The 139381-nt window shown below is 59.8% G+C and overlaps 1 protein-coding gene and 2 long non-coding RNA genes across 4 annotated transcripts; all 3 read right to left on the bottom strand.

The window, feature by feature from the left end:
* Positions 1 to 21390: 21390 nt before the first annotated feature.
* WNT7B (Wnt family member 7B) lies at positions 21391 to 69576 on the bottom strand. 2 transcript variants are annotated; one of them, XM_032345925.1, is made up of 4 exons: positions 69018 to 69576; positions 44294 to 44520; positions 29732 to 30003; positions 21391 to 23844 (listed from the first exon to the last, which is right to left on the bottom strand). In XM_032345925.1, the coding sequence occupies exons 1-4, from the start codon at positions 69086 to 69088 to the stop codon at positions 23365 to 23367; spliced, it is 1050 nt and encodes a 349-aa protein (XP_032201816.1). In that variant the 5' UTR covers positions 69089 to 69576; the 3' UTR covers positions 21391 to 23364. The 2 variants fall into 2 exon arrangements, with proteins under 2 accessions (XP_032201816.1, XP_032201815.1); XM_032345924.1 differs by lacking the exon at positions 69018 to 69576 and adding an exon at positions 64670 to 66395.
* LOC116592635 lies at positions 53174 to 59714 on the bottom strand. The gene is made up of 3 exons (XR_004286553.1): positions 55054 to 59714; positions 54509 to 54652; positions 53174 to 54314 (listed from the first exon to the last, which is right to left on the bottom strand). It is a non-coding gene; the product is annotated as an uncharacterized LOC116592635 (long non-coding RNA).
* A 15965-nt stretch (positions 69577 to 85541) lies between the features above and the next one.
* Positions 85542 to 95788, bottom strand: LOC116592633. The gene is made up of 2 exons (XR_004286552.1): positions 92556 to 95788; positions 85542 to 89701 (listed from the first exon to the last, which is right to left on the bottom strand). It is a non-coding gene; the product is annotated as an uncharacterized LOC116592633 (long non-coding RNA).
* Positions 95789 to 139381: the final 43593 nt, after the last annotated feature.

Raw genomic sequence — 139381 nt, 5'->3', positions numbered from 1 at the left:
CTCCGTCCTCCTCCTCGTTCATTCACCCACGCTGCCGGCAGGATCAGGCGCCTCCGGCGGGCACCGGGCCCTTGGAGAGGATTCAGCCCAGCCCTGTCCCCAAAGGCTCCCCAGCCCAGAAAGGGAAGCAAGGAGATAAGCCAGGAAAGCCCGAGTCAACTCAGAGTGGCGAGGGTCCTCGGACAGGCCTGCCTGCCTTCCTCCGTCAGCTCTTCCTGCCTCCCTTCACTTAAACCATCATCACCCCCTATAGGAAGCCTCCCTGACCCTCAGACAGGGCTCCCATGGCCCCTGGGTCTTCCTCATCAGAGCCTTTCACAGGGAGGAAGGAGGGAGAGCTTCCTGGAGGAGGGGCTCTGGAGCGTTTTCTTGCAAGATGAGTAGGAGTCAGCCTGGCGGACAAAAGAGAAAAGGACTCAGGTGGGCTCTGAGGTCAGGCAGGTCAGCTGCAAGGCCAGGGAGTTTGGTGGGGCAGAGATGTGGTCTGTGCTGCACCGAGGTCAGGAGCCCCCTCCCTGCTTGGGCCTGGGAGGAGCAGTCCTGGGAGGGGGAGCCCTCTGAAGGACACAGGGGAGAAGCCGCTGGGACAACAGAGGACCCCAGCCATCCTTCTGGCCTCAACCCTGCCTGCACTCTCTCCCCTCGGATGCTGAGTTTAGCCCCCAAGGCCCAGAAACAGTTTCCATCTGGCCAGCCCTGAAGCCCCTGTTCCCTGGGGCTCGGCCCTTCACCCTGGAGCTGCCTCCTTAGCCCACTGGTGGTCAGAGCACGAGGGGACACTGGTACGTGATGGGCCAGGATGGGGAACCACAGGATCCTGTCCAGCTGGATTCTGGGAAGAGCTGCTTCCTCCCACAGAGGGAAACTAAGGCCCAGAGAGAAGCCACCGGCTTGCCAGAGACCACAGGAGGGCAGCAACTTAACCAAGTCCCTGGAGACCACCCTCTTCGGAGGAGGCCGAGTAGTGGCCCTGGAGATGGGGCGATGGAGTGAGCAGAGAGATTGAGGCCAGGGCTCCCACTGAGGAAGGCCCACGTTGGACCAGACTGCGGCCCGGTTGCTGTCCACGGGCTCCGCTGGCTCCCTGGCTCCAGCCAGGCCTCAGATGACGAGGAGATAGGGAAGGCACGGCTTCTTGTAAAAACGGATGGGACAGCCACCTGCCTCGATGAACTTGTTACTTGCAAATATTTGGCCAGTTTTGAAAATGTCCTCCTTCGGAACCGGAGTTGGCTTCTCCCACCTAACAAGAGATTTTCTCAGGCCTACTGCGCGCTGTCCGGCCCAGGCTGCGAGGCTCCGCCGCGGGCCAGCCTGGGCCTCATCCCCAAGTCTGTCACGTGAGGAGCTGTCCAGTCCCCGAGAGTTCCCCGGTCCTCACGTCCAGGGACACAACTGGGTGCCACGTCTCAGACGAAGCCTTGGAGACTGTTTGCCTACTATGAGCGCAGCACCCGCCGGGGCTCGTGTCTCCTCAGCTTGGCGACGCGTCAGTCCCGCCTCTACTAGGGTAACTTCCTCCCAGTCAAGGGAACAGAAGTCCCAAACACAGCTTGTGAATTACAGAGAACCCCGTGGCCCACTGGGTGATGTCCTTCCAAGCCCTCCTCCAAGCTCCAGAACCTTCCATGGCTCCCAAACTGCCCAGAGAACAAGGGCCAAACTCCAAGACCTGGAGTTTCAGAGCTGCCACGATGTACCCCTTCCTCCTTCTCCAGGCTTATTCCCTCAAATGTCCTTAATGGGGCACCCGCCAGGCTCTAGGCAGCCCTGGCTCCCACTCTGGGGGTGGGACACGCAGGCCCGGCTGGCGGCGAGAGGTCCAGGTGCACCTGCTAGGAGGGGATGACCATCTAGAGACTGTGCCGGGGGTAGGGGCTCACAGGCTGATGAGGGGTCCAGGCCCCCGTGGGGGAAGTCCCCCAAGAGGCGGAGTCAAGGTCAGGTTCATCAGAGAGAGATAAGCCCTGGAGTCAGGGGCTCTAAGCTCAGCCATCACCACCCTTCTCTGGCCAAGAGGCTCCGACCAGGCTGCTGCAGAGCCCTGGGGCTCAGATTTCTTACCGAGACGTGGGGGGGAGATCCCCCTGCAGACCTGCTGGGTGCCCCGAAATGAGATGAATTCATGTAACAAGTGGAAGCACGGGTGGGAGGCTGACCGGAAGTGCCCGTCCCGCGGATCCCGGGACCAAGCTGCCCAGGTGAGCTCTGGGCCACACGCTCTGGGCACGGTGCAGGTCACAGGGTCAGGAGGTCACTGCTGTGCTCAGTTCCCAGGCCCCAGTCTCCACCTGTGTAGCGGGGGTCAGGGTGGGCCCCCCCACCCTCGGTGGGGAGGGTCCAGGGAGGGAAGGCCTGGCGCTTGGCAGAGGGAGGCTGGCCTTTGTCTCGGGCTGCCTGACGCTCGCCGGAGGCAGTGCGGGCCCGGCAGGGGTGGGGCGGGCGGCTGGGCGGGCACCCGCCTCAGTTCCTTGCTTCTCACCTGCACCTACGCTGCGGGGGACCTACAGGGCTGCCAGGGGTCCTGAGAGCCAGGTGCCTGCGCAGAGCTCTCTGCGGCCGCTAGCCGGGTGCTTCCTTGTGGGCAGCAAGGCTCTTCTCCGGGTGGGCGGCCGGGGAGCAGCGTGGCACCCAGAGGCAGGAAGAACAGGGTCCCAGGACCCAGTGCCCGCCATGGCGGGCGCGCCTGGCCAGTCCCAGCCCCAGGATCCCTGCTCCCTCGGCCTGTGAGTGAGGGGCAGGGCTGCCTGGAGACCGCCCAACACGGCCCATCTCCCCCGCCTCCTCGGACCACCCCATGGTGCCCCGGGCAGCCCGGCTCGTGGACTTACACTCCGGCTGGTCTTAACGTTCACACGTCTGCCTGGCGCTTTACAGTTTGCAAGGGGCCTCCCTCCCTCTCTGGGAGCCTCGGAACTAGGGTGAGTGCTTACCCACCAGGGGTCCGTGGCCCTTGTTTGCAGGTGAGCCAAGGAGGGCTCAGAGAACCGAGCAACGCCCAAGGTCTCACGGGCAGGTCTCCCTTCTCTGTCCCAGCCACGGAAGCCTTGATGGGGACTGCTCTCTAGAATGGCTATGGGAAGCGGACAGTGGGAAGGTCCACCTCGGGGCAGTGCAGATCCCCACCCCAGCTGCCAGCAGGCCTGGTCTGGTTAACGAAATGCTTAATAGTCAAAGGCCAGTGAGGAATTCCCGCCTCCCCTCTCCGCACATGCACACACGCACTCACCGGAAGCCTGGAAGACAAACCCCCCCCACCCCCACCCTCCCACCCAGAGGTTCGCTGGGGCCTAGAAGTCACTTCCAGGGACCACGGGGCTGGCAGAGGACACACCCCGTGCAGCAGGCCAGCTGCAGGCACAGCCCTTCCTACATGGCAACTCTTCAAAATAGCATCGATCATTTTTCTTTTTTTTTTTTAAAGATTTTATTTATTTATTTGACAGACAGAGATCACAAGTAGGCAGAGAGGCAGGCAGAGAGAGAGAGGGAAGCAGGCTCCCCGCTGAGCAGAGAGCCCGATGTGGGGCTCGATCCCAGGACCCTGGGATCATGACCTGAGCCGAAGGCAGAGGCTTTAACCCACTGAGCCACCCAGGCGCCCGGTCGATCATTTTTCTTAATTAAAAAGAGCATTGCACGAAGACTCCGGCACAGCACATAACACGGGAAAGCTGTGGCGATCGAGACAGGGCGGCGTTGGCGAAGGGACAAACGGATCACGGGGCAGAACGGAGAGCTTGGAAACAGACTCATGTAAACGTAGTCGCTGATCTCGCCAAGGAGCAGACACACGGCGGAGCCGGGACTGGCTCCTCAGCAAAGGGCACTGGGACACCCAGGCATCCTGCGCAAAACAGCGAATCTGGACACAGACCTTATGGTCTTCACGAAAATCAACTCAGAAAGGGACATAGACCTATGTGTCAAACGCAGAACTTTACATAATAAACTCCTAGTAGATCACAGAGGAGAAAACCTGGACGACCTCGGGTTTGGAGATGACGTTGTAGACACAACCCCAGAGGCTCGGTCTATGAGGGAGAGAATGGATGAGCCAGATGCATCCCACCTAGAAACTTCTCCGAGGAAGACACAGTCGTGAGAGTGAGAAGACAAGCCACGGTGGGGAGAAAACCATCGTAAGACGCATCTGCTAAACGGCCACGGTGCTGAGTAACAGAACTTTAACTCCGTGATAGGAAAGCGAACTAAAAAAGGGGGCAAAGATGTAAAGAGATAACTTACCAAAGATGAGAAATAAGGATCTGAAAAGGTGCTCCCCTTCTGTATCATCGGGGAACTGCAAATTAAAATGACACCACGACACACATCTGAGAAAGGGCAAAATTCAGACCACCCACCGCGCCCAGTGCTGGCAGCAATGTGGATGGAAGGATGCAGGTGGGTGGCTGGGGGACACGAAGAAGGGGGCGGCCACTGTGCGGGACGAAACGCATTTTTTAAAAAAATGTGGTTTATTTTAGCAAGAGACAGAAGTGGGGCAGGTAGCAGAGAGAGGGAAGACTCTCAAACAGGCTCCATCCTGAGCTCGGATCCCGACATGGGGCTCGATCCCATGACCCTGAGATCACGGACTGAGCTGAAAATCAAGAACTGGACCCTTAGCTGATGGCGCCATCAAAACCAACCATACTCTTTCCCTATAACCCAGCATTTGTGCTCCTCGGGGTTTACTCAGATGAGTGAAACGCTGATGTCTACCTAAGGACCTGCCCACAGATGTTTCTAGCAGTTTTACTTGTAATTGCCACAACCTGGAACCAACCAAGGTATCGGGCAGGTGGACCAACAAATAGATTGTGGTCCACGCAGACGATGGACTATTACTCAGCGCTGAAGAGGAGTGAGCGGTAAATGCACATCCGTAAGGGAAAGAAGTCTGTGTGACAAGACCCCATACTGTGGGGTCCCCACTCTGTCACATTCTGGGAAAGGCCTGGAATATGGGCCCCGTGAAGGGACCCGTGGTCGCCAGGGCTGGGTGGACAGAAGTAAATAGAGATGTGAAAGACCAAGGATTTTTAGGGCAGTGAAAATACTCTGCAGACTGGAGGGTGCTGTGATGGCGGAGCGATGTCATTGTTCATTTGTCCAATCCCGTAGAATGCACCCCACCAAGAGTGAGCCCTAACATCAGCTACGTACTTTACGAACCATAACGGGCCCCTATCGGCTCATCAACTGGGACAAACGGGAGATGTTCGCCGCAGGCGTGGGGAGGGCGGCATAGAAGAAGTCTGTACTTTCCCCTCGATTTTTTTTCTTTTTTTTCAGATTGCTCTGAAAAATGCTCTAAATTTTTTATGAGTGTTACATGAGTTACTCCCACACGCAACAGCGTAGGGGAACCTCGCAGACGCAATTTCTGTTTGTTTGCTTATGCATTCCTTTTTCCCAGCTTTCCTAAGGTAGAGCCGAAACCTAGAAAGTGTATGTATTTAGGGTTATTGCCATCAAGCTAGGGGACATACCCCGCACATCGTCTTCTTTGGTTTTGGGGTTTCTTTCTTTCTTTTTCTTTTTCTCCTTCTCCTTTTTTTAACAAACACAATGTTGAACAAAGGAGCCAGACAGGCTTTGTGTGACCTGTTGACGTGAGGACAGGCCGTGTGACCTGTTCCTGTGGGGTATGCAACAGGCAAAACGAATCCACGGCCGTGGGAGTCGGGAGCGTGGCCCCGGGTGGGACAGCAGCCAGGCGGGGATCGAAAGGCTTCTGGGAGCGGGCCGCGTTCTGTTTCTGACCTTGTGCCCGTTACGTGCAGGGTTTGGTTTGTGAAAATTCGTCGAGCTGTATATTTCTGTGTCCACTTTCCTGTGGGTTATACTTCATTAAAAAGTTCCAGAAAAAATAGTGTCTGTGGGAGAAAACTGGAAATCCCAGAAAGGGGGAAATGGGTCCTGTCGTCCACCCTCTTCCCACTGGGAGGGTCCTCGACTCTAGGCGGCAGATGACATGCAGCCCCCACTGACCCCACCTGCGTCCCGGGCTGGGTCGGGGGCTCCAGCCCCACTGGGGGCTGAGCCCCGGGCCCGCTGGGAGGAGGGTCGGCAGGTCTGGGGAAGGCCTCCCGGCATGGGTGAATCACTGCATCTTGGAAACATGTTCCCTTGGTTCAGGAAACCTCCCCTCAAAGCCACCTTGGCCTGTCCCAGAAGTTGGGACACTCAGTCCCCGCCTCCAAGGGCCTCCCCAGGTCGGTGGCCCCAGCAGTCAAGGCCCGGGTGTTGAGGGCCAGGGATGCCTAGGGCTGCTCTGGGACAGGTATCTGAGTCCTCACGGTGGTGGCTCTGAGCGATCCCAGGGTGCCCCTCGCCCTCGAGAGGCGGTGGCAAGGCGGGAGCCTGGGCCAGGGCTGGGGCTGGGCCAGTGACATCATGAATCAAGCTTGCCAGTTCCTTCTCGACCTCGGAAACCCCAACATCCCGCTCCAGGAACTGGCCTGTGGAATTGGCTTTGGCTGGCCGCCCCAGGAGTGTGGCGGGGAGGCCCCACACACCCCCCACCCCGGCGGCCTGTCCCTGAGGCGCCCCCTTTCCTTCAGGGGCTCCCGGGAAGCCCGCACCAGTGTGAGAACCAGCAGGGTCAGCTTCCTCGGTCCCGCCCCCGCCCCCACCCCCAGGAACTGCAGGAAAAATAAGCAGCTGTTCCCTCTCCGCAGCTGGAAACACCACCACAGCCGGTGGCCTCAGACCAAGCTGTGGGGCTGACTCACTGTCCGCCCGGGTGGGGGAAGTGAGAAGGGGCTCGGGGCTGCCCCGAGGAGCCCCGCGGTGACCTTGGGTCAGGGCCACCCCTATCTGGGCCCCACACTGTGCCCTGAGCCTGGAGGACCCGGGCTATGCCCGCCCTGCCGCACCCCTGCTCTCCCACAGCTCAGCCTGAGACCTCCGGCGCCGACCTCTCCTGACTTCAGTGGCCTCGTGGCCTCCGCCACATGCAGGCCTGGGCACCTCTTGCTCCGACCACAGTTGTGGACAGTGGTGGCGGCTGCGGTGCAGGGGTCTCCCCGGGGCCACAGCCAGAGGAAGGCCTCACAGAGCAGGGCGGGAAATCAGACGTTTCAGAACGATTTCAGGCAAAGGCCTCCCAGCAAGCGTTGCCCAGTTTGGGGTCTGCCGGTCCGGGAGGGGCCAGCGATCTGGAGCCCCCCCCCCCACCGGTCTATCTTCTCTCCCTTTCCCCCTCCCCCTCCTTCCTTCCTTCTTTCCTGCTCACTGATAAACTCTCGATTTCTCCAAGCCCGCTCCCTCCTACGGACGGGGGTACGGTCAGGAGGTGGCCCTTTCTCCCGGGCCTACGTTTGGGCTGGTGAGGGACACTCCGGGCCCTGCCTGGCTCCGCATTCACAGCCTGCACGAGAGCCTCCCCTTGGGCCTGGGGATCCTGGGTGCCGCTCTGTGCTGGGCCTGGGCTGGACCCTGAGTCCTTGGAGATGGCTCTGACAGCTGGGGACAGGTAAGGGCGAGGATGAGCTGGAGAGAGGACATTTGTCACAGGGACCTGCTGTGAGAGCGTGTGGCCGGCACGTCCCAAGAGAGGCTTGTCTCAGGGGAGGCTCTGCCAGGAGGACTTGTGCTGGGTCTGGGGGTGTTGGTGGGGAGGGAGCCTGCCAGCCCAGGCGAAGGTTCAGAGGGTGCTGTGTCTGGAACAGGCCACAGGAAAGCGTGCCCAGGGCCGCGGGAGCTCCAGGGAGACCGGCCAGGGCTGCCCCGGAGGCTCCCCCTGGCTCTGGGGTATGACGAGGGAGGGGCCGGGAGGCTGAGCAGAGGGCCTGGCGGGGCAGGGCGGATCAGAGGGCAACCGGAGCCCCCGCTGGGTTCCCACACCGGACAGTGGGGCAGGTGTGGCCTCAGGGTCAGCGAGCGGCGGGAGGCTGGGGAAAGCCCTGGTATCTGGCCCGGACAGGCGGGCCAGAGCCCCAACCAATTAACCTGCCCAGGGAGATGCTAAGGGGATTTGCCTTTTGTCTGGCTAATTATTCTGCATCTACACTTTCCCTTTCCTAGGGAGCTCAGACCCTTTGCAGAGCTTTAATTAAAAGGAAGCCGCTTTCTCAATTACCCCAAGGGTGGGGCAACCAGTGAAAACCCCAGAGGTCGCCCTCCCGGGCCCAAGCAGAGGCTCTGGGGCATCTTCCCAGGGCCCAGCTCCTGCTCCCACAATGCTGGGGGGATTATCCGCCAGGCTAGGAGGAGGCCAAGGCCCCAGAGGGGAGCTTCAGTCCTGAGGCCAGAGGCCCACCAGCACTGGCTCTCCTGCCTGACCCCCCCACCCCCCAGCTCCAAGACATCCCCAGAAAAAGGCGGGAGGCCCTGGCAGCTCAAGGGAGGGGGACTAAGGCAGTCTGTGAGGTCTCACCGAGAAGAGCCGGGGAATCTCCCAGGACTGTGACAACAGGGCCATTTCCTGGGCCCACCAGACCTGAGTGGTATGAGGCGAGCACCGGGTTCAGCCTGTGAGACCCCCGTGTGCCCGGTCCGCAGCCCTGTGGGGCACCCAGAAGAGTCAGAGAACATTCACCGCATCAAGAAGACAGGCCTGGCCTCCACCACCAGCGTGGGGCACTCAGAACCTCGTGCAGCTCTGAGATGACCTTGCAGCCTGGGCACGAGCCCCATTTACAGATGAAGCACCAGGTCGGTGGGACTGAAGGAACCAAGGGCTTCCCCTTGGGTGTGCACAGACCCCAGACTGACGAGGACTTTGTGCACCGAGGGGCTCAGGCCTGCTGCAGCTGAGAGCTGGGGCGCCCGGGGCAGCAAGGTCAGGTGCAGGAGGAGGAAGAGCCTCCTGTGGGGCAGACCCGGCAGCCGCCCTGTGTCCTAAGAGCCTCGTTCACACTCTCGAGTTCCAAGTGTCTTTGGGGTTTAGCTGCTCCGTTAACAGCTGCCGTCAGGAACAGCGGCGGTGGAAAGCCAGGCGCCTCCTATGTACCTGGAGCTGTGCCTGCCGGGCATCCTCACCCAGAACCGTTAGGAAAATCCCCATTTTACAGAAGAGGAAGCTGAGGCTTGCAGAGGTTAGGCCGCCCAGCTCCAGGCATGGGCAGAAACAGGAGGACCAGGCCAGGACCTCGAGGCCACCCTCTCCTACCACACCAGGCCCTCATGTGCAGGCGTCTCTCCCAGCAGAAGCGAGCCCCCCAGACTCTGCTCCGGGCCTGCACTCGGGCGGGCGTCTGGGCCTGGTGTCGGCAGAATGACACTATCGCCCCGCAAGGTCTCCAGCGACCCTGCAGCGCCCGTTCCTGCCCTCGTTTGCACAGCACTGGGGACTTCCTGGAGGAGGGGATGGATGCACGAACCAGCCTTGAAGGATGTGTAGGGGTTGGCCCAGCAGAGAGGACTAGAAGGTCACCTTAGGCAAGGAACTGTGTATGCACCGATTTGACCCCTGAGTCACGAGGCCATGGCCAGGGCCACGAGGGATGGAAGCAGAGTCAGTGGCCCAGGCTTGATATTCAAGGCCCTGAACACTTAGACCCAAGCCCCTGCTAGCCTAGGGGCACTGAGACGACTCCCCACGCCCATCCGGCCCTAGAGCTCCCTGAGCTTTCCTGCCCGCAGCCTTGCCTCTGGAAGTCCTTCTCCCAACCCCTCCAGTTAGATCATGGGGGTTAAATTCTGCCTAGAAAGCTGGGGGGTGGTCCTCCTGGTCTGAGCCCCACAGTGCTCCTTCTGCCCAGATGATTCTCTTTGGGTCCTGGATCCTTGTCTGATTTCCTGGCTGGCAGCCTCTTCCAGCAATGCCAAACCTTTCTCACTCCACGGGGTCCAGACAGGAGGCCCAGGGTCTCGGGAGTGTTGGGTGATGGGCTCCACTGTCCCCTCATGAGACTGATCAACACTGAGCCCCACCCTCAGTCCCTGGGCACAGGGGGACTGTGCCCGAGCTCCCCTCTCCATGGGGTGACACCCAGCCGTGGGCGGTGGCAGCCGGCCCTCCTGGGAAATGGCAGGTGCGTCAGGAACCAAACTCGCAGCTAAGCCAGGCTGCACCCAGGAACACGGGTCCCTGCGCCGCCTACCCTGACCCAAGACCTCAGTGGCCGGTTAGCACGCCGAAAATCTCTGAGCATTCCTGGACTAGTTTTTTATGCGATGGTCTCACTTAGGAACATTTGAGAGCAGAATCTCCCGGCTTTGGCTTTCTACTGGAACTTCCCGTCGGGGCCTCCAGCTGAGCGTGGGGCATGGGATTGGAGCTGGGCTCCTCTGCCCCAGGCCAGCCCCGGTGTGGGGGGAGGGGTTGAGAAGCCCAGCTTCAGGCAGCCTCTGTTTGGGGGAAGAGCCAGGAGACCTGTGTAAATAAACTGTGTGGCCTGGGGCAGACCCGGTCCCTCTCTGAGCCTTTCGTACCTTCCATGAAACTATAGAGTTGGACTCCTTTCGTGGTTTTTCCGACATTTTTTAAAAAGTTTTATTTTTATATATTTGAGAGAGAGGGAGTGAGCCAGAGGGGGAGGGGCGCGGAGGGGGAGGGGCGCGGCGGGGGAGGGGGAGTGACTCTTCAGCAGATTCTATGCTAAGCACAGAGCCTGATGCCGGGCTGATCTCAGGACCCCGAGATCATGCCCTAAGCTGGAACCAAGAGTCAGATGCTTAACTGACTGTGCCACCCTGGTACCCCGATTTTCTGACATTTTTAACAGCAGAGCCCCTTTGTCAAACTAACCCTTCTGTGGAACCCTGACTGTCAAACCCGACCAGAGTCGCTCTATGTTGCTGGGTCTGAAGGCCAGAGCCCCTGTCCCCAGCAGCCCCTGGACACCGCACAGAGCCCGGGGCTCCCCGAGCACAGGAGAAAAGCGGCGGGAAGCAGGCCCCAGCCCGTGCCCACCTGGAATGACATGAGGGCCAACAAAGGTAACTCAGCTGGTAACTCGGGCCCAGACCCCTCCCTCCAATCCTGCTTCCTGTGAGGTAAGGCCCACCTAGCCATGTGCCCAAGGTTAGCTGCACCGCCTGCGGATGGGCTCAGGGCCTGGTACCACCCCCAGCACCGGAACATCCCTGGACCTGGTTCTTAGTTCACTGTTGGCTGAGCGGTCTTGGCATACAGTGGGTGCTTAATACATGCATTCACTGGACAAAGGCTCCACATGAGTGCCTAATCTTGTAATCTAAATCTAGTCAGGGGACGCCTGGGTGGCTCAGTTGGTTAAGCAGCTGCCTTCGGCTCAGGTCATGATCCCAGGGTCCTGGGATCGAGTCCCACATCGGGCTCCTTGCTCGGCAGGGAGCCTGCTTCTCCCTCTGCCTCTGCCTGCCTCTCTGTCTGCCTGTGCTCGCTCGCGCTCTCTCCCTCTGTCTCTGAAAAATAAATAAAATCTTTAAAAAAAAAAAAATTAAAAAAAAAAATTTACAAAAAAATAAAAATAAAAAAAATAAATCTAGTCAGGGCCTCAGGCCCAACCCCCCACTCCCACCACCCTTGCAGCAGGGGGTGGGGGGGGTGTTGGGGGAGGGGCTTCGCTGGGCCCAAGCAGGAGCCTCGGTTTCTCCTTAGATGGTTTTCTGCTACTGACGGCATTTTCTCATCATCGAACCAATGTCTGGGACACATCTGTCCACTGGGTCAACAAAACACCGCTGTATTTCTGCTCTGTCCCAGGCACTGTCACCGGGCCGCTATGAGGAGGAGGCAGCAGTGCCCCATCCAAGGGTGCGTGTGCTGACGGAACCAACCAGAAGCCTGGGGGACGAGCCCCGTGAGAGGTCTGGGGAACAGGTCGCTCCTAAGTTTAGAGCCTAGAAGGATCTCTGAGTCAGTGACCGTCACCCTGAGCCCTGAGGAGCAGGAAGGCAGCCACCGCCACGCAGAGGTCTCGGAAAAGAGCGTCCCAGTCAGAGGATGTCTCAACCACCCCCACAGGCACGTCAGGGGACAAGACAAACGCCCAGGGTCCTGCGCAGACCCTAACCAAGTTGGAGGTGACCTAGAGAGCCCTGGGCAGGAGGAAATGGGTAGGGACAGAGCAGTGACGAGAAGCCTCAGAGCCACCACTTATCAATGTTTGTGGAGGCAACACCTGGAGGCAGGGCCTGGAGCCGTGGACTGTGGTGACCCGCAGGGCTTCTTGCTGGCGCTGGCGTGGGAGTGAGGCCGACCCAGGCCTGCTTCACCCCGGGTGGTCTGGGATGCCGCGAGCTTATGTTTCTGTCCAAACCCATATTCTGGGGGCAGCACCTCCTGGTCTGCCGTCTGCCTTGGTGGACCCCATCCCTGCTTGGCCTTCTCCTCCTCCCGGCGAGTCTGTCTTCATGGAGACCTCACGGGGTCTGTCAGCCTCAGGGGTGTCCAGTTCGAATCCCAGAGCCTATTCAGTGTTTCCCTCTATGGGACGTGGGATTAAGGAAGGGCCGGGAGAAGGGGGATGACCCCGGCTTGTCCTCGGGCCCCAGATGCCATCCCAGGGGGCCTTCTGAGAGGGAGCAGATGCCAGGGGTGGGGGGTGTCCGATGCCCAGGGAGGAGCAGGTCACACAGAGAGACGGGCAGATGCTGGCCTTGGAGGCTGGAGTGACCCGACCATAAGCCAAGGACGCCGGCAGCCACCCGGAGCTGCCGCGGTCTGCCCTCTCCAGTGCTCGAGGGAGGCAGCCCCATGGACACCTTGACTTTGGACTCTGGTCTCAGAACCCCCGGAAAGAAAATGGCTGTTGTTCTTAGCTCCCCTGGCTTCTGTCTTTCGTCAGGGCGGCCCTGGGCCGGGGTGCGTCGGGAAGGCGCCCGGCATGCAGGGAAGCCGAGCTGCCGTCCCCGCGACGCGGCTCAGGGATGCGGGTGCCTCTCCCTGAGGCCGCGAGCGGTCTGGGGAGTGTCCCCCTCACGTGTGCCCAGGAGCCGACGCGGAGCGGTCAGAATGGCGCCCCTCGGGAGGGCCACCTGCCCCCCACATTGCTAACGGCGAGGAGTCCGGAGCAGGGGAAGCCTTCTGCAGAGCAGGAATTTCTAGAACGTGGGATTTCCAAGCGGCTGCCCCTCCGGAGAGGGCAGGTGGTCCGGGCCGGCGGGGACAGCAGGCTGAGCTGGGCGGGAGGCGGGAAGCTGCCCGGCCAGTTCCTTAGAGGACAGCCAGGGCGGGTGGGGCCCTGGGGAGGCTCCTGGAGCCGCAGGGTGGGGCCGCGGGGAGGCAGCGCTGGGTGCGGCGTGTGGGGACCGGCCAGGCTCCCTCCAAGCCAGCGTGGCTCCCCCGAGTGAGCGTGTGCTTCAGGCCCCAAACCCGCCACCCGAGCCCTTTTAAGAATAAAAACAAATATTTGTGCAGCACGTTGTGTGTGTTGGGGTTTAGTTTTCTTCTGGAGGCTAAAAATAGGCGCATCTCAGCGTCCCTGCGGGGATTCCTCCCCGCCCCCCCCACCGCCCCACCCCACGTTGTGCAAGGCCTGGCCTGGCGCTCTGGGGCTCGTGCCAAGTTTTGACTTAACTGCCAGTGACAGGGGATGACGGTATCAGAAGACGGTTATGGATAAAGGTGCCCATTACGGCTGCGCGGGAGGCACGTCCCCGTGGGCTGACCACGCCCAGCGGGGGGGCAGGGGGCAGGGCCAGGGCGCCCACCCTCTGCCCCCACAGTCATCACAATCACCCACCTGCATTTCAGAGTCAACAGACAACAGTAACACGTTGGGAGTAGCGCGGGGCACCTGGTGCAGAGCGGGGCGTCCCGGAAGAAGTGATGTCAGGGCCACCAGGAGGGCCCCACAGGGCCCCAAGGAGGGTGGAAGGGAGGGGTGGGTGAAAAGCGTGCAGGCCTGTGGGGGATGGAGGGTGAGTGGGGAAACGCGATTGGCCACTTCAGGAGTCTGAGCGGGTGGGGCCCGCCAGACGGCCCAGGGGCCCCAGCGACACAAGGCAGCATTCCAGGGGTACCGCTGGGACATGAACCTGGGGGTCCCTGGAGAGGGGGCTCTGCCAGGCTGCAGGGAGGAGTCCAAGGCAAGAGGCCCTGTGGAGTCCCAGGGGGACAGAAGCAGTCTGGGGATATGTCGGGTGCTGCTGGTGGGAGCCAAGGGTCAAAGAGATCGCTGGTCACGGCAGCCAGGGAGACACCTTCCTGACCACTAAAACTCTGTGATGGGGACAGGAGGGGGCCCTGGGATCCTGAGGCCCAGCCTCAGTCAGGGGTCAGCCAAAGGCAAGAGGCCCCTAGCAGGAGCTCGAGAGGGGTCGAGCACCAGCTGAAGGGACCCTGGAAGACCAGAGAGAGGCTGAGACCTGGGGCTTCCAGGCCCTGAGCCAGAATATCGTCCTAGGGACCTCCGTAGCACGTAAGGAGTAGTGAGCACACGAGTGTAGGGCACTGGTGTCTTCCCAGAGCACCGCATTTCTCAGCAGCCCCAAGACCTGCTTGGGTACGTTGGCCTGGCGCGGACCCACACGGGGTTCGTCCACAGGCAGAATTTCTCCAGCGAGACAGTCGGCTTCCAAGTCAGGGAAGGACAGGGAGGGGTCTGCCAGGCCCTACCGCACCCCTCCACTGATGAGCCTGCCCAGGGAAGGGGCCCCTGAGCAGGTGGGTGGTCGAGAGGCTCCCCGAGGTGAATGCTTGGCTGCCTGCTTGAGGGGCACGTCTGCCCTCTGCTCCTCAGTCGGCCTGGACCGTGAGGAGGGCGGTGGCGGAGAGACGGCTGTTGACTTCTGCTGACTCATCACTGGCCATGCCACCGCACCCTCTTCACAGTCCCTAGGCAGGTGCTCTCATCCGAGCTTACAGAGGGGAAACTGAGGCAGAGTGGGGCTGAGGTCACAGAGGCAGGTCGTGTGGGACCCAGAGCCCCAGTGTGTTTCCCGGGGCCCAGCTGTCCCGGCCTCTCCTTCATCCAGAGGCCACAGACGGGACGAAAGGGTAGGGGCTCCTCCAGCCTCCCCACCGGGCGACAGGCTGGCCCGGGTTCCTCCCCATCCCACACGGGTCCTGGGTAAGTCCCTCCCCACGGCTCTCAAGGGACCGCTGGGGCTCCCAGCCTGGGCGGAGCCCGGCACTGGCCTTCTCTGGCCTTTCCGTCTCTGGGGATTCCTGTCCAAGGCCCCAGCTCCCCTCGGGAAAGGTTGCTGCCCTGTCTGCCAAAGCCAGCCAGAGTCCGCTGCTTCTTTCATGGAGCTTCCTGCCTGGACCACATCAGGCACCCCCTTACCCCGTCTCCTTGCGTCCTGGCTGCGGGGAGAAGCCCCGGAGACTTTTCCCAGCGCACGATCCTAGGCGAGATGAAGGTACGCCACAGCCCCACCAGCCAAAAACCTCGTGGGGCCTGTCATTGGGACGAAAAGCTCCAGACCGCACAGGCGCCCATGACCCGGAGCCGCTATCTGCCTAACCACTTCCCTGCTCTCCCTTCCCTCACTCGGTTCCAGCCACGGCACCCCGCCCCTCCCCCAGACTGCCCCTCATTCTCTTTCCTCCGCGCCCCTGGCCCACCGCCCCACTGCCTGGAAGTCCCTCGACAGCTTCCTCCCTCCTCTCCCTCACATCCTGGCTCATCCACGTGGCCCGCTCTGACCCACCCCCACCCCCCACCCCTGCTCATCCTACCTAACCTGCCCTGGCTGTTTCCTTCTCCCAGGCTGGATGCTTGATGGCTCACGACGTTTCCCACATTCCCGACAAACACTTATCACCTCGTGCGCCTTCCAGACTGTCGGCTCCCCTTGGTGGCTTCCCCAGCACCTGACACATGGCGGTGCCCAGTATTTGGGGAACACACGAACAAGGGTGAGGCAAAGAGAGTCTCCCCTCCAGAGGGAACTGTGCTGTCAGGGCAGAAGGAGAGGGCAGCTTTCCCAGAGCCTGGCGCAATCCGCCCTCCTCCCCGGCCCAGAGATGTGACGCCTCCCAACCACGGAACAGAGAGTCTTGGATCTGAGCTACACAGCCGAGCCTCTGCCCCATGAGAATCGTGGGATCGGAGCACCACGGAGCCGCATCCTTCCCTGTCTGGTACGTGGAGATCAAACCATGCTTGCATTCCCCTAGTGATGGTCAGAACTCTGTCTTTATAGCTCTGGCCCCGAGAAAGTTCTCCTAATATGGCCGGAGGCCTGCCCCCTTGCCAGGCCTCCCAGGGCTGCCCTGAAGTCTCCTCAAGGAGGCGCTGACCCCTCTGAGGGCCTGCAGGCCCCTCCAGGAGAGAGGGGCCCTTTGAGATGAGGGAGCTCTTCACCCTGCCATAGGCACTCTCCTCACTCCCAGAGAGAATCGTCGTGACTCAGCTATGTTGCCACCGGCCGGCCTCCCTCTCCCAGAGAGCTTGTCACTGAGATTTAATCGATCTCTCTTCCTTGGGAACCCAGAGGGGGAAGCAGTTGTTAATCACCCCGCCCATGTCGGGAGCATCAACGAGGCGGTCCCCCCCCCGCCCCGCCCCATCTCAGCAGGCAGGGTGCGCCCTCCCAGACTGGTTGCAAGAAGTTCAAAATCCTGGCATGGCCTTGTTAGCTCAAAGAGGCCGGACCTGGGGGTGGCCACCGAGGCTCTGGCCCATCCTGGCTCTGATGACGACCCTGGGATCAGCCAGTCCACATGGAGCAACTGAGGCCCGGGGAGGCCTCTCCTCAAATGCTTTCCATGAGCGGGTGGGACGAACCCTTGGTAACCAACAGCTGTGGCCCCTAGCCCAGCAGAGGGACCAGGATGGACCAGGAGCAGCCTGACAAGGGCCCCAGCACCTACCTTTTGCTCCCCAAACACTTCACAGCCTGAGGACTCAAATTTGAGCTACTTTTCTACCAGAGAACAGGGGCTCCAGACAGGGGCTCAGGGAAGCCAGCAGGCACGCAGGCTCTTTGCCCAGAAGTCACCGGACTCTGTTGGGTACCAGGGGAAGGGCACCTGGGGTGTTCCTGCCAGATGCTGGAGACCATGAAGCTCAAGTGGAAGGTTCCCTTATGGCCTTCCAGAACCTTCTGGAACCTTATCAGGTGTGAGGGAGCTCTTCCAGCTCTGCTCTCCCCACTGCCCAGCCCCCAAGCCCCATGCTCCACCATCCACACTGTTACCCCAGGCCACGTTAGAGCCTCTCTCCTCCGGTCCCATACCCGAGGCATCCCTTTTCCCGTGTCCCTCCCACTGCCTTTCTTCCCTTTTTTCCTGGGCCTTGGCCTGGATGCCAGATCCTCCAAGAAGTCTTTACTGACTACCCTAGTGTCTACCCAAGGGGGGTTCCCCACGGCTCTGCATCCCCAGACCCTACTTCCCTCCGTTGCAGCCTTGTGTATAGGGGCTGATGGAGCCTGTGTGTTCACCATTCTGTCCCGCATCCTGGCTTGGGGTCGATGAAGAGAAGCGTTCACTTCGCATTCAGCTCTGGGACCCCCAGTGCCTAGCCAAGCTCTGGGCACTGAGGACTTTAGCAATGACGGACAAGTGGGCAAAAGAACGTGTGACTATTTGGATGCCATATCCCGTCCTGTTTGGTGGAAAAGCCAGGGGCTCGGGAACCAGGAGTTAGAGTTTGAGCCGGGAACCAGGGGACAGACCTTGGGCAAAACCCCCTCCCCACCAACCCACATTGAGGTAGGGATGTGGGGTACACAGGTCAAGCCAGCAGAATGGCCCCAGCTGGCCCCCAGCCCGAGCAGCTCAGGCAGGGGGCCTCTGGAGCTGCAGACACCTGGAGAGGCTTCCCCGGGTGTCCTGCCCAGAGGGGCCAGTCTGGACCCCTTGCTGGGTCAGTCCTAGAAGGACTAGAGTCCTGAAGGCCACCCTCAGGCCTCAAGGTGAGTGGGCTGGCCATCCATGGGAGACCAGTGGCCCCAAGGAGGCTACCTGTGTCCAAGATCTGGAGGGTGTCCCAGGCCTGCCCTGTCGGCCACTGGCCTCTGCCTGCAGGTGGAGTAAGAGGACCCCTGATCCTGGACCTACCGGCCTGCTGGGCTGCTTCCTTGCAAGGCTGTGAGGGCTTTCTTTTCTATCACCTCCCATATGAAAGCAGAATTCCAGCCACATCCAGAGACACAAGCAGGGGAGCTGGCCAGGCAGTTCCAGGCTTTTCCGGGACAGGCTATAAGGAAGCCCCGATCCCCAAAGTTTTTGCCAACCCCCTGGCCAACCCTCCCCCTCCACTAGGCCTCTGCTGGGGCCTGAGGGGGCTGCTAAGCCCACAGCCCTCTCGGGCCTTCTGAGACTCACTAGGGCCTGGGACGCCCAGGCCAGGCTGCTGAGTCCCCGGGGCCCTGCAAGGCCAACGTTGTGATGGGAAGGCAGGCGGCATCCCAGGGAAGGAAGGTGGACGCAAGCTCAGACCCACAGGAGGGAAGGGGGCCAGGACAGCTGTAGGCGAGCTCCAGGCTGACATCCAGCTGAACTTTCTGGCTCCTGGCGGCTCCGTTCCTGGCCTGGTGCCTCCAGGAGCAGCCCTGGCCGCTCTGCTCAGGGGAACTCACACTTCCCCTGTTGGCCTGAGTGCAAAGAGCTCCAGCTTCCACTCACCTCTCTTCCCCAGCCCGTCTGCCTCCTGCTCTGGGAGTTGCGAAGTTCGTCTAGACTCTAACCCAGATCCTGCCCGCGGCCTTCAACCCGGTCTTTGTGTTCCATCCCCGGTGGAGGCAGAACACGGCCATCACCACCACCCCTGGACCTGCCTCGGCCATTCTCTTCCCGCTCGTCTCTGTACAGCCATAGGCAAGGTCCCAGGGCCTCAGTTTCCCCTGGTGGGAGGAGGCATATGAGTCGGGTAGAAGGAAGACCCCAGAGGACAGTTCAAATCCTGACGTTGCCTCTGCTGGCTGTGTGACCTTGGGCAGAACTCTTCATTCTCTGTGCCTGGGTTTTCCCATCTGTAAAACAGAGCTAGCGCTGACCTATGTAGGGAAGGGGTATTGTGAAGATGGTGGGTACTGTGAACCAGACCCTGCGTCTGGCATGGTGGGAGTTCAGGGTTCCACAGAGCCTCTCACTTCTAAGGTCCCTAGACCTGCTGGGAGCAGGGACAGTCACAGCAGGAGCCCCCCTCTCCATCAGCAGAGAAACTGGGTGGAGGGTAACAGAAACATCAGGGCCCCAACAAGTTTGCTGGAAAGTGAGCATTATGCGAAGTGGGGGGTGGGCAAGGGATGTGGTAGAAAGGCCTTCCTGGCCAGAGGGCACAGCTCGGGGGGAGGCCGGGCAGGGGCAGGGGGTGGTGTGGAGCTCCACGGGGAGCTCTGGGAAGGGCTGGCTTGCCGGCAGGGCAGGGTGATCTGCGTGGAGGCAGGGTGGGCACGGGCTTAGGAGATGAGACAGAGTATCAGGAAGGCCTCTGAAGGCCCCGCCAAGGAACAGCCTGTGAGACCTGTGAGCTCTGACTGCAGACAGCATCTGGGTGGACAGCCTGGGCGGTCCTGTCGGGGGGGGGGGGGGCAGGGGCACAGCTGGGAGGGGTCCTGGTGCTAAAGCCTAGCTTGTGAGCCAAGTGTGGGCAGGGGCACCCTCCACACACAGAAAGAGAGAGGTGGGCTGGGCCGGCACCACTTGCTCCCCTATACCCACTCTAGAGAGGAAAACTGAGGCCCAGAGCTATGCCAGCACCCACCCAAAGCCTTTTCCTATCTGTCAGGCTGTCTCAGCCAGGGGCTGCCCCTGAGAATAGGCTGACACTCAGGGCAGGAGAGCCAAGTGAAGAGCCAGAGCCCCAGGAGATCAAGGCCAGGCGTGAGTCGCCACTATCCTCAGGGCCCAACCCAGGGCCCAGCCTCCAGCACCACAGAACAAGCGAATGAGTAAGGAATGAATGAATGCCTCATAGTCTGCCCACATCTGGCACCCGGTGACCGCCTCTTGGAGCACGGTGGGAAGGCAGGTCTGGGGAAGGAACACCCCTGGGCCATCATGGAGAGGGAGTCAGATACCTGGCATGCCCAGGTAGCTAAGAGCAGGGCGCCTGGAGCCCAGGAGGCAGGGGCACCATGTGGAGGGGAACTAGCCACTGCGGAGGATGGAGGCTGTCTGGGGATGCTCCTGAAACTGTAGCCTCGGAGGCGGAGCCCGGGGCTGGGGGTCAGGTGGGCCCCCAAGCAGGCTGGGCGGTGTGAGCTCCACACCTCAGGCAGGGCCCCTCGGAGGATGTGCCAGGTGGCCCTGGGAGGCTGGGGCTGGGGTTGAACCATGGCCAAGAAGTAAGTACAGTCTGGGCACCGGGGCTGGGGCATTCTCGAAGCTCTTTCCTCATTCCTGGCCCTGTGGGAGTAGCCGGACCCCGGCTGCAGCCACCACCGCGGATTTGCTTACCGTCTCGCAGGGAACCGGGGCCTCCTGCAAAACTGCCCAGCCCAGGCACAGGCCCCACGGGCCCCACTAACCACCAAGTGCTGGCCTGGGCCACCTCCTGCTCTCAGATGGGGAAACTGAGGCTATAGATTAGGCAGGGCCACCCTAGAGATTACCCATGCCTGGCTGTTGGAAGGGTTGGGCTTGGGCTCCAAGTCCAGAGCTTTCTACGTCCGTCTTCCTGTCTCCACACCCTCCAAGACGCGTCCTCCTTTAGAACCCCACTGAGTAGCTCCTCCGCTGGGGTCTGGGTCTGGGGCCAGGCTCCGTGGGTGCCCCGGCGGGCACAGTGTGGACGGGGCCTTGTTTGATCAGCGGTTCCGCCCGATGCCAGGCTGCCGGGACAGCGGGCAGTGACCAAACCGGCCCCACCGCATGCCTTCCAGCCCTCGGCAGGAATGCCATTCATCCTTCTATGCTCACACGGCTACCGCAAGTGCGGGGGCCCGGCGGCACCCAGGCCTCCAAGGAGAAGCAGCAAGGCCTGGTGGCCAGCCAGGGGCTGCTGGGCTCCCAGGGGCCTCGGGCTGTCTTCCCAAGCCTGGGAGGGACTAGAAGCACCCAAGGGGGGGCACCTGAGCAAAACCCCACCAGACACAAAGGATAGACCCACAGGGATCCCAAGACCAGTCGGGGTCCAAAGCAGGAGACAGATGGATGGAGCCAGGCCTCCTGGCTGTGGGTCTTCTACCCTCAAGCCCCCCTTTCTCCTAAGAACAGCCCATACCCAGCCCCATGAGTTGGCTCTGGCACCAGACCTGTGGCCTCCTGTCCCCATACCCTGAGCCCAGACTGTCCAGAGACAGCCCGGGCTGTCCAGCAACCCAGCATCTGTTTTCAGCCACCACCGGCGGCCCCTGCTGGGAACTGTGGCCCCCAAAGGTGCCTGAAGGCTTGTACGACTCAAGGCCTCCCCTGGAACCTGTGCGACATGTGAGGACAGAGGTGCATGGGCACAGTGCCTACTCATCCTGCACAGAGAGGAAAGGAAATCAGAAGGTGAGGCCCCTGAGGGCCGACGGGGCTTGAGCCTCAGGGTCCCCGTGGACAGCACGTTCGTCCCCACCCCCAGGGGGAGAGAGCTGCAAGGGCGTCGCGTGGGCTCCGCACACACTCACTTCTGATTCCAGCTTTATTGGGACCGGACGCTCCCCTCCGGGGAAGGCAGGACACAGCCCATCCGAAACCCACCAGCTCTCTTCAAGTGGGAGGGCCACAGGGACACGCAGTGCCCCGACCGCCCCCGCCCCACCCGGGCCACACTGACCCCCTTTCACCGGAGGGAGGGGCTGCCGCTGACAGACTCTTGAGGAGGGTTTCGGCAGAGGCGCCTGGATAATACGTGTGACTCGATGGCATCCAGGGCCCCAAGAGTCCATTTCAAGCAGAAGGAGGAGCCTGGCTCGGGGCACTGCGTGAGGCTGTCCCCTCCCTCCAGTACCCAGTGTAGGTCACAATAATTTAAAAGACACGATAGACATTTCGACGCTATATAACAATATAAGTTAACCGAGCCTGTGGACTTGGAGGAGTGTCCTGGGACCCGGAGAGGAGGGGGACCGGGGCGGGGCGTTCACCGTGGCCTGGAGGTGCCGGGAACAGCAGCTGATGGAGTGTCCTGGCATCCCCACGGGGTAGATGCCAGGGCCAGGGCCCAGAGAGTGTCACTCACCCCAGGCTAATGTCGGGCCCACTTGGCTTGTCAGCTGCCTGAGGACACATTTCCACAGGTTTCTGCATGAAAATACCCTAAACTGGGGGCCGGGGGGTGGACACACGAGCAGCGGAGGGCAACACACCAGGAGCCAGCCGCACACCACCCTTGCCGGCAAGCCACTCCCCGAGGGAGGGTGGACGTGTTCGCAGAGGACACGTCAGCCCCGAGTCCCAGGGTTCGGGCCTCTCCCCAGCCCGCACATGAGACCTGAGCAAGGCCCCCTCTCAAGTTTGAGGGTGAGTTGAACTTCAGGGGAGGGTGGGTGTGTAGGTAGGGACCCTGGGGGAGGGGTCTGGAGCGCAGACACCTGCCGGGACAGCAGGCTGGCTCTGAGCTTTCTCAGCATTGGAGTCAGGGTCCAAGGAGTAGGACTGGACACAGAGGCTATAGAGAAGGCCCAGCAGGCATCTCTGGGGGTACAGGTCCCTGTGCGGCTGGCGGCAGGGAAGGAGGGGTACAGCCCGATTTCTCAAAACATGGGGGCAGTCTCAAGCCACCCTGGGTGTCCCCAGAGCATGTTGCCCAGGGTCAGGATGCCTGAGCCAAGGCAGGAGCCTCTGCTCATCACTTCAGGGTCTCTGGCTCATTCTTGAGCCCTTTGGGGCCTCTGCGTCTGCATCTGTCAAAGAAGGCAGACACCCCTGACCCACCCCCACCCCCCAGCCCACCGCCAGCCAGCGCAGGGCTGTCCAAGGCTTCCAGTTGGCTCCGGGCAGGAGTGGGCTCTGTAAACTGAGGCTGCTGGGCTGGCGGGGGCACTGGGCAGGGGGGACAGCATTAGGGAGGGGACGCAGCACTCCTGGAGCCTGAGGTGGGGGACATTTTGATTTGTGTGATACGATTTTCAAGAAGGGTCCCTGTCCGTGGCTCTCCTCAGAGGCCCTCTGGGGGCAGGGTCAGAGGGTGCTGTGCAGGGGGGATGCTCCCTCGGGTCCAGAAACGGGAGAGCAAGTGGGGGTCCCAGGGGCTGCGCTCACACGGGGTACACTTAGGACCGGCTATGCCTTAGTGCTACTCTTCTCTGATACTAACGACACATAAATAAACTTGGTCAACATCTGCCCGGGCCACCCCGAGGCCCCGGGCGGCGGGTGCGGCCAGGGGAAGGGTCCCGCGTGGGGGCCCGCGTGGCGTCGGCCGGCCCGCATGGCATTTCCACGTCGTCCATGCCACCGGGGGGGGGGGGGGGCTCGAGTCCCGGAGGGTCCGCTTCCCCAGAGAAAAGCAGGAACTCCCTAGGCCCCAGAGGGACACCTCTGGGCTGGTCCGGGACAGGGCTCGGCCACAAGAGACCAGCGGGGCGGGAAGGAGCCCCCCGCAGTGGGGGGCGGCGGGGGCGCGCCGAGCGGTGTGCGCATGCGCGCCGGCGGGGCGCTCACTTGCAGGTGAAGACCTCGGTGCGCTCGCTGCACGTGTTGCACTTGACGAAGCAGCACCAGTGGAACTTGCAGTTGCACTGCCACACCTTGGTGTACTGGTGCGTGTTGTAGCCACGGCCGCAGCACATGGTGTCGCAGCCGTCCGCGCCCAGGGACGTGCGGTTGCACAGGCGGCCCTGCGTGCCCACGCTGCCCGTGGCCGCGTCCTCCTCGCAGTAGTTGGGCGACTTCTCGATGTACACCAGGTCCGTCTCCATGGGCTTCTGATAGCTGCGCAGCTGCTTGATGCGCAGGAAGGTGGGCTGCCGCAGGCGGCTGGCCCGCACCACCTCCACCTGCACCGCCGCGTTGTACTTCTCCTTGAGCATGTGGCCCACCTCGCGGAACTTGGGCAGCGTGGTCCAGCACGTCTTGGTGGTGCACGAGCCCGACACGCCGTGGCATTTGCACTCCAGCTTCATGCGCTCCTCCAGGACCTGTGGGCAACAGGGCTCAGTGTGCGGGCTGGGGCCTGGGCTACCCCGCCCCACCCCCGACCCCACCCCTCCAGGCCCTGTGGGCAACAGGGCAGGAGCTCAGTGTGCATGGGTGGCCCTGGTCTGGGCACCCCGCCCCTACCCTCCCTTGCCTCCAGCCTAGCGGCCCGGCACCCCCCGACTTCCGCTGTAGGATCCCGCCTGAGTGCCTCCCCGTCCCAAGCCTCCCTCTTCTCATCCACCTAGTGGGGCTGCTGACCGTAGGTCCCCACTGCAGAGGACCTCGTGAAGGTCCAGTGAGAATATCCGGGATGCATCAGAGCCCGGCGTATGCTTATCAAATGTGGTTCACTAAATTTTCACAATCCTTCAGGTCAGTGCGCCGATGTGGAAACTGAGGCCCGGCGGCACGCGGCTTGCTGCACGTCGCAGGGCAGCACGTGGAGAAGCTGGGGCTTCCGCCCAGCCAGGTGGGGTGCAGGTGCCCCGCGGTGAGCCCCACCCAGCTACGGTCGGTTCTTACGACGTGCCAGTCCCCACCTCTCCTTTGTACTTCCGCCCTCCTGCCCAGGGTAGGGCCCAGTATGTAGTTGGTGCTTAATAAAGGGCTGTTCAGTGGTATTTGCATGGAGCTCTGTGCGTGTCTGCTGAAGGACAGAGTGGGGGGACGAGCAGGGGGTGAGGGCACGGGTCAGCGAGGCCCAGGCGTGCCGCCTGCTGGGAAGCCGGCCCCCGACAGTGTTGTTCTTTCTTCCCAGCTCCCCGAGGGCCCGCGATGGGCGCAGCCGTGTGTTTTCCTTGGGCCTCCCTCCGTGGTCCCGGAAGGCCGATTCCCAGAGCCAGCCCTGACCCCAGGTACTCATTTACCTGGATCGAAAGGGCCCTGCCAGCAGACCTGATTAAAGATGGGGAATCATTAGCCGCCGGCCCGCGGCTGAAGAAGGACCATTTGTCAGCTGTCTCGGCCCCACGGGCCTCACCTGGGCAGCCCCACCCGGAGGGAACTTGGCCCCCCCCCCCCGCCTCCTGGGCCAGAACCCCAGCCCTGGCCCAGACGAGGAGCCCCACAGGGAATGAATGACTGAATGAATGAGAGGAACATCGCACAGGGCCCGCCACTATCCTGATCACTTTCCCTGCCCTGCCGTCATGGCGCCCTGGTCTTGGGCAAGGACCTCGGGGGCCCACAGTCCAGCATGGGGAACGGAAGAAGAAGCCTACGCAAAGCATCCAGGGTGGGGGTTCCGGGGGCCGGGCCCTGCCGTGGTAAGGGGGCTTCCCGCGGGAGGGGTGCCTGCATGGAGTGCGGATGGGGAAAGACGAGCTGCTCATTTGGGCAGAGAGGACAGTGCTCCAGGAGGGGGCTGGGGCGGACACGGTCTGTGGAGCAGAGGTTCGGCCCACGTGAGCGTCTCGTGGGTGCTGGGTGGCCCCTGAGGACGGTGTCCTGGATGGGAGGGGGTGGGGGTGCGTGGGACTGCCTGGTCCAGCGTCCTGTGGATGATGTGCTGCGGGGGAGACCTGGAGGCTGGGATGGGGAGAAGGAGGGGAGGCTGATGGGGACGACTGAGCAGGGGAGCCCCACTGTCAAGAGGAAGGAATATTCCAAGCTGGAACAGAGCCGTGGGGTGTCTGGGTTGAGGCATGAACCAGAAGTCTGCCCGGGGGTCTATGGAGAGGGACCCCTCCGGGGGGAAGCACATCCTGTCTGCCTCCTGCCCCTCTCCCCGCCCTCCTGTCCGTCCTTTCCCCTTCCTCACCCGTACCCCATGTTCATCTTTGCTTTAACCCTCTCCTCCCCAGAAAGAACCTTCCCCCACCAACCCACCTTTCAAGGCCAGCAAGCTTCTCTTGCCCTGACCACACTGCCTGCCACGTACGACCCCCAGGCCAAGAGCTGACCCGATGGACGGCCTTCTCAGAGTCCCCAGTGCACTGGGCTGCTGGCCCAGGAGATGCCTCCTTCCGACAGGCTGTGATGGCCTGAGACCCACCAGGGCTGTCCAGGCCAGGTGGCCCAGGCTACCCCCGCCCCTGCCCTGCCCCCATCTCCCTGTCCTCACCAAGGCCAGGCGGCCCCACACCCACTGCCCGCCCGGGCACATTCAGACCACGCGCGGCCAGGCCGGGACGGTGGGCAGATGAAGCCGATTGGGCAGCTGTCTGCGAGTGGGGAGCCGCATCCTCGCTTGGCTGGGTCCCCGGGGACCGAGCCTGTCCTGGGAAGTGATCACAGGATTCAAGAATGTGCCGTTTCCGTCTCCAGCGCCCTCGAGATAAGAGTGACAGCGATGGTGGCGCCAGCCCTGCTGCCCCAGGAGACCACCTGGGAGGGCGCAGCGTGACCAGCCTCGCCCAGAGAAGTGGGGCCTCGGTTTCCCCCGACCCAGGCGTGTTGGGGGTGGAACGGGGGCCTCCAGGAAAAGGCCAGCCTGGTGTTCTTTCTGGAATAAGGGCACGGCCCAGGCTCTGGGAATAGTGCTCTGTTGTGGCCAGGCTTGGGGGTGGGGGTGGGGATGCGGTGGTCACAGTATCCTCACGTCCACAGAAGGCACATGACCCGCCCCTTGGGCACTGGCCTCGGGCAGGAGGGATGGAAGCAGCACATACGCCTCACACATTGCTTTCTGGGGCCTCAGTGGTGGCCTGACCCTCCGTGGGTGTGTGAGGCCCGGGGTGGGGGACGGTAAGGTCCACGTCGGCTTCACCCTCTTGCCCCGGCCACCGTGTGAGTTGGGCGTGGGCACCGAGCAAGGGAGAGAGGGAGTCCGGTGCCCCCTCCCCCCAACCTGGGGACCCAATGTGGCCAGCAGCTTCTCTACCAGGGACTTTGCATAAGTCACCCCTCCTAGACCCTGGGTTTTCATCCAGAATGGTGAGCCCCCTGGGGCAGGACCAGCTTGGACCCAAGATGAGGTCAGATTAGGGCTGTGGCCCCTAATGGGGGTCCTGCCTGAGCTCCCAGGGCTTGGGACCCTTCTCGGCGATGGCTTTAGACCTCTGTCATCCCCAGGAAGAGCCCGGGGACATCCCAACAGCAGACCTCCCCGGCTGGGCTGGTTCCTGCCTTACAGGGCAGTAGGCGCAAAGATCTGCTGCTCTGGCGTGGCCTCCCTCTGCACCCAACTGCTCCCGCCCATCCCGTTGGGACCGCACAGCAGGGTAACTGCTAAGTAAAGGCCACGCTGTCCAGGGGAGGGCTGGGCAGGGTGGCCCTGGTGTCAGTCTTGCAGAAGCTGGTGGTACGTGGGTCTCCTGCTCAGCCTGTCTGACCCTATCCCACCAGGGGCCTGGTGAGCTGAACAGTGTCTCCCCGTTAGGAAGCTCAGGATGTGCCCTTGTTTGGAAATAAGCCTTGGCAGGTGTAATTAAGGTTCGAGAGGAGGTAATCCTGGATCAGGTTGTGTCCTAACCCCAAGGACAGGTGTCCTTGTAAGGGACAGAAAAGAAATCAGACCCAGAGCTGGAGACCACGTGCAGATGGGGGCAAACAGGGTTATGAAGCCACCAGACAAGGAGCCACCAAGAGGCAGGCAGGGTCCTGACCCAGAGCCATCAGAGGGCATGGCCCTGCTGACCCCTGGGTTTAGGACTTCTGGCTCCAGAACTATGAGAATAAATTTCTGTTGCTTTGAGTCATCCAGTCTGTGGGACTTCACGTGGCCCCGGTGAACTTGCTTCCCACCCAACTTGCTGAACTTTGGCCCCGGAGAGTCAGACGTAGCCTGGACACACTCTGATGGGACCAGAAAGAAGGTCCAGACTCAGCTCTTATGGAAACCTCAAAAGCCATGCCCCCACCCCACCATGATCAGTGCTGCGGGGAGCCGAAGGACCCCTGCCCTGCAGGGTCATGGCTGTCACCACCAGTGTCCTTTGCCAAGGGCTCAGGCCGCACGCGTGCTTCACAGCTCGGGCTCGGGGGTGGCTGGAAGGCCCTCAGGGAGGAGGACGAGGTGCATCATGTCCACTGTGCAGAGGAGGGGACTCGCAGACAGGGAGGGGTGGTGCTGGCCCCAGAATCCTGGCTGCTGACCCCAGGAGAGCTCCTTCCTGCAGCCTGCCTGCCCTGCTGGGTCCTCTCCCCACAACCTGCCTCTCCCCTACTCCCCGTCTCAGTTCACGGCTTCACGGTCCTAAACCCGACGTGCTGACCCTCCCGCACCCAGGCCCCCTGCCATGACGCCTATGGCCCAGAATCCAGCCAGAATCCAGCGTGGTTGCCGTGGCCCCCTGCACCGGGAGGCCTATCCACGTGCCAGCCGCTCGCCTGCCTGGACAACCTGAGCTGGGCCAGCAGCCCCCCTGCACCGCATACACGACCCGAGGCACGCCCCCACCCCACCCACCCTGGCCCCCCAGCCCTGCCTCGCTGGCGCTGCTCCCTCTACCTGGAGGGCGCTTTCCCACATCTCTGCGGCTTCCTCGGACTCTTCCCACCAAGCACGAACCAGAGCTCAGGCCATGGGAGCCGTCAGGGCTTCGGCCGCCCACTGTGGGCCTCCGCGGCCTCATGTGTGAAATGGAGATGTGGAGACCTTCTTCCCAGGGGTGTTAGAAAACCCTGCATCGGGACCTAAGCTACTGCAGAGGCTCAAGGGCCAGCGGTCGCACCCAGGGCACAGCACACCTCCTCCGGGGAGCCCTCCTCATGCCTTGCCTTCCTCCGCCTCTCCCGGCTCAGGTGGAGACCTGACTGTGCCCACAAGCTGTCTGTGAGCTCCTCGGAGGCACAGACTGTGTCACTCCTTCTTTTTTCTGTCTGTCTGTCCATTCGTTTTACAATCATTTACTAGCCACTGGCTGCTTACGTCTACAAGATAGTCGATCGCTTGGCCTGGCATTCAAGGCTGTCCCAGGCCAGGCTTTGCTTACTCCTTGGGCAGCCCCTGCCCTGAGCACGCGCTCCTGCCGGGGCTCTTCTCAGCGCTGGCGAATCCTTCAAGGCTCTGCTTAGACATCACCACCCCCAGAAAGCTTCTGCTCCCTCCCCCAGGGTCTCCCAGCTCTCACTGCCCCCGGGTACGGCCTCTGTACCCCTCATGAGGACCCAGCTGGTGCCGGGTCTTCCTCCGCCTCGCCTCCTGTGCCCGGCCCAGAGAAGGCACAAGGAGTGTTTGTTGAGTGAACGAGTGTGCAGCTGGCTCACTGTGGTCCCTGGGGCAGAGGCAGGCAAGTCTGTCCTGCAGAGACCCGCAGGGCCTGGTGCCCGGGGCGCAGCCCCTGGGGCCGGGGAGCCAGACCTGGAGAGGCGTTCCGCTCGGCTGGCGCCCTATCTCGGGCCATCTTGCCGCCATGGCGGCCGCTCCTCCCAGCCCAGTATCTGGGGCCCTCATCTCCCTGAGGCGGGGCCGGGCTCGCCCTGACTTCTGCCCCAGTGTGGTCCTGCCCGGACCTCCTCCGTTACTGCCCCACCGCGCTGCTCCGCCCGGGTGTGAGGCTGGCGGCTCCTGGGGTTTCCGCCCTTCCTCAGGCTGTTCCTGCCTCCTGGGAACATCCCTTCCTTCAGTCCAGCAGGCAGTCTGAGCCAAAGGTGGCCTCCTCCAGGAAGCTTACCCGGTGTGCTGGTACGACCCGTCTGGTACCAGGGCAGGGACACGGAACTATGGCCCAGGGGCCACCCCCACACTGGGTCCTGGTCTCAGCCTTGCCACGCGCCACTGAGAACCAGAGCCCCACCCCCCAGCCTCAGTCTTCAGACCTCTGGAATGGGAACCTTAGAGCTGCCGGGAGGATCAGACGGGACGTCGTGCCCAGTGCCCCCCACCACACACCTCCAGGGTCCAGGCCCCCAAGCACACCCCCAGGTGGGGAAGGAGAGCCCAGGTGAGGCGGCAGCCGCTCCCCCTGCCCCCCGCCCCCTCCCAGCCCGGGCCGCCCGCCCTACCTTCCTGCCGGCCTCGTTGTTGTGCAGGTTCATGAGGCGCCGGGCATTCTTCTTGATCTCGCGGGCATCCACGAAGCGCCGGGAGAAGTCGATGCCGTAGCGCACGTCGGCGGAGCACCCGCCCCACTTCCAGCCCTCGGCCTGGTTGTAGTAACCCTGCTTCTCGCGGTCACACCCGCAGTTACTCAGGTTCCCCTGGCTGCAGGCGGCCGTGACGGCGTGCGCCACGCCAGCCGCGGTGATGGCATAGGTGAAGGCGGCCTCGCGGCTCCCTGCAGGGGGATGGTGTGCGCATGGTGAGGCCCTGCAGGGCTCGGCCCCGGCCCGCTGCTGGCCCCTGGTGCGCCCCCCGCCTTGGTGCTGGCCCTCTCTGGGCTGCCGACTCGGCTCAGGGGGTGGCAGATCCTGGGTCTCAGGCCATGATGAGGACGGTGCCTGGGGTTCCGTGGGCACTCGGTGTGGGCCCTGGCCCCACCACCAGCGACCACTGCTATCTCTCCCTGTCCCAAGAGCCTGGACTGGGTGGGGCGGGGGGGCAGAGAGGGGTGCATTTTCCCCAAACCTGGGAGAGATCCCTGGCAGGCCCTGCCCCCCTCCCCTCTGCCCGCCTCCAGGCACCCCTCACGCCCATCTCTGATCTCCGTGGCGCCCTCACCCAGCAGCCAAGAACCAGGCAGAATCCACACATCTCAGAGCACCCCAATTCCAGGCTCTGTGTTGCCGCCTTCCTGTCTCTGACCACCGGCTGTCACCCATCACCAGGCCCAGCTTCCTGCACCTTTCCTCTCTTCCAGCCTCCCCGCCTGACTCCGAGGCCCCCAGAACTGCCCAGACCTTGGATTCCAGTCCTCCCCAGCTCCCTCACGCCCCAGCCACCAGCCTGGGAGCCCACAGTGCAGTTTGGGCTCCTCTGTTCTATACCTGCTTTGCTCCTCCTCTGCCTGAGCTGGGAAGGGACCGAGGCCAGCCGGCTTCCCCGTCCCGCCTCCCCATTCTCGGCCCCAAACAACGACTCTTTCCTTCCAGTGCTGTTCACATGCTCCTGGGCGTCTCCTGGTCTTTTGAAGGGAATTTCCTCCCCCTTCTCAAATCCTAATGACCTTCCAAGGCCGGGTCCAGCGCCTCCTCTTCCAGGCAGCCTTTCCAGACTGCCAGCCAGCAGGGGGCCCTGGCTGACCCCTTCCCCTCAGCCCCAGATCTGGCTCCCCATCGCTCATGACTGTCCTCGGAGTCGGCTCTGTCACTGAGCCGTTCTGGCTCCACAGGGGCTATGGGCTCCCCGCTGGAGGGCTTCAGCACTGATCCCGTCTTTATTCTCCACGGGCTCTGGCTGGGCATCCGGACACCTTGGCCCGGCCCCTCTTGCCCATGAGCTCCAAGGCTCTCTGCGGGCCACGTGGCAGGTATGTGTGGCCCTCAGTAGCCGGCACCATGGGCGTGGAAATCAGGGACATCCCCGTGCTTGCACAGGCCCCGTACCTGTGACCACCACTATCCCGATTACTGCGGCGAGAGCAATCACCCCCAGATGGGGAGGGTTGAAGTTCAAGTCATGTCCTTTCCATGATCATCCACGAAGCACCACCGACTTGCCCGCCGTGATCGGCCTTGGGTATGTGCTCTCGGGTCTACCTCCTCACCTACCAGCCCTCTGGGGGAGCTTCCCCTGGGGCTCTCCCTCTGTGGGGTTTCTGTTCCCTGGGGTTTCTCCCATCTGGACTGAGGACCAGGGTAGGACCTGCTGGTCTTGGAGGCCCAGTGTGGAGGAGGCTTCACCTCTGCCGCCGAAGAGGGGCGACAGCGCCCTGGAACTTCCCTCCTCTGAGGGAGAGTGGTGTTGGGGATCCTGGTCTGCAAAGGACACAGGACTGCCCCGGGGGCCCTTGCTGCCCACCCCTGCCCCCACCCTGCCTGGGGTCAGTGCCCGATCCCCCGAGACCTGCTGACCAACAGCATGGGTTCTGCGCCCCTGGCACGCCCCCCCTGTGAGAAGAATCTCTCAGCACAGATGCCTTTTGAGAAGCACCAAGGCCCCCAGCCGGGCACTGTCCAGGTGGGCTGGCTGGGAGCTCCAAGGTCAAGCCCAGGGAGAATATGGGGCCTCGGCCTCCCCGGATTCAAGTTAGGTCAAGGTGATCTGAAGGGAAGGGCATCGCATTACCAAGCTCCCGGCTGTTGCCCAAGCCCGGCAGGGTCTGCCGACAAGCTCCCCACATGGACCCGTAGGGTGCAGGGGAGTGTGCGGTAAACTGCATCAGGGGTTCCAGGATAGGAGGTGACCACGGAGCTCTTCGAGAAGGGCTGAGGGGTCTAAGAACCTCGAAGATGTCCCCACCTGCCTCTCTGAGTGGCGGAGTCTAGGAAGGCTTCCTGGAGGAGGTGACACCTCCTTAAGTAAAGGGAATCTTAACAAGAAGTTAGACTTAACTCCCTGCAAGTGCATAGGAGTGTGTGTGTGTGGTGTGTGAGCGTGTACGTGTATGGCGTGTGTTTCCGGAGTGTCTTTGTGGCCCGTGGCCATGTGCGGTGGGTGCGTGTGCTCCGGGCAGGGGACACGGCAGGAGCAAAGGTGCCAGGGTGTGAAACAGGTTGCTTATCTGGTGCTAGAAGTATGAGCTCAAGCGTAGGAAGGAAAGAGGCCATCGGGATCAGGAGGAGCCAGGCATGGGTGGCCAGAGACACCCCTGAAGCACACAGTGCTTTCTGTCCTGGTGCCAGGACCAGGGATGCGGATCCCACACCATTGCTCTCACTCGCCGTCTCTCCCGGTGCACCAGACACCCTCACGCTTGCGTCTGTTCTCCCCGAGCACTGAGACAGTCGTGCGAGGCGCTTCATCATGGTTCCAGCCCAGGCAAGCCCGTCAAACTCGGGGTTAGTGGCCGGAGCAGGATCGGAACCCAGGCAAGTGGCATCAAGGCCCAGAGAGGCCGAGGGAGGGTGTCTTTGCAGCTCAGCAACTTCATGCAGAAGAGAAGGGGAGAGGAGGCACCTATGGGGGACTTTGGGGAGGAGATGCCGCTTTTTGGACTCTCTGTGGACCTTGGGGCTCAGCGACCGGTCGGCAGGGGAGCACAGGTGGGAGCCAGCCTCAGAGAGGGCACGTCCCAAGCTCAGCGCCTTGGAGGTGGGGTAGAGATCTCACAAGATTGTGCAATCACACCTAGAGGCCTGGCCCATGGAGTTACAAGTCCCAGGACGGAGTGGGCGTTCCCTTGGAGGCCCTGGGACGGGCCACCCAGCCTCCTCTGCCCAAAATTCAACTTGGCGCCTCCCGGCGCCTCCCGCGTCCTGCTGTCCCAAAGCCTGCAGGCCGGCAAGCAGGTCCAGAGTTCCGTGCGCTTGGAGGACAGTTCTCAAAAGCCTCCCTCTGTCCTTTGTGAGAGTTCCCGGCACCCCCCGGTTTATACCCAAGCCCAGCACCGACTCCGGTTACTCATCGGTTACTCACAGGGCGGCCACTCCCGCTAATTCCTTTTTTATTTGGTTTTAATGAGCCAAACCCTCCGTCTGGCCATGAAGACAAGGGGGAGGTGATCGGGGAGCGAGTGGCAGTTTGGGGAGATTCGCGGGAGGCGACGTTAGGTCTTAGATCGGGGGTTTCACGGCCCCGCTGTCCGCACACACACCTCATGTCATTCCCACGACAGCCTCACGGAGCAGGAACATCACTGCGCCAACCCACAGAGCTGGATACCGCACGGGCTGTGGGGGACAGTCCCCCCCACAGCCACTCCCGGGGCCTGTGCCCGCCCCCCGGTACATCTTCCCCCAGAGGAGAACGAGTGGGTGCTGGGTTTAGGCGGAAGCCCCTCGAACCTCTGGGCCTTGCTCAGTGACGGCAGGTGGCTCTTGAGATGACCTCAAGCCCCTGGACCCTGACCTCACCCATCCCCACCTACCATTCCCCTCGAAGCCTAGCTTGGCCAGGCTCACTGAGCGGGGAGGCGGGGGGGCGGGGAGCAGAGGCAGCTGCCTCCCCCCGACACACCCCTAGCCTTGAACAGAGGAGGGGCCTGGTTCCCTGATGCTCGCCGGTGGGCGCCGGCCTGCTGCTGCCCAGGTCCATGTGTCCGCAGCTCCCTGTGCTCCTGGCCCAGCGGAGAGGCTGCTGCTCCCTGCTCTGTGGCTCCGGGCAGCTCCCACACCATCTCTGAGCCTGTATCCCCATTTGTCAAGTGGACTCACATTTCTCTCCTGGGGCTCCACTGCCCCAGGAGAAGCTCCAAGAGCAAACAGGGCAGCTGGGCATGGCCCTCACCGTCCCCACATGGGGAGCCGGCCTGGGGCCTCCGGAGTCCACGGGGTTCCAGAACAAGCCCAGAACAAGCCCAGAACCAGCCCAGCGATCACTCTGCTTCCTCCCAGGGGCCGATTCACTCGGCCCTGCCCCGCTACCTCCTCTCCGCATATTCTGCATAAACCCAACACATCTGGAGCAGAAGAACCTTCAGAAACCACTGCCGCATGGGTAAACCGAGGAACCAGGCCCCCTCGAGGGGCTGCCCAGCTCTATGCCTTCTCTCCGACAGGTTGTGCAAAGTCAAGCCCTCACTGACCCCGCCGGACGAGAGGTTCAGAGAGAAAACGGAGGCAGCCCCTGGCTGGCTGCAGGCCCTCACGGTGCCAGCCAGGCCTCGATGTCCCAGTGAGGGTCCTGCCCAGGACAGCAGGACCTAGTTCCTCCTGTCGTCCCCCAACCCTGACCCAATGGAGGACACTTGGCAGCAGGAGGTCATTATGAGCAGCTGCTGGAAGGGACGAAAGCTTCCTGAGCAAAGTGGGGCAGATCTGAGCGCCCCCTTCCCTCCTGGGACAGAGCCGGGGCCTGAGCGCCCCCCGCCCCCGCCCAGGCTCCCCTCGCTGTCTACTCAAAGCTACCTGCTGCTTGGGCGTGTGGCCTACTCTTTCTAGAAGGCCATAACGGAGCTCATTGCCGGTCTGGGGAGGCAGGGTGGGAAAGTCACGTGTTCGCTCTTAGAAGGGGAGTCAGGAATCTGGGACCTCAGAGCTAAGGGCCATCCAGGACCGTCCCTCTGTCCCCAAGCAGGAGCCTCAAAAGTCTGGGGCCACACACATGTCTGGAGGGGAGGTCAGAGTCTGACAGGGGGAGTTCAAGGCTAGACCTGACATTGGCCAGTGGGGTGACCTTGGACCAGTCAAGGGGCCCTTTCATTTCTCCGTCTCCCCGCCTGCCAATGAGGCTAACAGCTCCGATACGGCCAAGGGGCTGTGCCAGAAGGCCTGGGGAGCACGCCTGACCCCGCAAGTGACACGCCACATGCCGGGTCTTTGTGGGTGTCCCTCTGCATGTGCACACACGTGTGTGGCCCCGGGCATGTACCCGGGCTTCCGCATGCACGCGGCTCCAGGAGCGTGAGAGCACGCAGGCACCTGCTCACATCCCGGGCAGGGGCCCAGCGCCCTTCAGCTCCCCTTGCCTCTCTGCCAACCTGTACTGGCCTCTCTTAAATAAGGCATTTTCTTCTTCTTTTTGTTTTAAAGATTTTATTTATTTGAGAGAGAGAGGGACCTAGAGGGAGCGAGAGAGAGAGAACTAGTCGGGGAGGGGCAGAGGGAGAAGCAGGATCCCCGCTGAGCAGGGAACCCCATGTAGGGCTCGATCCCATGACCTGGGATCATGACCTCAGCCGCAGGCAGACGCTTAACTGACTGGGCCACCCAGGCGCCCCGATACGACATTTTCTACAACTCAGTAATGAAAAGGCAAATAACCCAATGAAAAATGGGCAAAGGATCTGAAAAGACATTTCTCCCAAGACGCTATAAATACAGCCTGAGCACAGGAAAGATGTTCGATGTCCCGAGCCATCTAGAAAATGCCGATTGAAACCACAGTAGGCTGCCATTCCAGCCCCGCCGGGATGAGTAAAACAAGTCAGATGGACAATAGTAAGTGTCAGCGTGGACACGGGACACCAGAACCCTCACGGGCTCATGGGGGGAGGGGATGGAAAGTGCCATAGCCATTTTGGAAACACTGGGGCAGCTCCTCATAGAATTACTACAGGACGCAGAAATCCCCTGCAGGGCGTGGCCCCAGGAGACCCGAACACATGTGTCTACGCGGGAGCTGCGATGTAAACACAGCAGCGGCGTTGGCAGCTGCCCGTGTCCGTCGCAACGAACGGATCCGCAAGAGGTGGGCGGGCCAAGAAAGGGAACGGTTCCCCACCACAGGAACGACTCGAACATGGACACATGCCACGCCATGGAGGGCGACACGCTCCACAACACGTATGGAGTGAGAGACACCAGCGAAGGTCAACCATCCAAGGTCCAAGGTCCAAGGTCCAAGGTCCAAGGTCACCATCTGGTGTGCGATCCCACTGAGGTGAGATTCCCAGAATAGGGGCACCCATAAGGACAGGAAGCAGATGAGCGTAGTCAGAGGCTGGGGGCTTGGAGGGTGATAGCGAGGGGTGTGGGGTTTCTCTCTGCAGTGAGGACAATGTTCTAAAATTAAGGCGATGTTGGGTGCACAACTCCGTGAAGAGACGAGACACCACAGAACTGGGCACTGAAACAGACGAGTTGTGGGTTATGTGGATTCTCCCTCAACAAGCTGTCTTAAAAACATACAGTATTTGATGGTTTTTAGTGGTTGCGCACAACTTCTCTCTATTTAAACAGTAATGGTTAGGATGCTGGGCTCAGAGGAGGCAGGTGACTGGCCCAAGGTCACACAGCAGGCCAGACACAGAGCTGGGATGTGACCCGGGATCCCAGAGTCACACTCAGACCACTCCCACCCGACGGACAGGGAAAGCACGCTGTCCTACCTCCCATCCCGATGACCACGACTTGCGACCTGGGCTGCCGGTGCCCCCAACACCAAGCACAGCCCACACTCCTGGCCAAACCCCCAGAGCCCCCAGGGGTGAGGCTCCCAGGTCAGGTCAGGGCCAAGCACACAGCCCAGAGGGGGTTCCCTGAGAGCACAGGCAGATGACTTGGGGGTGACCAGGGAGGGCCTCTCCTGGGGACACCTTGCAGGATGAGATATAAGTCATGCACGAGTGCAGGGAACAGTGTGCAGGCAGAGGATACTGCAAGGCTAAGCCCCGAGAAGGGAACAAGATGGCGTGAGTGGTCTGACCCCGGGGAGAGGGTGAAACATGAAATGGGCCATACCACGTCGACTTGGGGAGCCCATGGGGAGGGGGCTGGACTTTAAGGGTTCCACTGTGACCAACACTGAAAGGGCGCCTCTGGCTGGCTGTGGGCAGCGCAGTGGGACCAGGGCACACACGTCTGGGTAGGAAACACTAGTGGCCGGCCAGGCAGAGGAAGTGAGGAAGGCCAGGCCTGGGACACAGTCTAAGTGTGGAAGCAGTGAGACCAGCAGGTGGACTTGGTGAGGGTTTAGGGAAAGATAAGTCCAGAAGTCTCCTGCAGGGGGGCTTGGGCAGATGGTGGGGCTGTCGCCGAGACTGGGGTGCAGAGGTTTAGTTTTGGGGGAAATCAAGGAGCTGCCTTGGCCATGGGCAGATTGGGGCCCCCAGGATGCAGCGGAAGCAGGGGAAGCTGGGCTCTGAAGCCCTGCCTGGGGGGCCTCTGGCCCTGCTGTTGACCATCACGGGGGCCAACCCAGGTGGAACCAGGGGCCACCCAGCCTTTCACTCCCCTGAGCCTGTTTCCCCATGTAGCACGGGAATGAAGCCAGTGCCGTGGGTTCTAATCCTCTTTAGCCGGGAGATTTTGGATCTTTCTGGGAAGCAGGTCAGAACAGAGAAGCCGGGGCTGGGGTGGGGTAGGGACAAGGGTTGGAGTGGTCCCCGAGTCCTCCAGGCCTGAGGCCTGGCCAGTGGGACCCCGCCTCTCCCAAGCCTAGAAGTGTCTGGGAATACCGTCCCCACCCCCGGTTCACGGGTGGAGAGATTGAGGCGAGGAAGGCAGGCGACATCCAGGTCAGGTCAGCCGCTCCTGTGTCACCCAGGCATGCAGGCGCAGTGCCCACGTCCAGGTGTCAGGGAGCAGGAGCTGGGGGCGGATGCCCAGGGACCCAGGGTGGGGCCAGTGAGGCTTCCTGGCCCCTTGGCCACAGACAGGGCTCAGCCACCGGCCCCAGGCTCACAACTCCCACTGCACACATGGGGTTCAGGCTCGGGGACCCCAGCACAAGGCAGGGGACAATGGAGATTCAGCGGCCCCAGAGACACGTCCAAGCCCAGCAACTTCCCAAATCCCTGTTTGTGCAACTGAAGGATGGCGCCCAGAGCCCCGGGCCCCAGGCCCCCACCCCAGCTCACCTGTGGTTTAGTCATGGTCTACACACTAAGCTCTGCCTGCTCCTGTCACAAACAGAGCCCTGGAAAAAGCACACACCAGGTCCGAACACGCCGGCAGCGCCTGAGCGCCCGAGGCCTTTGTTCTGACCCAGGGATGCCCTCACGTGCCACGCAGCCACCCTTGACGTGCGCCGCGCTCCAGCTGGGCATGGGGGTCCCCAGGCCCAGAGGGGGCAGAGCCTGGCTTAGGGCCACATTGCGAGGGACCCCCCCGAGCCAGAGCCTCGGGATCTGTGTCCCAAGCTGGGATGGGCTTCCAGGAGCTGGCACCCTTCCCTGGAGCTCTGGGGGTGGGGGCTGGGAAGGTCCCTGGTGCACCCTGGCTTCCGGCAGCCCCTCTTGTGACCATCCAGCAGGGAGGTCAGCCTCGGACAGCCTGCGCTTATGAACGGTGCCTCGTCCCAGCTGTGGCATATGACTGCAGCTGTGTGGGGACACGGTGGCATCAGAACCCCTTCCTCCCTGAGTCTATCCTGGCCCCTGGAGCCAGGAGTTCTGCTGGGACATGGGGCTGGCCTGCCAGGTTCAACCCTTGAGGCCCTAGCGCTCCATGACCTTGGGTGGGTCATGATCCTCCGTCTCAACGTCTCTGATGTGTGGACAGTAGAGCTGGGACGAGCCGGAGGAAGGGCCCACCCGCAGTGGCCTTGGAGGGGCTGCATGCAGAACAGAAGCGATTCTCTCAACACCGAAGGAGTCAGGCTTGGAGAACAGCCGAGGTCCAGCCAGGCCTTGACCCTCAAAGGCCAAAGGTGAGGCTTGCCCACCCTGTGATCTGTGTCCTGCCTCCGTAGACCAGAGCCTGGAGCCCGGAGCCCGGAGCCCTGGACCCCTTGTCCGTGAGAGCCTTGGGCAGAACCCCAGAGTGGGCGCAGAGGAAGTGGAGGGCCTTCGTAGCTGCCCCCACCCTGACGACAGACCCCAAGTTCCAGCTGAGTCCTGGCCCCAGCCTCAGCCCCTGGTATGGGTGGGTACACAGACAGAGAGAGCGCGAGCCTGTGCCCAAGGTACACAGTGGGGGCCCAGGGCAGCTGGTTCGCTGGCTCTCCCTGCTCTCACTCCCGGGGTGGCCTTCACTCTGCCTCCTGGCCCCCCTGGACTGACATACAGCAGGCGCTCCATGCATGCAGGCCCTCACCCTCCCACTCCTGCCCTGCCCCAGGAAGCAGCCAGCGAGTGACTCTCGGTCCCCTCCCCATCTGCTGCGCCCCGAGCCGGAGCACCATCGCTCCAGAGTGGAGACAGTTGGATCTGGGTACAAGTGTCTGCACCGGCCCTGCCCAGGCCGCGCCCCTGAGAACGGCGCCACCCAGCAGAAGTCCCACGTGAGCCCCACATGTCACTTAAGGAGAGTGAGAATAAGCAGGGGGACTTGGTAAGCTCGTGTCATTAGCCTGCATCCAGACATCACCACGCCAACGCGGGACTGTCATAAAGGTCAGCAAAGGGGTATTTACTTGCTCTTTTCCTTTGGAAGTTTTCCAAAATCTGTCGTGTACCTGACACTTAGGGCACTTGTCCATGTGTGCACATCGGCCAACAGTGGCCAGAGCCCTCGTCCCTCCCGGAAACCCATGTCACGCCTCCCTTGGGCCCCGGACAGCAAAACCGCAGGCAAGGCGCCGGGGCACAGGGTCGGCCGCCTTCTCCAAGGATCCTGCCCGTGGCTGATTTGGAAGTCTCGAGACCCTCATCTCTCAGATACTCAGAGGTAAGTCACTCTGCCCCCTCGGACTGTCCAGGACCTGATGGCCTTTGCTGAGCCCCTGCCGCAGAGCCAGCCGCCAGCCCCGGGCAGCCACGTGAGCCGGGATTAGGGGTGGCCCCTATGCCTGGTCATGTCTGAGGCTGCACATGATGGGCGGGACTCAGCGTTCCCTGGTAGCGGGGGGTGCGGGTGAGAGCTGGAGCCGCAGCCCCCCTGTCCACTGCCAGTGGGTCCCACGGGGCTCGGGGCTCAGGCGGGGGTAGGGCAGTGGCTGGAGGGTACCAGTGTTCGAGAGAAGTCCCTCTCCTGCTCAGAACCTCCCTTGCCTTCTGTGGTGTCCTCAGGGTCCCTGAGCCCCAGCTCTGCCCCTCCACCGGACTCCCAGCTCCCAGCTCCCTGGGTCACCCTTCCGCAGTTCCTAGAAAATACCAGCCACTTTCTGGCCTCTGGGCCTTGGCACTTGTCCCCTCTGCCTGGAACCCACTTCCTTACACTCACCCTAGGCCGGGCTGGGTCACTCGGATTCTCCCTTGGGTCCCATCTCATGCATCACCCCGTCAGGGAAGCCCCAGTAGACAGTCCCAACCCAATGACTGTGCCTGTAAGAGATGCTCTGCCTTGTTCTGGGTCCCTGGGGGCCCAAGTGTCTAACAAGCATCCCTGGGAAACAAGTTTACCACCCGGCTCTTGTGTCGCGCCCCTACCCCAGGGCGGAAGAGCTGGGGACACGGTCACCCCCTCCCCATGCTCACTGCCAGCTAACAGAAGAGCCGGATCCGGAGGGGCCTGGTCACAGGCATCCTCGCTAAGCCAGGAAATAGGCCTGGGGGGGCCTCTTGTTGCCGGGGTGGGGGGTTGCCGCCAGACATGAGGTGACACTGTGTGTGGGTCTTGACTCCCTGAAGGGAGCAGAACAAGTGGCTCCTGGGGGGTGGGGGTGCGCCTCAGGGCAAAGCCAGTGCAGCAACATTAGGAAGATCTCTCTCGTGTGGCAGAGTGAGCTCCCCTTTGCTATACAAAGAATAGTACCAGCTGCTGGAAAAGGGACTGGAACCTTGCACAGGGGTTCATTTGCCCATTGAGGGCTTTCCCTTCGGCTCTCAAGATTGAGGTATGGCCCAAGGTCACAGGCAAAGCCTGAAGGGGGCCCTCCTGCCTACCCAGGCCATCCCCCCACTTGGGGCCAATCATTAATCAGCACCGCCTGAGCGGCTGCTCCCACGAGTGCCCCCGGCTGCCTGCCAGCTCATGGCCCGTCTCCCGTCTCGTGCCCGGGGCGGCCTCATGCCTCTGACAGGGGCGGGCTGTGCCACTCGGCCCCACTTCCTGCTCGTGACTCCCAGCAGCTGAGTCCTGGGAGGGACAGGTGCCCGCTCGGACCCCCGTCACGGCGCCCGCAGGACCCCCGAAGCCAGAGCCCTCCTGGCTAAAACGGGAGCCGGGCCTTCCCTCACAGGGGCCGGCCTGGAGCCAGGGAGGGCTTCGGCAGGGCAGGAGGCCTCGGGCCAGGTGGTAGGGAGCCCACCCCTCCCACCCCGAGGGGCAGGGTGAAGGAAGAGCTGAGGCCGGGGCTGAGCCGGCCCGGGGCTGAGGGACTTGGAGGACGAAGCTTCCGAATGTGCCTGGCCTGGCTGTGGACAGGAAGAGTCAGGGAGGGGGGAAGAGCCTTCTCCGGGGAAACGAGCTGTGAACAAGCAGAGCCGAGGGGACGGGCCGCCCAGGGCTGCGGGCAGCGGGGGCAAAGCCACCGAGGAGCCAAGGGTTGGCATGCTCTGGGGAGAGGAGGAAGTCAGCCAGGGAGACGCTCTGGTGTCCAGAAGGGATGAAGGGAGCTGGGGGTGAGGCGTGACAGGGATCACCCAGACTCTGGGTGAAGGGGTTACCTTTATCCTGGGGTACTAGGGAGCTACTGCAGGTTTTGGAGGAAGGGAGTGACATGGCATGACCAGGACTGGAGGGGGGGCAGGAGGAGGCATGGACAGCTGCCTGGGGAGGGACAGAGAGGCAGGCCCTGCAGGGGCTGTGGGGCAGGGTGGAGGGTGGGCAGGGAAACGCAGGTTTCTGCTGAGGCAACAGGTGCTTAGGTCAAGGGGGAGGCAAGGATGGCAGATTTAAGCAACAAGAGGCTGAGCCTGTTGAGCCAGAGGTCCCCTCGGGTGACGCTTACTGAGTGCTCCCCAGGGAGCAGCCACACTGGTCTTGGCCGCAGGGGAGAAATGACTGGGGCCGGGCTCAGGGCTCAGGAGACACAGCCGGAGTGACAAGAGGAAGCCCCGGTGAGCTGGAGCCCAGATACGGCAGAGGGGCGCAGTCGCCCACACGGAGGTCATTAACAGCCTGGACAGGGGTGGCGGGAACTAGAAGGTGTGGGATGGAGGGCACATATTGGGAGCAGAGAGCGCGGCCGAAAACTGCCTCTGAAAGGGAGAGGAGGTGCCCCGAGATGCGTATTCCCAAGGGAAGCCCAAGCCATGAAGAGCAGGGCGCCCCCATCCAGGCAAGGGCAGAATTTAGCCACCCCTGAGTCAGTCTGTCTGTGGCTGCAGCCAACCCTCCCTTCGAGGCCAAGCTGCAGACCTTCCTGGGCTCCTGCTGAGCCCAGGACTGGTCTCCAAGAAGGAACAGCTGGGAGCTGTTAGCCATGATCCCGGCCAGTAAAGGTAATGAGGGTGGGCACTGGTAGTGTCCACTATGGGGCAGGGGGTGCGGCACGGGTCATGGGCTGGGGCCAAAACCTCTCCACTTGGCCTTTTTATTGGCATTTATTGTGGACCACATGTGAGCCTCCCCCTGCCTGGGACCCTACCCTGAGAAGGGTCTCTGAGTGGCCACAGTTCCCTCACTGCCTTTGTCTCTTGCAAGTCCAAGCGCCCACCACCCTGCCCAGCCACAGGACCATGTCCACTGCGCGTCTCTCCGCATGGTGAAGAAGCAGGTTAACCCACGCGGTGGGAGATGTGGACCGGGATCGGAGCCCCAGTCCGTCATGCGTGAACCTGCAGCCGCAGGTGACCTCCTGACTCAGCGGCGCTGTGGGGTTGCTCGCAGTGGCCTCAGAGCCCAGAGTCTCGGGATCGAGGGGCCAGGGAGGCAAGCGGACCCCTGGCAGGGAGCAGGCAGGGAGCAGGCAGAGAGCAGGCACCAGGCACCGGTGTGGACTCCCTCCCCCCTGCAGAGGATGGAGCAGGGAGCCCCGCCCTCCCCTGCGGGCACCTGCAGGGAGGGAGCTGCACTTGGGTGGTGGGGCCCCCGGGAGGGGGTGGGGCCACCCTCCCGCCTCTGCCAGGTGCCACCCACAGGCTGCTCACCACAAAGGGGCCTCAGGGGCTTTCCCCTGCGCCACCCCAGCCCTATGCCAGGCGTTCCAAGCCCCGCAGAGCTTGGCTCTGGCCTGGGTCCCAGCAGCTGTGGCTCCTTGGCCCACTGGGACCGGAAGGACGTGCTCTGCCTGCAGGTGGGGGTCTGAAATCGCAGGGCACCCCGCAAGCCTGGCACGGTGCCTCCAAGTGATTGCGCCCCCGTCTGACCCTCCTGGAAGGGCAGGTCGCCTCTCCTCCCACCCCCACCAGCTCAAAGGCAGTTTCTCTCGAACCTACTGTGTGTAGGCCTGGGAGAAGCCCGGGAGAGGCCCTGGGGGCCCAGGTGACGGCCCACTCGCTCGGAGCTCATGTTACGGCTGAGGACTCCGAGGCCCTGAGTGGCCCCAAGGGCCATGCCCAGGGTCATGGAGCTGAGTTCCAATCGAGGTGAGGCTCTGCAAGTCCCACTTTGCCCTCTGAGCTCTTCCCAACTAGGCCTCAGTCCCCTTCCCTGTAAAATGGGCACCGGGGAGCCTCCGTGGGGGCTGTGTGAGGACACAGAGGTGGCGCATGTGATCTAGGAGCAGGGCACGGCACACTGGGACACGGCCAGCAGACCTCTGGCCACCCCTGCTTGGCGCCCTGCAGTAGCTGCCACTGCCCAGAGCATCGGAGGCCCAGGCCCCTCCCCAGCCCCACTCCCCCTGCACCCCCTGCCCCCCGCCCTGCCCGCCAGCCTGTCGGATTCCTCGGCGCTTGCACACGTGTGCGCACAGCATCCCACGCGTCTCTGCTTGCGAGCTCCCTCTGCCTGGAACACTTCCCCATAAAGGGCACCAGTCGCCTCCAGCCCCCACACCCCCAACCCCCCTGCAGGACACAGACGAAGACAGACGAAGGCAGGGAGAGACCATGCGGCATGCCTCCTTCCACACAGCCGCCGAGCCCTGCGTCTCTAACCGCCACACTGCGCTACCCGCTGGCCGCCCAGGGGCTCACAGCCTTGCCAAAGTGCCACGTCCTCCAGCCCCACGGCCCGGCAAGACACCCCTCGGCCACTCACACAAGTGGGGTCTCCCTGGGGTGCTGCCCCCTCCAGGCCAGGCTTGTAGAGACACTGGGGCTCGTGCAGCCCAGGGAGGGTGGGCAGCCCCCCGCAGCTTCCTGAGGGGTGGGGGGCTAGTGCCTGGCCCCCGGAGCCCCGACCGTGGCTGGGTCCCTGCAAGCCCTGAGGCGCCCTTACCTACACGGAGCTCTTGCCCGAAGACGGTTTTCTCGCCGAGGGCGGAGCAGTTCCAGCGTCCGAAGCGGAACTGGTACTGGCACTCGTTGATGCCCATCTGCGCCCCCTCCCCAATCACGATGATGGCATCGGGCCGGCTCTGGCAGATGGCGCGCTGCCGCGGGGCCAAGCCAGGGATCTTGTTGCAGATGATGTTGGCTCCCAGGGCCACAACGGACGACAGCGCTCTGCGGAGAGGGGAGAGGACACGGGGAGGTGAGTGGTGGTGCGGGGCACCTCGCCCTCTGCCTGCCGTCCTGCCTCGCTCAGTCTCTCGGTCAGCTGGTGGACTCTAGGCGCCCTACATGCTAAGCTCTGCCACCAGGGAACAAAACACAGATCCCTGTCCTAGAGAATCCATCTCCCCTGGACCAAAACACGTGATCCCAGCCTGCAAAGGTGCTCGTGCCTACCTTCTCAGCCTCCGCACGGCCAGAGCCGTGGGTCACAAGTCCCGGGAGTCAACAGTCCCACAGAATGCAAGAACCCCAGCTCCCCATGCCTCTGAGTCAGACACACAGACTTCGGGTCAGAGGACTTCACGCCTAGGATTCGCCCAGCCACCCCCGAGAGTACACCCCCAACGCCTGACCACTGGGCTTCCCCAACACTAACAGCTCCTGGCCCAGGCAGGACTGCTGAGCTGGCTGGTCCTGCTGGGAGCCAAACCCACAGGGTCCTAACTCCCCTTGCAACCCATCTGTAATCTTGGGAAGGCGCTCTGCCTCTCTGAGCCTCAGTATTCACATCCGTGAAATGGGAGTGTAACACATCTGCCCCCCCAGCCCAGCACCACTACTACCACATAGGCTCAGACCAGACAGCTGCAGGGAGAAAGGCTGCATCCACGGGGACGGCTGCTGTTGGCATTCACTCGTTTCTGGATGACTGCGTAGACTCGGGAGGAACTAGGGGCGGATGTGAATTGAGCACCTAGTATGTGCTGGGCTGGGCAGGGTCCTCTTTGCAACATTGTATCCTCAGAGTGGCCCCCTGGGGGCGCCATGTCACTAATCTGGAGCCCTCTGGACACTGGAGGGCACTTGCCAGGCTCCCGCTGTTCACATGAGGTGTTCCTGGTGTGTTTCTTTTCGGAGAGGACATTCCCCTCCTGTACAGGTAACCATTTTAAAGGGTTCGGGTCTGCAGCACTCAGTCACGTTCCAACATATTTTCCTCACCCCAAAATGAAACACCATGCCCCTCAGCAGACACTCCTTATCCCCTTCCCTCGCCCAGGCCCTGCAACCATGAACCTGCGATTCTAGACTTTTCGGAGAGATGAGGTCACATAATCTGTGCCCTTCCGTGTCTGGCTGCTCTCACTTGGCATCATGTTTCCCGGGTTCAGCCCCACTGTGGCAGGTGTCCGTGCTTCCATCCCTTCTGGGGCTGAGTAATATTCCATCGTGAGCAGCGACCCTCTTGTGTGTATCCACGCACCAGCTAGCGGCCGCTGGGCGGCTCTGGGCCCTTGGAAATGGTGCTGCTACGAACACGGGCGTGTAAGGTGTTGTTTGAGTCCCTGTTTTCAGTTTGGGGGGGGCATATTCCGAGGAGTGGAATTGCTGGGTCATATGGTCGGCTTTTGAGGACCCACCAAACTGTCCTCCTGAGCAGAACCCCTTATTTGTTTCTGAGCGCCCGGGGGCGGGGGCGGGGGCGGGGGAGGACAGCAAGCGGGAAGGAGTTGGGGGCTGGTTTGGGCAGACCTACGGGCAACAGCTGAGTTTCAGAGTGCCACCTGGCTTCCAAACCAGAGACCAGACTGGCTTAGTGAGGGACAAAGTGTGGGAATGAGGGAGACGGCCAGGGGCTCCCCAAAGCCGACGTCCGTGCCCTGGCCTCCCGGCGCCCTGCGCTCCCTGCTCCTGCCCATTGGCCGGAGAGAAACAAGCCCGTGTTTTTCCAGGGCAGCCAAGCACCCACAGCCAGCTGGGAAAGTCCCCGTGTGACGTGAGCACACAGCACGTGCCTCAGGCCGGGCCCCCCTGCGACACTCAATCCCCACGGCCCGCCCGCCCCACTCACTAATCTGGCCAAGACCCCCCTGGGTCTCCCACGGGCACAATGGGCAGAAATGCCCGAGGCTGGCGCGGAGGAAGAGCATCTGGGCGGGCTGGGCTGGGAGCGGGCTGGAATCTGGGGAATTCAGCCCAAAGTAATTGTAGATGCTCCGAAAACCGACCCGGGGAACTGAGATGGATGGGAACCAGCCTCCAGGCCTCGGGACGGAGCCCGCTTGGGATCCCGGACACTGAAAGCTTCACATTCCCAAATTCTTCCAGCCATCTCCAGGCTGCAGACCCCCCCACTGCCTGGGACAAGAACCCTGCTGGGGGTGGGAGCTTGGACAAACGGGTTCTGAACAGGGGGACCTCAGTGGGCTGAGGATGGACCCTGGGGGCCGAAACAGATCATCGCAGCCCTGGTCTCCCGCCTCCAAGCAGACCCCCCAGCCCTCTTGCCAGGACCCAGGTCTGACCGTGTCACCCCCTGCTCAAAGCCCATCCATAGCTCCCCAGGTGCCTTGGCGTGGAATCGGAGGCCTCCAGGATCTGGCTCCTACCACCCCACCATCTTTGCTTGCGCTGGTCCCTCTTCCTGGGATGCCTTCCTTCTCCCTTTTTCTGTCAGGCAAAGTCTACCTGCCTGTGCCCGAGCACAAGTCCCCTGAGCTCAGACGCCTTGGCCCCCAGGCATCCGAGGAAACACACAGTGGGCACTTGTCTCTCGAGTACCAGCCTCAGCCGTGGGCTCTCACTGTGGCTCTTTCCACAGCCTTCCCAGCAGACCACAAGCCCCTGAGCACAGGGCCAGGTCCCGGCTAAAGGTGGGGTTCCTGGGACTGATCCCGTAGGTGCCCATGAGTGCGGTCTGGCTGAACAAGTGACTGAGTGAGTAAATATTCAAAAATGATGGTAACGAAAGACAACCCAGCTTAAAGACGGCCCAAGGGGGGCACCTGGGGGGCTCAGCGTGTTAAAGCCTCTGCCTTTGGCTCAGGTCGCGATCCCAGGGTCCTGGGATCGAGCCCCGCATCAGGCTCTCTGCTCAGCAGGGAGCCTGCTTCCTCCTCTCTCTCTCTGCCTGCCTCTCTGCCTACTTGTGATCTCTGTCTGTCAAATAAATAAATAAAATCTTTTAAAAAATTTAAAGTTTTAAAATTTTAAAAAATAATAAAGAAATTTTTTAAAAATTAAAATGGCCCAAGGACTTGAAGAGCTATTTCTCCCAAGAGCGATAAATGGCCAACCAGGAAGTGAAAAGGCTCTGAATAGCACTCCTAAGGGAAGCGCAAATCGAAACCAGCAAGATGCCACCTCGCACCGGCCCTCCCGTGAAGAGGTCAGAACAACAGAAAGCCTGAGGGTTGCTTGGGGAAGATGGGGTCGGGAGAGGGTGGTTGGGTGAGGGACATTGGGGAGGGTATGTGCTATGGCGAGTGCTGTGAAGTGTGTAACCCTGATGAGGTACCCCTGGGGCAAATAATACATCATATGTTAATAAAATTCATTAATAAAAACAATTAATTAAGTTAATTAATAAAATTAATAGACAAATAAATTTATTCACTGATAAATAATAAAATCAATTTAAAAGAATAAAATAAATTTAATAAATTAATTAATTAAAATAATTAATTTTAAAAAGAACAACAGGAAGTGCCAGGTGTCGGCTGGCAGTGGCGCCATTGGAGCCCTCGTGCGTCACCAGCAGGAATGCAAAACGGGGCAGCCACTGTGGACAACCGTCAGGAAGTTCCTCAAAAAGTGAAATGTAGAATTATCATAGGGGCCAGCAATTCCACTCCTTGGTCTATGCCCAGAGCTGAAGACAGGTGAAGACAGGTGTTCAACAGAGGTGGATGTTCATAGCATTGCTGTCCCCAAGAGCCAGAAGGAGGAAAGAACCCAGATGTCCACCAGGGGATGAATGGGCAGACAGACCGTGGTCCATCCGAACGATCGACCCTCCAGGGAGGGACCTGAAATCCAGTACGCTGGGCATACAGACACCCAGACTGCGCGCCGTACACCAGCATTTGCACAAAGTGTCAGGGGAAGGACAGAAAGTGGCCCGCGGCCGCCCGGGGCTGCAGGGAGGAGGCGCGGGGAGAGCCGGCTGGGCGGGCGTGATGGCAGAGTCATGGAGCCCAAAAGGGGCGATGAGGAGTGCGATTCGCCGCTGCGCGACACACTTTCCAACGGTTAAAGTGGCGAATTTTATGTTATGTGAATTTCAAACCCAATTTTTTAAAAGTCTCTCTATGCACAGGACTTCTGCCCCCTTGGACATCGGTGGGCTCGGCAGGAGGGGACAAGAGTGTCCTTGCCCAGCCGATCCCCACTTGTGTGCTTCCCAGGACGTGTGGAGCCAATGAAGCAGGGGGCAAAGGAGCCCCCGGCAGCCCCCAGTACCCAGAGCACAGGTCAGAGGTGAGGTGAAGACATCAGGGAAGATAGTCACGCGGTATTTTGTGCCAGGAACACAAATACTCAGATACAGCTGCTGATTCAAAATCATTTTGCAATTGTCTTCTTTAAAATGTGGGGGTTTAGGGGCGCCTGGGTGGCTCAGTGGGTTAAGCCGCTGCCTTCGGCTCAGGTCATGATCTCAGCGTCCTGGGATTGAGCCCCGCATCGGGCTCTCTGCTCAGCAGGGAGCCTGCTTCCCTTTCTCTCTCTCTCTGCCTGCCTCTCTGCCTACTTGTGATCTCTGTCTGTCAAATAAATAAATAAAATCTTTAAAAAAAAAATGTGGGGGTTGATCCACTCATGTAATGAGATACACGCATTCTGAACACCAGCCGCGGACCACACGGGCCTCTGCCGGGCTCAGTCCTCTCTCCTAACATCCTCGTGGCAGAGCTGTGCAGACCGCAGCTGAGAGAGGCTAGGGCGTGTGCCTGGGGCTGCACAGCCAGGCTCAGGGCCTGGTCTCTGCTTCCAGAATGCAGGCAGAGGCCCATGGCAGGTGCATAACAAGTACCAGAGCCGAGAGCCGGAAACTATGCCCACTTCTTAGTCTCTAAACACGGCTTTAACTCCTTCTCTTGCTTAAAATCCTCCAAGGTCACTCACTCCTTCAGTCCGGGTCGATGGACAGCTTCCACGGCCGGAGTCCTACCACCCCGCCCTTCCCTCCCCTGCAGCCCGCGGGTCGGTTCGTTCACAGCGCGTCTGCCCACCGCCCTCCCTGAGAAGGCCTGGCCCACCCCAGCCTTGGCCACGCTCTTTCTTCCACCTGGAGGGGCGGGGGCTGCAGTTATGGGAATCCTCGTTAGGGAATCTGCCAGAGAGGGAAGGGCCAAAAATGCGTGGTAACTAGAAATTGGTGACCTCGAGGAGGGGCAAGGAGGGGGGAAGAATGGGGGGGAAGTGGGGGAGAGGGAGGGGGCATGGGGGGAGGGGGCGGAGAGGGGAGCAGCAGGGGGGAGGAGGGCGAACGCAGGCCACACCCTGATTGACTGGCACCCCAAGCAGCAAGACCCCCCACCCCGGGGGGCTTCTCGTCCTGCAGCTGCCCACCCAGGTGCCCCGGGAGAGCTGGCAGGGAGGTGCCGAGTGGCCCTGAGCACAGAGACGCCAGGCTGGCCGCTCCGGCTTCAGTCGCTGACTTTTCCCATGGAAAGTTCTGCTCCAGACTCCTCTCGGCCTTGGGACAAAGGTAAGACGGCAGGAGGAGTGGGCAAACGTCCTCAGCCCCGGCCTGGGCCAGCCCCATGAAGGGAGCCTGCGGGACAAGGGGTTTCTGCCTTGTCCCGGGGACTGCGGACGGGCCCCTGGTCTCCCACCAGAGGTGCGAAGTCGCAGGCACTGCCTGCTGTTTCCTGGCCCCGGGCACAGGTCACCAGCAGGGGCTGCCAAGAGACAAGAGGAGGCTCGTCCTACCTGCTAGAGGTCCCAAGGGGCCAGGGCTGCCTCTAGGACTAGGGGATCCCAGGGGTTAGGGGCGAGATGAACACAACCAGGTGACAGGTGGTGCAGAAGAGGCCAAGAGGGTGAGACCCTTGCCATGACATTAGCCGGGTACCATGTCACCCACCGGGCAGCCCTGTAGGGCAGAGGCTGGGAATGTGAGCACTGGTGCCAGCCGGCTTGGATGGAACCCTGGCTCTGCCTCGACCGGGCTGTGAGACCTTAGGTAAGTTTCTTAACCTTTCTGTGCCTCGGCTTCCACATCCGCAAGGTGGGAATCCCGATAGCGCTGCTGGGCGGAGTCCATGATGCCGGCCAGTGAGAAGACGTCATCAACCTTGGCTATTATTAACCCTCCCTGGGGACCTCCATTCACTGAGCCCCCAGGAGCCAGTCCCTGTGGGGATCAGGGACCAGCTGTGTTCATCAGGAGGACCAACGTGTACACCGGCAACACCCGCCGCTGCACATACCATGATTGGGTTCATTCCTGGATCAGATGCAGTCCAGGGTCTAGACACCCCAGGAAACAAGTGCTCGCGTTCACCAAGGGCGCGCACAGGTGTCTCCAGCACACACTGGGAACCACCACTCAGGTGTCCGTCAGCAGGAGACCACGGCTGGCGTCGTCACGCGCAGGAGGTGACAGCAGTGATAAAGGGCAAACAGTGTACGTGTGTGAAAACGCGTGTGACACCCCCCACACACACACTGCCGGACAGGAGAACATAAAAGCTCCACACGTCAGAAGCTAGCCTTAGCTCGGCGGCCCAGACCGGGAGGGGCCCCGGGGAGCCTGCTGGGTTCTCCAACCCAAGCTGCGAAATCGCTTCCGTGCACGCCCACACCGCAAAAACGCATCAGGAGGTCCACGCGAGAGCTCTGTACTTATGTAAGTTACATCTTAACAGAAAAGCCAAATGTTGCAATACAAAACTTCTTAGGGCTGGCAAAATCAGAATGAAAACTCACGTTTTCTTACAAAAGTTAAAGTAAGGAAAGTACGCTTGAGAAATACAGTAGGAAGGGTGACAATCACGCCCGTGTGCCTTGTCTGTGCGTGCCGGCGGCCATGGGAGGGGGCGGGGGGGGTTGGGGGCAACTGCTAACGTCTCCCTCAGCAGGTGCTGTGAAGGCTGCTGTGGGCCGGGCCAGCCACCACCTCCTCCAGGCAGCAGCGGGCTGGGCCAGAGTGCGGCCCGAACCCCGATAAGACCTCATCTAGGTCAAGCCCCACTCTGGCCAAGGCCCAGGCTGGGGGGCTCCTTGGGGCGGCCTCCCTATACTGACATCCTTGGGGAACAATATCTGGGCCATCTCATACTCAGGGACCCCGAGGCCCAGACAGGAGAAGAATGGGGGAGCCAGTGTCCCCCTCCACCGAGGACTAGAGCCACGCTGCCCTCCCCTGTCTCCACACAGGACACCCCTGCTTCACTCGGGAGGTCATGACCTTCCAAATCCTGTCCCAGGAGCCAAACGTCTAACCTAAATGCCTCATGCTGTTCAGAGTTAGTGTCTCGGGGCAGAAAGGACACCTCCCGGGCGTTAGATTCTGGGCTAAGAGCATCCCTCAGTGGGAAGGTATTTTTTATTATTATTATTATTATTATTATCATCATCATCATCATCATCATTATTATGTTACTCCCTCAGAACAGGAACCAGAGGTCCAGTCATCATCATCATCATCATTATTATTATGTTACTCCCTCAGAACAGGAACCAGAGGTCCAGAAAGGCCCAGCCACCCACCTGCTGAGTAGCTCAGGGAGGGAGGGTAGGGAACACGGTTTGGGACCCATACTTCGTGCCCCAGACTGGCCCATGCCTCCTCACCCCTGTCCCTGACCCTCAAAGATAGTGGGGGGCCTGCTTGCTTGTTCGTCTGGAGAGCCATCCTCGCGCACTGGTCCCCGGGGCGGGGGGCAGGAGGCTGCACGGGGGCCAACCCGCTCTGGGAGACTTCATCAAGTGGTTCCGGAAGGAGGACCCCAGTCCGTGCTGGGGGCTGAGTCACGAACTCTCTCCAAACAGTCCGGCCTCTTGCCCTGCTGCGGGTCCCGGGGTGTCAGGGGTCTCATTCCCGCACTGGGCGCTGCGCCTGGCACAGACCCTCAGTGGCCATCACGGAGCGAGTGAATGAAAGAGGGCAGAGGGAATGAGTGGAATGCGTGAATGGAAGCGTTCACACCCACTGAGTGTGAACAGCGACCCCCCAGCTTCCACAGGGAGCAAGAGGCAGTTGAGACATCCTTAGTGGGGTGGGGTGGGGTGGGGTGGGGGGTGGCGCAGGCTGGGTGGGCAGGCAGCTGGGGGGTCTCATGGCATACCCACGTTTGCACTTAGACCGCTACAGGTTAACTTAAAAATTAGCTTCTATTCCCAATCTACGTGTGACCGAGAAAACAGCCGTCCACACGTGAAGGCCTAGCGCCTAGTGGCGGGAGGTAGGCAGAGTGGGTCCAGGCCAGAGGGGTAAGGCTGCCCCGAAGTAGCCCTCGAGAGGGCTTTGATCCATTGGTACTACCAGGGACAGGACAAGCTGTGCCTTTTTTATTTGAAGAGCCGGAGAGAAACGGGACCACGTGGCCGAACAGCCTCTTGGACCCCGAGGAAGCTTCGAGCTCTGATCTGTGCGCAGGGCCCTAAGATGACAGGCAACGATGTGGCCTTGCGTCCTAAGGAGGCCACGGGACCCAGGCACCCCCACCTCAGTATCCTGTTTCCCTTACAAACTCCCCAGCAACCGACCCCACAAACCACAGCCCGGGATGCAGATGCCCCAGTAGAGGGGGCTGGCCCCCCACCGACAGCAGCGACCTCTACCCAGCCCAGCCTGAGCTCCTTTTCCGCACCCCGTCTCTGGACAGAGAACCAGCCATAATGCAGCTCCCCCACCCCACTCCCAGGCTTCTGAACCGACCACAGAATCCTGGGAATGTTCCCTAGGCTAGGACCGGGGCAGCCCTCCACGGGGGTGACGCAGTATCCAAGCGCTTCCCCGAACTCAGACCTCATGATGGAGCCTGCTGGACCTCAACAGCCCTGACCCCTCCCCCACAAGCCACAGGAACCAGAGGGGGTCACCAGGGGATAGCTGTCCCTCCCTGGATCCCCTTTCCCCTGCTCAGGGGGTGACTACCACTTCTAGGAAGGTTGGCGGTGATGTGAAAGGGCTTCCCCACGCCCCCTCTGCCCTCTGGGTCACCCTCCTCCCTGCCCCATACAGCAGGACGGCAGGCCTGGAGCCCGAGCCAGGCCCCTACCCTCCCTGAGCCATCAGGGCTGCAGGGACCACCCATGAGGTCAGCCCCAGGCACCCCCTTATCGCTCCTCCTACTTCACTCCACCCCCACGCCTCTGCTCTCCTCCCAGACCCACTGACCTCCCCATGGCAGAGCCCTTCCTCCCAGAGACCTTCGCCCACCTGCCCCCCAGGGGGCCAGGACTCAGTGCTCGACCCCCTCAGGCCTTTCCTAAAGCCCTTCAAGGTAAGGCTTATCCACCCGCACAAGCTGGGAGTTCCCCAGGGCAGGAATCCCCAACGTAGCCCAGCACCCACCCCAGCCCTGAGTTAGCCTTGGACTTGAACGCCCAACCCAGCCCCAGCTCCCTGGGAGGTGGGGACAGCCTGGCCAGGCCTGGGCCAGATGCCCTGTCTCCCTCGGAGGCCCCATCCCCGGTCCCGGTCCCTGCTGCCCAGCTGCCCAGAGCTCCTGCGGCCCACGCTCCTGGCCCGGGGCGCTTTCTAATTCTTCCTTCTCGGGCATCCTCCGGCAAAATATTTGAAGAATGTTCTAATTATCTGCGATCAGCCAGAGAGGCGGGCCTGGGTCCACTTGTCCAGGAAGTAACTCCGCAAATACCTGGGAAGATGGCAGCTGGCCCCCACGCCCACCCACCCCATGTCCCCCCCTTTGTCTCCATCAGGTGGACAGGGGTCAGCCCAGAACTTCCCAGCCATCGGCAGGTGGCAAGAGGCTCTTTCCTGAGCTCCAGAGCCAGCAGCAGGCCTGGGGGGGGGGGGGCACAGCTGGCGGTGGCCTCGGCGCTCCTGCCTGTCAACTGGGGATAAGAAGGTCTTCCTGGTCTGGGGTCACTCTGCAGAACCCCCAGGTCACCATCGCAGTGCCAGAGCTTGGCACCCGGGGGTCCCCGCAGCCCTCCTCTGTGGGGTGGAACGGGATGACACGGAACAGCTGGAGCAGAGCCGGACACAGCTCCTGCAAAGGCCCGGGGGCACTCCACCCACCTGTCCTCCTGGCGTTAAGTCTGCTCCTCTCCTTCCCCTGCTGGGACTCTTGGCTCTGTTCAGTGGGCAGCATGGGCCTTGGGGACAGCCCCGGACCTCAGGAAGGCCGCCCTTAAGGTCTGTTCTGAGCCTCAGTCTTTCCGTCTGAAAATAGGGATGATCAGCCCTGTTTCAGCCAATGGCTTCTCCCCCTACTGGCCTGGAGGGGGAGCACGTGGGGGAGGGGGGATGCCCTGGAGGGAGGGACCTACCGAAATGACCACCCTTCCTGAGTGGCATCCTCCACCCTGCCCCCCACCCTGCGCCCCCTCCCCCCGCAGCTCCTCAGGGTGGGTCTTGCCAGCCTAACCTTACAGCCGAGGAAGGGGGCTCGCAGAGAACACACAGAGGGAGCTGCATGGGCGGTGGGCAGGGGCTGCCCCAGCGGAGGTGCAGAGAGGGTGGAGGCAGGAAGGGGCCCAGCTGGGCAATGAAGCCCTCCCTCTAGCCCTCCCTGCCCTGCCCAGGCCTCAGTTTCCCATCTGCATGAGGGACCGAAGCGATACCTGCGGCTGTATCCTGGGGCAGGTTCTCGGGGCTTGGGGTCCTGTGCTCAAGGTCTGCTCGGCCGCTGACTCTCGCTGGCCTCAGCTTGCCCATCTGTCCGATGGGCAGAACAGCCCCAGCTCGCAGGTGGGGCTCCTGCAGCCGAGCTCCCTCCACCACGGGTCCTGCCTGCTGCAATCTTTCCAGCCCACTGCCCGGCTCAGCTCACTGCCCGCGGTGTTCCCGGGGAAGAGAGCACAGCGTCCGGCGGCTCCCTCACGCCCCCCGCGGGCGCTTGCCCGCCCGCCCTCCCCACATAGCTGGCATTCCTGGCCTGGCATTCTGGGACCCCACCCTGGAGGGAAACCAGGCAATCCTGGGAGGAAGCAGGCAGCGGACAGGGGTCTCGGGCAGGGCTGAGGTTGCTAGAGGGGGACAAGCACAACCAGGGGCACAGGGAGCCACAGATGAGGCGGCCCCGGGCCCGGAGGGTCCATCCAGCCCCCACATCTGTTAAGTCAGTGAAATCAGAACCTCGTCCCCTCACTGTGACCACAATGGGTCATTGACTTCTGACCTCAGAAACTTCCAGACCTCTGTTGGGCAACCAGGACCCAACATGACCCTCCGGGTTCAGGCCACACTGACCGGCAAGGCAAGAGGTGCCCAGACCCCTCCAGCAGTCTGGCAAGATTCCAGGCCCAGTTTGATGCCTCTTCCTCCGAGAAGCCTGCCACTGGTCTGCCTTCTGTCCTCCGTCCGCTCATGGTCACACCTAAGCTGGCCTCCAGAGGAGGCTGCTGGGGGCTGAGGTTCAGGCAATGGACCTACTTCCTGCACTTTCTGCTATATTCTGGACCTTCCCAGGCTTCACCCCTCATCTTTCTCCTCAATTCCCGTGGTACGGGGGGTTGGGGGAGAGGGGACACTGAAACCCTGAGGCTCATGGCAGCTGAGCCCGCATAGTGAGCTGAGACCTGAGCAGGGTGAGACCCCTAGCCTTGGTCTTGGCCTAGACCCCAATGCCGCAGCTCTGTCAGACACCAGGGCACCCTGCAGGCCTGGGAGACCAGGAGGTCAACCTGAAACCACAGGACTGATGGAGGGACAGACAGGTGAGGGGGACAGGTGGGAGGAAGCTGGCAGGGCATCTGGCCCAGGGCCAGGCCGGGAGTCTAGGCACCTGATGGGTCGGCCAGCACCTCAGCCTTCTGGGCTGGTCTGAGCAGTGGGTTCAGGGGCCTTTGTCCCTGTAGGCAGGGGACACTGGGCTGTCACCTCTGTGCAGAATGCGGGGCAGGGCCGAGCTCCTGGTCCTGAGACCCGGCCTCGGGCGACATCCTGGGGGGTGGGGGGCTTCTGGGAGCGGTTGGAGGTGGGGGCCTATCTGGGCCACAGGACCCCTTAGAGCAGAGCCCAGCCCCACCCAGGCTGTCCCCAGTTCTATGGCCCTGCCCCCTGCTCTCACCAAACCTGGCGGTTCCTCTGGGCCAGAGCACCCCGGGCAAGGCTCCTTCAGCACTCACCTCACTTTTTAAGCACGCTGCTGCTCCCTCTGAGAATTTCTGGACCATCGGGGAACCCCAGCCCACTGCCTCGGCTTGGATGCTTTACGGCACAGGGTGCTCACTCCCCCCCCACCAAGGAGTAGTCCACTCCCCCCTCATCAGGCGGCTGTGGCGGCCCGCATGATGGGGCTTGCACCTTCAGAGCCCCTCCCTGGGCTTAGCAATCCCCCTCCCACCCCATGCCCTGAGTGGCCCGGAGTCCTGAGCACCACCCCTGCCTTCCGCAACCAGCTTCCAGCTCTCATCCAAGGCCACACAGACACCTGGCAGGGATTTTACATCAGCGCCAGGAGCAGGACCCAGCCCTGCAGCTTTTCTCTCCACTTCTGGGCTCTCTGCCCCAGGCCCTAAGGACCTGTTTCCCCTCAACCTCCCCTCTTCTCCTCCTCCCCCTGCAGGAATGTCCAGCTCTGGAAGAAAGGCAGTGAGAGGGAGCCAGGGGTGGCTCTGGGCTCACACTCAGACTCGCCTGCAACCCTGGGCTCTCCCTCCCCTCCAGAAGGGACTGGCAAACAACCTGTGGCCCAGGTCCCTGGATGGGGGTGGGGGCGGGCAGGAGGCGGCAGGCGCTGGACCACAGGGAGGACGCCCCCAGCAAGTGCACTCCTGGCCTTGTGGTTCCTGACACAGGTGGATGGTCCCTGGGACAGACGTGGACTCCTCCAAGGTGGGGGGGCGGCCAGCAGCACCTGGAAATTCCCAGTACTCCTGCCAGCGGAGAAGTCACCATGAGGAGACCTAAGTCAAGGAGCCAGGAAGGCACCCAGCCCCCCAGACCACCCCTGTGGCCACTCACATGCACGGGGGGCTGCACACTGGGGGCCATCCCCTGGGCAAGTGGGTCCTGACTAGGCCGACGGGCCTCGCTGGGACCCAGAGGCAGAAGCCGCCATCTGACCGTCCCAGAGAGGGTTGACTGGGCCCTAACTCAGCATGAACTTCGAGCTGCACTGGGTGCTAGATGGTGGGGGCGGGGGACAGGGCCCGGAGGGCTACTTGCAGCTACTACCACTGGCCCGGCCTCCGAGTGTGCTCACAGCGCCCGTCTGCCCCAATCAGCCCCCGTCCACCCTGTGGGCCCTGCCTCGGGGAAACCTGTCCCTGTCACACCCAGGGGCCTCCCTTAGCTCGGGGTGAAGCTGCCCACCCCTGTCCTGCTTGACACTTGCTCCCCCAGGGCTCCCTGGGCCTGGGGCTGCCCTCTGCCACCCTGACCTCGCCTCCCACGGCCCCAGCCAACTCTGAGGGGCCGACGCCCGCTCCCAGTGCCCCCTCCCCGCCCCACGGCTGTCCCTTGGCCAAGAACTCCACTGTCCCCAGCACATTCTTCAGGGCCCGGGTCAGTAGAAGGTCTCCCAGGATCTCCTGCTCTCTAGGACCCCACGGGGCTTTGCGTACATGATGGGGAAGGAGGGAAGCTTCCCAGTTACAGCCCCATACACGGGCGGCTTCGTTTGCCTGGCTCAGGGCTGCTGTCGCTGAGAAGGGCAAGCCCTGAGTAGTGACGAGGCCTGGCAGGAAGGGGAGGCGAGGACAGAAGGGCTCTGAGGCACCGAGACCACCACCCACGGGGACAGCTTCAGCCAGAAAAGGGGAGGCTTGCCACAAGTCCATGGTACGCGGCAACTATGCACCTGCCGGCCCCAGTTTGAAGGTCAGGAGCTGCCCAGTCTGGACCACCTCCTCTCTCCCTGCTCAAGCCAGTCTCAGAGCCCCTTGGGTTGGGGCCCAAGGCAGGAAGGGACCCGGGAGCAGAAATCTGAGGGCCTTTTGGTCCCCTCACACACCTGGAGGGACAGGTGTCCCTCTGGTTCCAAGTGTAAAGATGTGGAGGTGGGGGCGGGGAAGAGAGAGAGAGACAGAGAGAGACAGAGTGAGCCCTCGATCAGAGCCTCATGACTCCTGGTCACTCGGCAGCTGTAAGGCACAGGTGTGATCGGTCTCTCGCAGACAGCAGATGAGAAGGCAGACAGGCCTGGGCTCCACCTTGAGCGTGACCTCAGGAGTCCCCAGCACTCTGCCCCTCGCGCGCCTCACCTTGCCACCCCCCACGTGGGTGCCCCTTGCTTAGCTCCCCTTTTCTGGCAGCTGGGGGGAAACAAAGTCAGAGCAGAGCCCAGCTGGTGGGCGCCCATCAGCCCCGTGACAGAAGGTCTCTCCAAGAGACCTGAGTTTTCCAGAAGTGGAACCCTGGGCTCCCTCCCCGCTCCCTGGGTCAGGGGTCTGTCCTGTGGGCAGGCAATTTCTTCTGAACGAACTCTGGTTCAAAAGTGCTTTTCACCCCTTTGCCACTTGGGACAGTGAGGGCCTAAGTCTCAGCTCTGGACCCCTCACACCCCCGCAGCCCCTAGGCCTGCTTCGGGAGGGGGCAAGCTGAGACATCGCCCACCCTTGTCCCAAGGCTCCCTCCCTCTGGGGTCCTGCTCATTCGCGGCTCCCGCTGGGCACGTGCCCGGACTCCTGCACAAGGAGCACCTCTGGTCTGGGAGGCCGTGGAGGAGGGTCTGGAACAGGGGTGGCCTTGGAGGGGCTGAGGTCTGGAAAGGGCTGGCGGCCCCCAGTCTTATCGGGATGGGACTGCGAGAGGATGCTGACTCGGGCCCTTCTGGACCGCGGCAGACGCCTGGGGGGCTGCTTGCCGGTGAGGCTGGTGTCCTCCCCGTCCTGGACCGGGCACCTCGCTGGCTTTGGGGTCTGCAGGAGGACGGCCACCTGGGCTGCACAGTTCTAGTGAGCTGCCCTCACACCCCCCGACTGAGGGCTTCGTGGTGTCATCTGTGCTCAGAAGCTACCTGCTCAGGCGGGAGGCTGTGGGATGACCTTCCCGGGGCCTCCGTATCCTCAGTCACAGAGCGGGCCAACCACAGCCGTGGCTGCCTTGCACAGAGGACCCGTGAGTGCTGGCTTCCTTCCAGGCAGAGCCCTTGCCAGCATCCCGGGCCCTCAGTCCTGTATCGGCTTGTATGCCTCCAGGGTTGGAGAGCTCACTGCTCCCCTGCCAACCACAGGCTGGCCCAGTGGCCCAGGCCTGGGGCTCCCCCCCACGCCTCGGAGGCTGCGGACACCCTGCGTTGAGGGCAGGACCGGGAGGGCGCCCGAGCAGGCCGAGCAGCTCTGTGATGGAGACAGAGCGCACCTGTGCCCACCCCCACCCCGTTAGCCGGCCCAAGGGGAGGCCCCAGCCCCGCGCCAGGGAAGGAGGACAAACGGAGGTTTTGTCCTTGGCCAGCGGGCGGCCCGCACCACACAATGACCCTTTCATCAGGCTGAGGGAGCCCTGGGTCGAGGTTTCATCTGACAAGAGAGAGCTCCCGGCCCCTTGTCCCTTGCTGGGGGAGTCAGAGGGTGGGGGGTGTGGGGGGCTAAACCCTATCTGAGCCGGACCCAGGGCCATGCAAAATGGAAGCTCCGTGGCAACTAGCTGAAGTCCCTCCATCTGCCCCAGGCAGGGGGAGGCCTCCAGAGGTTAAGTAACTGGCCATGGGCTGCACAGAAAAGGGCCCTGTTCTGGGTACCCCCAGACCTGAGCTGCCGGAGGGTCTGGATCTCTACGTCTCTACAACCAAGAACTCCACCCCACCCCACCCTATTCCCCCGTTGCCACCACCCATGGGGTGCTGCCCAGGCTAGCCTGACAACAGAGCCTTCGCCCAAACCCCCAGGAGGAGTTCTGGGCTCCCCATACCCATAGGCTATGCAGCCCACCCCCCCACCCCCCGCCCCCCCCACTCCCCCGCCCCCCCGCCCGAGGCCGGCCTGAGGCTCTGGGGAACATGGTGTGTGATTTGTCAGCGTCCACAGCGTCCCTAGAGGACCCAAGCGTGGAAACACTGTGTAGTCAGGGCCTCAAAACTCACCTCCCTTCATGGTGGCCCCCTCCCTGCAGAGCACCATGTACCTGCCCAGATCACCCCAGGAGGCCGCAGGGCCCTGGGGACACCCTTCTCTGCTGGACCACCACAGGGCGAATTTCTTCTCAGAGGCAGTGGCAGAACTAGTTCCAGACCAGGAGGGCGGTTATGACCTCGAGAGGGCCTCTCTGCTCATCAACATGCCACTTCCTCCAGGAAGCCCTCTGAGGTCACCCCGAGAGAGTTCAACACTCTTCCCTGAACAATTACGGCCACGAGGCCTCCCTCTGCCTCCCAGGTGGCCGGCCTCCCTGCACCTGACTGCTGAGAGTGACCCCATCTCCTGAGCACTTACTGTATACCAAGCACCCTGCTGGCCACGTCTCTGCATTTGAGTCCTCACGGCTACTCCAGAAGTTTCAGTCCCCCTAGTCCTGGCAGCTCCAGGGCAAAGCCGAGTTCCAGAATGCACCCAGGCAGCTAGGGCAGGAGCAGGGATGGGAACCCGGAGCAGGGAGGACTCAAGGGAAACTAGGTCAGAAAATGAGCCTTTCCCCGCTGTGGGGCCTCAGGGCGGCTGCAGGGCACAGCGGGGCCTGGAGGAGGCCCAGGAGGACCACCTTCCCCTTTAGGCCCTTCCTCTGCACTCAAGCGCACACTCCCACACACACAGGGTCAAAAGAAGTCATCCCCAGAGCGCACCATCCCCCCTTTGATTGTGGGGCTCCGGGTGCATTTCGTGAGGGAGAAGCTCCACTCCTGCAGCTCAGAACAGGGGTCCCCGGAAGTTCCCGGCGCTCACCCGCGGTGCCCACTGCTGCACAGAGCCACATGTGCCTTGGAGTCCAGGTGGCCTGCAGGCCCCACGTGTGCCGGCAGAGAGGAAGTATCTCCATCTCACAGCCACAGATGAGGAGACTGCGGCCCAGAGAAGCTCCTGGACCTGCCCGAGGCCACACAGCAGAGCACCTCCCACACCTGGACAGATGCAAGCTGGGAGCTGCTGCTCCCAGGGGGAAACTGATGCAGGCTAAGCTGGGCGGCCCGGCTCTGCGGCCACACAGGCTTCACTGCCCGGGGAGGGGGCCTGATTCAGCAATGCCCGCCGCCCAGGGTCATGCCCACAGAGTTTCTGGGCCTGCGGTTGGCACCACCAACAAAGCCACAGTGGCCGAGCCGGGAAGAGGCCCAGCCTTGGCAGGGCCGCGGTGAGCGCCCCCCACCACCCCCCACAGCCAGGTGGTCGGTGAGTAACCGCCCCGTCACCCATGACTCACTCAGCTCCCCAGAGCGGGCGGTCACCATGAGAGGCTCGTACCGGAAGACCTGGGGGGGTCACTGTAGCCAACCTCCACATCTGGGAGGAGGAGGCCAAGGCCGGAAGGGACCTGCCCAGGACAGGAGGCCAGCCTGGTCCTGGCACGAGGGCCCCAGCCCAGCTGACCACACCGCAGCCCTCTTCTGGGCCTCTGGTCCCCCACCTGCCCTCCCTGAGGCCCTCACTGACCCACCCCCCACTTCCCCCACTGGCCCCAGAAGCTTCTGTTCTGACAACAGTAGCACAGAGAAGGGTAAGGCTGGCCGGAGCTGCCTCGCAAGGGCCAGCCAAGCTCAGCATCAGGCGGGGGCTCAGGGCCCTTCCAGGCCAGCACACCCGTCCGACCCAATCAGTGGCAGGGGCCCAGGCATGCATCTGGGATTCACTATGCACGGACCACAGCCCAAGACAGGGAGCTGGGAGAGCAGCCCAGATGAAAAGGGCAGGATCAATTGTCCACCAGTGTCTGTGATCCCAGCAGTGGGATGCCTTCTGGAAAGTTCTCTGGAGCAGAAAGAATCCTCTGCCCAGGGCTCCTCCTGCCCCTGGCATCCTCGGATCCCACAGGGCCAACCTTCCTAAGTATTCCCGCCAGTAGTGAGGTGGGGTTACTGTTGACCCCCTACAGTTCTCAAAGCCCTTTTGCACGGGCCCCCTCAACGGCATCTGGGCACCAGCGCAGGGCCACCCACCAGGGTCTGCCCACCGTTCTTGCTGTCATCTGTATCCTGGGGGCCCTGCTCCCACCTGTGGCCTCCGCCACGCCAGCCCAGTACCCACCAAACGGGGCAGGAGAAACCCCAGAGCTCCCGCTCTGGCTCCTGGGAACAGCGAACTGAATCTCTAGTCAGGAAAGCCTGGCATCAGGGCTTCCCCCCAGGGGGTGGGGGCTGAAGGTCAGGTTGGGCTGGCGCTGAGCAGCTATTCACCGAAGGCAAGGCTGGGAGCAGGGTCTGCTTTGCTGCCCCTAACCCCCTACCCTGGAACCCAGCACTGGCCCAGGAACATTTGGAAAACCGTCGCCTTTGGAGAATTTCTCCCAACAAAGCTGGCAATGAACACGCAGGGAGCAAGCCCATGTGGGCACAGATGGTAATCACTGCAGCCCTGGATGGCGGAGCCGACCCGGAAGGAAACCCTGGGGTCTACACGCACACACGGCCCACCACCTGTCCCAGAGCCCCTCACGGCCGCCGCTGCTGTTCTCTGCAGCTCCTGAGCCTGTCGCCCAGCTCCTCCTCTCCGATACCCACTCTAGACAAGCGCCAGAGTTCTCCTGGTTTCCTACCCCTGCACACCTCCCCATTAATGCCAAACCGCGGCCAGCTGGCTCCAAAAATGATTTCTGTAGGCCTATAGCTGCTGATTGTCTAGCTTAAGATTGAGATGGGAGGGGGTGTTCAGAGGAGGGGGAGGCTTTCCACCTCTGACCTCTGAGAACTAGAGGCTGGGATTCCAAGCCCCCCTTGGTTGATTCATTTCCCAGGAGGGAAGCCGGAAGCAGGACTCTCTAGCCTGGAGCTTTCCTAGCCTGATTTCCCCAAAGATCAGTCGGTCCCAATCCGGCCCCTTTCCCTGCCTGGGGCCGCCGGTCCTCCCCCTCCCACCTTCCCCAGGCGATCCCTCTGCAGCCGGGCTGCCCGCCGGGCCTGGAGCGCTCTCTGCGCCCGGACCTTGTAATTATGTCCCACAGCCCGGGAAACCGCGGGCCTCGCAGCATCTGGCTGCGGTTGCGAACTTTTGTTTCAAGATGCGCGACTATTTATAGAAGGAAAACTGGTAGGATAGTAATTTCCTAGGAGTTGGAGGAGAAATTGGCTGCGCCTCTATTAAAAGGGGGTGGGGGCACGGCGATTTATTAGGACTGCGGCCGCGCGGGAGGTGGGGGTGGCGCGGGGAGCGGGAAGGCAGCGCCTGCCCCCTCTGGCCGCGTTAGGCGACCCCGGACGTGGCCCGCGTGTAAAGGAGGGGGAGGAGGAGGGGAGGAGAAGGGGAGGGAGAGCTAGCTCTGAGGTTTAATCAGTAGCATCCAGCTTAAATTCCCCCAAACGGCGGTTCCATAAATCAAACTTCTTTTTAAATCGGAGGCCAGAGCATATGCGTCCCATTAGGAATCGGGCGAAGCCACTGCTGCGCCGACGCGCCCCCTCGGCTCCCTGGGCCAGGTCGGGCCCTGCCTGGAGCTTCCCCGAGCCCGGTGGGCGCTGCCGGTCCCGACGCACACGCGCGCCCACGCTCCGCGCGCTGCCTTGGCCGGGACACCCGGGCGCACCTCGGCCGACCGCAGGCTCGCTGCGCGCGTCCCCCTCGCCGCCAGGTGAGGAGTGGGCAGTGGCTGGGTCGGGCAGCTCAGCGCCGCGGGGAAGGCGCGAGAAGCCGCAGCCACCACCAAGGACAGCTCGGGCGCTGTCTGGTGGGGCGCAGAGTGCACGTGTGCACCAGTGTGTACGCGGGGGGAGCGGGTGTGTGCGCGCGGCTCTCTCTCGAGGGCGGCCCAGGCGGGCCGGCCCCGCGAATTTATAAAGGGAAGGGAATGCCGCTGGTCCGGGACTCCGGTGGGACAGCGCAGGGAATCCCCGCGCCGCCGCGCGCCCTCCCGCCGTCGCGCTCGGTGCGCGCAGTCTGGGCCACCCGAGCAGAAGGGCCTCTGGCGAGCCACGTTCTCTCTGACCCCAAAGCCGTAACTTCTCACTGCTGCAGCCGCCCCCAAGTCCTCCCCCTCGGCGCTTTAGGCAGACGAAGACACCCAAAGTCCCAGCCTACCGAGCGCGTCGGGCACCCGGTGCCCCGCCCAGGGACTCCACTGCCGAGTTTCCTACCCGCCCGGCTCCTGCGCCGGAGGCCGAGGAGAGGGCTTCCTCCACCCCTGCCCGCCCCGCGCGCGGCCCGCGGCACTCACAGGTAGCTGCCGCTGGACAGGATGAGAAAGATCTGCGGGCAGTACACCGACAGGAGCGCGCCGCGCGGCGACAGCAGGAGCATGGTGGGCCGGCGCTCCTGGAAGGGCTTGGCGGGCCCGGCGGGCAGGGCGCCGGGGCCAGCTGAGGCCGGGGTCTCCGCGGCCTTCCCCGAGGTGGGGCGACGACGCCAGGCGCTAGGGACCCCGGCGCGCGGGCCCCAGAGCAGGATTCGTCCGTGCCCCGCCGCCAGGGCCGAGCATCGCGCTGGGGCTGGGGCTGGGGCTGGGGCCGCGGCGGGCGCTTCGGCTGGAGCGCGGAGAAAGGGGACGGGCAGCGGGTGCGCCTCGGCGGCTGTCTGGCCCTCCGTCCGTCGATCGGTCGGAACCGGCTCTGTCGCTCGCTCTGGCTCAAGTCTCCAAGTCTCTCGAGGCGCGCAGCTGCCATTGGACGGGCCGCCCCTACATCCGCCTCCTCTGCGGGCGGGTTTTTTAAAGGGGAGGCTGACCAGAGCGTGCGACAGGAGCCGCCCCCAGGGCTTGCCCAAACTGCCTTGGCCCGTATCCCCCCCACCTCCCCGCCCAGCTTCAGCGAACCACACAGCTCCCGCCGGCTCTGGAAGGTGCACCTGGGGGGGGAGGCACCTCGGCGTAACTGCGCGGGGGCGTGCGCTCCTCTTGGGGGGCTGTGCTCGGTAGTCTGTTCTCGCGTTCGCATACATGTGCCTGCATGTGCCTGCGTGTGCCTGCGTGTGCCTGCGTGTGCCCGCGGGAGCGTGGGCGCGTCTGTGAGGGCGCAGGTGTGTGCGCACAGACGCACTGTGGGTGCTGAACCTTCGCCCGCGCGCGCCCCTGGGTTTGGTTAGGCGGGCTGCGAGTCGCACACGCTCACCCCAGACAACCAGGCCGGGTCCGGCAGGACTCACCTGTGCACATGCGCACTGGTGTCTCTGTAGGGTTCTGCCTCCGCGCCTCTTTGGAGAGGCAGTGAAAGGGCACCCCTAATTGGTTCATGGAGAACCCCAAATTTGGCTTCCCCCTCTCGCTTCTTTTGCTCTCCTTTGTCGGGTCGATTGGGGGAGGTGTAGGGAGGAGCAGATTCACAAGGACCCACTTCCTAAACAATTCTTCCCGTGATTTTTTTAAAAGCCAGAAACCCACTTCTTATTTTGAGGTTTTGAGTCCCACCTCCTGCTGTGTGCCACGCCTAGCTATATACGGATGATCTTGCAGAGACAGTGCGGACCCTGTCCGCGGAGCACAAGGCAGGGATGAGGCCGAGAGGTCTGTGCGGATATGGCCCGTGGTCCAGGGATGGGGCATTTCCCACCTTCTAGACGCGGCCTGGAGATTCCTGCCCAGCATCCAGACGCAGGGGGCTGCCCCTTCACCTTCATCCCGCCGGACCCCTCTGCCTCTCCCAGGGCGGGAATGGAGCAGGGCTGAGAGTGCCTGGATTCCAATGGCTTGTCCCTGCCCTGGCTTGGGCTTCCCCGAGGGCTGGAGGCTGTTCAGTCCAAAAGTGAGGAACCGTGACTCCCCAAAGCCATTTGTTTTGAAATTGCTCAAAACCTGAGGCAAACCTCCTCTTGGGGCCCTGATCCCCAAAGGTGTGGTGAGGCCCCAGTTCTCCCTCCCTGCTGGTGTGGAAGCTTCCCCCAGGGTTCCACATCTGTGTGCTGGCTGCTTGTGCACAAGTGGGGGAGGTTCCCGGTGCGCCTTCACAGACACGCACACACGGGCCTGGGTGGGGAGGGGGGAGGGCATGATCACGAGTATCCCTCTGTGCATGTCCCAGTGCACGCATCTCTGACACTGGCTTGGAACTGCTGTGGCCTTAAAATCCACCACCTGGAGGAGTCCCCAGGGTGGTGAGACCGAGGTCATTGACAGAGACGGCAGCTGGGCTGGTGAGCACAGGTGTTTACTGGGGCCCCACCTCTCCCCCCAGGGCACAGGCACCAGGACAGACATTCCTTTGCAGTACCCCGAGAAGGATGAGGACTAGAAGGACGTGCTACTGTGACCCCACTTTTCAGATGAGGGAGGCAGACTGGGAGATTAAAGCGCCCATCCAAAGCCACCAATGAAAGTGAGGGAAAGGAATGAAGCCCAAACCTTATCCTGGATGTACTTCATTCCCAAGTCATTAACCCCTCTGGTCACATCTGGGCCCAACTGCCCCCCACCCCCCCACCCCCGCCTTGTGCAACCAAGATGGCTTGCAAAGACAGCAAGCCACACTCCCCCCACCCCCACCCAGCAAGGTGGGCTGCAGGGGCTGTGTAGTGACCCAGGTGGAGTCCGCTCCCCTCAGTGGATCCCAGTGGATCCCTAGCTTTCCCGGACATGGTTCTGCAGGGTGTATGGAGCCTTGGTTTTCTCCTCTGACCCCAGGAACATGTGTTTCAGGCGGCACAGCAGGGGAAGGAGCTGCCCACCCTGGGGTCCCTGAGTGGAGGCAGAAGGCAGCATCTGGCTCTCTTGCCGGCTCCCAGAGAGGCCTGCACACAGGCTGGGTCTCCCTCCCTTGTCTCTCTCTACTCAGACACAGGCCACCATCGTGTTCAGGATGGCCAGAGCCACAGTCCCATTTACAGACCAGAGAGGGAAGCTGCTTTGTGTCTGGGGGTCAGTAGGTCCATCACACAGGCCTCTCAGCTCTGCAACCAGCCCTGGGAGCCCAGGATGGGCACCACCTTGAGCCCTTTTTGCTGCCTGGGGTGGGGAGGGAAAGGTCCTGGAGCGCTTCCCACAAGCTGGGGGGTGGAGGGCTGTTCTTTTGGATGACTCCTGTCGAGAAATGGGTGCCGGTGCTAGGAGGAGGGGTCCGCGGTGGAGGCCAGAGCCAGTCCCAGCTCTGCCTCTTACTCTTGGGGACTAGTGACTTGGCCACCCTTGCTCAGTTTCCTGATCCTTAAAATGGGGACCTAACCCTAGGATGGCCAGGAGCGGACAAGGCCTTAGTGCTGAGGACCAGGGAGAGCCTCAATATGCCCATGACTTTGGGGGCTCTAGGGAGAGACACTGCAGGGCTGCTGGGTTCCGGACACAGTGCCTCCCTCCCCACCCCCAGCCCCTGGCGGACGCAGCGCAGCTCCCTCACCTCCATATGGAACACCCAAGAACACAGCCTGCACAGACCAACAGTAAACAGAGCCACCAGCAGCCCTAGGCTCACCAGCCCAGGCCTGCAGAACTGAGGCTAGGGCAGGGTCTTCCCGCCCTGCCTCTGCAGTCCCAGGCCTCAGTCCCTGCCCGCTGGGCCTCAGTTTCCCCATCAATAAAATGGCGGACGGGGCGACCGAGGGACCGGCGATAAACGGAGGTGATGATTCTCAGGTGGTGCTTCTAACCTCCCAGCCTGGGACGCCGTGTCTCCGCCTCCCCACGGCCTGTTCACCGCCTGTGCTCCGGCCAGAGGCCGCCACTGGCTCACAGTAGGGGCGCAAGGCGCGGCTGGGCGCGGGCGGTGGGCGACCCCCGCCCCAGCGAGGTGCACCGCACCCCCCTTCACGGTCACATCGCCCCCCCAACCCCCACTTCGAGCAGGGCCGAGACAGCTTCTGTCTAAAGGAGATCGCAGCCCAACAGGTAAGGACTCGGCTGGGTTCAGGAATGTGGAAATACGACTCGGAGCTGCTACTGCAGCGAGCAGTGAGCCCGGCCCGCCGGGCCGCGCGAGGGGGAGCGCGGCGAGAGGGGGCCGGGCCGAGGGCCCAGGGCGGGCGGGGGCTCGGGCCCCGGACCGAGCCCGAGGCGCCGGGCCCGCCGCGCGGCCCATCCCGAGCCAGCCGGACGAGTTGTCAAGGCAATTTCAACACGTCCGGGTGATGGATAGGGTCGAAGGGCCCGGGCAGGTGCCCCGGCCCGGCGGGCTCGCGGCCCGGGTGCTCGCCCCCCGCCCGCCCAGGCCTCCCCGGCCGCCCGACGCCCCCGGCTCCTGGCCCCGGCGCGCCCTCCAGACGGCGAGCGCTCGGCCCGGGCTCGGCGCCCAGCGCAGCCCGGGGGAGGGAAGGCGCGTCCCACCCCCAGGGCCTGGAGCCCAAACAGGTGAAAGTACGCGCCGGGCACGCTCGCCGCTACCCGCGAGCCTGGCCGCCGCCGCCTGCGCGCCCCGCTCTCCTTCCAGCGGCCCGGACTCGGCGCACTTCGGGAGTACCTGCCGTTCGTGGCGTTTGGGGGCGTCTCTGCTGGGCCGGGGCGAGGGTCCGACACGCAGGCCAGCCCCGGATCCCCAAGAGCCTCCTGTACTTCCTCGGGCCCTAGGTCTCCGCCGGGACCCTCTGGAACCGGTTCCTCCTGGCTGCCCCTACCCGGGGCTACGGCCCCTGCCCGCGGGGATACTCACCCGAGCTTCACGTAGAGGACGCCAAAGCAGAGAAACACGTAGAAAATCCACTTGCGAAAGTTTCTGTGCATGATCCAGGGAGGGGGGCTGCGCCATAGACAGCGGCGGCCGGAAGGGACGCGCGAGCGGGGCGGGGAGCCGGCAAGGGCAGGGGGCTTCGGTGAACCGCTCTCAGCCAGCGCTGCGGCTCGGGCGGCCGGCGACGCGCGAGCACTCGGCGCGCGCTGCCACCATGGTGAGCCCGGGGCGCCGCTGCCTCCGCCGCCGCGTGCGCCCGGGGAGTGACCTGGGCCGGGAACCGCGACCTCGGAGCAGGGCTGAGAGATCGCAGGGCCCGACGAGCGCCGGCGGGGGCCGGGCCGAGCTCTGCGGGCGGGCGCTGCCTCCACTGGGCGCAGCCGCCTGGGGCCGTGCGCGCCTCGCCGAGCTCCGCCGCGGCCAATGTGTCCGCACTTGTCCGCCTCCCCAGGTGACTCGCGGCCCCGGCAAGCGAGCTGCGAGAGAACGAGCGCGCCCCAGGTAGGAGGATCCGCCTCCCGCCCGCCCTCCTCGCTCGCCGCGCGCTCTCTCTCCCTCGATCCCGGGCTCTCCCCTCCCTTTTCTCCTCCCTCCCCCGTGACACACAAACACATCCACCCCCCCCCCAACATACACACCCCTCCCCAGGCCCGCTCCCTTCCAAACGGCCTCCTGGGACTGGTCAGGAGGAGGGGAACTGGGTGTGCGGAGTTGGGCGGGGGTGGGGGGGTAGGGGCGCAGGGGAGGGTACGTCTCGGAAGAGACACCTGCGGTGGGCCTGGCCTCGACGCTGGCAAGGGGGTGGGGGTGGGGCGCGGGGGGAAACGTCTGGTACAGGTCGCAGTGCCCACTCTCTTCCAGTCTCTAGTGCGGGGGAGGCAGAGACCACCCACCCCCATAGGCGTTCTTGGCGGGCTTCCCCTTCCCCCAGCAATTATACACTTGGGGTCCTCCTGGGCCACACCCTTAGCCCAAGTATCGCTAGCTCCCTTACAGACCTCCATGGAGCCCTCCTCCAGCACTGCTGCCAGGAGACTACCCCAGAGGGGACAGGGAAGGGACAGACAGGCCTAGACTGATGCAGGCGGATGGCTCGCCAGTCATCCTGTAGAAGCCATTGGACTAAGCACCATGATGGGGGTGGATAGGAGGATGTTGAGGGACCCCGTTGGCTTTAGGAGAGGCTCCCCACCCCCAGGGGTTCCCTGCTTCGCCTCTCCCACTGCATCTGCTCAGTCTCCTCTGCAGTGCCCAGCTCAGTGTCCACGTTCAGAGCCGAGAACTCCAGGTCTACCTGGCTGCAGCGCCTTGCACACCCCCAGCGGTCCTGCTTGGCACAGCCCTGGGCAAGTGGGTGGCCATCGGGCAGACCCTGTCCCAACAGAGCTCTGTCTTTCCCAAGGGGCGAGCCAGGGACCAGCCACCTAACGGCTGATCTGGCCAGGTTCCTCTGCTGTTCCGCGAGTTCTCAGCCCTGGACTCCGTCAAGCCACTCTTGGAGGAGTGCATGGAACTGGGAAGCGCTTAATTCCCGAGGGCCAGTGAGAGGGAGACTCGCTGTGGTGGGCATAGGGCAGGGGCAATTGTTTCCAGCCACCCTGAGTCCCACCTCGCCAAGCCCCAGCTGGGGGAAGCCTAACTCAGAACCTACTTACTTGCACCCCTGCGTTCCTGCTCAACTCCCCGCCCCACTCCCTCTTAATCCTTCTCAAGTCCCTAAACCTTGGCGCGCAAGCGATTCCTCGGCCCCTCGACTGGAGGCCAGGCGGATGGGGAGGGTTCCCAGGTGGAAACGTCGGTGAGTTAATCACAGGCAGGCAAACTGAGGCACAGAGAGACGTGGAGGGACCGTGTCAACCTCGCTCAAAGTGTTCCTTGCGCCCCGGACATCCCGTTCAGTGAGAATGGGGAACGGAGCGCTGCGACCGGAGGAGGCGAGGAGCCCTACCCGCCGGCGGCAGGAGCGCGGCCCGCTGGGGGCGGGGAGCGGCGGGAGGAGCCGGCGCGCGGGCGGATGCTGCCACCCGGCGGCGACACCGCGGACGCTCGGAGGGGGCGTCCGAGCCCGCACTGCGGGGCCCGGGCGTCGCGGGCCGCCGGGCCAGGCCGGACGCCGGGCTGCGAGGCGAGCGGTGTCCCCGACCCGATTAGAGTCCGCGGACCGCCCCGCGGCCCCACAGCCCCGGTCCCAGCGTCCGTCCGTGCGGCGAATCCTCGGGAGCTGCGCGGCGCCGGCGGGGCTTCCCTGCTCGGGTCTAGCGACCGCGCCGCACCCACCGCCGCCCACCCCGGTCCGATGCGGGCCTCGGGTCGAGCTGGCTCCGGAAGCAGCCGGGCAGGGTGCGGTAGGGCGGGGAGAAGAGAGAGTTGCGGCGGGTGAGCGGGCGGGACCCCTGAGTTCGCTTGGTCCCGACCTGTCGCTCTGTGCCTCAGTTTCCCCGCGAGGACCGGACGTAGAGCAGAGCCTCTCCAGACCCGAGGGACCGTGTCGCAGCGTCGTGCTGCCCCCTGCTGGCCGCGTCTGGCAGGCGGCGCGGGGCAAACGTCGGGAGGGCCGGTATGGCGGGGCTGGGTTCAAGACCTCTAAGTCGCTTCCTCAACAGTCTGTGATTCCTCCTCCGTGTCTCCAGGGGAGTCTCTGAATAGCTTCAAGGTTGGGGGAATCTGGGGTGGGAAAGCTCTACGAATCCCCTTCCCGTGTGTGTTTGTGTTTGTGTGTGTGGACGGGTGCACACCCTCATGTACATACCAAAACACCAAACTAGTTCCTGCCCCAGGGCCTTTGCACTGACCGTCCCTTCTAGCGCAGCGCTCTTACCCAGGTTCTGTGTGACCCCAGCGTAAATATCACAAATCAGAGGGGCCCACACATTCCTCTTCCCAAACATATTCACTGGTATTCTCTATCCTAACAATCTGCTGTTCCCTTTGTGACATTGAAGACAATATGCCATTACTTGCTCCCTGTCTATCACTAGCCTATAAGCTCCATGGGCCCATCTTCACATCTGCTTTGGTTCTCACTCAGTCAAGTGCTCAACAAGCAGTTGTCGAAGGAACAGATGATTTTCCAGGAGGCAGCCGACATCCACAACCCATAATGTTACAAGCCATGGAGAGCAGGGACTGGACATCGAGTCCTTTCAACCTTGAGACGGGGCTCAAGCACCATCTCCAGCATTGGCCACACCCTGTTCTTGCTGCCTTTCTCCTGCCTTGCTCTTGAGTCTTTTTACTGGCTTCAATGTCAAGTGTTTCCTGAGCCCCCACAACTCAGGTTACACTGAGTGTGTGTTGGGCACAGTCTAGACAAGGAGCGGGTCCCCAGCTGTGGGACCTCACACAGCCTTGTGCAACGGAGTTATCACACTTATTGCATAAAATGAGGAACCAAGATGGAGAAGGAAGTGCTTGGCCAAGGTCACACGGTTGGTGAAGTTGGGACTCGAACCCAGGTCCATCAGGCTCAGACACTGGGCTCCTTCCACTGCACGTCTCAACCACCAGGGAGACGGGGTCTGTGCCCCTGGAGTGGAAGATATGGGGCACACCGCCCCCATCCTGATGCGGGGAATCCCTAGTTCAGTGAGGGAGCACGGTGTGGGACGAGGCCCAAAGAGAGCAGGCCCAGAGGAAGGTCCCAGCAGCACTGGGCAAACCCCTGGGGTAGTGAGGTACATGAGAAGGGCCTGGAAAGGAACAGATTTGTGGTAATGGAATTTCTAATGGCCCCCAAAAATGTCCCGCCCTAATCCCTGGGACCAGGAATATGACAACATATCACACCCATTCCTGTACATGGCAAAGGTGTGATAAGGTTACGAATCAGTTGACTTTGAGTTCATCAAAAAGGATCATCCCAGCACACCTGACCTAATCCTTCCCACCCTTAAAAGCAGAGAATATTCTCGTGGCCTCATGGCAAGGAATGCAGATGGCTTCTAGGAGCTCAGAGCAGCCCCTGGCTGACAGCTGCAGTGGACTGGGGACCTCAGGCCTACAGTCACAGGACCTGAATTCTGCCCCTAAGCCACCAGCTGAGCCCCTGCCCTGTCCACATGTGGGTTTCCACGTTGTGAAACCCGGAGTGGAGAATCAGCCACGCCTCGCTGACCTTCTGAGCACAGAACTGTAGGGTCACAAATGCATGTAGTTTTAAGGTGCTACGCTGTGGAGATCGACCACACAGCAGTATGAAACCAGTACAGTATAATTTGGACATGCAGAGATAGGGAAGCGGAAATCCAAATGATCGAACCACATGAGCAAGGGCTGCTGGGTGCTGGGAAGTCATGGAGCAAAGTAAAACATGAAACCAGAAGGAGACGGAGGCTCAGACAGAGAAGCCCGAATGCCATGCCGAGGAGCACGGACTCAATTTCAAGGGCACTGGGGAGCTATTGAAGATTTACAAGGGAGAGAGACCTACCCGAAGTGGGCCCTGAATGGAGTGTCCCCAGCTTGCCTGAGCAGCCAACCCCTAGGATGACTCCAGACCTACTTCTGCAGGATGGTCCTGGGGAAGGGGCCTGGGAACCTGCGTGTTTAGTAAACACTCAGGTGACTTCGGAGATCAGCACATTTGGGGAACGCTCCTATTGGACAAATACAGAAACAGTTGAATATTCCGAGCCCACATCCCAGATCTTCTCTGTGCACGAGGTTTTCAAGAGCCCCTGTCGGGGGGTGATGGTTGTGGGGAGGAGCCCCCCTTGGTGGGAGGGCAGAGCACCTTCTGGTGAGTGGGAACCAGAGCCCATCTGGGAGAACAGGCTGAGGGAAACAGATGAGCTCCAGCGGAAGCCTGAGAGAGCCTTCCCAGGAGTCCTCCTGACCGCCCCAGTGTGCCTCCGACGGCTCCCCCGGAGAAGGGCGGACCGAGACCGAGCTTCCCCCTCTCCCTGGGGGTGGTGGCGGAAAATGAGGACCCCCCCCCCGCCCCCGGACAAGTCCTGGAGCTTCACAGGACTGCACAGGTGCCCAGGGGCCCCGAGTACTAGAAGGAGTGAGCGCCTGGAGCCAGCGTCTGTCGTCACGAACAGAACGTGCAGCCCACCCTGCGACTTCTGACCTCCGCGGAAGTTCCAGATCCGGGATGTGAGGTGTCTGCCGGCGGGCTCAGGGCCACCTTGGAACAAACTTGCTGCTCAGCTCAAATGTGGCAGGGGTCAGGTTGGCCCCTGCAGAGGCAAGCATCACCCATTGTTACCTTGGTGACAGGCTGTCCTCCGCCTGTCTCAACAATCAGGTGGGTGTCACTGCCTAAACTTCTGGCAGACGGAGGCGCAGAGAGAACCTCACCAACCCGGGCTGAACTGTGATTCGAGAGAGAGATGAACCTTTCCTGTATCATCCCCTATGGCGGGGAAGTTGTTACAGCGGCTGGCCTGACTTACCCTGACTGATGCGGACCTCGCCTGCCTGGCCATGCAGGCTGACTCTCCCCGACGTGCCACTTGAACCCAGGGAATCAACAACTTGGCCTCGGGGGCAGGAGACATGGCCTAGAGCCCCTGTTCAGACTTCCAGCTTAGAGTGGCTTCTGACGAGCTGCCCCCATTGCCCACTAACACAGCTACTGCAAGACAGAAAATAAAAGTCCAGGCAAAGCCCCGTAGTCAAGGATGGCTTGGAAGCGGGTCATCTACCTTCAGTCATCAGAGGCCTGCACCTGCCCCCAAAGGGAAGTCAGATCGTTATGGGGGAGGGAAAGGAGGGCAAACTGTCCCTGTTTAGCTCTGAGACTTCCCACCCCGGCTTTTGCAAGTCAAAGTGAGGGTCTAAGAAAAGCAAGGGAGGAGTTGACCGTGTCACGGCGCGATGGAGAGAGAACTGGCGCCACCTGCTGGATGAAGGCCACGGGCTGGGGGAGCCGGAGACAAAAGGACGTGGGACTCTGGGGATTTGGGGCCAGAAAGGCAGAAGGGGGGGCGGGGGAAGGACTAGGGGCCAGCACTAGGAGAACACTTGGGGACAGCGGGGGCCGGACTTTGAAGAGTTGCTTGGACACGCTTCAAGAGAATGCCACATGCTTGCCCGGGAGAAGGACTTACTATTCAGAGGAATGACCAACCATCCCAGGACAGAGGGGGTCCCCAGGATGAGAGACTTCCAGTTCTAAAACCATACAGTCCCAGGAAAGCCAGGCCACGTTGGTCACCCTACTACAGTACCTCTTGTTCTCATTGCTTCGGATCCGGAACCTTCCACCAGTTCCCAGCACCTGCCAGCACATGATCCATGAACGGTCCATCAGAAAGACGTCTGTCTGCCTGGGACCCAGGATTTCCACTCCCTCCCAGATGTCCCTGTGCAAACAACTTCCCCTCCTTCTTTTCAATGACCCAGGACACTCAGAAGCCCCACAGGACAGAGGGTGGGAGCAGCGATGGGCAGCAGGTATGGAAAGAAAGAAAAGTGCTCCTATTGGTATTTGAGTGGGAGCTGGCCTCAGTGAAAATCACCCTGAGGGCTCCACACACCACATTTGCGGAGGGCAGTTAAAGCCCTCCTCAGGCTCTAACTTTTTGCTCCCACCCCGAAAGGAAAGATGAAAATGGGTGACCCAAGTCCTGAGAGTAAGAATTTTGATAAGAACTGTACTAATCCAGGATGCGGCAGACGTCTTTCGTAAAGGACCAGACAGCAAAGCGCTCTGGCTTTACGGCATGCAGTCTTCTCTAACACGTCCACTTTCTTTACAGCTCTGTAACAGCGTCAAACCCACTCTTAGCTTGGGCATTTGACCCCAGGCCAGGGCTCGCTGACCCCTGAATTAGTCAGACTTTTGCCATCACAGATAACAGAAGCCACACTGTAAGGAATGGAAAAGGAGAACCAGCGATTCCTGTAACTGGAGCTTCCAAGGCAAGGGGAGCTTCAGGTACAGCTGCATCCAGGGCTCAGATGAAATTGCCAGTGATTTCTGTTTCTCCTGCCCTTGGTTCTGCTCACCTAGAAGTTAGCCTCAGCCTCAGGCAGTCCCTCTCCACCCTGCCCAGTGGCCTCTGCCAGCTCAGGCCTCCGTCTTGGCACTCACAACGGCGAGGAAAAGAGCTCCCTTTCCTGCCTTCGAGCAGCACCACAAGATGGCCTGTCGCTGCTTGTGTGTAGTCTGGACTGGGTCATGGGCACTGTGGTTGCAGCGGGAAGCATGGGCCTGGGTCCCATGGGGTTTTGGAACCCAGGCTGGGGTCATTCTCATCCAGAAGGCACAGACTCAGAAAGGGGGAGCAGCGGCCCCTCGAGGAAGATGTGAGGAGGCGAGTGAGTGCCAGGCAAGAGGAGAACCAGAGTCCACCACGCAGCACAAATGTTCCACTTAACACAAACGTACAGGACAGGATCCATTCATTCATTCAGCCTCAGCACGGCCCTGAGGAGGGAACAGAGCCACAGGGGGGACCGGGTGGGGCTCGGGGCCTGGAGGGCGTTGCAGCCCCAGAAACTTGCTGCTGCACGTTCCATCAGTAGCCAAAGAAGAAAGGCCACAGGTGTCTCTCCAAAGATGCCAATGGGACACTGAGGAAAATTCAAGGCCCGTTCCTCATGTGAGAAAAACCAGCAGACCACAAACAGAAACTTGGAAACCTTGGACCAGAGACTCATTCCCATGACGGGAAGTACTTGGACTTCACCAGCTCTCCCTCACCCCCTCCCTGCCCCCAAGGCCAGCCATTTGTGCCTTGGGTGTTCTGGGCTCTTGCTATGCACCCCCCAAAGCCATTCAGCCTGGAATCTGGGGCAGCAGTCTGCGGCCCTACCTCTGGGCCGTTTGCCCGCTGTTCCATGCTGTTCCCCATCTGAAATTCCTTTACAGCTCTGACCACTGACATCTCGAGCTGTTAGGATGGATCAGGCCATGAAAGACGCTGAAAGCCAGGCCAGCACCTTGGACCGTGTCCTAGGCAAAGGCCAAACACTATGCATGCGGCTGCCCAAGGAAGCTGGGGGTGTTCAGCCACAGCACCATGGACGTTCGGGTCTGGATCACTGTCTGTGATGGGGTCTCTGCTGTGCCCTGAAGCCCACACCTGCTAGACCCAGGTAGCACCCTTCCCCCCAGTTGTGTCTCCAGTCATTGCCCATGTCCGCTGGGTGAGGTGGGGGCAGTTCGGGCAGATACAAGGCTTGGACGTTTCTGAGTGGAGGATGCAGGTTCCACACCCAGTGCCTGACATACCCACCCCCAACATGCACGTATTGTGTTTCTATTGGCCCCTCTAGGCCTTTCCCAGCTTCGGGTCTGGAGGGTGTGGCCCCAGCTCCTTAGTTTAGAGACCTGCCCAGTCATCCTGCTGGTACCACATGATCCACTCAGACCCTAACAGCAGAGCTTGAGCAAGACGCAGATGTACTTTTCTTTCCCATAAAAGAAGTCGAGAAGTAGGAAAAGTAGGACTAGGATAAGGGTGGTACATGTCACCTGGGACCCAGACTCCTGCTAGCTCCTCCCTCTGCCCTCTCAAGCATGTGTCCCTTCGCCTCTGAGTGTGAGATGGCTGCTGGAGCTCTGCCATCACAGCTACTTCCCAGGCCCCAAGATGGAAGAAGGACCAAAGAAGGGCATGCCTCGCCTGGTTCCTGGACACACCCACTGACTTCTCACTGGCCAGGACTTGGTCACATGGCTAGCTCTAGGTGCAAGGCAGGCTGGGAAATGTAGTCTTTTATCTGAGCAGTATTACATCCAGCTAAAATTGGAGCTCTGTTACAAAGACAGCTGGGGAGATGGTCACCAACCTCTCCCCACATTCAACCTAGCCTGCAGCCAGGTCCGGGAATTCTGTGCTGAAGGATAAAGGAACAGGCGGACACACCACCCCACCCCCGCTCCCAGCCATTCCTGTTCTCCAGAAGAGAGCTGAGTAGGACCCACGCTGGGCTGCTCCAGTCAAAGCCATTGAGGCAGGCAGGGCTGGGGAGGTGCGGGAGAGAGGCTCGTTGTCTGACGGGAGCACTTCTGTTCTCTGCTCCTCGCCCGTGAGCTGCTCCCTCTAACTTCTCGTACCATCCGTGCCTCCGAAACCAGGTGTAGTGTTTAGAAACCAGGACTGAGTCCCCAGCTTCCCCAGCCACGTGGGGAGTGACTGGCCGACCATTTGGGGGACTGGGAAACTGAGCCGGGGACTCGCCCTTAAGAAGCTGGATTAACTGAAATGTTATTGCAACTGTAGCCATAATCCCATTTGCCGCGTTGATCTCCCAGAATGAATGGGGTGTTCGTTCCTTGTCTCGGGCCCCAAAAGTCATGGCCCCAGAGCTGACCACTGAGTGTGAGGACACCTGGACGTGGCCTCTGTGCCCCCCATGACTCACAGTCAATATCAGGTCGGGGCCTGTGCTCTAAGCGGGGGAAGAGAGCCGCTGCCCAAGGAGGGAGAAAGCTGCCAGAGTCACCCGGTGACCAAGCCAGGACTCACACCCCAGTGTACTGGCCCCAGCATCCAAGGGGGCCCCCTGGGCTTCCTGCACCATAACCCCTCCTTTAGCTGTCGCAATCCAGCATCCTCCCCACGGACTGGGGTCCCCGGCCCTCACGAGGATTTCCTTGCTTGCACACATGGCCCAGTGCAGGGACTCCGGGCGGTGGGGGCCTTGACCCCGCCCCTCAGCCCCTCCACGGGAGCTCCTCATCTCAGCCTAAGACACAGGCCACCCGATGGCAGCTTTCAGGCTGCCAGCATCCAGGCTTGGCCCAAGAATTGCTTCTGCAGCTCAAGTTCTGGGCCTCAGTTTGGTCAGCTGTGAAATGGGAGGTTGTCACTGAAGCTGAGGCCTTGGCCAGCCCTAATGTCCCATGACCTCCCTCCCCAAATCTGGTCCTCCCTCAGAGCCCGCCGCGGAGGACACGGACCCTGACCCAGGCCTTACAAGCCAATGTGGCTGGAATGAGAGCTTGCAGGGGGAGCGGATGGGCCTGGAATGGACTGATGTCGCTCTCCAGTCCTTCACAGGAGGACGGCCGCAGGAGCACATACACACGTATGTAAAGCAAATACATCCCGGGGGCAGGTTGCCTGACAGGGTCCACGAGATAGATGTATCTTTCTGTGGCCAGGAAAGTCCTCTTAGGAGCCCAGAAATAGAGGTGCAGACTTTCTGAGGCCCCAAGATATTCACTATTCCCCCTGGGACCTGTGGTCCAGGATGGGCAAGTGTGGAGGACCCCCAGGATAGCAGAGCATTGTCAATGATTTGGGAAAGAGGCTCATTCACTAGCCCCAGGGACGGCAGGAGGAAGAGGGGAGACCACTGGCTGCATCTGACGGAGACCCAGAGTCCCGGGGTCCCTGGGACAGCCACAGAAACCGACACGAGCCTAGGGCTGTGGGAACCCCAAGGAGGCCTGCACCAGACAGGGGTGTTCAGGGAAGGCTTCCGGGAGGAGGGTGGCCGTTGCTGAGCCCTGAACGATGAGCCAGGCGGACCGCCCAGGGAACAGTCTTCTGGGCTGAGGGACCAGCATGAGCAAAGACATGGAGGGGAACAAGAATAGGGTCCATCCGCTGAGGAGGGAGGCCACGCGGGCCTTGGTTTCCCTGCAGTGTTGCTGAGTGACTTCCTTTCAGAAGCTCCACGAAGCTTCCAAGAAGTTTCCTACAGAAGCTTTGATCTTTAGAAAGGAATAATGCCTGCCTGTCCCCTAGCGTCCCTGCAGGCACGTCCCTGTGGTCCCCAGGAGCACCGTCCCTGCACCTCACCCTCACCAAACCCACTTGCACTGAGGCTCCAGCCCAAGCCCCCACCAACCCCTCCAGCCCCACAGACCCCTCATGGTCTGTTTTTGGATACATTGCCTCTCCCAGCCCCGCTTCACCATGAAGCTCCCGAAACCCCTCATCAGCCCACTGACGTGGCTGGCACCTCCTCCAAGGAGCCCTCCTGGTTGCCCCAGGTAAGCCCAAGATGCTCCTCCCCTTGGTCTGTGCAGGCCCTTTGCCCTTCATCTCAGCCTGGATCCTGAAGTGCTGTCCAGGGGCAGGGGCTGTCCACAGGCCAGGCTACTGGGGGTTGCCTGGGATGACCGTGCAGAGACCTTCTTTGATGAGTGGTGGAGGGGGTGGCGGAGAGGGTGCGGGGGTATTTTAGAACATAACAAGAAGGAAAACCTCTTCTCCACCCACTGGGTCCAGTTTTGAACCTGGATTTGCCCCCACATGTTATAGGCCTCGGACAAGAGCAACCACTTCTGCCTCAGTTTCCCTGGAAGTGACTGGAGGAGAGGGTTAGGTGACCCAGTCATGCTAAAAAGTTCTGTACCCGGTTCTGATGTGAGGGTTCTTTTCCCCACCAAGCGGTCCTTGGACACCAGCCGGACGTCCTACAGTCGGACTGGCTGTGACTGTCCACTAAGAGACAGCGTGGGGCCCACGGGTTAAGGACCCAGTCCCACAAATCTGCCCCCCACCTTCAGAAGCCAGACACAAGTCCCCCTCGTCCCCTGTGCTTCTGACCGATGGTTATAAGTCAGGGGTTCCCATGACCCCCTCCTGGGTTCCGTGAATTTGCTAGCAGGGCTCACAGAGCTCCGAGAAACGTCCCACTCCCACCCCCCAGGCTTGCAGGCATGGTGCCCTCAGCAGTGGCCCCAGGGAAGGAGGCAGAGGGCAGGGAGTGGGGAGGGGGCACCCCTCTCCTGCCCCCGCTTTTACTCCCCAGCCTGGAGGCCCCCCAGCAGGTGCTCTGGGGTCTTGACTCAGTTACGTGGGCCTGAGTGATGACTTCAGTGGCCCCTGGTGACCCATCCGACCTCCACTCCCGCCGCTCTGCTCTAGGGGTCAGGGAGGTGGTGGGGAGGGCGGAGACGGAAAACCCCCACCCCCTCACCCACCACCAAGTGGGGTCTCCCGGGGACCAGCCCCCACCCTCAGGTGTGGACCAAGCTTCCTCGTGACCGTGACAGAAGACCCTGTTGTTCTGAGGCCAGAAATGGCCTGAGGTCCAGCTCCGTGTTTCTCATGATGAATCCCAGTGTCCCCGTCCCAGCTCTGCCCATCCGTCCTGGGCCCGGGGCCTCTTCCTTCTGCATGGTCACACTCTCCGCCGTGGACACAGTCAGGATAAGGTCCGGGCCACAGAGCCCCCAAAGGCTGGCCCGGCCTGGTGACAGAGGTGAGTAGAAGGAGGTGGGTCCCTGTGAGACGTGGACCCAGAGTTCCTCGGTGACAAAGCCGGGGACTCCTCCCGTCCTGGGCTCGCAGCCCCTTCTGTGCCTTGGGGCACAGCACTCACACCTGAGGAATCAGACGTCTCTGCCTCCTCTTGCACCCTGCCCACTGTGCTTCCTGACCTGTCCCCAGACTGGAGGCTGCAAGTCCTTGTTCCCAGGCAGCCCTTGACCTTGGAGTCCGCCCCCTTCTTGGTTTCTGCTCCGGGTCCCCGACAACTCCCAGTGTGCCCACCAGAGGGCGCGCTGCAGCCGGGAAAGGATGTGGCCGTGGGCTATGGCCGTGAGTCAGGGACGCGGCTGGAGGGACAGACGTCCAGAGAGCCGTGTGTCCCCCGCACGGCATTCACCTCTCCGTGGTGGTGCCTGCCGGGGGGTGGAGGGCTGTGAGGTGGACGTGGCGAGGGCCCAGGTAGCTTCCGGCTGCGCCCCCGCCCCACGGGGGACACGGAGACCCAGTGGGCAGCAGGAGTGCTGGAATGTGGGGCCCCCATGGGGCCGAGGGCGCGGAACGGGACTCCCAGAGGCCACCCGAGATGGCTGACGAAGATTGGTGCACATGGCTCAGGTGTCGCGCCTGCCTTCCTCCTCTGGCAGACACATCGCGGTGTGTCCACTCCGGGCCATTGTGTCTGGAGCTGCGGGCGACGTGGGGGCGGCCAAGCCCCTGCTCTCTGCTCTCCTGGGGTTTGCCCACGCGTGGGGCCCGGGTCAGACACTGTTTCACTTTTTTATTTTTTTGAGACTTACTTGTTTGCAAGCGGGAGCCCTGGGGGAGGGCAGAGGAGAGACTCTGGGGCCGACCCCCCCCCCCCCCCCCCCCCCCCCCGCGGAGCCTGACTGGGGCGGGGCTCGATCCCGGGACCCCGAGATCACGACCTGAGCCGAGGTCAGGAGTCTCGCACTTAACCAGTGGAGGTCCCCAGGCACCCGGTGTTTCACTCTTGGAGGAACTGCCAGACTGTGTTCCCGGGGCCTGCGCCCTGGACACCCTGGCCGGAGCGCCCCGGTTTCGCCGAGCTCTCTTGTCAGTGCCCCCCCGTGTTTTATCTTTATCCTGATTGTTGTAGCCTCCCAGTGGATGTGAAGTGTCTCCTTGTGCTTCCTGCCTTTCTGGGGTGGGATAATACCTTGTGCTCTCCCTCGTGGTCAGGAGGGAGAGGGACCGTGATGCCAAACTAAGTCCCCAGTGGTGGCTAGGGCAGCGACAGGGGCCGCGGAGCTGGGGAGAAGTCAGCGCTTCGGGGAAGTTTCTAGAAGGTGTGAGGGACGAGGTGAGTTGGCCAGCGGAGCAGGTGGGAGTCTACTGAGGCTGGGGACACCGGGGCAGCAGGGGACACACAGACAGTCCTCCTTGATGGTGCCAGAGACCGGAGGGGGAGGGAGAAAGGGCCGGAAGCTACACACATAGACACACACACACATCCCACACACACACACCTTACACGCACCACACACACGTGCACTCCCCACACACTCCACACACCACATACAGACACCAGAGAGAGATACACTCATACCCCGCACACACGCACGTTCTGCACACACAGGTGTGCACGCCACACGTACACACACTCTCTCCCTCAGTCTCGGGACCACGGACCGCGTCCCCACCGCGGCTCCCTCACTCAGCAATATGTCAAGCAAGATCTTCCCGGCGGCGTGCTGTGCGCTGGGCTTTATGCTAAGAAATGTCGGAGATTCCAGAATAGGCAAAAACTTGAGTGTCTTCCCCTTGGAAAAAAAAAGAACAAACAATGGGGCCGACTCTAACGGGTGAGAAAGCTGGTCAGAGCTGCCGCAGGCCCCTTTCTCAGTGCTGGAAGAGTCCTGGACGCCAGAGAGAGCAGAGAGCCGGCAGATCCTGGAGGGCTTCCCAGAGGCAGCCCTGCTTGGCTGAGTCTGTGGGGTGGGGCGCAGAACCCACGGGGTTCGGGATGCGCATGGCCCTGGGCACAACGGGCTGAGGGACCTGGTTGAGGGCCACAGACAAGGGACAGTGGGCAGCAGGCGGGGCCTGAGGCCGGGACAGAGCTGCATCCTTGGCGGAGGACCAGGGAAGCTGGGCAGGGCTGTGGCTGGGGCTCAGACCTCAGGGCGGGAGGGCAGCTCCTCGGTACACATCTGCTCTTTGGGCTCCCAGTGGGCTCTGCAAGCCGGCCTCTTGGGCCGCAGGCCTGGTGGCTGGGCAATCATCCGTCACAGGGGCCAGCCCTGGGGTCACAGAGGAGGGGGGCGGCCAGCAGCTTGGACCCCGTCTGGTCACCAGAGTACCAGCCCCCTGTTGCTGGGCTGCACCAAGAGTGGGGCTGGTCTGTGATGAGGTCACAGGTGACCTGCCCAGAGCACTCTGCAGAGAGTCTGTCGGCTCCCTTGGCCCAGGCTCGGGGGCATTTCCAGGGTGGAGAGACAAACACACTTGGGGGTGGGCAGTATGGGGGTCATGATCCCTGAACCCTGCAGGGCGTAGAGGGGACTGCCAGGGTGGCCTCAGGCAGGGAAGGCAGGGTGGGAGTGATTGGGGAGAACTTACGCGGTCCCCCTGGATCGGGAAAGAACCAAGACAGGCAGGTCCCAGCGCCGCTCAGGACCGTGGGGTGCGGCGATGAGGTAGCGGATGACACATCAGCACAGTTTTTTTTTAATTTTTTGAAGATTTTATTTATTTATTTGACACAGAGAGAGAGATCACACGTAGGCAGAGAGGCAGGCAGAGAGAGGGAGAAACAGGCTCCCGGCTGAGCAGAGAGCCCGATGCGGGCCTCCATCCCAGGACCCTGAGATCATGACCTGAGCTGAAGGCAGAGGCTTAACCCACTGAGCCACCCAGGCACCGGACACAATGGCACATTTAACAGGAACAACCTGATGGGGAGGGACACTACTGCAAGGGCAGAGACAAACTGGAGCCATGGGGCAGCACTGCAGCTGAGACCTGGAGGAGAGCAGGTCAGGCAGAGTACACAGCTCGAGCAAAGGCCCTGCGGTAGAAAGAAGTTCTGCATAACCCAAGGACACCGACTGTGGAAGAGGCACAGATGAGGAGGGTGAGATTTTCTGAAGCCCCCCACTTACCTCCCAGACAGGGTCCTAGGGCCCCTCATCATTTTAAAGCTGAAAGGAATCAGTTTGAGTCGAATGGAGACAGCATCTCTGGGAATCTGGCACCCGAAGTCACAGCGCCTGGCTGCGGGTTCACTCCAGGACACGCTGTCTTCCTGTGTGGCTGGGATGGGGGTGGGGGGGTCTGGCGCGAGGCCACCCCTCCCCCACTGGCGCATTGTCTGTGCTGCGGCAGGCCGGAAGCAGCTCCTGCCCGAGGCAGGCGGGGAGTGGGGACAGTGAACCAGTGACCGCCTCCTTGTCCGCCCAGAAGCCTCTAGCGGCGCCACTCTCTGTGATCAGCACCCACTCCCTGGCCTGGACATCGGGGCTGGGGGAGGGGGACCCCCCCAGGCCCCCCCAGAACCTGAAGTTGAGGAGGCTGGACATGGCTGTCTGGCCCCCAGGCTCAGATCCCATCCCTGCCCTTCGGCTCACCCAGGACCACCCAGTCAACAACTGGGTGGGCAACCAAACCACCGTTGCCCCAACTGCAGATGGCGGCCACTCCTGGGCCAAGACAGAGGGGGGAGAAATGCCAAGACCTAATTTACAAGTGAAATGTCTCCAGGACGGGCCACCTCCTCCTCCCCAAAGAAAAATAATCCACGCTTTGGGTTCCCGCTAAGTCAGTGTAGCCACAGAGCTTCAGCTCCTGGCCCCATGGGAATTTGCATCCGAGATCAGTGGAGGGGGGTGCACAGGTCAAACCTGGGACCCTACAGGCGTCCACTGGCCCCCCGTGGTGCACTCTGGGCTGGGGGCTCTAGGGACTGACACATCCCAGCCTGACCCTCCGCCTGAGCACTCTGTCCCTAGAGCATCCTCGAGGAAAGATGGGCATGTCCAGCCCTAGGAGGTGGAGCTCTGCTGACCCACGATGCTGGTGGTCCACAGGGTAAAGTGAGTCAGCTCGGAGTCCTGCTTCTTCTCCAGCTGCCCCTGACTGTGACACCACGGCCAGGGGTGTCCAGCCTCAGACACTGTCTGTCCAGACAAGCCTCAGGGACAGCATGTTTTCCTCAGGGTGTCTGGAAATGGGGACCTGCTCCTCCGGCCAGGACCAGGACACCAGCAGGTGTCGGCCAGTCCTGCCCTGTCCTGAGGCTCGGCGACACTTCTCGGGTCTGGCCCCTCACCCCATCGAGCCTGCAGCAGTGCCTTCTCAGGGTCACTCGTTCATCAGTCCCCCACAGCCGCTGTCTGGGACAAGAACACATGTTGGCCAGGGCTCAGGCTTCTAGAAGCTTCTTTTATTGTTTTTCTTTCAAAATGTCTCAGCCATTTGCCTTCCAAAGTCTATTTTAATGTCAGAAGCTGCCAGGAATCTCTGTGATCCCTCCCCGAGATATCTGCCTCCTCTCCGCAGCTGCCTGGCCTGGTGTGGGTGCCGGTGTTGTCGAGAGTGGCACGTCCCCCAGGGCAGGCAAGGATGGTTATGTCCCTCGGTCCGAGGAGTCATGGAGTCCGAGTAAATGAGCAGATCAGAACTGGGCATTCAGTGTGAGCATCTGAGGGCCTGGCACACGCGCCCCCCATAACCTTCTGTGGCTCCCCATTGCCTCGCTGGAGGCACAGCCCTCCTGAGCCTCCCGCCTGCTCCCTCGTCCCCAGGCACACGGGAGCCCCGCCTCCCGGTCTTTGCCAACACAGGCCTCTCTGGCCCAGCAGGCGAGCTCACAAGGTCAGGGTCAAGGGACCTTCTCGGTTCCTTGGCTTCGGGGGCTCCGTCCACTTGCTCTCATCTGCCTTCAGCCTCCTTCCCACCTGTTCTCCCCGACCTGGCCTCCTCCTGGCTGCCCGTCCTCGGCTTCCGGCTCCCCTTTGAGGCTCCCTCCTGTAGGCAGCCTCCCCTGATGGTCCCCACCTGCCCCCAGGCTCTCACAGCCCCCTGGAACTTTGTCCATCGCCCATCGCCCTGTCCCCTGGGCTCCCGGAGACAGAGGCCTGGAGTGCCACCTGAGGGCCTCGTCCGATGGGAGGAGGAAGCTCAGTGTGGGGGCGGGCGGGGGGCACTTTTGTGCCTGCTGAACTCAGGAGCCCGGGGCCAGGCTGAAGGAGACGCGCCGGGGAACAGAACAGGAGAAGAGAGAGAAACGGAGAAGAGAGGTACCGCTTAACCTCTGCCTGTGCGTTCCCTCCTCCCTGAAGCCTTCCACGTGCACTGAGCACTGAGTGGGCACAGGTGTGGGTGGAGGGGGTCCCCACACCACACAGAGGAGGGGAGCATGGATTTGAGCCCAAGCCCAGGGCAGGGCCTCTTGGGCCCCCGCCACCACGCTTTCCCACATCACTCAGGGGTGGGGGCATCTAGAGGGCTGTGGCGGCTAAGAAACCTAGAGAAAGGAGTCAGGCCTTGCCCAGAAGAGATTTGGGGGTGCAACAAAGATGCAGCAGGACATGTAATTAGAACAGGAGATAAAAAAAGGAACAGAAAGCGAGGACAAGAAGTCAAGTCTAAGTGGAGCCAGAGACGTACTCATGGCTTTAGTTCAGAGCTTCCCAGCAGCCCAGGCAAAAAGAGAAAGCGGCAATTTACCCAAATGATAACTCCAAGGGTAGAGTTTGAAGGCATCAGGTTTTAATGTCAAAGCTTCCCTCCTGGGGAAGGTGACATGGGGACTGGGGCCTTAAGCCCAGAGAGTAGTGCCTAAAGCCAATGACTTAGTGTGGAACTTTCTTCCATTCTGTATACATTCTGACCAGCAGCTCGGACCAGACCTGGGCTGAGCTTTGGGGAAAACTCCGAATCGGCCTGCTGGGACATACTGATCCCCCCATCGGCCAGGCCCTCAGCACGTGCCCACCTCCGCACCTGGCTTCGTCCACGCAGCGGCCTGGGCCTGTGTCTATCACTCCTTCAACTGTACAAGGGAGGGGGTGGTAGAACCTCGCAGGCTTGCAGGTGCAGAGCCCACAAAGGCCAGAAGGTGTCATTCGGAGAGAGACTGGAGTGACCGCTCACGGATGCCGGGGGCCAACCTGTGTCCTCAGCTTCCCCATTTGCTCTGTTGGCCGCTGACGGACGGCCCCCAGCGCTGGAGCCTCACCGCGGCCACATTCTTAGGCTCACGGACTCTCTGGGTCCAGAATTCGGCAGGGCACCGCAGGAAACGCCTCGTCTCTGCTCCACCGGGTCCGGGGCCGCGCAGGGGGGCAGGTGGGTCGGCTGACCGCTCCCTGCTGTGGGCTGCGACCCTTCCAGGCAGCGGCTCCAAACCGGGTGGTCCCCAGAGGGAGTGCCGAAGGGAGCCGGCAGAAGGGTGGAGCTGCTGCAGCCTCGACCACCCCCTAGCCTGGGAGCGGAGGGGAGCAAGACGCTGCCCCCGACAGGGCCTGGCGAAGTTCTAGAAGAAACGCCATCGAGCTCCCGCCGATCGTTGGCTTTAGGCCCTACTCTGGGCTCCACAACAGGAAGGACAATCTCTCGAATGCCGAGGGGCACTTGGAACGGCGGTTCTGCCTCTCAGGGCCTTGGCGGATCACAGGCCCTTTACGTTGTCAGACCCACCGTCCCCCGCTGCAGCCGGCCCTGCGGGCTGGCCTGGATGGACGCCCGCAGACCCCGTGCACTGACAGGGGGCTCAGCTGGCGGAGGGTGCTGGCACAAGGCCAGGGGCTTGGGACCCTTGCTCCCCTCCCCCCGACACACACACCCCTTGGCTACCACCCCTGCAAACTCCCTCCCTGCAGCTTTCCTCAGGTCTGCCCAGACGTGTCCCTTTGTCCCATGCTCCCCAGTGACCCACACCGAGAGTGCGGTCTGCTTCCTCGGCACGGGGACCTTGTCTGGCGCAGGAACTGCAGGGGGAGAGGAGACGTCCACTCTGAGAGGGGGCCCCCCCACCCGGGCTCCCACTGTCCACAGGGCTCTGGCTGAGAGCCGGCCCACAGCCCTCCGCTCGGTGGCTGGCCCTGGAGGCCTCGTCCAGAGAAATCCTGCTGAGGTCACTGCCCGGGGTGGGGACAGGGCTGAGCATTTTAACTCCAGAAAGACCAGGCCCGGGTAGGGGAATGGACGCCAACTCCGACAGCTGAATAAACAGCCACGGTCCTGTTTGCAGGCCTGCAGCCTGGCCGCCCCCCATGCTGGAGGCCACCCGAGGCCAAGAGCAGGGCGGTGTCCTTCCGTGGAGGGGGAAGCCACCCACCCCTCCGCGTCCCAGCTCCGGGTCCCATAGCAGGCCCTGGCACAGGCGGCAGGAAAAAGGGACAGACGGACGGAGGGACAGACTGTAGGGGCCATATGAGGGCCAGCGTCGGGGTGCAGCCCAAGCCAGGCAGGGATCGGCGGGAGGTGGACGGCGCTGGGATTGGGACGGTGGGGCGGGAGGCACCCAGGCCCCCCATCCCGGCAAGGCCAGGCCTGGTGGTGACCTCACCCGCCCTGTCCTCTTCCCTCACACCCCTAGAGTCCAGGGACCCCACTTCCGAGGCCCGGGGCTACATCATGAAAATGCTTTCTGGAGGGGGCCTGGCCCTCCCCTTAAGGAGATTCGTTTTGATTTAACCCCCACATAACAACGTCTCCGCTTTCCTAATTGCAGCCAGCTGTGCGGGCCGCCAGGCGTCATGGCGGCTTCCCTCCCACCTCGGTACCCCCGGCCTGGACCCGAGAAGGGAGACCCTGGGACATGGGAGTGATGAGAGCCAGAGGCCTCTCGTCTGCACCAGGCCCCGCGGGGGCAAAGCTCCCCTCGGCCGGGCCCATGGGGGCGTCGTGGCCTTCTGTGGAGGGAACAAATGGATGGCCTAACCGGCCACTGTCCCTAGGGCCACTCGCAGCACAAGGTCAGACTCCTAGAGGCTGTCGGCCCAGGAGTGACGTGTCCCTGTGCCCCTAGCCTCCTATACTCCCACCCAATCCTTCCGAGACACCACTCTCCTCTTTGGGGCCGCTTGGTCTCCCCAACCTCCTGACAGGCCCCAAGTCCCCAGGAATGAGTCCTTCTCTCCTGCCCCCAGCTACCCCCTGGTGGCAAGAACCCCCAGAGCCGGACTTGTCTTTCTCCTCCCCGAATCCCCCGAATCCCTCTCCAGATCCCTCGTGAGCACTGTCATTACCGCTCTATAGCACAGAGAGGTTGCGTGAGCTCCCCAGCGACACACAGCCAGATAGGCAGGGGCTGCCCAGGGTCCAGTGCATGAAGGGCCTGGAGTCAGGCCCTGCCCTGGGTGTGTCTGCAGCACAACCTTCTTGGGCCTGCTTCCCTCTATTGACTTGAAGGCCGAGGTTACAGGCAGCAAGACCGATTCCCCCGGGTCCCCTGTGTGCACGCCCTCCTTCTGCATCAGAGCCTCCGATCGCGTCTTGACCCCCAGGGCGCCACTGCACACTTCCCGGGCAACTGTGCATTCAGAGGCCCGTCTCCAGAGCAGTGGGGGCTGAGGGCACCTAAAATGACAAGGGAAGTGGTAGTAAGACTGGCTGCCTGGCTGGGCCCTCCGGCCCTGACCTCCGAGGCTGAGTGCTCCCAGAACAGCCTGGGCAGGATGGGAGATTTGGTCCATGCCCCCTGCCCCCTGCCCCCTGCCCCCTGCCCCTGACCAGGACCAGGCTAAGCCTCCCACCAGCCAGTCTTGCGACTCCCATTCCCATCTCCTTCCTGGTAGGAAATTCAGAGAGACGTGGAGGGGCTTGGGAGAGGCTCACCTGCTCTCCACCTGCCCTGTCCCCCTGGGGACTCAGTGGCACAGATGTGGGGCTGGTGATCAGACCCCTAGATGCTGGCCCCGGTCCAACTCCGACTTCGTGTCGGGCCCATCCTAGGCCTGGTCAAATCCTCCCTCTATCTGGGCCTCGGTTTCCCTACCAGCGAAATTTGACCCTTGGGTTCACTTGAAGGATGCCCCCGTCCTCTAAAACCTTGCAGCTCTGCTGGACCTCCAGCGTGTCCCCAGCCTGGTGCCAGCACTGTGCCCACTGTGACGGGTACCCAGACTGGGCACCAGGGACGGTGGTGAAGTCTGGCTGAAGGGGCCTGAGGGTGCTTCATGGATACCGGGGAGGTAGAGGGTGTCTGACGTCAGAGGCCAGGGGGCACTCACGGGCACAAGCCCCTGGAGACGGGATCCAAGGGCACATCCTAGCCAGGGAGCAATCAGCCCTCCCACCGCCACCCCTGGGACACCGCTGGAAGCACATGTGCCCAGATGCATTCATAGGGTTCCCTCCAGGGAGGTACCCTCCCCACGGAGCCTGACTGCCTGTCCTGTGAGGCCTCGGTGATCAGTACAGCCTCTGGTCAGGGGCTGGCACATGCTGGGCACTCACCGAGCGCAGGGCCTGGGTCTGGAGGCTAAAGCAGGCTGCGGGTCTGGGGGCTCCTGGGTCGAGTGTGGGCCCTTGGCTCCCCTCTGCCCCGGGGTTGGGGGTCTCAGGATCGCGACACCACCTCATCCCCACCCCTGCCCCTGGGGCCCAAATACACACCTTCCTGTTCCCATGAGCCGGGCCCCGCCTCCGCAGAATAGGGAGGCTCAGCGCCCTCATGGAGGCCCAGGTGGCTGCTGACTGGGTTGGGGCACCTTTCCCATTGAGGTGGGACTGCAAACGTCACCAGCCACCAGCTGAATCATCTCCCAACGGGGCCGCCCGTCTGGGCCACTGACCCCTCTGGATCTCTATACCCTATCTATAAAGGGGTCCTCACGATGGAGTTCCTCCAATGGAACAAAGCCCTCAGCTAGGATACCTAGTGGGTGCCTTGTGGGTACCTCTGGGTCTGTGGGTGCCCCCCGCCCCGTAGGTGTCACCAGGCTAGAAGGGCCCATGTTTGTGGGGTTTGGGGATTGGGCTGCCATGTGCCCATATGGCCACCAGGGGACAGCAGAGGGGAGCAGTTCTGCTCCGGAGCGGGGTCCGGCCCTCCCCAGCCCTGCTTTGTGCAGGGAAAGCAGCAGGAGACGGAGGAGGCCCAGCGGGGTCACTCTGGGCCAGCAGAGGAGTCTGGGCTGGGATCCTGGCCCAGCCACTAACTCCCGCACCACTCAGGCCCGCCTGGCCCTCCCCGGCGCACCCGGTGCCGCTCTATGGTCCCTGGGTCCCTTCCAATGCGGAAATTCGAAGCAAGGCCTTGGGAGAGGCTTCCCCCACACAGCTGCAGCCCTGGGCCGACAGACCTGGGGGGCTCCTGGCATCCAGCTGAGGCCCCCTCTCCGACCCCGGCCCCCAGGCGCTTCCAGTCTGCAGATGGGGAAATTGAGGCCCAGCCAGGAGCAGGGGCTCGGCCCCCGTCACTCAACAAACACGAGCAGACACAGGACGGGCTGGGCCTATAGACACCCGGGCCTGCCCTGCTCCCTCTGCACACCACCAGCGTCCCAAATTCCACCCAGAGCTGGGGTCCTGCTGGACCCAGCCTGAGAGAGGGAACCTCCCTCTGGCTCCCAGAGCCGGGTAAGGGCCCCATGAGGCCCCTGTGGCTGTTTCGGTTCTTAGGGTCCCTTCCTCCTCCTGGGAGGGTGGGGGCTGCGAGGCCACCTGGGCCCGTGGCCCCAGCCACCCCGAATGGAGCTGGCAGCAAGAGGGGATTTACAGGGGAGGGAGGTGAGTCACCCTCGGACCGTCCGGCTCAGTGCCCACGCCCCTCCACCCCAGCGTCCCCGGCCAGGAGCCCCAGGAAGGGGAGCTGGAGCCTGCCTTGCACGGGGCCCAGAGAGGCCCTGCGGGGACACCGGGTGGACGGCCTCGGCAGCCTTCCGCGTGCCGGCCCCGCGTTTGCTCTCGGTCCGGGCACCGGGAGCCGGGCGGCCTCGCGCGCTCTGCTCGGCGGCCAGAACAGACTCTGTTCCAGGAAGATGCAGCCCCGCAGGGCAGCGTGGGCCCAGCGTGCAGCTCCCAGCCCGGGAGCGGGGGTCCTCCCTCACCCCCGAGGGGCGCATGCTTTCCTGCTCTGGGGCTGGGCCCAGCGTGCCCCCTCTGGGCCACTGGGTCCCCACGGGGTGGTGACACATTGCAGGGTGGGGACTCTCGGGGTCAGTGGGAGGCTGCAGGCCCAGGCTGGGGCCCCGGGGAGGCCGAGGCCAGGAGATGAGTCAATGCCTGGGGTCTCCCAGCTGCCTGGGAAGGAGGCCGCCAAGCACTGGGCCCAGAGCCCCGCTCCCCCACACCTGGCTCCCTCAGTCGCCCCAGGGGCAGCCTCAGGCCGGGCAGGGCAAGGAGGCCACGGCCGCCATTTTCCAGCCGAGCTGGGGCCTGGCCAGCAGCGTTTCCCAGTGGCCTCCTCCCGCGCTGCAAGCGGCATTACCTCATCAGGAAGCCATTCCGGAAAGGAGCTGCAAAGCCCCTGGGAGTGGGAGTGGAAAGGAGCTTTCCAAGGGCCCTCCTGGCAACCTCGGTGCCCGACGAGGGCAGGCGTCACGCCTCCGGTGTCTGCCTGCCGAGCGACCGCTGCGAGGGCAGCTGGCTTTCGTCAGCTTTTCGGGGTGACCGGGCCAGGCTGGAGCAGGCCGGCAGCGGGGCCCTGCCCTTGGCCGGCTGGCTACCAGGCGGGCCGAGGATCTATTTCAAGAGCCGGAAACGAACGGCTGGGCGGGAGGGGGAGGTCAGGTTCGAGCTCACTGCGGAATCCCAGCCCTAGTGGCTCCTGGGCCTCAGTTTCCCCCACCCCAGTCCAGCATCGCCCTTCGTTCTTGGCCCCCTCCAACCCCGCGGCCACAAGGAGCACTGGACATAAGTGGGCACGTGACCGTGCTCCCTGCCGCCTGCTGATATAAAGCAGAGGCCCGGCTGCTGCCGGCAGCTGGCTCTGAATGGGCTTTTCTAGGCCATGTGGTCAGGGCTGAGGGGGGGGGGGAGCCAGGGTGCTGGGGAGAGAGGAGGAGCTTCCCGCACTGCCTGGGGTGGTTCCTGAGGTTTGAGTGTCCGCGGCGGGCAAAGGGAGCACCCAGCCCCGGGTCCCGGCCCTCTCACCCAGCTCAGATGCCAGAGAAACTTCTCAGCCTGTTTCCCATCTGTAAAACGGGGCGAACAGTGGCCACCCACCTGCCGCAGGGGACAGTTGAAAGGACCCTTGAAACCATGTAAAACAAAATAAGAGGCACAGGCAGGCAGGCTCCTGTGGGAGGCCTGTGGGCAAGCACCAGCTCTGGCCTTCCCAAACTGTCAGGGCAGTGGGGGGGGGGGGGTGGATCCTCCCAGGACACCGGTCTGTCTGACGCACTTCCCAACTAAACAAACCCTTGTTCCAGAGTACGGGAAACTGTCCTCCAGCCACGACTGACTGTGTCCATGCCCAAGCTCACCATAGCTTTTTGCCCACTCCCTGGGTCTAGGGAACTCCTACTCATCCTGCAAAACTCCAGGTGAGAGGCCCCCTCCTCTGAAATGTCCCACGAAGTTGCCGTGAGAAGCTGCACACACGTGTGACTACCTGGGCACAGTGCCAAGGAGAGGACGGCACGCTCGTGGCCGTCCTCATGATTAGTTAGAAGGAGATCCAGAAAGAGCTACTGGAGCAGGAGTTTGCAGGAAGGTTTTCTGGCTTGGGATTTAAGCCCAGCCCCAGCGGATGGTAGAACTTCTGGAAGAGGAGAGCGGGACCCCGCAGGCTGGGACTAGGAAGTAGCCTGCGGCTTCTAAATATGGCGGCCAAGTCCTTGGTGCTCCTCCCACTGAAAGGTGGAGTCCGTGTCCGAGCCTCCCGCATCTAGGGAAGGCTTGTGACTTCTTCAGCCGACAGAGCCGGCAGCGGGCTGCTGGGGGACTTCCAAGGCTGAGTCATAAAGGGCCGAATGGCTTGCATCCCAGAGCCCCGAGCCGCTGTGTTAAGAGTGAAGTTCAAGTCCCCCCAGGCCTCCGGGCTGTGAGGAAGCCCTGACGCCCAGAGAGCCCGTGTGGAGGCCCCCTGGCTGCCAGTTCCAGCCCACAGGTCCCCCTAGTCCCAGCGCCAGACCCGTGGGTTAAGATGGACCCCACCGGCTGCAGCCCCTCCCGCCCCAACAACTCGGGACATCCGCGGGGGAATCGGCCCCACTGGGCCTTTCGGGGTCCCTGAGCCGCAGATTCTGTAAGCAGAATAACATGGCCATAGTTCTCTCTCGCTGTTCCGGAACCATCTGTTACACTAGCTGACCGGACCAGGTGGCACTAAGAGCCAGGCCCACGGCAAGACGGTACGAGCCCAAAACTCAGTCGGTCCCAGGAACAGTCTCCCCAGACTACCGAGGCATCCGCAGCCCAGCCTGATCCATAACCCGTCCTGGGGAAGTTCCCTCAAAGGAGTGGATCCCATCTAGCCGCACCCTGGCCTCATCACAGAGCCGTTCCCAAGTCACTCTCCAAACCCAGAAGAGGGTCTCCCCTTCTCAGAGCTCCCATGGGCCTTCATAGCTTGAATGTTTCATGGGCCAGAAGCTCTGGGGAGTTATCGACGCTCCGTGTCATATGTCCATTCCCTTGTGCCTCAGTGTCCCCACCCATGGCATGGGGCCCTGGACTCATGATCTCTGTGGTGTCTGTGCCTGACTATTGGCTCGTGTGTCTCCTTCTCACATCCTCTTATCCACGGACTCTGCCTCCCAAGAAGGAGGGGCCCTACCCGGATCCCACATTTCATGCTCAGCACCCGGCACCGGGCCTCAGACCAAAACGAGGATGCCACTGTTGCTGACTGAACAAAGGAGTGGATCGGCGAGTGAATCCTTCCCGGCTCCTTCATTCCAGCAGCGCGACTCCACACCCACAACAGCTACCCTTATACAAGCAGCTCCAGGAGTCGGCTCTCACACGTGCTGTGTGCTTCACCACCCTTCAAGGCAGCCCCTTTCTTCTTGGGGCAGCTCTGATTGGAGAGTTATTTCACTGAGCTGGCCTCCTTCCTGGGCCCCAGGGGCGGGTGGCTGGAGAAGAAGGGAGGGGGCCTGTGGCAGAGGAAGGAGCCCTTGGTAGCCTGGTCCTCAGAGTCTGCGTGTGAGGAGCCCTGGACGGCTAGAAGTCTCTGGGCTCTCTTCGGCTCAGCTGTGGCCCTGGGCACGCCGAGAGCAGAGCTGGGGCGGGACAGGTGGTCTGTGTCGTTTCCATGGCTTCGGGGCCTCAGCCTGCCCAGGCTGGCCTGGGAAAAACGAGCCGGGCACTGAGCAAGCGGGCCTGTGACTGCCAGGGACAAAGGCTGGGCTGTTTAGGCGCTCCTGGCCGCCAACTGGGCCTGCCTGGCGGTCCAGGAGCTTAGACTAGGCCAGCAGGGCTGAGCGGCCAGGCTCCCAGACGGTCCTTTGGGCCCCTGGGGAGCAGGCTGTGGCTGTGGGCATAGAGGTGGGAGGAGAGAGGGCTCGGGCTGGTGTGGTGGGCAGTGACCCAGCTCCCTCCCTGCCGAGCCTGTCCGGAGACAGAGAACAGCAGAAGCTCCTCAGATAAAGGAGTAGGATTTCTCCCTCCGGCTCTGTCTCTGAGTGACATGCCAACAGACCAGGGCATCAGCTGCCACAGGCCGTGGGCCACCCCTACCCTTCCTAGGGGGACCCCCAAAGACAGACCAAACACAGGCCCGCGTGGGAAGTGTTTTCACTGACTCCGTGGACAGAGGCCATCTCTGGCTGCAAGCCAGGCAAACACAAAGTGGAACCATGCTGGGGTCCCGAGGCAGCCCCCCGCCACCTCCAGGGATGGGGGAGCGGGCGGACAAACACCCCTCAGCCGGGCACCACGGCCTGGCTGCCCTCAGAGGTGTCGGTGACATATTCTGTATTGTCTGGTCCCCTCTCTGCCACTTTCTCCACTCGCTCCGGGTGTCTCCTGGGGTCCCTCCCGAAGAAGCAGGTGCTCCAGGGCTGGCTTCTGGGGAGAAACAGAGCAAGCCAGGAGCTCACAGACGGTCTCTGTGTGCATTTCAGTCCTGGGGGGCTTCCTGGAGCCCAGAGACAGAGGAGGCGGGGCTGCATCGTCCCAGAAGCTGTGACTCTGAGGACTGGGAGCCTCAGCAAGGAGGGGCACTGAGGCCAGAAGAACCCAGAAGCCATAAGCCAAGAGATGCTGGGGTGCACTTATAGGAAAGGGGCTCAGAGCAAGGGGTCCACCCGAGAGCAGCTCGCAGGCCTATGGAAGCCCCTTACGCCCTCCATCTGGGTTTGGGGGGTTCCCTGCAGCCCTCACCTGCACAGATCTTAGGCCCTATGGCCGAGAAGGGCTGCTGGGCTCAGCTCGGCCTGCGTGACAGCACAGGCTACCAGAAGGCCACTCGGAGGCAGGCTTGTGGGAGGAGGGTGTCAGAAACAGCCCAGGGAGCAGAAGGTGGGGGGTAAGGATGCAGCCACAGACCGAGGCATGACGGTGCGGGGTCTCCAGAGCAAGGGCGGTCTCTAGAGCTGGCCTGAGTTGGCCGGCCTTAAACTTGTCTGCATCCATCACTGGGTGTGGCTGGCCCAGTGAGGCTCTGACCTTGAGCCGGGCAGCTCAAGGCCAACCCTGAAGGGGCGAAGGCCCGGGGCTGCGGGTGCTGGAGGGAGCCCCGCTGTGGAGGAAGGGAAGGCTCAGAGCACCCACAGGCCAGCTCTGCCTTGGGGCCTCCCTCCTGTCCAGCTACCCTGGACATCCCGCCAACCCCACACACTCCGCCTCCCCATGGCTGAGGTCTTCAACGCCCCAGGCTCCTGTGCCTGCTGCTCCCGGTCTAGGGGTCCCAGGGTGCCTGCCGGGGGCTCGCCACCTCTTCCCCTCTCTCCATCGTCACCCTTACGTGTGGGCCTGAGCTCCCCAAAGCTGGCCTCCACTCCCCAGCCAGCGACCTTTCCAAACCCTGTGACTGTCCCCAGGCACCTACATGGCCTATAGCCCTTGACCCTGTTTCCCGCTCACCCCCACCTTTGTCACCTAAAACCCTGCCTTGCCCTTTCTCTGAGTCACAGCTGATGCCTTGAGAGGCCTTCCCTGGCCCTAGGCCCCAAATCAGGGCTCTCAGCATCTTATTGGCTTTGCTGCTACAGGCAGGAGAACTCCTGTGGGCTCTGGGACGGGGCCCTGTCGGTCTCCTCCGTGTGCCCAGCACGGTCCCGGGGCACAGCAGGCCCTCAGTGAGCACAGGGAAGGGCGGGGGGAGGTGTAAAGGAGGGACTGACAGCGGTGTGACCGCGGACAATTTGCATCACACTGAAGATTCCCTTTCCGGCCCCAGGACCCTGGAGACCCAGGAACCAGCTCAGAAAATGTCTTTGAACTCTGGGAGGAAGGAAGAAGGCACCTTGGCTGAGGTCTGAGAGGCCCTTTGGAACTTTCCCAGGAAAGGGCTCTCGGGGGCGGGGCTGGGTGGCTCCCGGATGCCCGGGATCCCGCAGGACAGCCCCTCCCCCCCCCGCCCCCCGCCCCCCGCCGCCCCTCCACATCCCCAGGGGCAGCTGAGCTGAGTCAGGGCCTGAGTCAGCTTCTGCCTCCCACCTGCCTCCCGAAGGGCTACCGCCTAGGCCCCGCCCCTGGCCCCCCAGCGCCCAGCCCTGAAGCACGGTGTGCCCGCAGCCTGCACTGCTCCTCGGCGGGGCTCTGTGTTGGAACGTGCACAGATCTGAACGCAGAGGTCCTTGCAGCCACCTTCCCACGGTGCTGCCCCAACCTGTTAGATTGTCACACGGATAAGTCCTCATCCCAGGTGCTGGCGGTGGGGGACGGTGGTGGTAAGAGGCGGTCCCTTGACCTGGGGCAAGGTGCTGCCTCACCCACCTGCTCTTCGGAGGCCTCCCCTCACCTTCCAGACACCCAACCCGCCATGCGAGCGTCCACACCCTCCCCTCCACGTCCCCACCTGCCCATCCAGGCCCTGGCCCGTCCCCTCCGCCTCCTCGGCGGCCTCCTTCCAGCTCTGCCGCATCTCACCCCTCCCTTCCCTCCAGTGCCAGGCTCGCTCCAGTGCCAGGCTCGCTCCAGTGCCTCCCTCTGCAGGGGAAAAACACCCGCCGGGCCACACCCACCTGCCTCCAGCCAGGGCCACGTTTCCCGCCTTCCACCTCCAACCCCTTTGCATCCGCCAACAAGCCCCTCGGCCATCCTCCACCAGAAGGCCCCCATCAGGGTCTGTGACGAGCTCTCTCTTGCCAAAGCGGAGGTGATCCAGCCAACACTCCTCCTTCTGGAAGTTTCTGTTCCTGGGCCTGGGCGCTCCTTCTTTGCATGGTGGCTGCCCGGCCTCTTGGTTGGTGTGAACCACCCCCAGACTATAAGGACCGGAGCACACTGAGGTTTCCCACGTCCACATCTTCTGCTCTGCTGCAACCCCAGGGCCCCACAGCAGTGTTACTGCGGCGCCCAGAGGGGGTGGGGGCGGGGACTTACGGAGAAGAAAGAGGGAGCCACAGTGAGACCTTGACCTTGACCTTGACCACGAGACCCCTAATGCACGCGTAGGCTGCTGGCTCTGTCTCTACTGTGCAGAATTAATTTGCAGAACCCTGGACGATAGTCCTCCATCTGCCTTGTAATCAAATTTCCCCAAATTCTACTCTGAAAGAGCTGGTACTTACAAGCTTTTTTAAAGTACTTTTTGTAATATATACTATTCTGTCCTACTATTATAATATGCTTATAATTATAAAGAAAAAACTCCTAGTATAGTGAATTTTTTAATATAATTTTAGAATTTTCCTCCCTCTCCTGGATGATCTGAAATTCCATTGTGAGGTACCTTCACGTGGAATCTTGCGATTTTTTTCTTTGTGCTCTTTCTGGTATCCTGCTTGGCAGTCACTGAGCATTTCCAATCTGAGCTCTTACATTTTCCTTCAGCTGTAGGGAATTCCTGCTTAGTATACAACCATGAATTCCCTACCTTTCTCCCTAGTATCTACTCATGCGACTTCTTACGCATACAGGACAATTCTGGATTTATCCTTCTTGGTTCTCAATGAGAAGCCAGATGTCAATGACATAATTTTCCTACACAGAGCAAGTCGGTTTTTTTGTTCCAAACATTTCAAGTCTTTCTTTTTTCCTCTGTGTTTCAGAAGTGGCTTCTCTTGTGTTCCTCGTGCTTGGGGTTTGTTGAGCTTTTTGGATCTGTAAGCTAATGTTCTCTGTTAATATTGAGATGTTTTCACAAATTATTTCCTCAAATTTTTTTAACCCCCTCCCACTCCCTCCACTCCTTCTGGGACTCCAATTACATGAATTTGGACCACTTGATGGTCTCACAGGTCTTCAAAGTTCAGGGTTTTGTTTGTCTGTTTTTCCAGTCTTATTTCTCTTTCACTGACTACTTTCTACTTGTGTGTCTTCCAGGTTCACTGGCCCTTTCTCCTGTCAGATCCAGAACTGGAGTCCACCTAGCACCTTTCTACACTTTCAGTTACTTGTATTTTGAGCTCGAGATTTTCCACTAATAATTTCCATTCGCCCCTGGAGAGGCCCTATCTGTTTAATCATTGATGTCATCTTTTCATTTAACTCATTGAACCTATTTTCCTCTCCACATAGTTTCCTTGAATTCTCTGAATATATTTAAAGCAGCCGCTTCGAAGGACTGGCCTGCTCCATCTGAAAGTTGGTCTCACTCTGAGTTCACCTCTGTTCACATCCCTGTTGCTTGAATGATCTAAAAATGTGGGGTTGAAAACTGGCCATAGGAGTTCATACATTGTAGAAGCTCAGGAATCGGGAGCCAAGGCAGAGGAGCTCAGGAGGGGCTGGAGCGTGCCAGGAATCACTGGTGTGGGAGGGGAGGGGACGGATGTCATTTCACATTGTCGCTCTTCTGCCCATGCCTGTTTGCCTCACCACGCATCCCACCGAATCCTCCTGTGCGAGAGTTCCCCCTTCAGGTAATCTCCCCAGTCATCCTGAACAGGACAGGACCCCTTGTTAAACACAGTTCTAAGTACTTGCTACAAGGGCACTAACTATAAACTTGTTTGCGTGCTTTCTTCCCTTCGATCTGTCCCCCCACCCCCCTGGAAGGTGAATGAGAGTGAGAGTGAACAGCACGCTGTTACCACGTGCCTGGCACACACAGAAGCTCCATAAATATTTGTTTAATGAATGAATGTTGCCCATTTTGCCTCCAGGACATTTTCCCAATTTGCTGTCTCCCAGCAACACATTAAGAGTGTTCATTCCCTGAACTCTTCCTGCTACCTATCATCTTTTGTCAGCCCGTTCTTAAATCTTTTTAGAAGCTTGTTCAATCTAAGAACTGAAAATTTTATCTTCATTTGCAGCCTTCGAGATTAACCCTCTTCTGTCGATGAATTAGAAACTTGGACTTTCCCCTGTTTTCCTCCCATAACCCTTGCATTTATTTTGTCTCATCAATTTGCAAAGGGATTTTTTAAAATATTGATTTAGAACAATTTTGTAGGGTCTGTATTTTTTCACGGCCCTAGTTTACCTTTCAACTCTGCTTATATCGTTTCCCCCCCAGGTGGGAATTGTGTTGCTTAAACTTATTTATTTTAAAAAGGTATTTATTTGAGAAAGAGAAAAGGCAGGGGGAGGGGCAGACGAAGAGGGCGAGGAAGAGAAGCTCCAGGAGACTCCCTGCTGGGCACAGAGCCAGTGGAGCTCAACCCCACGACCCTGAGATCATGACCTAAGCTGAAATCAAGAGTCTCATGCTCAGTGAACTGAGCCATCCAGGCGCCCCGAAGAGTGGACTCTTAAGCCCCTCTATTTCCCCCTCCCCCTACCCACTTCCCCCCCAAACCCCCGCAACCACCAGTCTGTTCTTTGTATTTAAGAATGTGGGTTTTAGGGGCTCCTGGGTGGCTCAGTGGGTTAAGCCTCTGCCTTCAGCTTGGGTCATGATCTCAGGGTCCTGGGATCGAGTCCGCATTGGGCTCCCTGCTCAGCGGGGAGCCTGCTTCTCCCTCTCTCTGTCTGCCTCTCTGCCTACTTGTGATCTCTCTCTCTGTCAAATAAATAAATAAAACCTTAAAAAAAAAAAGAAAGTTTGTGTGCCTCTTTTTTCTCTGTTTGTTTTGTTCCTTAAATTCCACATGTGAATGAAATCATATGGTATTTGTCTTTCTCATAGGGTATCGTTTCTCTGATTGGTCTCACTTAGCATCACACCTTCCAGGTCCGTCCATGTTATAAGCGGCAAGATATCTTTTTTTATAGCTGAGTAATAGTCCATAGTGTATGTATGTGTGTGTGTATAAATATATATAATATAATCTATAAATATATGATGCATTTTTATACCATTTATCCATACATATATGTATATATATAACATCTTTATCCATTCATCTGTCAGTGGACGCTTGGGCTGCTTCCATATCTTGGCCATTGTAAATAATGCTGCAGTGAACATAGGGGTGCATATGTCTTTTCAAAGTAGTATTTTCATTTTCTTTGGGTGCATACCCACTAGTGGAATTACTGGATCATATGGTAGCTCTATTTTTAATTTTTTGAAGAGCCTCCATACTGTTCTCCACAGTGTCTGCCACAATCTGCATTCCACATGTAGAAATCCTCATTTTTATATAGCGAAAACCTTTTCTTTAGGGCCCGAGGTGGGCTTTATCTACCTCCAAAGAGTTTTATCCACCTCAAAAATTATGTAAATAATCATAGTTTCTCTCGGTTTATTTATGATTTTGTTTTTCTAAATTTAAGGGTATTAATGTACCTCAAGTTTATTTTGGTGCAAGAAGAAAGACATGGACATCATGTCATGTCACTTTTCAGAACGGTTGCTAATTTCCCCGTCTCTGGATAAAACAAAAGTAGACATATACAGAGAAACTTGTGCGCCACACCTTTCTCTCTTTCTAGACTTTCTATTCTGTTTATTGATTCACCCATCCCAGGGAGAGTCTTAGAATTTTTTGAAAATGGTTGCTTTGTATTTTACTAGTAGGAAATCCCACTTGAAATTCCTTTATTCTGCTAACACTTACTGAGCTCGTATTTTGAGTCTGACACCGTTGTAGGTGCCGGATATGCAACAGTGATGGACACAGGCAGGAATTCTGTTTTCATGGAAACTAAGCTCTGTTCACACACCCACTGCTCATCCCCTCCCGTTCTAGTGAACAGTACGTGGCAAGTGATCTCAGTGCTGGATGGGGGGAGATAAACTTACACACAGACCATGGTGTTCCCAGTGTTCAGAATCGACTCGTCCAGAAACCAAGGGGATTCGATCCAGGAAGTGGGACTGTGTCCTCTGCCACCCATCCCCACAATCTCAAGATTCATTCAAGTTGGGGTCCTGGTTTCTACAGAACACACATACACCAGGGCCCACGGGGGCAGGCAGGAGGACTTCTCAGAGCCAGAGAATTCACTGAGTGGCCTTTGTCACTTCTAAGATGGTGACGACATGAGTAGGCCAGGACAGTGACCACAGTCCAGCAAGGGTGATACCCCCAAGGGCTTGGGTCCCTCGGCGGCAAAGGTCCGGGACCCCCTTCCCAGCCAGGCAGCATAGACCTGTTGAGAAGCTTATCAGGAACCTGCACTGGAGGCAGGAGGTCACGGGCGACAGTCACGGTCTCATCCCACCCGGGTTCTTCTCTGAGAATGTGGCTTGGACGCCGGAGGAAGCCACTCTGCGCTCACACTCACACGGCCCAGAAGTGCTGCACCCACATCCATGGAGCTGTCCTCCACCAACAGTGAGAGGAGCTGGCGATAAACTCGTCCGCGTTCACCCCCTGGGTACACATTTCTAGGATGTATTTCCCAAGTACCCCAGAGGTTTCCAGAAGATCGAGTACCAGTTCCCAGTAGCCGCAATCAACCTGAAAAAGCATTTTGGGTTTTTTTAGATTTTATTTATTTACTTGAAAATGAGATAGCAAAAGCCGGGGCAGAGGCAGAGGGAGAAGCGGGCTCCCCGCTGAGCAGAAAGCCTGATGCAGGACTCGATCCCAGGACCCCGGGATCATACCTGAGCTGAAGGCAGACACTTAACCAACTGAGCCACTCTGGTGTCCCTGATAAAGCATTTTTTTATTGGTTTCCTCCAGGATCTCATTCCCAACTAAGCAGCCTGCAAGCAAGCTTTCGTCTTGGGCTCTGCGTTCAAGGAAACCAGATTAGCGCCCCTGCCAAGCGGAGAGACAGATGACCAAAAACGAGCTCATGATTTTGAATAAATATAGTAAGTGCTCTGACAGCATGTTAACTCAGAGTGAGGGGACGGGGCTGTGACTTGGAGCTCTGTTGTAGAAGGAGCAGCCGCTAGCCACGTGTGACTATTGAAATTTCAATCTGAGTTGACGAAATGAAATGGAATTTAAAATTCGGCTTCTCAGTAGCATTACCCACAGCTGAAGTGCTCAAAACTTCAACCAGTCACATGGGACTAGGGGCTACTGCCTTGGCAGTTCAGATCTGGAACATTTGGACTGTCTCCGAAAGTTCCACGGGACAGGGCGGTTCTGCACGGCTTGCTCGACACCGGCTACTCTGCACTAGGTTGTTGGTGTGACGACAACAGTCCGCACGCCGTCAGCCGTACTCTCCGTGTTCAGCGACAGACAGAAGCAAGAGCGAGAGACTCTGGGGGACAGAGGAGAAGAAAGAAAGCAAGGGAGGGGGGAGGGGGGGGAGGGGGGAGGGGGGAGGGAAGGACAAAGGGACCAGGGCGGGCAGCTTAGTCGTGGGCACAGAAGGTGACTCCAGACCATCCAAATGGAGACCAAAGCCTTCTTTTACCACATCCCTTGTGGCCCTCACGACACTCAACGAAGCCTCGGGCTTCAGGTCTGAGTCTTTCGTCCCCTTGGGCATGAACCCTCTCTCTCAGCAGGGCAGGCAGAACAGCCCTGCCCGGCCAGCTTTGCTCAGACTCCGTGGATGGGTCTTGGACGCTCAGACCCCTTTTCCCTAGCTCCCCGCTCACTCCCACACAGAGCAGTTCGGGTCTGGGTGCCAGAGGAAGGGGGAGGGAAGACAAAACTGACAGGGCTTCGTGAGGGCCTGGGACTCAGAGGGAAAGAGAGAGCCCGGGAGAAGTACCAAGCAGATGCTGGCATTTACTGAGCACTTACTATGTGCCAGGCACGACGCTAGGGCTGCTAGCTGATTCCACGGATGATGAAACAGGACGGGGAAGGCAGGGCAGCCCAACAGAGGGTACAGCACGAGGAAGGCCAGAGCCAGGGTCAAGCCCTGGCAGGCCAGCTCCAGCACTGGCTCCTTGGCCTCCAGGACCCCCCAGGACGAAAAGAGCACGGCTCTGGGAGACCTCACCATCACCCCCGACCAGCCCCGGCCAGCCCCGCCAGCTGCCCACCGGGATCCCTTCTGCCTGGGTCCCAGCCCCAGGGTGGCGGCAACCCATGGAGGAGGTCGTCCAGCGCCCGCTGAGGCTCCGGCAGCTCATCTCACACAGGAGCCCCACCCATGATGTCAGCGCCGCCAAGACATCCTCATTCACTGCCCCCACTCTCGTGACAGAGCCCAGCTTCTCTGCACAGGATCTGTGGGGGACCCACCGCGTCCCAGGTGCTTGCAAGGAGCCAGGACGGAAAATCTGACTCGCCTCTTCCCCCAGCATGGGATCACTTTTCCATTGCTAATTTCCGAGGAATCCGGTGAAGTAGTGGAAAGATCTAGAAGGCGGGAGACCTGGTTCTCTCCCTGGCCTGCCGTGGTTTTTAGACAAGAGCCCCCAGGGCCTCAGTCTCTCCTTCGGTTGGCCGGCCTCCAGGGGCCAAGACGCCCAGGGCCCCATCCCATCCGGTTTTGACTCCAAGATGCCCCAGTGGCGGTGAGAGGCTGAGGGGTTTCAGGGACAGCAGCCAGCGGACATCTGGGGCTTTGCAGCATTTGTGGGTTTTGTTTGTTTCCAGAATGTGTCTTTTGGGAGCGAAGACCAGTCAACCATGACTTACTGATTTTATTTCAGAAATCATGCTGTAATGCTAGGAGTATGAAGGACTTAGGAATTCACAACTGGGTCTCCCTCTGTAGCTGCCCTCTCTGGAGGTCTCAGCTTTGTCCCTGATGCAGCCACATCTTCAGTCACAGAGGACCGTCAGGAGGCCCCTTCAGCTGCCTGCCCTGCGAGGCTCCTACCTTTTTGCCACCATTCCACTTTCAGCCAGAATCAAATCAACCCTTTGCCATCACCTCTTCCAGGAAGCCTTCCCTGACTCCCCAAGTCCTGCCCAAGCACCTGCCAGGCCCTGACATTTGCTGCTCCGTCAGCAGGAAGGGGCAAGGACGTGCGTGGGGCTGGCTTTCGGGGCCACATCAAAGGGCCACCCTTATGCACATAGCTGCTCCTGAGCAGCTCCCCAGATCTTGGGGCCAAGAAGTGTGCTTTTGCTCTGAGGCCGAGAGTGCTCCCCACCTGCAGAGCCTCAGGAGCTCTTTACTCACCGCACCCCTCCCCCATCTCATTCTCCTACCCCACTTCTGTTAGCCCGGCCTGCTCTTGTATTGTATTGTTTTTTTAAGATTTTATTTATTTATTTGACAGAGAGACGGACAGCGAGAGAGGGAACACAAACAGGAGAGCATGAGAGGGAACACAAGAGGGAGAAGCCGTCTCCCGGCGGAGCAAGGAGCCCGGCACTGGATCCCAGGACCCTGGGATCATGACCTGAGCTGAAAGGCTGATGCTTAACCATTCAGCCACCCAGGCACCCCTCCTGTATTATATTTTAATTTTGGTATTTCTAGGGCGGCTGGCCACCTGTGAGGCAGAGTGTATAATGCAAAGAAGAGGGGAAATTGGCCTGAGGAAGGGACTTCCCTAAAGTGCATTCTCAGTGCCTTTGCCTTTTAGAATATTCCCTCTGCTGGGAGTGCTCCCTGAATGGGGAGTGCTCCCTCCGCTGGGGGGTGCTCCCTCTGCCAGGACAACCCCCTATGTCCTAGAAGCAACCTCTGTTCACAATCTCCCCTTATGCCTGAGGCGTTCTCCACTCTCCTCTTCTCTGACAGGAAACTACTCATCCTCCTTAAGACTCAGTGCAGGCAACTCCCTCCCAAGAGGGTTCTGGGACCCCCCCACTGCCTCTCCTGTGCACCCCCTACACCACGCCCAGCACTCAGCATGCCTTGTCTCCAGCACATTCACCATCTGCTTCCTCACCCATGCCTCCCCACCCCTCCAGCCTCCAGCCAGTCTCTGAGCTCCCCAAAGACAGGGACAGAGTCTATACCCTTTGGGGGCTCTGCTCCAGTGTCCGACCCAAAGAAGGAGTCCTGGCTGTGAAAGGTGCAGCCCTGTGTCCCAGTCCCGTTCTTTAAAAAGTGGTCGTACTTATACATTTACAGGTGATTGCTGAACGTGTTGTATGTCCTATGTGCTATATACTGTGTTCTCACAATAAACTGAGAGAGAAAATGTATTAAGAAAATCAGGCGCCTCTCCTGAGTGGCTCAGTAGGTTAAGCGTCCAACTCTCGGTTTCAGCAAAGATCTCAGGGTTGTGAGACTGAGCCCCGCACCGGGCTCCGCACTCAGTGGAGAGTCTGCTTGAGAGTCTCTCCCTCCACCCCTCCCTCCCCACCCCCTCCCTCTCCAATAAACAAATAATCCTTTTTTTTTTTTTAAGATTTTATTTATTTGTCAGAGAGAGAGAGAGAGCGTGCACAAGCAGGGGGAGCGACAGGCAGAGGGCGAAGCAGGCTCCCCTTGGAGCAAGGAGCCCAATGCGGGACTCAATCCCAGGACCCTGGCATCATGACCTGAGCCAAAGGCAGCCGCTTACCCAACTGAGCCACCCAGTAATCCTTTAAAAAAGAAAATCATGGGGGAGAGAAAATACATTGACTGTCCTGTACTGTATTTATTGAAGAAAAAAAAAAAAAAACCACCCGTGGACCAGTGCATTTCAAACCTGTGTTGTTCAAGGTCTACCTGTGTATCTAAGAAAGCTGAAGGAGTTCTTAGAAATCCTCTCTACAACCCTCTCCTTTAACCTGGGGAAACTGAAGCCTAAGAGCGCGTGTCTTGCCCAAAGTCCTTTCCTCCGAACCTCTCACTCCTGTCCTGAGCCCGCTCTGTGGCAGAAGTGAGCTTCCTAGCACCTTTGTGGGAATGGACATGCGTGCCTGCACACACAGGGGCCTCTCTCACACCTGGCCAGCCTCATGGACCCAGGGGACTGACCCTTATACCCACTGTTTCTGTAAGATGGGCTCTCAGGCGACAGACCCCTTATCAGATGAGGACACTGAGTCCCAGGAGGACAAGTGGGGGGCCCCAGCCATCTTCAGGTCTGGGACATCTGATTCTGGGCTGGGGCTGTGTTCAAGTCAAATTAATAGAAAATGCTAGAATTGCCAGTTGTGCGCATAGATGTAAGAATCCGTGTCAGCGCCCTTCCTGGCCCATGTGCTTTCTGACACACTGCTTCTTGCCTCCTTAGTCAGGGGATGAAGACAATCTCCCTGCCGGTGACGACAGAGGCCCTAGGGCCCACATTTGGCCTGGCACAACCCTTCTGGGGATCAATTTGGTGCCTCATGGGGAGGTCCCTCCCTGCATTTCCCGTTTGTACAGCTACTTATGGGACTGGTATGACCCTGTTGACAAGCCGCTGTCTCTGCGATGGGGCGGGGGCCCGCAGGGACCGCCACTCAGCCAAGGAAAATACTGCTCGGTCTTTAAAAGGGCCATTGGTGGAAGGCGTCAATGACCAAAGGAGAAGCCAGGTCCAGGGACCAAGGCAAGACGCTGGACTGTAGGAGTTCACCCTCCACGCGGAGGGTATGCCCCAGGGGAGAGGCCGGGACAGAAACGCAGCCCAGGGAGCACAAGTCCTCTCTGGGTGGGGCGGTTATTGGGGCGACATTTATTCTGATACCGATCACTTAGAGGATTTTAAAAATAAAACGAATAAAAGAAATATAGGGAAGGCAGGAGGGCGGGAGGGCGGGAGGGCGGGACGGTCACCTAAAAGAGTCCGAGGTCTGGGTCACAGCCGCAGAGGCCGGTGCGCGCGGCGGGGGCGGGCTGCTGGGCGCTCCCGCGCGGACGCGGCGGGGCTCCTCCCGGGCGCCCGCCCCTCCCGGCCCCCCGCCGAGGGTCGCCCGCGCCCAGCCCCGAGGGTCGCCCCCGCCCCCCAGCCCCGTGGGCCGGGCCGGGCGAGCCCGCATTGGCATTCCGCGCCGCGCCGCCGGGTGCGTGCCCGCGCCGTTCCCAGCCCGCCGCGCCGCGCGGGGACAGTGGCGCATTGTTCGCCCGGACACCCCGGGCGGCGCAGCGCCCTCGGGGCTTGGCGCGGCCCTGCCGCGATTTGCATGAGCTCCAGTCACAAAGGTTCAAGGTCAGGAGCGCGGGGCGGCCGAGCCCCGCCCGGCCCAGGCGCTATTCTTCGCCCCGGCGGCGGGAATTCCTCGCCGCCCGCGCCCGGGCCGCCCCTGCGCGTGAATGGCCGAGCGCCGCCGCCGTCTGAGGCGCTTTGTGTCTCGGCCGGGCCAGCTGGGCCCGCGAGGGACGTGCCAGCTCGGCCGGCGGCGCCCCCGCGCCAGCGCCCCTCGCCCATGCTAATCAGCCTGGCAGCGCGTCTGGGCGGGCGGCCCGGCGGGAGCCCCCCATGTTCCCAGCTAGGAGGCCCCCAGCCTTTTCCTGCTGCCAGGAGGTCCCCAAGTCCCCCGCCAGGGGCCCCCCACTCCCATCCCCCTGCCAGGTGCCTTCCACCCCTCCTGCCAAAGAGCCCTCCACGCCTCCTGCAAGGAGCCCCTCCTCTCCAGCTGCCGGAGTCCCCCCAACCCCGTGAGAAAGGCAGGGCCACAGCGCGGTCAGCGATTGGCCAGGGAGCCCGGCCTAGGACCCTGTCACTGCTGTGAGCAGCCTCTCCGGGCCTCAGTTTCCCCAGAACAGTGGGGCAGGCCACCGGTGCATGGTCTCCAGAGGCCCATCTGGAACTGGGACGTGTCTTCCCGCAGGCCGTCGGGGCCGCCCTCGCACCACCTCCGCAGCCCTCCAGCCTGGTGGCCTGGGGACATTCACCCTTCCCTAAATTGCTGTCAGCAGTGGGGCACCTGGGTGGCTCAGTGGGTTAAGCCGCTGCCTTCAGCTCAGGTCATGGTCTCAGGGTCCTGGGATCGAGTCCCACATCGGGCTCTCTGCTCAGCAGGGAGCCTGCTTCCCTGGGACGCCTGGGTGGCTCAGTGGGTTAAGCCGCTGCTTTCGGCTCCGGTCATGATCTCAGGGTCCTGGGATCGAGTCCCGCATCGGGCTCTCTGCTCAGCAGGGAGCCTGCTTCCTCCTCTTTCTCTGCCTGCCTCTCTGCCTACTTGTGATCTCTCTCTGTCAAATAAATACATAAAATCTTAAAAAAAAAAAAATAAAAAATAAATTGCTGTCAGCAGAGATGTGAGGACTCTGAGCCTGACCGCTTGGGGGAGGGGGACTCAGGAGCATCCTTGCATGGCATTGTCACCACTCCCCAGGAAGGCCCCACTCACACGGCATCTAATTGTGCCCCACTCAACTGCAAACTTCTTGTGGGTAGAGCTGCTCTATCTCCACAGCTCCCTGGCACCTAGGCCGAACTTACTGACGGCATATGCGGATGAATGAATGCCCGGCCATGTGTATTACACTGTGCCCGGGCCGATGGGGACAGGCAATGGCATTTGGTATTTCTAGTTCTTGGAAAGAGGCACAGAGGGAGAAGCAGGCTTCTCTCGGGCCTCTGAGCTCCACTGTTCCCCAGGAGTGTCCCTAACTTTTGACCCTCTGGGGAGGCCCAAAAGTTGTCTCTCTGCTGAAGGCTGCCCCCCAGGGGCACCTGCTGGGAGGTCTAGAGCCTGATGCTACCAAGGACCCTCCCCTTTCTGCAGCATCTGTGATCCCACCAGGCACCAGAGGAGGCCTAAAGGATGGGGAGAGGGAGCAGCGTGTCCGGGGACAGGGGCTGGTGGGGTGGTGGGGTGAATTTCCATGGAGCTTCTAGCAGCCAAGGCTAAGTTGGGCCTCACTGCCAGTCCAGCCTAGCCATCGCAGGCCCAGGAAGGAGGGTCTGGGTGTGTTGGTGGCATAGGGCACCAGAGAGGGGACTTCCATCACCATACAGACCCTTGGGTGGCAGGGAGTCTGCCCTTTGGACTTGAGAGACCCAAGTTCAAACCTCTTCCCTAGCACTCGCTCACTCTGGGCCCCGGTGGTCCTTCCTTCCCTCCAAGCCTTATCTACGGGCACAATTACATTTTCCACACTGCTTGGAGAACTACTTAGGACCCTGATGTGATGCTCCCTAGTCTCCTGTCTCCCTGGCTTCCGTTTCCCATGGGTCCCTGACCCGGTCTCTGCTCATGGGATCCTACTACTGGGCCTTTTTCAACCATCCCAGCACATGAGGCTGCCCTGCAGGGAAGAGCCCCTCCAGCCGGCCACCTCGCCCTGCCTCTCGGTGCACCCCTGACCATCTAGCCCACCCTGTCTGCTTTGGTCCGGATACCGCCTCCTCCAAGAGTTGCCCCTAATCCTTTCTCCCTTCCAACTTCCCTCCTCCCACCTGCCTAGACTTTCCATGACGCGCTAAGGAAGGTGACTCCAAACGTAAAGGTAATAGGGAGCCACGGCAGGTTTGAAGCGAGGGGCAGCAATCTGGTGAGTCTCCCTGGTGACCTCGGCAGGGAACGTGCAGAAAGGTGTTCTCAGGAAGACTGGAATCCACAGACTGGTCAAGTTTGAAAGGAGATGCGGAGGCTACGGAAGATGCAAACTTGCTATTTTTCCATGTGGAGGGCTTTAGAAAAGTCATTAATTTTAATTTTCTTTTTTTTTTTAAAGGTTATTTTTAAACCAAGAAAAGCAGGAACACAACCTCAAGATAAAGGCCATTTCCTCCTGCGGGCACACATGGGATTTAACTGACCACATTATCCTCACGCTGTCATTTCATGTGGCAGTAACACACGCGGTCACAGCAGGCCCTCACAGTGGGGTCCTTCCTCCCCGGACCAGGGGGATCTCCTGATGGGTCCCCTGGCTCCCCTGGGGCCCTCTAACCTGGCAGCTCTCAGAGGCCAACCTGGGGTACCCAGCCAGTCAGTGGGTTGACAGCCGGACCACGAAGAGGGGCCATGGAGGTGGCCTGCAGCTGTGACACAGGTCTCTCAGACCACTAAGATCAAAGAGCCTTTATGAGGAGAAGAGGGAACAGAGCACAGATGATTCTCTCTGTCCCCGTGCTGTGAGTCAGGAATGTGCAAACATAAGTATTCAATGTGCACATGGACAGTCGGCCCTCCTGCCCCAAGCCAGCAGGCTCCGATCACTTGGCGGGGAACAGAGCACAGGCCCAGCACAAGAGCAGGACCTGTATGGAGCCTTGCAGAATGTTCTGGATGGAGACTCATCCTCACTTCCAAGGGCAGGCTGTGCTATGGACATTTTGCTGATTGGAAAGTGGGCATCGTTGGTAATTAGCATCAGAGTCCTGAGCCCCGCCCCAGAGCTGGGAGGCCCTGGGTGATCACAGAAGGCAGCTGGGTATTGACCAGAGAGGGTACCCAGCCATTGACAGCTCTTGCCTGCAGTCACCCAGCAGGGTTAGAGTAGAAAGACAGTTGCTCCTTTAGGTGACATGGTGAACCTAGGTCGCCTGCCTAGCTTCCCCTTGTTTTTCAATCCTTTGTCAAGAGTAAATTTCAAGCTTCCCTGTTTCCAGATGACGGCGTGTTAGAAACAGGAGGGTCTGAATTAATTTCCAACCAGCGCCTCTCCGAGTATCAGCGCTCATACGCTGTGCCATCCTGGACTTCACACTGGCAACAGGCCCTGGGTTGGGCACTGAAGACAGAAGTCCTTGCTTTCCAGAAACTCACAGCCCAGTGGGGCTCTGGGTCAAGGATATGGAGCTTGTTCCCAAAGGCGGCAAGTGCCGGGTACCCCAGGAGCTGCTTGTCATAGCCAAGGGATGCATCCCAGAGAGCTTCCTGGAGGAAGTGGTAGCTGAGCTGAGCCTTGCACAAGGTACATGCTCCATAACATCAACAGTTGTTATTATTCACAGTAGGAGTAAGGGGAGCTGCCAGCAAGGCAACTCTGAGTGGAAGACCATCCCCACCATCAGAAAGAGCTGGGAGAAAAGGCGGGCAGTTCTCCGTGGCAGGAAAAGGGGGGGGAGGCATGATGGGGGAAGGTGAGACTAGAGAGAGAATCCAGGAACCACCATAGGTAGCAGAGCACTGAAGGGGTTCAAGAAGGCTAGGGATGGCAAGGCTCCTGGGTGGCTCAGTTGGTTAAGCATCTGCCCGCAACTTGGGTCATGATCCCAGGGTGCTGGGATCGAGTCCTGTATCCGGGTCCTTGCTCAGCAGGGAGCCTGCTTCTCCCTCTCCCTCTGCCTGCGGCTTGTCCCTCCACCTGCTGCTCTATCTGCTTGTACGTTTTTTCTCTCTCCCTGATAAATAAATAAATAAAATCTTTAAAAAAAAAAAAAAGGGAGGGAGGCTAGGGATGGGTAATGAGGGTTTGGAGAACCATTCCTGCAGCCACCCCGGAGGAGGCAGGCAGCCTGTGGGGAGCCTGTGGCCCTGGGCAGAGGACAGGGGCCTCAGAGGAAGGGTGGCCAGGGCTCTGTAACTCTGGGGGACCTGGTGGCCTGACTCGTAACTGAGATGGGCACCTGCAGATAATGTGCCTCATACCAGCCCCGGGTACTGGGCTAAGCCCCTGTGTGACGGGACCAAGAGCACTGGCCACCAGAGAGTGTATGGGACAGCCTGCTCTGTGGCAGGGGAGGCTGTGGGGTGTTCCCGGTGGTGACCCCTTGATCCAGAAGTCCTACGGTAAAGCACAGATGTGTCCACGACTGTTGGATGCCACCCACCCTGCCACAGCAAAATGCCAGGTTGGCCTGGTGGAAAGTCGGGGGTCCTGCCATACCTTGCACCTGGGAAATGGTCCAGGCAGTCCTGGCAGTGCCAGCAAACAGTGCAAAGTGGCATCTGGGGCCAAGTGGGAGTCAAACCTTTGCCAGTCGGGTATCTCGGGTCCAGGATTATGGCCCCACCAGAGCTCAGAACCCAGAGCCTCCCTGCCCACCTGTCTTTGGAATTTGTTCAGCAAAAGTAAGAAGATGGGGTCCACAGAGGACCCATCCTGGGACAGTGAGGTTCCTGCAGTAATGAGTCTCCTATTGGGTAGAACTAAGACATCTCTAGGCAGAAACCCACCAGCACATACTCATATGCTCCGGGTGCTGGAATAATCCATTCACCTCTCCTAGAGGGCCAATGGGGAATATACGCAGGAGCCTTTAAAAAGCAAATCCTCGAAGTGCCTGGGTGGGTCAGTTGGTTAAGCATCCCACTCTTTTTTTTTTTTTTTTAAGATTTTATTTATTTGACAGAGAGAGAAATCACAAGTAGGCAGAGAGGCAGGCAGAGAGAGAGGGAAGGAAGCAGGCTCCCTGCAGAGCAGAGAGCCCGATGCAGGGCTCGATCCCAGGACCCTGGGATCATGACCTGAGCTAAAGGCAAAGGCTTTAACCCACTGAGCCACCCAGGCGCCCAGCATCCCACTCTAGATGACTCAGGGTCATGAGTTTGAGCTCAGCACTGAGCTCCACAACGGGCATGGAGCCTACTTAAAAAATAAAAAATAAAAAGGCAAATCCTCTGTGACGTTACAGTTCTTCTCTTAGGAGTTCCTAAAGGGGATTTCTGGAAATGCACAAGGAGGATGTTTGTCATAGCACATTTGTAAATCACCTTGGCGGCCAACAGAGAATTAGTAACAGGCGTTATGTACGGGACATCTGAATAACGGATTATTCTGCAAACATTTAAAAGTGGGCTATAGACGTTTATGTAAAGTCAAGGTGAATTGTCCCTTGTGCATCAGTGAAAGTGCAGATAATAAAACATGATACAGGTCGACGGTGATTTTAGGTACATATTATGAATAGAGAAGAAAGCCAGGTCAAACAGACACTCAAAAGTCAGCTGAGGTTTCTTTGAGTTGGGATGCCACACATTTATTTTTTTCTCATGAGTGCTTTTCTGTGTTTGCAAAACAGACAACAGTAAATATGTATGTTTGTAATCAAGACCAAAAGGCATGCACGCGAGTGCGCATATGTGCGTGTGTGCGTGCATGCGTGTGTGTGTTTCAATGGCTCAGATAAAGATCCACAGTGACTCACTCCTTCCCCAAAGCAGGCTTCTGTCTCCCGGCTTGGAAATTATCATGGAAAATGCTGAATGTGCTAGGCCTGGCTTGGTCCCTGTTTCCCTAGAACAAAGCTCCCCAGAAGGGCTGTCCCTGACAAGGTACCTGGCAGGGTCACCCATGAGGAGCTGACCACATGCAAACCTTGTCTTACCCAGGCATCCTTGGAACCAGAATGCAGGAGAGATACATTCCTACTTTCTCCTCCACCCCGAAATATCTTGTGTATGTGTGTGTCTAACTCGTAACATGTATATCACATAAAATTTACCACTCACCATTTCAGTGGCATTAAATATACTCACAATTTGTTGTGGGACCAACACCACCAACCATTCCAGAACTTTCCATCATCCCAAACTGAGACTCTGCACCTATTAAATAATAACTCCCCATCCTTCTCTCCCGCCCAGACCATGGTAACCACTACTTTCTGTCCCTATGAATTCAACTAGTGTAGGTACCTCACATAAGTGGCCTCATACAGTATTTGTCCTCTTGTGCCTGGCTTATTTCACTGAGCATATAAACTTTCAAAATTAATCCATGCTATGGCAGGTATCAGGCTTCATTCTGTCTTAAGGCTGAGTAACACTCCCTTGTATTTATATACAATGTTTCTCCATTCATCTGATGGATATTTGTTTCCACTTTTCCTCTATTGTCCAAGTAAATGTGGGTGTATAACTATTTGCTAGAGTCCCTGTTTACAGTTCTTCTGGGTGTATACCTAGGAGTGGAATTGCTGAGTCCCCTAATTCTGTGTTTCATGTCTCAAGGAGCCAGCATGCTTTTCTTTATTGCAACTGCACAACTTTACTTTCCTACTAAACATATATATGAGGGCTCCAATTTCTTCACACCTTTACCAATGCAGCTTCTTTTCTTGTTTTTGGTTTGCTTTTTTTTTTTTTTATTTTATTTTTTTAAAGACTGTTATTTATTTATTTGACAGACAGAGATCACAAGTAGGCAGAGGCAGGCAGAGAGAGAGAGAGGAAGGGAAGCAGGCTCCCGGCCAAGCAGAGAGCCCGATCCCAGGACCCTGAGATCATGACCTGAGCTGAAGGCGGAGGCTTTAACCCACTGAGCTACCCAGGTGCCCCTGGTTTTGGTTTTTTAATAATAGCCATCTTACTAAGTGGGAAGTGGCGTTTCATTGTGATATTGCTTTGCATTTCCCCAATGATTAGTGGTGCTGAGCGTCTTTTCATGCATTTATCAGCTGTTTGAATATCATCTTTGCAGAAATATCCGTTCAAATCCTTTCACCACTTCTTAATTGGGTTTGTTGCTGTTGAACTGTAGGAGTTGTTTTTAATGTATTCTGGATATGAGAGATTTTTTTTTTTTGTACATAAAGTATCCTTGGGTCATATCCCTTGCTAAATCATTCTTTTACAACTTAATTCTGGAAAACATGTAAAGGAAAAAATATACAAGAAAGATTAGTGATTATAATCTTCCCTTTACCGATTGTGCATCTAGGATCTGTCAGGAGGAATCTTACTGAACTTTGCAGAGATTTAGCCACTTAGTAGTTCATTGTACAAAGAGGAAGCCAGCGATGGAACTGTAAATAATGATGTCTGATCAGAGCATGCAAGTGAAGTGAAATAAGGACCGTCCAACGCAGGGCTGTGTGATTACAAACCTTGTAGACGGGCACGGGATGTGGGGACATTTACAATATGGCCGCATCTGAAAGAAGTTTCCAAAACAATGTTTACCCTACAGTCCCAATTACATTTCAAACATAGGTGTAATTCTGCAAAAGCAGGAAGGAAAAATGCCAAAATGTTAGCACTGGTAAGCTCTGTGTGCTGGACTGTCAGGTCACGTTTATTTTCTTTTTTGCATTTTTCAATTCTCCAAATTTTCTGCAAAAACATGTGACTTTTACAATCAGAAAAAAATAATTACTTTTAAGACATCCATCCGTATGTGTTCAGTGATTTCCCGATCGTGTAAAAATCTATGTATTTACAAAAAAAGAAAGAAAGAAAGAAAGAAAAAGCAGCTCTTGGCCATAGTTTGGGCTGTGTGAGATTCTGAAAGTTTTCTCATTTTTTACTTGGGATCTCCTGCATTTTCCAAACTGTCTACTATCTGGTTGTTTTGTTATCTGATTAGGGAGGGAGTTAAAAGACAGAAAATTATTAAACTTTTAAAAATGAAAACTAAAGTAAATGAAAATCAGAATCAGACGAAATTTGGCTGAAACACCTCGGGCACGCCCGCGAAGGCCAGGCCCGGCTGGAGCGCGGGAAGGGCGGGACGCGGAAACTGAATCCCCAGCGCAGCCCAGGCCCCGCCCACGGCTGCGTCAGGCCCCGCCTCAACCCCGCCCACCGGGCTGCGACGCGACGTTCGCTCGGCCCGCCGGCGGGGCAACCGAACGGGGCCGCCCGGGGGCCCCGCCCCGAGTCTCGTCAAGAGCACGCCTTCGCCCCGCCCTTCCCGCCCCCACCCGCCCCCACCCCCCTCACCAACCTCGGCCGAGCCGCCGCGTTCGCGCCTTTGCCCGCCGCGCCTCCTCCTGGGCTTCCGGAGCCGGCCGCGCAGAGGCCCCGCCCCCAGGCACGTCGGGCTCCGCCGGCCCCGCCCCCTCGCCGCCGCGCAGCGTCCGCGCCGCCTGTCGCTCTGGGGCTGGCTTCCGGAACGGGACGGAAGGGCGGGCGGCGGCCAAGGCCAAGGCCAGGGCCAAGGCCGGCGGAGCGCAGGCCGCCTAGGCCGGGCCGCGGAAGGGCGCGGCTGCTCAGGGAGGGGCCGGCGCGCACTTCCTCCTGTCCTCCTCGTTCCTGCCCCTCCCGCCCTCTGGAGCAAGGGCTGCGGAGGCCGCCGGCCCGGAGCGGGGGGTGCAGGGTGGGGGGCGGAGATCAAAGGGGGGCGGGACCCCGGGGTCGCGCGCCGCTCGCCTGCCCGGCCGGGAGGGGCAGCGGGCGGATCAAAGCGCGCCGGCCGGGCTGGCCCTGCCGAGCGGCCGGACGCGGCGCCCCTGAGCCGCGGGGTTGGCGCTCCGCCTGCCTGCAGGGTGGAGGTCGGGCCCAGGGGGGCGCTCGGCCCTGCCCCGCCGGCCGCCACTCCGGCCTGAGCTGGGAAGGCGGATGCCGCAGCTGCAGTGCCGCTGCGAGGTTCGACGGCCCCGGCGCCTAGCAGCCGCTGTCCAGTGTTGCAAACCACGTCGCCCCCAGGCGCGGGGTGCACATGCCTTTATGGCATCTCAGGACTCCGCACTGCGCCGGGAAGCGCCGCCCTCGTCCGCCCCAGCCGGCGGGGGCGGGGGGACCGGGACCGGACGGGGGCCTCGCCGGAGCCGGGGCACAGCCGGCATTTGGACCAGACCTCCGGTCCTGCATCTCAGGCGTTCACGCTCTGCAAACCCGGCCGTGATAGCAGTGGCCGGCTCTGGTCCTTCCCGTAGCTCCTGCGGCCTCACCCCCAGCAGGAAGCGCCACCAGCCCACAGGGGAGCCGCACTCCCCGCTCTGACGGGGCCGGGCACCCGGGAGCTCTACCCCAGGAGCCTGGAGATCTTGTGCCAAGTAAAAACCCACCTGCCAAACGCGGGGTCTTTTCGTCCAGGCGACGGGAAAAGACATCCTCCGCGCAGAGAGGGTGTGGGAAAGTAGGTGATTCCAGGACGGCTGGTGTGTTGGTGCAAGTCAGACGAGCCCGTGGCACCAGGCTGGGGAGTGGGGAGAGCACCCCGGGATAGTCGCGCACAGCCACAGACTCCACGGTGAAGAAAACAAAGCCCCAGTTCTTCCACCGCGGCTTGCCTCTCCTCTCCACCCACTGCTCTCCCTGGGAGACTCTGAGGGGGCATTTTGGCTTTCCACATGGCTCCCCAGGGTGGCATAGGAAGGTCACGTGGCGCTGCAGGTTGGCAGCACATAGGACACAGGGGCCCCAGCCCAGGCCAGCTCAAGGCCCAGCGCGGTGTGCCTGCAGCCATCCAGATTTTTCAGCCTCGAAATGTACCTCAGAAAGGAAGCTGCACAATTGATTTTTTTTTTCTTTTGGCTCCATATTAAAGAACAAAGTATGGAACTGGACAGGCCCCTCTGTAAACAGAAAACACATGTTTTCTGAGAGAATGGGACCTTCCTTTCCTGATCTCTTCCTCCATGGACAAAGACCTCCTTAGCCCTCTGGGCCTTCAGGATTAGAGAGGCCTCAGACCCAGGGCTGAGAGGAGGTGATTCTTCTTTGCCCGGAACAACCCGGAACAACCCGGAACAACACCCACATTCTTAAACAGGGGCAGGAATGGGGTGTTTGTGGGCCTGGAGTGTGGTCCCAGAAAGGAAGTCCCTTGGGGACCGGAACAGGATTTAGGGAGGAAAGGGAGAATCTGTTTGGATCATTTACATCCTTCAAGCACCTGAGAATCATCTCGGGGTCTACTTGAACTTGCTTTGGATGAACATGCATTTCTTGGGGTCTGCTAGCCCCACACAGGGGCAGAGACCTCTCCTAACATCGAAGAGCGGCCGTGCCCTTATGTCTGCAAAGAGTAGGCATGCTGAGACTCTTGCCCGCTGCTGTGTGAACTTGGGCAAGTTTCTTAACCTCTCTGAGTCTTGGGTTTCACATCTGTAAAATGGGGGTGACAATATTTGCTCATCCAGGATTAAATAAATTAATGGGTATGGCCTGGTTGGACACCTAGGAGCCAATTAATAAGTGAACAATGTCAAACTTTGTATCAGTTTCCATGCTGAGCTATTTCCGTGCCCCCAGAGTAACCTTAGAGCCCTCTACAAGTATATAGGATGCCTGGGCTCCTAGGAGCACGTCCACGTTCCTTGTCCTCTGCCGGGCACTGGCTGAGCACCAGGCCTCAGCCACCTGCAGACTGGCTGTGCCACTTAATGGCTCATCACTTTGAATCCGCCCAGCAGCCTGATCTCAGTCCTCAAGGGGAGATTGAATTTTGGGAAATAACCAGACGTCCTTTGGGCCAAGTCTGCTGAGTAGATGCACGCAAGCCAAGCCCTGTCTCGGGCCACAATGTGCCTTGGACTGTGGTAAAGTCAGGAGCCCCTGTGGCTCTGCAGTGAAGGCAGTGCGGATGGAAAATCTGGATTGGATCGTCTGGACTGGCCACCACTGACACTGGCGGGTATAGACCGCCAGTGAGCCTGAGTGTGAGCAAACACAGAGATAGTCTCACACACACCCAAGCTGCATAGATGAGCCAAATCAAAGCCAGACTAATTAACATGAGGCTGCCTTTCATCTCAGCCCACAGTTTGATTTTCACGAAAATCTTTGTGGGAAAATTCCAGCATTCCTGATATAGGGGAATGGAAGCATACAGGACTTAGAGGTTGGGGTTCCCTCCCAGTTCTGTCCCTAACCGGCCATGTGGCCTCTGCAGCCCTCTGTTCTCCCATCTGAGCAGTGGGGATCGTGAAGCCTGTCCTTAATATGAGAAGCAAGTGGGGAAGAAATGGATGTGAACTTGGCTGGAAATCCCGGCCACCTGTGTGATGGGTCTTAAGGACATGGACAACCTTGGACCCAACACTCCACTTCTGGGAATTTATCCTCAGGGAAATCAGCACAGCCATACATTAAAATGTCCGTGTAAAGGTGTTCCCAGCAGTGTTACTGATAATAGCAAAAACTTTAAAGAGAATGAACATCTGGCAATAGGGGGAGAATGGACTATTCTGCAGCTCTCAGGGGGCTCCAGGCAGGAGATACACAGGCCATGCCCACACGGTGCTAGTGAAACTGCCCATTAAAAATTTTTAAAAAATAAATCGATCAGCATTCACAAAGCTCACTTCACAATAGCCAAAACATCAGAAAAAAAAAACAGCTGTCCTCCAAGACCTGGGTGGGCATATATATAATGGAATGCCATAAAACAGGAAGTGCAAGCATGAGCTGTGGACGAACTCCGTGACATAGATGAAGGTCAAGTGTGCTGAGCAGGAGTTCATGTCTATGGGGCACCTGGCTGGCTCAGTTGGTAGAGCGTGATCTCAGGGCTGTGAGTTCAAGACCCATGTTGGGTACAGAGCTTACTTAGAGATAAATAAAGTCCTTTTAAAAAAATATTTATTTTTATTTAGTTTATTTATTTGAAGAGAGAGAGAGAGAGAGCATGAGCTGGGAGAGATGCAGAGGGAGAGGGAGAAGCAGACTCCCCGCTGAGCTGGGTCCCGGACCCAGGACTCCATCCAGGGACTCTGGGATCAGGACCTGAGCCAAAGGCAGACACTTAACCAATTGAGCCACCCAGGTGCCCCCAAATATTTGTTTTGTTTTAATATTTTATTTATTCATTAGAGAGATCGCAAAAAAGAGAGCTAGCACAAGGGAGGAGCAAATCAAGAGGGAGAAGCAGACTCCCTCCTCCCAGGAGGAGGCTCCATCACAGGACCCTGAGATCACGACCTGAGCTGAAGGCAGAGGCCTGGGGTCAGGGTCTCAGGGTTATGAGATTAAGCCCCACATGGGGCTCCATGCTGGGTGTGGAGCCTGCTTGGGATTCTTTCGCTCCCTCTCCCACTGCCCCTCCCCCACAAAAAATTTAAAATAAAATCTTTTTTTAAAAAAGAGCTCATACTCTATATTCCCATTTATATAAATGAATCTATAGTGATATGAATCAGACAGGTGGTAACCTGGGGCCTAGGAGGCAGGGCTGCCTACAAGTTGGAACCAGGGGACATTTTGCGGTAACAGTGTTTTCTCTCTTGACTGTGATGCTGGGGACGTGGGTGAATACCTTTGTCCGAACTCATCAAACTGAACACGTGAATGGGATCTCACTGAAAGGAACTTGTACCCCAGTAAAGTTAATTTTAAAATGATTAGTATTTATTTTCCAATTCCTAGAGAGATTAATATTTAATGACACGAAATGCCCACAACATAGTAAACAAAAAAATTTCTGAAATGACCCTAGAGCATAATCACACACACATATATCAGCACATCTAGGGAGCCGGCTCAGAGAGTTTTCCAGAAGGACTTTCAACAAAATGTACCTAGTAATTAATTCATGGGTAATTTCTGTTTTCTATCTTGTGCTTTTCCTGTATTTCCAAATTTTCTGTAACAAACACTTTCCTTTTCATAAACACATTAAATAAGAACAAACATACCTCTTTTCCCTATTTCCTGCTGTAGCAGCCCAGGGACATGAGGCTGGGCCCTAGGACAGATGGTGAGGACAAGCCTGCTGGGTGAAGGGGAATTCCCTGGGAGGTGGTAGCGGACAATTAGGGGTGCGAGGGGCGGGGCCCCCTTCCCTGGTCCTTTGGCCCAGTTTCTGTGCTGGATTAGTCTCCAGGGCTGCCATGCCCACTGGCGCCACTGGTGTAGGGAGGGCCATTATCCTTGTGTTGGCTCCGGTGGCCTGGAAGCCAGCCCCTCCCATCTGGGGTGCCAGGGCCCTATGGCTTCTCTCCTGAATGAGCTTTTCTCCTGTGCTGCCTTGAGCAAGGGGTGGGGGACAGAAGACCCTTGCCACCCCCTCCAACCCCCGGCCCTGGGAGGTCGGGGATATCATTTACCATAATCCAAATTGGGGAAACCAAGAGGATAAGTAGCAGATTGCCTACCATCACTCAGCCGGTACCTGGTGGGGCTCAGACTTGACCCCACCCAGGGCTGGATTCTCACTGGATCCTTTTCCCAGAAGCTTCTGGGCCCCAAATAGCTCATTAATGCAGTGGGTTTGGGGACCTGGGGCTGTGTATCTCCCGTGCCGTTGTCTGCTCTGGGTTCCTGTACGATTTACAGTCTTCTACACAGTCCGTGGACCGGTCCGCTGGGCTCAGCACTTAAACGTGAGCTTCTCTGAGAACAGGGCTCTGCCCGCGTGCAGAGCTGCTGTCCCCTCTCCCCACATTGCCACCCCCCGCCCCCATGGAAGACCCCTTCCCTCTAGCCAGCTGGCCTCACAAAGGTTCTGAGGAGGAGGCCTGATCGATCCGGTTTCTTCCCGCCCCCCCCCCCCCCCCCCCCCCCCCGGTTAGCAGATTCTATAACAGACTGTGGAAATTAAAAATAAGAGCCTGAAACTGTTAAAAAAAAATTTTTTTTTTTTTAACCAAATCTCAAATGGGAAAGATGAGGCAACAGCAGGTTAAGGACACTTTGTGATGTTGTGTTTTTATCACTCGGCACCTTCCCGACTATAAATGTGCCGGCGGATGGTCCTTGTGAACGGGGGGCGGTGGGGACGGCTTATACCTGCGTTGAGGCTGGGGCTTAGCATCAGCTCACGTGGGGCGGGGGTGGGAGGGTCATTGGTCCTGCTCTGATCCTCCTTCAGGGTTTCCAGTAAAAATCAGTTGATGAGGTAAAAGAAAGAAATTCTAACAAATGTAAGGTATTTGTGTGTCTATTTATAGAACTGTAAAGAAATTAACTGTAAAGTGAGCGGCCAAAGGCTTTAGAGTAAAAGGACCAGGAAGGAAGGAAATGTTCTCTCCTCCCTTCCTTCCTTCCTTCCCTGTATGTTCTTTAAACTTTCTGTAACAGTTGTAATTTTTTTAAAGATTTTATTTTATTTTTTTTTTTAACTGATCTCTACAACGTGACTTGGGGCTCGAACTCATGACCCCGAGATCAAGAGTCTTGTGCTCCACCGACTGGGCCAGCCAGGGGCCCTGACAGTTGTATTACTTTCATAACAAGAAGAAATAAAGGAGGTAGAATACGATTATATTAAAAGCGGCGGGACTGCCCCTGAGCCTTCCCATCAGATGATAACCATGCCGATCAAGGACACTTTGGCTCCAGTACCTGCTACGTACCAGATCTCCTGCTACCCTCTCCCATCATCCTGGCTCCTCAGAACTGCCTGCAGGTGGGAGCTGTCCACCCCCCGAGCCCAGGGGACCGAGGCCCTGCCGGAGAGGCTGGGGGCTGAAGGGGATGATTCTGATGCTCAGAACCGTACTCTTTCCCTAATGGCTTCCTGCCTCTTCAAGGTGAAGATTTTTCCTAAATACAATGATCTTGGATGAGAACATTTTTGTCCTTTTGACAGACAATCTGGAATGACTTCTGTAAACAGATTTAGTAAAAGAAATATAAAAGTCAGTTAGTTTTGTTTTTTGTTTCTGTATTCATTTTGTTTACTTTCTGACACTGTCCACCAGTGGCCAAACTAAAGATCAGCTCCATCATGTTCAGAGCCTAGGACCCTTGGGGCCCCTTATTCAAAAAGGATTCCGAGGGGTGCCTGGGTGGCTCAGTGGATTAAAGCCCCTGCCTTTGGCTCGGGTCATGCCCGCATCGTGCTCTCTGCTCAGCAGGGAGCCTGCTTCCTCCTCTCTCTCTCTGCCTGCCTCTCTGCCTACTTGTAATCTCTGTCTGTTAAAGAAATAAATAAAATCTTAAAAAAAAAAAAAAAAAGGATTCTGAATTTTACAATGAGGACTTTGAAGCACCAGGCCTAGAGTACCTGCACCGTCCACAGGCCCCCAAAGCCTGCCCCAACAAAGTCTGGACAGGTTTCGATGGAGCTACAGGGACATCCGCTCTGGGGGCAAAGCGAGCACCAGACACACGCCTTCGAGCTTCAGGAAGATATGTAGTCCCTGATGCATTGTCCAGTCCCGGAAATACAAAGTAAGGAGAAGAGAGGGACAAGGGACACCAGGGACAACTCCAGGACAGAAACCCCCTCCCCACCACCCAGGGGGAAGAGCTGGGTCCCTGCACAAGGAGTTTTCCTGTAAAGCAAAGGATACCTACTGCCTGTTCTTGTGAAACATCCCACCCTGCCCCAGAGCCTTGATAGAATTTCAGTGGCTTTGCTGGAGTCATTTGCTGGAGGCTTTGCTGTGTGGCTGGCCAGCCTCGGTCTTGGAGAGAAATGAGCTCAGACCAATGCTCATGCTTGCTCCAACAAAGACACAATGAGAAACTCCATCGCACCTGCTTTGGGAAAGGATTTCAGTCTTCACCGGCAGGTGGATTCCACCCCCCTACCCCCAGATGAGGCCTGAGGGTACTAGGGACAGACTGGACTCCTCTGCATGTCAGTTGAGGACGATCTGTGGCTCTGAAGACAGGCTGCACAACGCCACTCCAGCCAGCCACACACACAATATGCCGCTTTCACCACGCTCGTATCCTCAGCCCCATGCCGGGTTCTGGCAGTTTCCAGGTGGATGGACAGCAGCACTGGGTGCCTCGACCGCTGCAGCCCCTGCTGTGAGCAGTGTGTGAGAATGCAGGATCAACTACAGCAAGGGTCACGATGGAGAAGTCCTTGGGAGGGAAGAGAGGCTCCAGCCCTGTGAGGCCCCATCCACTTTCACAGGACCACAGCCAACATACTCCTCCCCCGGCCCTGCTCTCTACAGACCCCTTGCTCATTTTTCTTTAACAAACAATCCACCCCACTTCTGCCAGCTTTCCATAGCACTCTGGAGTAGCAGGCCTGTGACAGAATATTTTCTCCATGAGCATGTCTTGCAAGGAGGGACAGACAGACAAACGGTAAGCTGGGCAGCTGCAGGGACATCCCAAGGCAGATTGGCAGCTGCTCTGTGCCCCTCAGCTTCTGTTCCAGTGCTCACAGGGCCCTCGAAGGGAGTGGGCTTGGTCAGTGCACAGGTTCCCAGGCGTGGGGCCACTCAGCTGCCTCCCCCAGCCCAGATGGGTCCCCAGGACCCTGCCTGGGATGGTTCCAAGCCACGCAGAGCAAGAGGGCAGAAAATGGAGGGCCACGGCCAAGAAGCAGCTGAGAAGAGCAGGGGGAGCTCCCAGGTCAGCTCAAGGCCTTGCGCAAGAAACACCTGCCTGCGGGGATAGGCTCCCACATCCACTGCCAATGCCGACTGCGAGCAGGCGGGCCTCTCCCAGGTCCTCGCCTGGACACCACGGGTCCCAACTGTCCCTCCGTTCTTAGAAACGCATGGTGGTTGACCCAAGCCCTCTGCTGAGGGGACAAGACGAGACAGAGCTCAGGGGCTTGCTGATACCCTGGGGACAGCCTCCTAGTGACACTCCCTTCCAGGAAGCACGCTGGGCCTGTCTCTCCCCAGACTTGCCCAAGGCGCTTTGGAGCGGGTTGTAGCAGTGGGACCAGGGAGAGTAGAGGAGCCCCCTCCAGAGCTGAGGGGTGGGTGTTTACCCCTGAAGAAAAAGCAACCCCAAACAGCTACTGGGCGGAATTTCAGGTTGTGGGATTTCTAAGTAGCCAGCCCCCTCTCCACGGTTTTCCTTTCTTTCCTCCCCTCTCGGGCCTGCTTTCCCTCTTTGTTGCCAAGCTCAGACGTCGCTGCTGAAACCGAGCCCAGCGTCCGCAAAGCCCGGAAACTTCCAGCTCCGCGACTAGGCAGAAAGTTGGGGTCGCAAGGCCAGGGTGACGGCGGCGCCCCAAAGGCCCGGCTCGGCGGTGACCGGGGGCGCCGCCTCTCGCGGCCTCGTTCTGCTTGGCCGCGCCGAGACCTCGGAGAGTCCAAGGGCCGGACGTGAACTTGACCGCGGGGGCTCCCCGGGATGACCTGGTAAGCGCGCCCGCTCTCCCGCCCCCACGCCCCTCCCCCGAGGCGCGCTGCGGCCGGCCGGGGTCCGAGAGCGCGGCTGCGGGGGCCAGGGTCCCCGGCCGGGGGTCCAGGGACCCGGGGAGGCCGAGAGCCGGGGCCCGGGTCTCCGTCCGGGAGGGGGCGCCGCCGCGGCCGCCATAGGAGCGCACCGGGAGCCGCGGCCCTCCGAGGCCCCCCGAGGTGTGCCCTCCCGGCCTCCTCCCCAGCAAGGCCTCGGGAAGTTCGGAAGGAATCTTTCCCGACATGTTCCCTCCCCCGGCTGCTGGGTCTGGGCGGCGGCCATCCCGGCTCTTAAAGGGGAAAGAAGACCACTCCGGCTTTCTTCTCTCCTTTGCTTTCTAGCGGGCTCGGCCCCCAGGAGAAGGAAGGTGGGGGCGGGGGGCAGGGATCCAGTCTACCTCTCAGGTGTGAACGCGGGCAGGGGCCTGCCTGGGGGCTCCACACTCAGATGAGGGCCTGCCAAGAAGAGGGACCCGCAGCAGTTCCGGGAGAGGCAGGCCCTGCCACAGGAGTGGGTCCTGGGGGATCCCGGGGGGATCCGGCTCCTGACCCACTCCAGTGGCCTGAGCAGTGGCCCTGCTCTCTCCTGTGTGACCCCTCCCCCTGAACGGGACCCCCAGCCACAACCTCCCTATCAGCTCTGCCCTGGGCTCCTTGTGCCTGGGTAGCCACCGTGGCCGATGGTGGGTTCGAAACATGACAGCTGTGCTCAGGGCCTGTGTAAGACAGGGAGTCTGGCCCCGTGGGACCTTGTCTCTGGCGTCTCCTCCACCCCATGGTCGTTGCCCACAGCCCGTTCCAGCAGCTGCTCCAGCCCATTCCTCCACACCTGTCCTTTTGCGGCAGACAGGCCTGTGAGTGTCCTGATCCCTAAGGGGCACCTTCAGGATAGGGAAGCAGAGCTTGAAAATGTCGGAGTTCTTCCCTGGGTCTGGGCCTGGAGTTTGACTCAGTGCTCCCCAGCCATAGCAGGGACTGTCTGCGTGGCTTTGCTCTAGGCAGTGGCCTGGTCCCTAACCTTCTAGAGAGCACTGTTAACCTCATCTCTATTCCCAGGGCTCTGGGAGCCCAAAGTCCTTGTGAGAGGCTGCAGGGCAGTGGGTAGAGGGTTCATGCAGGAGTGTGAAGGTCCGGGCCAGCTGGGTTTGGGCAGGTCACCACCCTCAGTGCCCTGGACGTGCCAGCAGCGGCCTCGAATGGGCAGCCTGCAGGGTTCAGGAAGACCAGGTGGGGCACTGTGAAGAATTTGCAGGCATGGGGGGGAACAGAGACCCCAGGCCTGCCAGTGGCTGCCAAGAGGGTCAAGGCCTCGGGTGCCAGAGCCTCGGACTTTTTGGGAGAAGGAAGTCCATATTTGTGCATGGAATGTCCAAAATTTGAAAATATCACATATCCTGGGTTGAACCCAGCCTGCAGACCCCACTCTGCAACCCCTTGAACACCTGAGCTAGTTAGTGCTACATGGTAGAAGGATTCCCAGTGACCCCAGCCCCAGCCCAGTATCTGATGACGAAGCCCCATAGATCTGGAGAGCAGGTGGGAGAGTCAGTCTGCACCCCGCTTAGCCCACATCTCAGGGAAGTCGAGGCCTGAGTGCTCCGGACAACGGGGCCGGCTTGCCTCTTTCAGATCAGATCTGGTTCACTGAGCTGATGTGGAGTTAAAATCTCCCCTTAAACCAGGTAATAGAACTACGCCATCCCCAAATCCTCTGAGGAGCCTCTGTGCCCACTCAGGCGGTGCCCGCCAAGTGTGCTATTCAACAAAGCCACGCAGGGCAGGATGCAGAAAGCGAACTTGAACTTGAACTTTCTTCCTGTCCCAGGTGGTAGAGCAACCTCCAGGTATGAAAGCCTGGGTCTGTTACCGCCCAGAAGGGCCGGATACAGAGAGCCAGGCCTGTTTCCGAACCCCAACACTGCCTCATGCTGCGTGGAGGCGCTGGGAGACTGACCTCGTGTCCCCTGTCTTCAGCTTCCCCCGCACCCCTACAGCCTACAGCCCTGCCTACAGTGCCTACAGCCCTGGGCTGAGCACTGGGGATCAAGAGGCGGTTCTGACACTGGCTGTACCTTGAGAAGCTGCTTGCTGGCTGCCCCGCGGAATCTTAGCACCGGGGGAGGTTCTCTGGGCTAACTCCCATCCAGGGAAGGTGTTTCGTGCACAATGCTTCTGCTGGTGGCCTTGCAGCCTTTGTTGAATGCCCCCAGAGATGAGCAGCTCACCACCTCTCTGGTGGTGTTTCTTGTAGGTACCCCTGAAACTTTACTGTCAGGACCAAGGTCTGAGGCACCTGGTTTTACGGGGAAAATACACACCTGGTAAGAAGGTCCTAAAAAATTGGCGAGGTGTTGATTTTAGTCTCCAGAGGAAGCCCTGCAAGGGATGGACGCGTGTTTCCCACTTTGTGGGAATTGGCCTATGTAGCAAGGAGAAGACGAGGAGTCGCTGAGTGGGGAGATTAAGCAAACATGGTACAAGAGGCCGGCCGCCTCACTCAGGAAACTGGAGAGCGAAGTCGAGGCATCCAGAGGCCTTGGGTTCCTTTGGCAGGACGGGCTGCATAATTTGCGGAGCGTGGGGCAGAATTAAAATGCGGGGTCCTTATTCAAAACGAGGAAGAGTTTCAAGATGGTGACCACAGAGGTTTAAGCTAAGTGTGGGCCCCTATGAGCACGGGGCCTTCCTGAGCGTGGGCTCTTTGTGGCAGAGAGGTCACAACCCACAAAACTGGTCGAGCACCCGGCATGTACCTAAGCAGGGTGCCGAGGCCCAAGGGGACCCACGGGCAGCCCCCTGGAGGGAGCACGACTCCCCTCCTGCACTGGGTGTCTTCCGTCACTGGGGTTGCATGCTAATTCTAGAACACTTCCAGTCCTCACAAAAGAAGAGAAATATTTCCAATCACCCATAAAACCACCAGAGATAGCCAGTGGGAGCACTTTGCCCATCTTCAAACTTGGGTGTTTTGAAACAAAATCGCCATCTGAGCTTCTTATTAGAATACGTTTCGTTTTATCTTCTGTTTGTTTTACCAAACTTTTTTCATTGCCTCTTCCTAAGTCAGACGCTGCTGTTCTGCCGGTCGATTTTTAATGGCTAATGTTTCATGGGCACAGCTTTTTAACAATCCCCGTCATTGGACACAGGTGATTCCCCACTCTGTTATACACAGCTTTGAGGAACGCGTGTGTGCACACATCTGCACATTTCCAAGGGGAGTGTTTCCAGAAGTTTCCAGAAGTCTCTTGGGGTGTCTCTGAAATTTCACCTTGGCCAGGGCCCGAGCTGCCATCCCTCTCGCGGTGGCACTGCTGAGGGGACAGCCCTGCCTGGCATCTTAGTTGTTCTTTTTAGAGAGAACCCAGTCGTCCCGCAGCTGACTTGCCTGGGCAGTGCTGGGCCCCCAGGGCACATGCAGCAACAACTGGTCGCCTTCACAGCCACCGCATGAGGGGCTGGAATTGGCCCCCTTTACAGATGAAGACCCCAGACCCAGTGACGGGAGACACTGACCCAAGGACTTCCTGCCTGATCTATTGCAAGAAGGACATATTGATGGTAACGAAGCAGAAGATGGCCCCTCTCCGCCCCGAACTGTGGACAGGATTTCGTGGTCTGGGCTGCCTCAGGCACGAAGCCTGAGGCTGGGGTTGGAATAGATCTTGCTTCGCATGGCGCGCACTCTTGGGCAAGGCTCAGTCAACGGTGGTGTGGAGAAGCCGGAAGAGGAGGAGGTAGGGGAGGGGAGGAGGAGGACAGGGAGGGGGAGCGGAAGCCAGGAGGTGAGGTTCGAGCCCCTTTAGGACAGGAGGGCTCCACAGGGCATCTGATCCCTGGACGAAGCCTCCTGAGGGCAGGGATGAGGTGTCCTACCTGCAGCCCAGCACGCCCCACCGCCGATGAGCCCCGTGTGTGGAGTGACTCGTAGTCAGGCCGCACCCCCAGTCTCCGTCAGAAGCATCTGGACGTGTCGGGGAGGAAGGAAGGTGGTGTGTTAGTCTCCTACTGCTGCCATAAGAAAGTCCCCTGATGGGATGCCTCACAGCTTGCAAGTTCATTATCCTGCAGTGGTGGAGGCTGGAAGTCTGAAATGACTGGAAGGGCTAAAGTCAAGGGTTTGGTAGGGCTGGTTCCATCACGAGGCTCCCGGAGAGGATCCTTTTCTTGGCCTTTTCCAGCTTCTAGAGGCACCCACTTTCCTTGGCTTCTAGCCCCTTCCTCCATCTTCAAAGAAAGACATTGTATCTCTCTTTCTCTGACCCCTGCTGGGCCAGGATCTCCATTTTTAAGGGTTTATGTCATTAGATTGGACCCAAGTGGATAATCCACGATGCTGTCCCAGCTCTAGGCCCTTAACTTCACCCCTCCCCCCGCAGCCTGGGTTCGGACTGTTCTGGGTTGACGCAGATTCCTGCCAGAGGTCCTACTGGCTGCACCCTTCGCCTATAGCAAGGACAAAGGTTCTGGGAGCTCAGGCAGGTCCTCTGCTCAATCAGGAGCTGCTTTTCCTCACTCCAACCCACAGGGTTGGCAGGAAGAGTGGGCACTATTATCCCTATTTTACAGGTGGGCAAACTGAGACCCGGAGCGGCTAAATAAGATGCTTAAGGCCCTACAGCTGCCAAGAGGCAGGGCTGACCCTCAGTAATGGCTAGACCCTAAATCCAGGTCTCCTCAGCATCTGCTTCTAGGAATACAGACTTCCCTGGCTTTCACGGAACGCCAGCCCTTGATTTTTTTCCGGAAGAGTGGTGGGCCTTCTTGTCCCTTTCCCAGAACAGGCAGGCTGCTCTCATGGACAGAAAGGCCTCAGGGCAGCCCCTTGGCAAAGGGGGCACTTGTGTGAGCGTGGGGGGATCTGGGAGCCTCCCCCGGCGTCAGGGCCTCATTGCAGCGTGAGGGGGGGTAGGGTAAAGGTCTGGATGGCAAAAGATAGGTCTGTCTGTCCTGGCTGGAAGGGCTGCAGCTCTCCCTGGTCCTAGCAAGGGCTTGCCAGACGTCTCACAAGGTGCCGGCCCAAGCAACGAGCAACTCAGAGCTGCTCTGAATAAGAACGGAAAGAAGGGAACGTTCCCAGGGCAGCGTCTGAAGCTGGGGTAGCCCTCCAGACACAAAGGCAGGCCCGGGTGTGCACCCCAAGGCCGGGAGTGCACGGAGGGCAGGGGCAGCCTTCCCTCCAGGCCGCCTGCTGGAGCCAGTCCCACCAGGGGCCTGGGCCTGGCACGGGAGGGGTTAAGCTGCTGCGGGCACCTTGGCACATGGAGCTGCCCAGAATGTCCGGCTCTCCACCCCCACGGCTTTTCTTCCTTTTTGCCTTTTTCCTTCTTAATTAATCATACGCTGCTGCCCAATTTAAATATGGAAATGCCCAGGCCCCGGCGATGCAATTGCTGCCGAGGCCAGGCGGGCTGTCCGGCCCGGGCGCGGGGCTCATCGCGGCGTCGCCTCCTGTCTGGGGTGTGTGAAATTATGCGCACAAAAGGCGGCTCCTTATCTGAGTGTGTGAACTAAATAAATAAATAAGGGCTTTTGTTTGTTCGCCGGCTCCCGCACATGACTGTTTTGACTAAACCGCCCGTGTTGTCTGTGCCTTTATGGGCCTCGGGAGAGGGGCCGGGGGCGGGGGCGGGGGGCCGCCGGGCATCTGGGCCTCTCCCTCCGCGGGCACCGCCGGGGCCCGCACCCCTCCCCGCACACACCCTCGCCGGAAGGTTCCCCTGCCCGGGCCGAGCTCCCAGCCGCTGGCCCCGTGCCAGGCTCGCCGCCGAGTGCGGGCAGCGGGGTGGGGCGAGCGGAGGCGGCGCCGAGGACGTGGCCGGGCGCCCCGGGCGCGAGCCGGACCCAGGCCCCCGGAAGGTGAGGGCACCCCGGGTGGGCGCAGGGTGGGCACTGGGCGGCGGGGGCCGAGTGGGCCGCAGGGGGGGCGGGGGAGGGGGCTGGAGAGCGGCCGGTGGGGGGGTGGCGGGGTGGCACAAAGCCGGGCAGTGCCAGGCGACGCCGCGGCTGCCCCGGCCTCCTCCCTCCTCTCTCCCTCCCTGCGGGCCGGCTCGGCGGGGAGGCCGCGCGTGTGCACGGGCCGGGCCGGCGTGGCCGTGGCGGAGGAAGGCCGCGTGCGCGAGGCGGGGCCCCGGGCTGTCAAGGAGAAAAACATCCCAAGGCCTGCGAATTGCTGCTCTCAGCTTTTTTCTCCCCCTCCTCCTGCTTGGGAGGGGGGAAAAAAAAAAGCAGCGCTTCCTCTGGAGGCGGATGCAAAAAGGATGCAGACTTTTAACCATCTCCTGCACCCGGGCCCTCCTTGCACTGGGGCCTCGAGGGAGGGAGGAATGGGAGGGCGCCCCGCGCCGTTTGCTGGGAGACCTTGTTAAGACAGACCACCTGGGCATCCCCGGCCAGCAGCTGGGCCCCAGGCTGCGGTGCTGCTCCGGTATGAGGGCTGCAGGCCATGGGGCACGTGGTGGGCCCCGCGGGCAGGCCCAGGGGCCTCCGATGCCGCCCTCGCCTGGACTTGGTGGCTAAATGGCTTTGTCTCTCGGTGTTGAGCCGGGGTGTCCCTGCACAGGGCTGGGGGCATCGTGTCTTGGTTTTTCACTGACTTGGGGCTTTCAGCCATTCTTGGATCCTGGACCTGTCTCATGACCAACTTTTGTGTTTAAAAAACAATCTGGAAAGTTTTCTGGCGTTGGGTGGGGGCTTCACACACTGTCCGTTCTGGGCAGGACTTGAGGAAGGGATTCTAGGGTGAGGGAGGTGATCCGGCCTCCGGAGAAGCAGCGGGCTGGCACCCAGTGCAGAAGGAGCATGAGGATGCGAGGCGGGCCGGTCGCAGGAGCGCGGTGGGATGGGGTTCCGGAGGCACCATGCCCACTGAGGGCCCATGAACATGTTTTAATTTTAATGTCTTTTAAAATCAGGAGAAAACAATAACTATAATAATAATGAATATATAATGAAGAATTCAGCCTCGATCATATTTGTCTTTATACCAAGGCAGTCATCAAATAGCCTGTTTCATATGTAGGAGAGGAAGGGGCCATGAAAGCAAAGGTGTTAGGGGCCGTGAAAGTCATAAAGGGGCCCTTGGTCGGTCCAGTCTGTCCTGGGACATAGGTCACATGTCTGGCTCCAGGGAGGCCTCCGGGGGCCATCGGGTACCCGGTTCACACAGACAGCTGTGAAGAGGATCCGGGGCCTTGGAGTGTTTGCGTGTTTCTACACACATGTGAGTGTTTATAAAGGATTCTCAGGCACATGAATGTGCGAGACTCACTTCTGGAGACCGATGAACACGAGGCTGAGGCCAGATGCGGCCACGAGAGCCCGGTCCGCCTGGTCTCCGGGTGTAGGCTGGTCGCTGGGCCCGGAGCCACGGTGCTTTCTCCCTGCCATTGTCTCCCTGCGGGGAGCGGGCTTCGAGGCCCCTTCCCGGCCTCGCCCAGCTCCGTGCAGTAGACACGGACTTTGACGTGTTCGCACAGCCGCATTTTTTTAAAAAGTGGAAACCGACAGGTGAAATTCGCTCTAAAAATAAAATTTATTTTATCAAATATATATCCCAAAGTTGTGTATTTGAGTGTGGAATTAATATGAAATTATCAATGAGGTTTCTCCCCTCTTTTCTGGATCCCGAGTCTTTGAACTCCAGATCTTTGTCCTCACATGCGTCTCCATCGGACGGGCTCCCTGGGTTGCAAAGGCTCAGTGGCCCCACGTGGCATTACAGTGCAGGCCTGCTGTGGGGCAATGCAGGGTTAGCAGGTCCCCATCTCCCCCCCATCTCAGAGCTGGGGAGACTGGTTTTTCTGCTTCTTCTTTTTTTTTTTAATGGGTGGCCCTTCTTGGCCTGGGTCAAGGGGCCGAGTCAGGCCCCCAGCATCCCCGAGAGCTGAAAGAATGGGCATTAGGGCTGCAAGCTTCCAGGATGAGGGGGGACTGCTGGAAAGGTTTTCTTCGGCCGGCCGTGCTCCCAGACGCCAGGGGGACGGTACAAAGGGCTGGCTTCAGGGTACAATAGTGGGGCGGTTAGTCACAGTGCCGGGCAGCGGGCAGGCACACAGAGCTCCCTGTGTCTGCGCCTGGCTGGGCTGGGCCCTGCAGCCTGGTTTCCCCTGCTGGTTTCCCATCTCTGCCCATGGCCTTTTGTTTGCACCCCTCCCGACTCCCTGATTAACCCCCTGCTCCCCGTTGTCTACCTGGCTGCCCGGCTGGGGCATCCTGACTAAGGTCTGGTTTCCATCAGCCAGCCTGGCCAGAGGCAAGCTCCTTCTCGAAGCAGGGCTCGGGCCTGCATGATTTCACCGGCATCTCTTGGGAGAGACGTGTCGGAACAGCTCTGTCACTGTGGCTAGGCGGCATTTGGGCAGCTGGGGGAGAGGTTTGTGCCCAAGGTACGTAGCCGTGCGTGCCAGTCCCCACTCAAAGATCCCACCAGCCTTTGAGAGTGCTCCCCATGTAGGGCTGTGCATCGCTGGAAACAATGAAAAGCCAAAACTGAACACCCAAGGAGTGGCTCAGAAGCTGACGCCGGCTCCGCACATCTTAAAGTGAACAGACTGATATAAATATTTTAATCTGGTGCAAAGATGATGGATAAGAGAAAATAAATTAGTCATGTCCCAGCCCTGTCTGGGGGCCCTTGGGAAGGAGGACTTCTGTCAGCATTTGTGCCTCAGTGGTAATGACTGAAATCTCCCTCCTGGGTTGCAGTCTTCGCGGCTCCAAGATGGAATTAGCTGTTTGTTGTGATTTGACAGTTAAATTATTAACACGTGGAGAAGGTAACTGCTGTCCCAGAGGTAGAGGGCACGGCGAGCAGTCTCTCTCTTTTTAATTAAAAATTATCTGTGCAGAGATTCTGCGTGTTGGATTTTCTTTGCTAAATTAAAGCGGCATGTGTTTTTATTTATTTTTTTAAAATATTTTATTTATTTATTTGACAGACAGAGATCACAGGCAGAGAGGTAGGTGTGGGGTGGGGGGAGCAGGCTCCTCGCTGAGCAGAGAGCCCGATATGGGGCTCGATCTTAGGACCCTGAGATCATGACCCAAGCTGAAGGCAGAGGCTGAACCGACTGAGCCACCTAGGCGCCCCTGCATGTGTTTTTATTTTAGAAGGCAGGGATGGTTTGCTGTGCACTGTGTGAGGAGAAGTGAAAATAAAGGGTCTTGGGAAAATGTGCCCGTCTACTCGCAGCTTAAAACTCCCAAGTGCCAGATGTCTTCCCAGGAGGAAATAAATGTCTCCGATTCATTGATCTGACCTGCTGATTACACAGGATAATTATTCGTTTTAAATAATTTCATCTTTGGCTGAAACCGGAAGTGTCCTCAGAATGTAAAAAGCCCAGGTTCGCAACACCTCTGTGTTCAAAATCACCACATGCCGAACCCCGGGCCCGGGCCACTCTCTGGGCGGCTCGCGGGTCGCTCGTCCCACGCTGTCTCCCGAAGACAAGAGACGGAAGGCATATGTTCTGCTCACATCATTTTGTCCTGATTTATTTGTAACCAGTTCAGATGATTTTAGCATAAAGAGTGGTGTATCTTACTTGCTTTCCGAGAGCCATGGGATTTTCAAGCTGGAGTAAAATTCCCCCCCCCCCAAAATCCAAATTTAGCAATTGCCTGTTAGAGTAGAAGACAGCATGCTGGTTCGCCTTTTAACTCGCTGTAAAAGAAAGAGACTTAAGATCAAATACATCGGATTCGTAGGTCTGTTCCCATCCGTTGTTATCAAGGGGCCGGAAGGGGCCCCGTTTTAAAAAATAAGACAACAAAATGCATGTTCCCACATGGGCATCATGAGTTTTTCTGGGGGGGACTCCGGCCTCAGAAGTTCCATAGACAGGAACATGAGTCGTCATCCTACCCGTGTTTTTTCCTTCCCGGGGGCAGTGTGGCATTCGGCTCTCCCTGTGACAAAGACAGTCCTTGCCCGGCTGGCGCCCGCACACCTCAGCCAGCTGCGTCCCAGCGCGCCCCATACCTCTCAAGGGATACACAGACTGTGCAAATACCAGTATTTTAAAACAAACCCAAGAAAACCTTCACTAATTGCCGTCCCACCGTGGCCACTGGCACCGCCTCCAGTCATGGGGGGAAAATAAAAAATGGAGTAACGGGAAACACAGGCGTTCCCCGGGGAGAATGTCTCCCCCGCAGGAAGGCACCAGGACAAGGTGTGGGAACCGCTGTGGACACGGGCGACTCGCAGCCTCTGTTCCCGTCCTTGGGCTCGTCTCTCCTCCAAGCCTGTTTCCCAGATTTAAATGGAGAAGAATAGTGTCCGTCCGAGCCCACGGTCAAGGGCTGCTGCAGAACTAGAATAAGGCAGCCAATATTTGCACAGCAAAGCCGCCCAGTTTCATTTTCTGTTTGAAAGTGTTTTTCTAAAGGGCAAAGTGCTGGAACCACGTGAATGCCATTATCATCTTAGTCACTTCTCCGGCCTTGTGGGATTATTACTGTTTATGTTAAACTCATACCTGTTTAACAGTAATTTGTTTCATTCTGGTGATGAATTAGATCTGCTTGACTTACAATAAATACGGTGTTATCAGTGATACGATCCTTTTCTGAGTTTGCAGGCAATATACGCTCATCGCGTGAAACTGGGAAAATGCAGGCAATATACGCTCATCGCGTGAAACTGGGAAAATGCAGGAAAATGCCCGTAAGGGAGAAATTGTTCATTCCTGTCCCCCCTGCAGCTCGGTCACATTTCCAGATTTCTCTCCAGGCTTTCTTCACTGCCGCCGTGTCAGTTCCTGGGGGCACCTATTTTCGGAGGAACTCGGTGACTTCTCTGCCGTGGCCTCTGAAAGAGCAGTTCTTTCCAGGCTGCTCTCCTTCGGGGGCAACTCCTCCCTGGCCCACAGGTCGCTTCCTTCAGGCAGGCCCCCGTGCAGGCCTCGGTGTTCAGGGAGAAGACCTAGGGCTGCACAGTCCCCAGGCTTTGTCCCCCACCGTTCTGGGAGCCAAGTCAGGGCAGGCCAGACAGACGGCCAATACGGCCCCATGGCAGAGCCCGGGCTGACTCAGGACGTCGGAGGAAAGGGGCAGGGGCCCCAGATGCGGCCCCTTGCAAGGCCCAGGCCGCGGAGATGGGGGAGAGCCGGGCTAGGCCTTCTCCGTGCAGGACAGGGCAAGGGGGCAGGAGGACAGAAGCAGCTGGGAGAAGGGGTGAAAAAGCAGGCCCGAGTTCTGGATTCTCGGCAAAAAAAGCCGCTGGAGCCAAATCACTTCTTAGACACACAAAGTTTCGTCAGAACTATTGAGATAATGTTTCCAAGGTGTTCAGCTTTATGGTCCTGACTTAAACCCACCACACAGTGGGGGGTTCGTGCCAAGCAGCTGGGTAGGCAGATATGGGCCAGCCCTTCAGTGCGAGGGCACCATTGCCAAACACCGTGTCGCAATCCGGTATGTGCCTCGGCTGGTCCCACAAATCCGTCGGGCCTCCGGCGGGGGCACAAACTGATTCCCATCTTGCTTTCTGGGGTAGCTGTGATCTAGGGGAATTCTAAGATTTCCACGTTCGTTTCTGATGGGACAAATGGAGCGTATGAGGTTGGCCTGAATGCCCCTTAGAAGAATGCACACTTCGACACCCTAATAGCGGATCATTAGAGATCGATTCATAACCCACATGGCAGACAGACTTCGCAGGCAAGGCCACTGGTGGTCGTGTTAGTTACAGCAGAGTAATATTAGCAAGAAATGAAATTTGGAATAATGGGGGACGGTGGCGTAAATTATCACGTAACAAAATAATGGAATAGTATGTCCCTGTTACAATGCTGTTGACAAAGAGTTTGTAAGGGCTTGGGTACCAATAGATACAACATTTCACATACAGTAAATATGGATGTAAGTGATGTAATTGTATGCCCATGTTTACTGCTGGGAAGGAAATACAACAGCATGCTCCTTCTGAATAATGGCATATCGTTGAATTTTCCTTTTTCTGTGTATTTTACATCTGAATTATTTGCATTTTATGTTTACTGTGTAAATTATCTCTATCTTAAATATCTATCTTTAAATTACTCAGGCTTTGGACCTTGCTGTCCCTTCTCTAAACACATGGTATTTTTATAAGCAGAAAAGAAAAAAATTTTAAAGGCTTGTGAGTAGAAGTATAGACAAATGGCGTATTCTCCTTCAGTAGTTGTGGATAGATGGTATGTAGCAGAAATATTCGTTAGACCAACAGATATGTATAGTAAGTAAATATTATTCATTTCTTATGAAAGATTTATACCTTGATAGCTTATTAATCAAACACTACATGCGTTTACTAACCAAACATGTACGTTTACACAACCAGGGCATAAAAAACTGAATTTAGATTTTGTGTGAACTTAAGAAGAAATATTTTTGCCCCCTCAGCAATAGCATTGGAAAGGGAAAAGGGCATTCTTGTTCTTCCTGGATACGTGGTCCCATACTCGGTCGAACCACCTACGGTTAGACCCTGTTCTTGATTGCGGGGTTGATGTTTTCTGCCTCTACTGCTTGGCAATTTAAAAGGTTCTTCAAGTTCCTATCTGGAGAAGCATATAGATTTGGGGTTCATCATGCCAGATGATAATAAATTGTGGTCTTTGGGGGGAAACCTTGGTTTACTTATACTCATTATTTGTCTTTGAAAAAAGAAAGAAAACACTTTTCTCCACCCCCCCCCCCCCCCCCCCCCCGCCGCCCTGGCTGTACTTTGGCAGGACTTTCCTATCACAAAATATTATTCTGCAATCTTAAGACACCTGCTGATTGACAGCTGGAGATGCATGGGAACATCTCGTGTCAAGACAGGAGGGGAGGATTTTCTTTTTTAACTAAAATGCTACAGGATTTTGTGATGTGGAAAAATCAGTCCACGTTTCCATCTAAAATACTGTATCTTTCAAGCAAGTGTCATTTTTTCCCCCCGTAAAATGAATTTCCAGGACCAGCTGCGATGGGAAAGGCAGAATCTTTAAAACGCTGGGGTCTGGGAAAAAACGCGATGCCCCCCCCAACCCCCGCCGGCTGAAAAGACCCCGTGGGGCGCACTCAGAGCCACCCTGCTAGGGCTGCCACGTGGCGCAGGGGAGCCCAGACCTGCGGGGACCCGCGAGGACGCGCCCGCCTTCCGCCGAGTCCCCCTCCAGGCCCTGGGCCGGCCCCGGGCCCGCGCTCCTGCCCCCCAAGGCGGGGCCTGGCGGGCGCAGCCTCAGTTTCCCCGGCTGTCTCTGCGGGTGGGGACGCCGGCGGGAAGGGGTCTGCACGCGCTAGGCCCGGCCGGCCTGGGAGGCGCCCGGCTGGGAGGTCCCGCCGGCCTCCGGGGCGCGACCCTCTAATCCTCTTTAGCCAATATATTGTGCGCTTTACTTCGGCAAAGTAAACAGGGCGGGCGAACAAAGTGGCGGCCGCCGGCCCGCGACTCCCTGACCCCGGGGTCGCGCCCTTTGTTCGCCCTCAGTGGGGCCGCCCCACCGCCTGCCGCGGCTAATTGGGGCGCGTGCCGCCGCCGCCGCCGCCGC

This window comes from Mustela erminea, chromosome 6 (assembly GCF_009829155.1).
Source record: "Mustela erminea isolate mMusErm1 chromosome 6, mMusErm1.Pri, whole genome shotgun sequence".
NCBI classification, from domain to species: Eukaryota; Metazoa; Chordata; class Mammalia; order Carnivora; family Mustelidae; genus Mustela; species Mustela erminea.
This window is presented reverse-complemented; position numbering and strand designations above follow the sequence as displayed.

What these genes read in the sequence shown, in the direction of transcription:
- WNT7B (XM_032345924.1), bottom strand. Translation starts at nt 65,388, where the DNA reads ATGTATGCGAACGCGAGAACAGACTACCGAGCACAGCCCCCCAAGAGG. An exon ending in CTGTCCAGCGGCAGCTACCT is followed by an intron (nt 44,521 to 64,669) that starts GTGAGTGCCGCG and finishes CCCTCTCCGCAG; the next exon opens with AGCGCTGTCGTCCGTTGTGG. An exon ending in ACAACGAGGCCGGCAGGAAG is followed by an intron (nt 23,845 to 29,731) that starts GTAGGGCGGGCG and finishes TGTTGCCCACAG; the next exon opens with GTCCTGGAGGAGCGCATGAA.